Source organism: Cydia pomonella, chromosome 5 (genome assembly GCF_033807575.1).
Source record: "Cydia pomonella isolate Wapato2018A chromosome 5, ilCydPomo1, whole genome shotgun sequence".
In the NCBI taxonomy this organism is placed as follows: domain Eukaryota; kingdom Metazoa; phylum Arthropoda; class Insecta; order Lepidoptera; family Tortricidae; genus Cydia; species Cydia pomonella.
The window spans coordinates 1,172,691-1,278,745 of NC_084707.1; the positions used below are offsets into that span (position 1 = coordinate 1,172,691).

At 37.5% G+C, this 106,055-nt stretch overlaps 7 protein-coding genes and 2 long non-coding RNA genes across 13 annotated transcripts; 4 read left to right on the top strand and 5 right to left on the bottom strand.

Moving 5' to 3' along the window:
- Nucleotides 1-10,212: 10,212 nt before the first annotated feature.
- Nucleotides 10,213-20,850, bottom strand: LOC133518362 (protein toll-like). 3 transcript variants are annotated; one of them, XM_061852038.1, is made up of 3 exons: nucleotides 20,807-20,850; nucleotides 19,184-19,352; nucleotides 10,213-11,513 (listed from the first exon to the last, which is right to left on the bottom strand). In XM_061852038.1, the coding sequence occupies exons 2-3, from the start codon at nucleotides 19,329-19,331 to the stop codon at nucleotides 10,633-10,635; spliced, it is 1,029 nt and encodes a 342-aa protein (XP_061708022.1). In that variant the 5' UTR covers nucleotides 19,332-19,352; nucleotides 20,807-20,850; the 3' UTR covers nucleotides 10,213-10,632. The 3 variants fall into 3 exon arrangements, with proteins under 3 accessions (XP_061708022.1, XP_061708020.1, XP_061708021.1); XM_061852036.1 differs by lacking the exons at nucleotides 19,184-19,352; nucleotides 20,807-20,850 and adding an exon at nucleotides 12,311-13,034; XM_061852037.1 differs by lacking the exons at nucleotides 19,184-19,352; nucleotides 20,807-20,850 and adding an exon at nucleotides 12,111-12,289.
- Nucleotides 20,851-22,834: 1,984 nt separating this feature from the next.
- Nucleotides 22,835-26,295, top strand: LOC133518363 (uncharacterized). Its single transcript, XM_061852039.1, has 3 exons — nucleotides 22,835-23,003; nucleotides 24,626-24,726; nucleotides 25,627-26,295. The coding sequence occupies exons 1-3, from the start codon at nucleotides 22,835-22,837 to the stop codon at nucleotides 25,858-25,860; spliced, it is 504 nt and encodes a 167-aa protein (XP_061708023.1). The 3' UTR covers nucleotides 25,861-26,295.
- Nucleotides 26,296-28,315: 2,020 nt separating this feature from the next.
- LOC133518364 (uncharacterized) lies at nucleotides 28,316-33,883 on the bottom strand. The gene is made up of 3 exons (XM_061852040.1): nucleotides 33,731-33,883; nucleotides 29,901-30,001; nucleotides 28,316-28,772 (listed from the first exon to the last, which is right to left on the bottom strand). The coding sequence occupies exons 1-3, from the start codon at nucleotides 33,843-33,845 to the stop codon at nucleotides 28,563-28,565; spliced, it is 426 nt and encodes a 141-aa protein (XP_061708024.1). The 5' UTR covers nucleotides 33,846-33,883; the 3' UTR covers nucleotides 28,316-28,562.
- A 1,923-nt stretch (nucleotides 33,884-35,806) lies between these two features.
- LOC133518368 (uncharacterized) lies at nucleotides 35,807-37,845 on the bottom strand. Its single transcript, XR_009799468.1, has 3 exons — nucleotides 37,721-37,845; nucleotides 37,144-37,230; nucleotides 35,807-36,434 (listed from the first exon to the last, which is right to left on the bottom strand). It is a non-coding gene; the product is annotated as an uncharacterized LOC133518368 (long non-coding RNA).
- Nucleotides 37,846-38,379: 534 nt separating this feature from the next.
- Nucleotides 38,380-40,647, top strand: LOC133518366 (uncharacterized). Its single transcript, XM_061852042.1, has 3 exons — nucleotides 38,380-38,508; nucleotides 39,332-39,429; nucleotides 40,271-40,647. Exons 1-3 carry the CDS (start codon nucleotides 38,403-38,405, stop codon nucleotides 40,481-40,483), a joined length of 417 nt encoding a protein of 138 aa, XP_061708026.1. The 5' UTR covers nucleotides 38,380-38,402; the 3' UTR covers nucleotides 40,484-40,647.
- A 1,488-nt stretch (nucleotides 40,648-42,135) lies between these two features.
- Nucleotides 42,136-45,406, bottom strand: LOC133518365 (uncharacterized). The gene is made up of 3 exons (XM_061852041.1): nucleotides 45,263-45,406; nucleotides 44,370-44,455; nucleotides 42,136-42,968 (listed from the first exon to the last, which is right to left on the bottom strand). The coding sequence occupies exons 1-3, from the start codon at nucleotides 45,372-45,374 to the stop codon at nucleotides 42,744-42,746; spliced, it is 423 nt and encodes a 140-aa protein (XP_061708025.1). The 5' UTR covers nucleotides 45,375-45,406; the 3' UTR covers nucleotides 42,136-42,743.
- A 3,229-nt stretch (nucleotides 45,407-48,635) lies between these two features.
- On the bottom strand, nucleotides 48,636-50,461 carry LOC133518369 (uncharacterized). Its single transcript, XM_061852044.1, has 3 exons — nucleotides 50,315-50,461; nucleotides 49,496-49,590; nucleotides 48,636-48,920 (listed from the first exon to the last, which is right to left on the bottom strand). Exons 1-3 carry the CDS (start codon nucleotides 50,424-50,426, stop codon nucleotides 48,720-48,722), a joined length of 408 nt encoding a protein of 135 aa, XP_061708028.1. The 5' UTR covers nucleotides 50,427-50,461; the 3' UTR covers nucleotides 48,636-48,719.
- An 8,393-nt stretch (nucleotides 50,462-58,854) lies between these two features.
- Nucleotides 58,855-61,547, top strand: LOC133518371 (uncharacterized). 3 transcript variants are annotated; one of them, XM_061852045.1, is made up of 4 exons: nucleotides 58,855-59,484; nucleotides 60,101-60,372; nucleotides 60,613-60,770; nucleotides 61,238-61,547. In XM_061852045.1, exons 2-4 carry the CDS (start codon nucleotides 60,153-60,155, stop codon nucleotides 61,439-61,441), a joined length of 582 nt encoding a protein of 193 aa, XP_061708029.1. In that variant the 5' UTR covers nucleotides 58,855-59,484; nucleotides 60,101-60,152; the 3' UTR covers nucleotides 61,442-61,547. The 3 variants fall into 3 exon arrangements, 2 of the variants coding, with proteins under 2 accessions (XP_061708029.1, XP_061708030.1); XR_009799471.1 differs by lacking the exon at nucleotides 60,101-60,372; XM_061852046.1 differs by lacking the exon at nucleotides 58,855-59,484 and having other exon boundaries at nucleotides 59,521-60,372.
- Nucleotides 61,548-75,777: 14,230 nt separating this feature from the next.
- On the top strand, nucleotides 75,778-76,971 carry LOC133518370 (uncharacterized). Its single transcript, XR_009799469.1, has 2 exons — nucleotides 75,778-75,849; nucleotides 76,021-76,971. It is a non-coding gene; the product is annotated as an uncharacterized LOC133518370 (long non-coding RNA).
- The last annotated feature ends 29,084 nt before the right edge of the window (nucleotides 76,972-106,055 follow it).

Sequence of the window (106,055 nt, forward strand, 5' to 3'; positions counted from 1 at the left end):
CTAATTCTCTGTCACCACAGTAAAGCTTTATGACATACTTTTCCAAGCTATCACTATGTCATCTGTCAGTTCATTTAAAGGATTAGAAAGAGCTTTAAAAGTTGATGTGCCACTGCTGTCATGCGTTCCAGGTTAGTGTTTTCCCTTTTGAGTAGAACGCAGAAACGGTGGCACAACCTGTGATTGCATGATAGCCTCTCGTGGCTTCTGCTTTCTCTTCATCCAGATGATGTGCCAAATCATGCGCAGCTATATAGCTTTGACAAATACAACACCTCGATCAATCTATACTGCTAGACTCTCCAGTTAGGGACTGTGGGTCAGCAACCACTAGCAATTTTTTTTCGTTTTGCCATTGTGAAAAAAAATCAAGTTAAATAGTTGCGCGCGAGAGTCGCGACCCGCGTCAACTGATTGAGGGCAAACGAACGCGAGCTCACGCAGCAACCTGCTCCGCGCTCCGCGCGACTAGCAAGCGAGCAAACGCGGGCCGCGGGGTGAGGTATGAGGCGAGTGAGGGGGGAGAGATGGCTGCGCGGGCGGCACTGCAAAGCCCAATCAGTGCGAGTGCGAGGCAATTTGGTATATACCAACATACCTAAATAGAATTACGTATTATTTGAAATTCATATTACAATTTTTTTAATGAAATCCATTTTTACTATATATTGACCTAAATATTATTCCAGAACTGACAATAAGACATTCGATTGAATCAAAAATGATACCTAACTCGATTATATACCTAAACCCTACGCAGTTATTATCCTCAGCCTTTGTTAAGGCTAAATCCCCCCCTCCCCCCACCTGCATGAAAAATTCAGGTGGCTCCACTTCGTAAACCCATCTTAGTGATCCAAAGATCAATCCTGCCAAAGGAAATCTTTGGTTCAGCAAAAGCCGTATTCTTCGTTTTTTTGTATTGTACGACTGCAACTAACGTGACAATACGAGAACAATATAACTTATTGCCCAAGTTCGCACGCACAATGAAAATTATTCTTTTTCACACAATATAAAGTATTCAATTGGAGCGCAATCAACGAGCGAGTTATATATGATGGCAGGCTGTTGTTTCATAATAAAATCTGGCACAATTTATACAATCAAATTTTACGTTTACAGATGGTTCAGCCTAAACAATAACAAATACTGAAATTGACTCGCAGTAACCCGCAGAATACTGATACCTGGCAACACGTTAGTTAGGAAGTGGTAGGGGTAAGCGGAAGCTAAGGAGAGTGTTGTACAGACTCGTTCACTTGGATTGGGGAAGTCAAAGAGACGACATCTTGATGGTAACGGGTTGAGCAAAGTTAAAGAGGCACTTCCATTTTATAATTAGGCAATCGGATATATTTATAATATAGGTATGAACGGTTTATTTCTTCCGCGCTGCTTCGCGTCTCGTCCGCCTACGTAGGAGTAGGACACCGCGTAAGTAAAATAAAGTATTCCAAGTATTATAATGATTCTCAGTAGCGGCAAGGCACATGTATGGAATAAATAGATAGAGTTTATTTTGCTATGTCCGCAATGTAGGGAATATGTTTCGGTCTCGTCGCGGTGACAGCACGGTGTGACACGTGCCCGTCGACTAAAAGCTCTCGGTCTAATCATTCACTCAGTCGTTCACTCACGCCATTCGAACATCGATTGTATGTTGCGTACATGCGTAATGCTACCAACATAACAAGCTTAACAGCCGTTAGAAAGCTTATTCTAATTTGTGCCGTATTGTCGCATAATAGATTCCAAATTCGAAGTAGTTTTCAAATATAACACTTTAAAGTCTCGCGTCTTGTACATATAAATATATTTTCAACACACTTGCTCAAAACGACGTTTTTATTCCACCGATTTTTGGGTCATAATCCTAGATATTAAACACGCGTGCTTTTTCAGTATATTATAACACTCGTGCTTTTTCATTATATCATCCGACTGAGTTAACAAGGTAACTGATTGCTAATAATATGCATGGAAACGGAGCCTTCGTAATTTGGTCGATTAATACATTTTTTAACCAACTATTAGGTGTTTCAAATGTTAGCTCAATGAGGTTTTATCACACCAAACATAATTTATAGATTAAATTATCTCGTAAATTTGATTAATGAATAAACATATCATTTTATCAATTTGATCTCCATCCATCGAATAAAAATATGAAAATATTAGCTTTTTAATTTTTTTTTAATTCGCTGTTTGTCGATTTCGTTCGCGCTTTTGACTTGCGCGCGCATTGTAATCGTGCGTAAAAAAATAAACACGCCAGCCATTTTCCGTATTTGTCATAAAATTGGTATAGTTTTGCATGTTTTTAGTTTATATTTTGACGAAAATGTCATTTTCAAGCATTGAAAATAAAGAACACATAAAATTGACACTGCAAGTAATACTAATAGAGGCAATACCAATACAGAACGATAGCCTTTTACCATCAAAATCGGCGGCATATGAAACTTATATTCAATGGAAAATCAGCAAAAACGCCCAGTCTTTCTTGGAAAACGTGTTGGTAGCTTACTTCAATAAACTGGCGAATAAGTGCCTACAAGCCCAGCACGCAATTATTCGATGTTAAAACTGTAAGCCACCATTTTGAAAATTGTAGATACTTTCACTGTTTTGACAAAATAAATCGAATTTATAAGTTTTGATTTTTCCTCGCGTGTTGAAAAACGCCGTATGAGACGCGTGTGCTATGGTCATTACACACATCGGCTTTCTTATTGCGCGCTCGCTTGCAGCTCGCGCGCACAATATCGCCTCGTGTGTAATGAGGTAATGACCAACTTAGCACACTTGTATCACAATGTACTATTACTAATTGGTAGATAGAACCGGTCTAACGCGATATAATTTCATCATATCTGACTATCAATTTGGGAAGCTTCTTCGGATCAGCGCACGGATTATAAACAGTTAGACAAGATAATTAACATTTAACATAAATATAAATGGTTGTTTGTATACATAAAAAGTACAGACAGCAAAATTAGCATTAAAATTATTAAATTTTGTAATAAGATGCAGGTCACTACAATGCTTGCTTGGGCTTTGTGAAATATTATTCTACTCATATTTTAAATTTTTATTTTATTGTTTATTACTAACATAAAATGATACATCTCAAACAGATACGGAGTCCCACAAAACAGTTTACACGGTTTGACTGTGGGATCATGCAGTCTCTACTCTCTTATATTTATATTTATATTTATATTACAACGAAATTCGTTTCTATATCTATATGCTTAATAATTATTTTATGCAGTTTACAAAGTAACTACGCAGCTTTTGTATGTGTATATATGTAAAATTTTGTATGTGGAACTGGGTCCAGACGAGTGTAACGTGTAATGGAATCCATCCAGATGTAATGTGACAGAAATTCTGCGTATGGACGGCACTACGAGCATTACATGGAACATTCGTACCGGATCTATCGGCTGTCAGTTTTTAGCGTAAATACAAAGGCGCTTGCAGTGCCGTCCACACGTTGAGGATATATTACACAATAGATGCCATCTGGGGCCCATTTCTTAAGCGGTATGTCTAATATTATTAGTGTGTTGGTTCGGTAACCTATACGATTTAACAGTTCGTGGACTAATAATTATGGAAGGCAGAGGCAAGGAATAGAATCTGCATAGGCAGAACTGTTGCAAGTATCCAGCTGTCAGCTATTAATAATACAGTTCCAAATCTCTCCAGAGTAGCGCTAGAGTAGCTAAGAACCTAGGCGTTATTGACGGAGTGAAGTGCGCTGTCTATGATTAGATTTTTTCGCAAGTATTACATATTGTAGCGCCACCTATTTATGGTTTTTTGTCAAACACTTTTTGATATATGGAGATTCTATTCTTTAACTCTGCCTTCCATACTAATAATATTAGTCTAGTACCGTTCCAGAAATGGGCCCCTGGACTCGGCTTTAGGATAAGTATTTAAGTTCTTTCCTCGGATTTCAAAGAATTTTGGCACATGGATACAGATCGTTATATAATATCTTGAAGAAGACACCTGATTTTTTTTAAACCTGACCCTTACGTGTCTAAGCAATCAATTTCTGTTCCAATCGAACTGGATGGTACACCTATATCAACAAAATTCCGATTGCAAACCAACACAATCTAATTATATTCGTTCGTATCCTTCCACGACTCGGTGTCGGTTCCGGATTACTTTGTAACTTGATTAACGCTGGAGCTGATCCATAATTTTATCCTTCGTCTGATGACTTTAAAAAGTACTGTTTAACTTTGTCAAATACCTAAAAAAATTATAATAACTGAATTGGGCGAATCAAACTGGAGCTCGATTCCTATTCAACTATATGTTTGGTTTTGATACGTAACAAAGTCGTGGTTAAAATTAAAAGCTAGTGAAAGGTAAAATAACTACATATGTGAATACACGACACAGATCAAGTAATTCCGAATTTGATTTAGAAAATGGAGACATTGACGTATATCTAAGGACGGGCCTTAGTGTGAGTAATCTGTCGATACCCCCCCGTCAGGGGGGTATGAGGGGCCGCTACCGCCTCACGGCTGCGGCGGCTGTCGCGGGTCGCTTCCCCACCGACTGGTGGGGTGGTCGAATGGCTGTCATTTTGGGGACGGTGTGGGTAGCTGGTGTAGGCCAGCTCTTCGCTACCGATCGTTATCCAACCCCACGGCCCCTAACCTGGTGATACCGTTTGAGCGGGGCCAGGTTATGGAGCCGCGGAGAAGGCGACCGGCAGCTTAGCTGGCGTGTGCGGCGTGCTGGATCCGATGTGTGGTGTGGTGTGCAGTGCTAGTCAGCTACTGCTGGTGTAGAAGGGCTCGGGGCAAGTCCCGAGCCCACCTCTCCGGAGGTCTGGTGGTGTGATGCGGCGCGATGTCCCGAAGATGACGGGCCTTACGGACACAAGAATGTTGCTAGTTCAGCGATGTCACTCACGAATGCGGGTAAATCGTGCAGTCTAACGCCACTAGTTGCGACCAATGCGTGCGTGGTGCAAACTCATCAACCAATCGCGTTGTGGCGTTAGACTGCACGATTGGCTCGAATTCGTATGCGTGACACCGCTGTACTGGCCACAATTCTTATTGCCCGAAAGGCCCGTCCTTAGATATAAATTGGAAATAAAGTTGTACATATTATACTTAGAAAGCGAACCGTGGGAGTGCATATTATATGTCGCCCAACGGCGGTCGCTCTCAGTGACAAGTCTTGCTTGGAATCACTGGAATACAGTGAAAGAAGGTTCACTTTACAAATGAGTTCCGAGGAATTGTGGGGAAGGGGAACGTTCACCCACACCACACACAACCTTGCGTTACGTGCATTAACTTGACTACAATAAATTATAGTTAGGAGGAAATGGGACGGCTGCTTCTTCTTCTTCTATTTCTTCTTCTTCTCCATACAAACATATTTATATTTTTATATTTTATTTGATACACTAGCAGCTCTTGGAGCTGATGCGTGTATATCGCTGCACTTGTGTTTATTTAGCACTTTTTAATGTTCTAAAATGTGTATCTACATAGTCCCCATTTTCCTGGATATTGACAACAATATCTACGAGTAAGCCTCTTCGTTTGACTTTTTTTAGATTTTTTGATTATTTCAAAAATTAGGACCGAAAAACAGATTTGATACAATTTTTTTAATTCTCCAAACTCTTATAATAATTCAAAATTCGGAAAAAATCAAATGGAAGGTCGTTGCTGTGATTGATATACAACGATTTGTGTCAAAATATTTTCAAATAATGTTTATATACAGAGAGGAAAATTAGTACTACGTTTGTATGAAAAGGTTGACTGGTAGAGAATGCCTCATGGCATTAAGTCCGCCTTTTGTACTATAAGGTTTTCTTTTGTGCAATAAAGATTAAATAAATAAATAAAAGGATTTCTCGCAGGTCCTCCACTTTCGTTTTAAGCGTTTTTTAAGATTCGTACGTCTCGCTTAAGATTCCGAAGGAATTTATTTTCATTGGTAGCAACAATAGTTACTAATAAGTAAAGCCATTTAAGTGTCACACGAAACTAGCCATCACCACCCAATCGAAAGTTGTACTCTCATTTTAAAACTATCCTATGAATTCGGAGGCCACGGGTTCAAACCCCGGCTCGTATCAATGAAGATTTCGGAACTTATGTACGAAATATCATATGATACCAGTCGCTTTTCGTGAGGAGATCGAACTAATCCCAATAAGTCCTAGTTTACCCTCTGGGTTAGAAGGTCTGATGGCAGTCGATTTCATAAAAACTAGTGCCTACTCCAATTCTGGGGATTAGTTGTCGGACCCCAGGCTCCCATGACCCGTGGCGAAATGCCGGGATAACGCGAGGGAAAAGAGACTCATTTTAAAACGACCTGCTTAAATTACACAACGCTTTATCCACCAAGTAACCATTCTGTAGTAAGCCATACCCACTACGCCGGACTCGAAGTAAATTGGATTGTCGACGCCGACCGCATTATAATAACACGGCGGACACCCGCCGCACTTGCGTTTACATCTGAGGATGCTTGAGAAAACTAGCTCTTTATAACTATTATTAAAGACCAGGTGTTTACCATATATATTGAATTTATTGAGTTTCCGATGTTTCAGCAATGTTAAAAATTTAACATGATAGAAAGATTTTACAAAACGTTTCCTAGGTCATCTAGGCATTACAGACATTATCATACATGTCCTAAGTTATCTATGAACAGCATTGCAGACACAACCACCGGCCGGATAGCTTTTATATTGTTTTTGAGCTCCCGATATTTCGTTCGACGCAGTTACATGCATCTTGTTCACGGGTAACTGGAAATAGCGGGTGGCTGCGTCGAAATATCGGGCGCTCAAAAACAATTTAAAAGTAATCACTGTTTATATCCCGGCCGATTTAAGTGTAGTGAAACTAACCGTGAATCATACAAAACTGTCACGTGTCACTAATCAAACTAGTCATCTGTACCCCTAGTGTAAATTTAGTCGATAGCGAAACGTGACGTACGCGTTTGCGTTAAGTCTCATTTTGTATGGGTTTTTGAACAGCGCGCCAAGCGGGACGTTTTGGAAAGTCAAAAATCTCATACAAAATGACACTTAACGCAAACGCGTACGTCACGTTTCGCTGTCGAAAATATTTACACTAGGGGTACAGATTCAATCAGGATCAAATAATCCGCCCGTAGTCGCTATACAGGATGTTAATACAAATAGATCAGAAAGGGAATCCGGTGATATGCATACTACCTGTTAAAGTCCTATCTAGATGATAGACAACAACACAGAATGAACACAAATCTGTATAAATGTATGTGTGTATGTGTGTAAATCTGTAAATCTGTGTATGTAGGGAAGAAAAGAAATATAAATCAGAACATAGACACGTGAAGTGTGGAGTGCCACAGGGGAGTGTACTGGGACACCTGTTATTCTTAGATTTACATTAATGACATTGTAATAAGTAGCCTACATTCTATGATACTCTTTTTTTAATATATAAATTAACCGGTTTAGAGCATAAAAACCGTTTTCTTCCTATGTGGCTATATTTACGTGGCACACCACCAGGCCGGTCAGCCGTTTCGTCGCTCGTCGAATAAACCGGTTTTTTTAGGTTAAAATAAAGTTCTTAGAACATTCGCGTTCTTATAAAAGTTCTGAGAAAAACCGAAATAAACCGGTATTTACCGGTACTTTATAAACCGGCTCCGAGCCATGGTCGGCAGTAATGTCGCGCCGCCATACTGCAGCTCTAACTAATCCAGCCGGCCTAGCCAGTGACAATCGCTATCGCTTCGACAACGAGACGCTTTGTGTCTCTATCACTCTCCATATTAGTGCGACTGTGACAGTTGCGTTTCGATTGCTACGGAACGTAAACGATTAACACGTTGGCTACGCGGCCTGGTATAGTCTGAATCCGAATAGTACCTTAAAAAAATGTCTACCGGAGGCGAAGCGTTCAGTTCTCGATCGGAATACGAACTCCGGCCCGCTATTCTTAACCTCGTTACCGGTTGCAATTTGGACAGTTCATTAAATTTAATTTGCGTCTAACGAGCAGCCGCAATTAGCGCCCACTATTGTGTGTCCCGGAAAATTATCTGCAGCCGAATGTACAATGCAAGAGCGGATGACCTGGGGGCAAGGCGTGATTCCCAACCGGAGATCGGCGGTTCAAGCCCCGCCTGGTACCATTGAGTTCCTTTGATCTTATGTACGAAGTATGAAATAATTCTGGTCATATGGCAGTTTCTTTCGTAAAAAAAATCTGGTAATAATTTTAAAATTGACCCCGGGATCTTTTTTGGGAATTTGATTTCTATGCCACCTTATGTATGACAGTCACAATCAATCGTATTATGGGATTCGTAGCTTTTATATTTATTATCAGATTATCACTATGGCAAGGTAGGAAATGCCATAAAAATCAAATTCTTTGGTGGTATAAATAGGGTTAATTTAGCAATAAGTAGGGTATACTCGTACATAATTTTTATTTCACTTTTCAAACGTAAAGTCGCCTTTGGCGTTGTTAAATAATGTAATGTATTTGAAAACGATTTTTCAAAGCAATGTAAAGAAAGGATTTTTTTTGGCATGAAATTATTACAAGAAAATAATTATAATTTAAAGATATTTATGTATTAATATCAAGAATTGATACCTAACAATAATAATAATATAGTTGACTAACTTAATGAGGAAAAGTAATTACAATATTAACTTTCCTCGTAGGTAGGATTGCATATAAAATATAAACTGGGATGTCCCTTACTATGCGATTTATAACATGTACATTACATCCTGCAAATTAGTTAGACAATTTGCCTATAGATGGCGCTGTACTCAATTAAACTTAGTATAGGTACTTCTGATCAAATGTCTTTCGCCTTTATAGTTACACAGGAGTTAATTCAAAGTTTTTACGGAACCCTCGGTGCGCGAGTAAAACGAACTCGCACGTGACCGGTTTTTTATTACCTCGAACTTATTACGTCACATACCTCTGTGACTCGAAAAAAGAATGACACGCAGCTAACTTTCAATAATTTTAATTCTAATTGAAAAGAAGTCTAAATAATGTTAGATTATTTTTTGTATCTGTATGTGTTTTATTATTATTATTATTTTAGTATTTTTTTTTTGTTATTCGACATTTAGAGACTTAAATATTTTCTGTTAATTGTATTTTATAATTTTTGATCTAAGTACTTGTATTTGCTTTTTTTTATCTGTATAAACATACTTTATTTATTAATCAGTAACATTAGTAAATTAAGTAAATAATATATTTTTTGCTTGTACGTAAATTCCATGTTGACGTGTAAACGTGCCCTTGTGGCCTATTTGCTGAATAAATGTTGAAGTTGAAGTTACTGGGCAGCCAAAAAACTGCAATACTTTCTAAAAAAAACATTAAAGTTTGTAACCATTTTCTTAAATGAAAAACTTTATATGGTTATAGTGATGTGTTTATTATCCTATTGTTATTTTACCTTTAAAAGGGTTCTTTAGAATTTAGTGTCGCTTGAGTAAAATTATCGTAAAAATAAATTTAGGTAAAATTATCTTACCGACATTTTTCACAAGAAATTAGACAGGTAAAAAATCTAAGCTAAATTTGTTTTATGAATTAATAATAATAATAATAATAATTCAGCCTATATACGTCCCACTGCTGGGCACAGGCCTCCTCTCATGCGCGAGAGGGCTCGGGCTATAGTACCCACGCTAGCCCAATGCGGGTTGGGGACTTCACATACACCTTTGAATTTCTTCGCAGATGTATGCAGGTTTCCTCACGATGTTTTCCTTCACCGAAAAGCTAGTGGTAAATATCAAATGATATTTCGTACATAAGTTCCGAAAATCTCATTGGTACGAGCCAGGATTTGAACCCGCGACCTCCGGATTGAAAGTCGGACGTCATATCCTCACTCGTCACTCGGCCACCACCGCTTTTTAAATATGAATTAATCATGCACAAACTATCTGATTGCAAAATATGCTTATTTTATAGTTAAGTAAAATAATACATATGTAAAAATCGACATGAAACAAATCAAGATAAATTATCTAATTACTTTTCAAGGAACAATTTCAAACTCTATAAGCTGCTTATGGGACATATTCAACCTATGAATTTTATAATTATCAACCACAGAGAAATGATCGTTATGATAGAAAAACACCTCTAAGAAATTTGTATAGCTTTATTTCAAATTAGTAGGTAAGTAACGAGTCTTAAGATCACAATTAAACAAGTCTACTTTTTCCATTTAAAATCAAAATTACTTACAAAGTGTCAAGTTATCATACCTATAACAATGGAATATTTCATACTTGAAAACAAAACAGGGGAAAATCTGTCTCGTTTTCATTAAAAAAAAACTTTTTATTTTTTTCTTGGCTTTTTTGAACTTGGCATTAATGAACATATTACGTTTGTGATTCCTCTGCATTACGATTTCTTGTTATTTTTAACCTCTGTAGCACGAAATTATCTTAAACGAACCGAAACTTCGTTTAGGCCGTGGTTTCTAAGTCGTTAACAAATCATGAAGTATAATACAGGAAGATAACATGATTCGGCGTTTCCCTTGAACCTCGTGCTATCAAGATTGCACTGTAATTTCTATGCAATCAAAGTCCTCTAAATTAATTAATTCTTGGGATATCAACCAAAAGGAATAGCGGTCATTTCCACATGCATACACATATTTAAGGGAAACCGGGAGGTTTGCAGAAAGGGTCTTTAAATGATTGTCACTAACGTCGAGATACTCCAAGCTTCTGGTATGTTTCAGCAGACCCTCAGGCATGGTTTCCAAGCTATTGTGACTGAGGTCAAGGTACAGCAGCTCAGTGGTATCCACTAGAAGATCCCCAGGTATTTCTATTAGATTCCGCAATTGTGTCAACTTCAAACTTTTCAGCGCACTGCATCCTACTAGCCAATGATCTGGGAGTACAGACAGCGTCCCATCTATCAAAGCTAGATGCTCTAAGTTTGTGCAGTTGCCAAATAACCTGCCCATCATATAAACTTCTATAAAGGTAGCGTTGCGTAACTGAGGCATTGCAGCTAGTCCAGCATCAGGAGCGTGAAGAACCAGCTCCTCAATACTTGAAGCGTTTAGCTTTTCTGCATTTAGCAAATATGGCTCTCGTAACTCTAGTCGTTTCAAGTTAGGAAATTCTTCTAAATTCATTACTTCTTCGAGACCAGTATCGACTAATGTCAAGCTTGTAATATTGTGTATACTTATAAACTGTTCAATGGTCATTGGAATTCTTCTCAAAGTTAAATGTTCCAAGAAAATTTTAGGCAAATCGGCGGCAGCATCAGTTAGCCAGTTCTTACTTGTAGCTTCATTTTTCATTTTTTCAAGATAATTCGTCGAAAACCATTGGCTGTTTTGGGGTCGTGTCGCGCTTGAACTGATAGTGAGGGTTTTGACGTACTTGCTGTTAATATTTAGGTCCATAAAGAGATCTGCGGAAGAGAGTATTATTCAGCTGTCAATTATTTTTTAATATTAGGGTAGAGCGAGTGTTTTGGATTACACGGGTTACGGGAAGATTAAGACGAGCATTTAACTTAAATTTTAACGCAATGTTACTACCTATGTTAGAGTTAAAACTATGTGTCTTAGGTAAATTCTATGAACCATCAGTTCTTCTATTGGGCTCAAATTTGGTAGGATTAGGTATGAAAGACCGGTGACATTGCAATCCAGCTGACCTGATAATACTCACCGAAAGCGGCATCGGAATGAACGGAAAAAACGCTACCTCATTGAGTTTGAATTTGATATAAAAAACCTATATCATGATTGTTGCAAGAAATGTGTAGTCTGTGATAAAATTAGGTGAATAAGTTATAAGAAAAAAACACATGGAGATATCGATTCGTTACATACGCGTGTAAGAGGAATCTTGCAGTCAACCTCAACTTCGTAGGCAACGTAAGGCATATTGAACCGTGGCGCGAGATAGTTGGTTGGATTGAAGCCTCCGCATGACCAGCGTAAGGTCTAGTTGCTCGTCACTACGGACATGCGCGACTGGAAATAGTGGCGACATTACATACCACTGTAAGAAGAGTCCAAAGCAATATTGCAGTCAACCAGCTCAACTTCGTAGGCGACGTAAGGCAAGTAAGGCATATTGAACCGTGGCGCGAGGTAGACGGTTGGGTTGAGGCCTCCGCATGACCAGCGTGCGGCGTAGTCGCCGGATCTCGTCACTACGAACATATGGGCGAGTGGAAATAGTGGCGACATTACATACCACTGTAAGAAGAGTCCAAAGCAATGTTGCAGTCAACCAGCTCAACTTCGTAGGCGACGTAAGGCAAGTAAGGCATATTGAACCGTGGCGCGAGGTAGCCGGTTGGGTTGAGGCCTCCGCATGACCAGCGTACGGCGTAGTCGCCGGATCTCGTCGCTACGAACATATGGGCGAGTGGAAATAGTGGCGACATTACATACCACTGTAAGAAGAGTCCAAAGCAATATTGCAGTCAACCAGCTCAACTTCGTAGGCGACGTAAGGCAAGTAAGGCATATTGAATCGTGGCGCGAGGTAGCCGGTTGGGTTGAGGCCTCCGCATGACCAGCGTGCGGCGTAGTTGCCGGATCTCGTCGCTACGAACATATGAGCGAGTGGAAATAGTGGCGACATTACATACCACTGTAAGAAGAGTCCAAAGCAATGTTGCAGTCAACCAGCTCAACTTCGTAGGCGACGTAAGGCAAGTAAGGCATATTGAATCTTGGCGCGTGGTAGCTAGTTGGGTTGAGGCCTCCGCATAACCAGCGTACGGCGTAGTCGCCGGATCTCGTCGCTACGGACATGTGCACGCCTGAAAAATGTGGCTACTGTTCTTATGTGGAACATGTTATTGTTTTAAGTAGTTACTTTCAAAACGTAATGAAATAGCATGTTTAATAATTTGACTACATTGTTAAATAAAATCCCCCCTGGATCGTACCTGGCTCAAAGATCCCCATTATTCCCGCTGCGTTTCCTCGCTGAACCGCAATGGAGACGTGTTGAACCAGATACGACCCAGAGCGAGGATCGCAGCCCCTCTCTCGCAGGCAACACCCTAACTCCTTGAAAAAGGAGCAAGCCTCTGAACCCCAAGGCCCCGCTGTCTCAATAGCCACCGGCACAAAGTCATAAGCTGATTCCAACGCAGAGTACTTTGCGTGCTTAGACTTTGCCGCGGACTCCGCTGCTGAGCCAGCACAAAAGTTTCAAAATAAGTCACGTTCTGAAAACGTTACTTTCAATATAGGAGAGGAAGTTACTTTCTGAGGATATCAGATTCTGAGAAATACACTTTCTAAATGTGCAACGTTTATCTTCAAAAGAATGTTACTTAGGTACTCTGGTTAAAAATCAGAATTTGTTATAGAGTCGATTAATCCAAGCAAATCGATTATAGAATGGAGTAGCCTTACCACGACTGCTTAAAGGGGCCCACTGGTTAACAGTCTGCGGGACGATATCGGCCTGTCAGTTAGAATATAAAGTTGACAGTTCCGAACAACTAACAGCCCGTTACCGTCCGGCGTACGGAAGGTAGATGCAAGGAACAAAATCTCCATATACCAAAAAGTGTCCGACAAAAAACCATAAATAGGTGGCGTTACAATATCTAGAATACTTGAGAAAAAAATCTAATCATAGACAGCGCACTTCACTTCGTCAAAAACACCTAGGTTCTTAGTTACTCTAGCGCTACTCCGGAGAGTGTTTTATCAACGCGAGTCACCTGCTTTACCGACAGCGCCGCGTTCCTTAATGCTTGTTCAGACTAACTACGTTAGTAATTTAGTCAAGTAGCGAGTATTTTAGTTGCTAAACGTCCCAGATCACCAAACCAATGCGAAAAATAAAAAAAATCGCAATGAGTGGCGATAAGATTTTAAGTCGACACGAGTTGCGAATTACCTATTCGCAAATGTATCGTACAGTCAGCGTCAAATACTTCGTAGCAGTCAAAGTGGCCAAATAGTTCGGTACACCATACTAAATATATGGTGTACCGAACTATTTGGCTACTTTGACAGCTACAAAGTATTTGACGCTGACTGTACAACGTTTTACAATAGATATGGCCCTTTAAATTTGCGACATAGTTACGTAATGTGCTAATTATCGCACTATCACTATCAGTATTTTTATTTACTATGCGTCTGCTGTAAAATAAAATTAAAGGTACTATAGGCGCTAATAGGGTCTAATAGTAATACTCATACCTATAACATTTTTTATAAAAACAAACACATTTGAAAAAGTAGTCGATAAAACAGTTAAACATCGATAGATTATTAACATGTTGTAACATGACATCACTATTTTTGTTCGCACATAGACAATTTACGCACACACTTAAATTTCATTTTTGGTCACACTTTTGAAGTTTGACAGACGTTCTATACTATCCTATTTATATGTTTGCAACAGTTCTACCATAAGAGATTTCACTCCTTTTAATTCCACACTCCATAGTTAGGCGGACCCCTTTAGCTGTGGAGTGTGGAATAAAAGGAGTCAAATCTCTTATGGTAGAACTGTTGCAAAAGTGTCCAGCTGTCAGCTATAAATAATAGTTCCAAATCTCTCCAGAGAAGCGCTAGAGAGTAGCTAAGAACCTAGGCGGTATTGATGCAGTGAAGTGCGCTGTCTATGATTTATTTTTCAAGTATACAAGGTATTGTAGCACCACCTATTTAAGGTTTTTTGATGACACTTTTTGGTATATGGAGATTCCATTCCTTACCTCCACCTTCCATACCTTTAGCAGTGTCAAAATGACAATTCGCTAACGTCTGCCTAACTTACTTTTTTACATGTCGCTCGCACTAATATGCGAATACGAGCGAAATGCATAGAAAGTAAGTTACCTATAGGTAGCGAATATGTCTGTGTCTAACTGGTGGTAGGCATATAGTTCATGGCGGCTCCCGTACCAATTCCTTGAGCAAATCTGCCGTCCTATCTCTAAAACCGCTCAAAGCTGCATAATACCAGTTTTCATTTGGACAAATATTCTAAAAGAGAAAAGAATTCTCTATCGACTGATCTTGGAATCATATTTTTATCTGTTGTAGTTACGGAGATACAGACTCGACCTAACACGCTAACTGCATTATAATTTGATACTTCTCAATACTATAAAATCGCAAACCTACATTATTCTTCTATAAGTAATATAAAAGCGCTTAGCCAGTTTTTTACTTTAATTAATCTTTTACGTTATACATAGCTAAAACACATTTACTTGGAAAAACTATTAATATGTTTTATCAAGTACATTTTTTTTTATTAAATACTACACAAAAAAACAGTTACTATGCTTAAACATGGCTAACGTTCTTTAACCGTTTGTGTAAAAGACTTTTATTGCGATTCATGTAACAAATACATCACTAAAACCTATTTAGTGTACTTAACGGGTAATTATGTTTGAGAAAAAGAATAATAATACAACAGTTAAACACGGCCAACCAACAATGCCACGCTAAAACCCCGCTAAGTGTAAAACATATTCCCTTGAATTTTATTTCGTAAGGCAGACAGTTTAACAATGCGCCGTGCGCTGTAAGTTGTCTTTTTTATTCGGTGACTGATGGATGCATGCTTATATATAAAAAAACCGGAAACCGAAAGTAAGTGCTACGATTTACATACAAAAATGGAGAACGATAAATCAATGATAATTCACGTCGGTAGTGGATTTCTACGCAGCGAGAACATGGTCACTACGAAGACATGATCTAATTTAAAAAGCAACTACATACTTAATAGAGAGTTGCTGGAATTGCTCAAACATATTGAGTTGGTCTTCCAAAGGTCTAAGTAGCAAGTGTCAGCATAAACTAATATAGTTAGGAAGAGGGATTGAGCTAATGCAATCTTAGTGGCGTAATGTTTCGAACTCTGCGGAGTGATGCTTTTATATCAAAAAAATTCCTTCTAAACTCGCTCATCTGTATCCATGATAGAGAAACAGCGAGATTTAAGAGACCTGGGGAGAGTAGGAAATCTAAATAGGTACCGTTAAAAATAATGGCAGGTAGAGTACTAAAATCAGTCCTGGCAGAACACTTTGACCTAGGTACCTATCACTATAACTTCAGTGGATTTACCTTGAGACCGTAACGTGAAAGTCCAAATCAAAATGCTTTCTAAATTAGTGTTCATGTTCATGGTTCAGATAGTCTATGGTAGATGAGTAAAAGAGCCTTGACAGTATGTTTAAATTGGTAGAAGACGGAAATATAACGTGTTAGAGTATATAAAGTAAGGAAATGAACCAGGAGACAACACGCTGCCCCGTCCTGTGCAGGCACAATAAAGATTAAAAGCAATCCACCTCTGTTGACGCCCTACTTAATAACTATGAAACTAGTTCACTGTCACAGGAGATACATTAAGAGAATGCAATATGCCTACTAAGATGTCGAAGTCACCCGTGTTGAAAGCATTACCGAAATCCAAGAATGATAACACCGTGATATACCATATCTGCAGTATTTTTACAAGAACGATAATTATACTGTGCCGAGTAGGGTAACCGGGTTAATATGGGTTCGTGAGCGCATGTCTGTTCAAAACGGTAATCTGTTTATATACAAAAGACACTCAAGAACTTTAGAGAGGAAACAAAGAAATGGAAATAAATAGAGCGGTAGTTTGAGAAGGAGAAGGAATTGGACTTTCTAACGGCATCTTACCAAAGCGACGGGAAAATATAAGAAAAATAGAGCTATCGAGTATATATATGATGATATGATCAATAAGGTCAATTAGAGGGAGGATCATGTTTTGGCTCGCATCGTCTTTTCCAACGGCCTTAGACGAGACGAACATTTAAAAAAGTTAAGTAGATACATTAGAGGGGAAGTTTAGATTTTGCTACTTAACGAGAAAAAGAAGAAAAGAAGTGCAGATTAATGGAGTCGAAATAAAAAAAGGTATTAATTGAGCTTTGTAATAGTTACTAACTCCAAGTAACTTAAGAAACTACCACACTATAGCGGGACCCCAAATTCAACGGAATTATGAAAGTGAAGCCTCTGATCATCTCCGCATATTGTACTACAGCCATTCCATAATAATGATTAATGATTAATGCTTTATTTTTATGCGAAGGGTGTTAAAGGCTGATTTTGGCTGCCCTATATAAAAACCTACTAGGTAAGGTGGGTAACTAATTATTGGAAATTCGTTTTTTATCTTATTTGTATCCATCTCGTAAGTACTCACCCGATTACAGAGACACCTGCTCCAAAATCGGCACAATTATTATGATTACTACAGATTTCTATGCCTCTAAACCTAGTAAGTAGCATGTTAACTTACCTTTTACCGTAGTAAAACTCAGGAAGTCACAAATTCCGTATAAAAAACTAGTAGGGATCTGAGAAATGATAGGTTTTAGTGTAGTCAAATGACTAAATAGCCTTACTAGGTTTTTGAACTGGCAATCAAAGCGCGGGGGGCGCATTTTCAAAAGTGGGCTTCATTAGACACTGGGCCTTACATGGATCAGGCATCTTACAATGGTTAGTAATCTACTTCTTCACGTACATTTTTTTATATAAAATTTAACACATTTTTGAAACTGACACAATTTGCGTTTTTAAAATTTTAAAAAGTTGACGACTGATTTGTCAGTATTTTTTAAGTTTATGGTTTTATTTTTGCATGCGAATAAATACATAATATATACGATACAGATGTGATTTAACATATTGAATTTCTCTTAAAACTTTGTAGTATAATGTAGGTTAACATGATTTTGTTAATGCAATAAACCTTTTTTTGTGAATATTTCCAAGACTTAAACCTAGTGAGCATTACTAGTTCGTCATTTAACGGGGTTTTAGTATAGGAATCCATACAAATTACTTCAATATGTTTAGTCATTACATAGCTAAAAAACGGTTACAGTCCAATAACGTGTTTATTACAAATGTTTTCTAGGTAATATTATTAACAGATAAAATACTATAAAATTGTTCAGTACCTTTGCGGTTATTAAGCTATGTTTTGTTTATTACACAATTCACAATTACGATACTATAAACACGTAAATTGACTTGGCCGTTATTTAGTTATTTTTTATATGTTATTCAATTCTAAAGAACGGTTAAGGTATACTTAACGGTGTTTTAGGAGTAATATCGTACATATTTTAGTAATTATTTGCAACACTAAAACACAAAATTGTGATTTTCTAATTAATAATATAATATTTGAGGAAATGGTTTTCAAACAAAGTAAGGATAAATTTAGTTTTAATTTTTGCACAAAAGAAATCCGGAAGAAATGTACACATTTTCTAGAGATATGGGTTTGAACGTTTTTTGCCCATATCTCAAAACTATAATTTGTGGGTTAGATAGGTTTTAGTGATAGGACGGCAGAAATATAAACAATCTCACATAACTCTTATATTTGCTTACAATTTATATGATCCTAGGTTCGAATCCCGGAAAGGGCATGTATTTGTGTGATGAGCACAGATATTTGTTCCTGAGTCATGGGTGTTTTCTATGTATTTAAGTATTTGTATATTATACATATCGTTGTCTGAGTACCCTACCCACAACACAAGCCTTCTTGAGCTTATTATTTATTTATATGTAATGTAATGTGTGACATCTTAGGTAGTTAAATAAAAGTCAACAAACAATTTGTACATTTTCGGGTAGTTATAACGTTTATTGGTTAACCAACCAGATACAAAACCGCCTGGATATGTCACTGAACGACCTGACTTTAACCTACATAATTTGATCATGTAATGTTTTCATCTACCCTCAACTGGCTTAAAGACATGTTTGAGGGTAGATACAGAGTATACTTAAAACAACGCAAATCAAAATATTAATAAAATAATTCGATTAGTTCCCTAGTCCCTCCGGCCTCCGACCGATCGGGCGCCCCAGGTACCGCTGGTGTGATATCGTGGAGGCGGACCTGCGTCGGCTGAATGCCAATTCATGGCAGGAAACCGCGCTGGATCGGGACAGGTGGCGTTCTCTCGTTTCGGAGGCCAAGATTCTTTTTGGATCGCTGAGCCAAAGCAGTTAGTTAGTTAGTTCCCTAGTTGGTTTCACGCTATTGCAAAAATTGTCTTGCCTTCGATGAGATACTCCTTGAAGAGCCAGCCGTCATCGGTGTATCTGGAGTCACGAGAAATGCACGAAGTAGTGGTAGGGTAGGTACACTCCGGCATACGCTCGGCGCGTGCGCAACCAAGCGCGCACAACAGAGCTAGCGCCTTCATTCTTCGGCGATACTATTAAAACTAAAAATTCAAAATAATCATAAGTCTTCTTCCTAGCGTTCGCCTCATGGGAGTCTGGGGTCCGCTTGGCAACTAATGCCAAAAATTTATGTAGGCACTAGTTTTCACAAAAGCAACTGCCATCTGACCTCTGACTGACCGAAACTAGTCCTTATTGGGTAATTGAAGCACAATGCTACAATATTTAATTCAATTCAATTCGATATTTTTATTTCGAATAATTCAATCCATAGTTGTGTAAAAACATAACAACATAGCACAGCAAAACTTTTATAAATATATGTGATATATAACAATATGTAGGTATATGATACCGTAAGATAATGAACTCAATGGCCTATTTCTGATTTAAGCTAGTTATAGTATCCCCTGTATATACCCATTATGTAAATAACTATTAACAAAAAAATTAAACCGTTAGTTTGCAATCTAACGCGGGTAAGGTTAGTTTGTAATCTTCCTACTGGCAATTCATTATTTAAGTACTTACTCAGGGCATAGGTTCTGTCAAAAAGGTTTTGACTGATAAAAAAGCTATAGGTACAGTCAACTGCAAAAATATGTATCGAATAAATCGTCTCATAAATATGGTACTACGCTCTTATTACACTGGAATAAGATGCTATAGGACATATTTTTGAGTAAGATGTGTACACCCATATTTTTACACTTGACTGTACAATCCCGTAGTATTAATATACATGGGTTGAAGGCTTATTAAATTCTGAATTACTAACTATATAATTTAATGTAATTTGCTGTCTCAGTTTTGCATAATTCTATGTTATATTCAAAAAATGTAAAAAAAAAACATGCAAAAACTACTCGACCTGTTCCAGGTGATTTTGATCCCTATTTATTTATTTTTTACATATTTGAATCTTACATAAAACAAAATCTGGACCTTTTATCTTTCTTAAAATATTATATTAATAATATAATATAATATAATATTATATTATTATTGTATTATATTCATGTGTATTGATATTGCCAAAATTGCAACTGTACGTATTTTACCAAACCTATTTATTGAATTGCAGTCAAAAATTAGCTTAAAACTAAAAAGTACCATTAGTTTGAAAGTTTGAATTAGCTGAAGTACAGGCTTGTCGGAGAACTAAATGCTGGTGATAAAATAACGTTCTAATAATGTAGGTTCATACAAATAAACAATTGTACCTGTTTTATTAATGTGACTCTGATTTTTATTTGCGTCTACCGAAAATCCCAAAGTAAAGAAGTAGTAAATATAGACGCGATGTAAATTTTAAACTAATTATATTAGGTTTTTGATTAGTATGGAACAAACTTTCAAGTCATGGCAAACTTTTTTTTATTAAAAGCTTTGTATTTCATTTTATCAGTCAAAACCTTTGTGACAGAACTTATGGCCTATCTAAGTACGGCTCGGTGCAATTTAATTTTAAAAGTAACAGTTGCTTAATACGTACCAATTATTATGTATCCAATACACGGCAGTTTATAACGTTATCCCTATGAATACTGTTATTAAACGCGCTGACATCCATCGAATATTATTTTCCTTCCCTGTAGCTTATCTGCTAACCCAATGTTTGATTATCCAGTTGTTATTATCGTCATGACATCATAGGTCATACCTACTTATTTCACTAAAAATAAAATAAATAAATATTATAGGACATTATTACACAAATTGACTAAGTCCCACAGTAAGCTCAATAAGGCTTGTGTTGAGGGTACTTAGACAACGATATAGTTAGTTAGTTAGTGTTAGTGCTTCTGCCATTTTCCGCAAATCGACAACCATTGTGCCTATTTTGCGTGAAACGAGGTAGCGCTACTCTAACCACCCCAGCTCCTCCACGAAGCCTAGCAAAGTTTTCAGGTTGCTAATTGCCTCTCCTAGTGTGCACGGAGTCCCTAGGTATTTGTTCCTGTATACTTCTACCTGTTTGCAGTCTAGGAGAATATGTTTTGTTGTAAATATATTATATAGACAACGATATATATAATATATTTATAAATACTTAAATACATAGAAAACACCCATGACTCAGGAACAAATATCCATGCTCATCACACGAATAAATGCCCTTACCAGAATTTGAACCCGGGACCATCAGCTTCATAGGCAGGGTTGATTGATGATTTTTAAATATAGTCTGTCAAGCAAATTTGTCAGTAGAAAAAGGCGCAAATTAAATAAAATTTTCTAAATTCAAATTTTCTATGGGACTATAACCTTTCGCGCCTACTGTTACTTAACGCTTTTAATTAACGCTTTATTCTACTGACGGAAATGGCTTCAGATCATAAAATTACTAAGGGTTAGTTGTACCAAACCGTTTGTCACCGTTAAAACGTTTACTAATTTTCTGTGTACTTAGAAAACTTCATACTTCACGGCTGTGTAGTTAACTTCATACTTCACGAATGTTTAGAAAACTTCATACTTCACGGCTGTGTAGTTAACTTCATACTTCACGAATGTTTAGAAAACTTCATACTTCACTGCTGTTTGACGTTAAGAGGATAGGGGACGATCAATTCTCCATATAAACGTTGTGCTCATCCTCCCTGGATGTTGACATTATGGAAAATATTTTTACACAATTTAATGTTTTATTTAATGTTTTGACGACCAGTTTGGCCTAGTGGGTAGTGACCCTGCCTACGAAGCCAATGGTTCCGGGTTCAAATCCTGGTAAGGGCATTTATTCGTGTGATGAGCATGGATATTTGTTCCTGAGTCATGGGTGTTTTCTATGTATTTAAGTATTTATAAATATTTATATATTATATATATCGTTGTCTAAGTACCCTCAACACAAGCCTTATTGAGCTTACTGTGGGACTTAGTCAATTTGTGTAATAATGTCCCATAATATTTATTTAATATTTATTTTATTTATTTATTTAATGTATTTCTATCATAACTATGCCGGACAAATATATATATATTTTTTTTTACTTTTTTATAACAGTTAGAAGCTTTTAAAAATTTGTACTTCCTAGCGCGATACACTTGATAATACACCATGACTATTAATGTAGGGTCTGTGTTATTTGGCTGCGGTTTTCTGTAAGGTGGAGGTACTTCCCCAGTTGGGCTCTGCTCTAGATGTATAATGACATCCGCTGTTCTGTGCCCTACCACACTAAGCGATATAACATTCACAGTGCCCATGCCTCTTTTCTGGACGTAGTTTAAGGACGTACCCGAGACGTAGTTTAAGGATATACCATATGTTTATTTTATTTTTATTATTTGTTACAGCGGCAAAAACACATGCTTCGATTTAATTTAAATCTTTTACCTATTATAGTTCTTGAATTACAGACCACTGACAAACAGAAAAACAGCGGCTGCTTAGTAATAGCATTTGTCACTTCGTTACGTATATCAATCATTATTATTTATAGTCTTAAAGACGAATCGTTTAATCTATTATAGAATTTAATCTGCCTAAACGATTGGCTACCCTACACGCTATATAATGGTGTCGGTGTTGCTAGCTCGTCATTCCGCCGTCGCCGCCGCCGCCATGTCGCTGTCGCCGCTCGTCCGCTTGCTGCTTGCGTTCGCCGCGTTGCTCGCCGCGGCAAATGCTAAAATCACTCTCATTGATATAGGATTGGGAGCAAAATGCGTCAAATTTATTATGGGTAAGGTGGTCTAATTTAGACAATGTATATATTGTATTTAGACAGTGACCCTGCCTATGAAACTGGGTTTCTTCCAGTTTCATAGGCAGGGTGAGTGATGCCGTTATGTTTTTGAGGTAACTTTTTCGGATTGTGGAGGTGTAAGATTGATATATATGTAATCGGGAGTTAAGTTTATAGTATAAGTTATATTTGAATGAAGCGATTGTTCACTACCAATCGTAAAAAGAAACTCATACACCCTGCCTATGAAACTGGAGGACACCCAGTTTCATAGGCAGGGTGAATGATGCCGTTATGTTGTTGAGGTAACTTTTTCGGATTGTGGAGGTGTAAGATTGACATATATGTAATCGGGAGTTAAGTTTATAGTATAAGTTATATTTAAATGAACCGATTGTTCACTACCAATCGTAAAAAGAAACTTAAATTGGACGTCACTAGGGTCAATAGTTATTTGTTTTACAAGGGGGGCAAATTAACCACTCGTGCTAATATGGATACCCGAGCAAGCGAAGGATTCCAAAATTGAACCACGAGCGTAGAGAGAGGTTAGAAAAATTTAATCTTGAGCATTGCGAGGGTTTAAAGGTATGAGGGTTACACCAATTTTGCTCCCAAGTGGTGGTGTGGTGAAAAATAAATTATGTATTTCTTTCAACCTGCTTCATAGATAAATAATGACTTTTTTCAGAGAACAGAACCTTTAGCCCGATTTAAAAATATGTTATGGTTTTGAAACGACCTTAACGATCATCTTCCTGATTAGCGCGCATCTCACGCATGACTTTGACTTCATTTTGCATGCACAATCGGCGTGAGCGATCTCCAAGGTCGTATCAAAGATAGTTTGGGTAAATTGCAAAAAAAATACATAGTTAAGATCCGTATTAGTCTGAAGTTAATTGATTCCATTGTGGTTCGACATTATGGGGCCTTGTATTTATTGTATGTATTATAAATATATCCGATTAGTCTAATTATAAATTGGAAGTGCCTCTTTAACTTTGCTCAACCCATTATCATCAAGATGTCTTCTCTTTCTCTTCCCCAATCCAAGTGAACGAGTCTGTACAACACTCTCTTTAGCTTTCCCTTATCCCTACCACCTTCTAACTAAATTATTGCCAGGTAAGCCATGAAACATTACCAATAACTCTGACATTAATTCAGGTATTTTAGGAATGTTGCCAACGTAAACTTCATATTTGCTTACACTATTTAATATTATTATTAAAAAATCATGGCATATGAATGAAATACAATAAATACTTACAATTCAATACAATTTAAATACTTCATTTTGGTAACACAATGGATCAAATAATAATTACCACCACAATAAGCTATAAGATGTACCGTACTTACTTATTAATTAACTAGGCAATAAGCTAATCCATCTGTATTTAAGGGAGTTCCCTCTGCCAACAAACTGTCTTACAGTTTGGCAGAAAAAAACAAAATTGTAAAATCAGGGTTTTTTTTTATCAGAATAAATGATTTTTTTTTTGTTTTTACTTAACTAAATACTAATTAAAGTGCCTTAACTATACTTAACAAGACCGGAATCGAGCTCCTTATTTGCGTATGTATCTAATAATATGTGTGTATACTATTTACAGAGATTCCGTCAAGAGCTGTGTCTTACCAACCTTCGAACCATGGTCCTAGATTTACGATGAAGTCTCACGGGCACAGTCAACCGCTGACATTAATTCCCAACGTAAGTGCACAATTTTATTACCACCTACACAATACAACCTTGAGAGAATGGACGAAGATTGGAACGTAAAAAGAGCGTACCTGGGTCGCCTAGCAGGAGGTCGTCCTATCGGACGACCTAGGTATCGCTGGAGCGACATGGTGGAGGCGGATCTGCGCGAGCTTCGAGTCGACAATTGGCGAGAGGTCGCACAGGACCGAGAAAAGTGGCGCTGTCTTGTGTCGGAGGCCAAGTCTCATTTTGGGTCGCTGAGCCAACGGAGTAAGTAAGTACACAATACAGCAATGATATGGGACCATTTTCCATAACATTTCCATTCAAGGAGCACTTTCTGTTTTAGTTACTAAATGGTTTTACACACGGGTACATAGAACAGGATACGACTGTCACATTTTTGCTTCAAAAAATTTGCCCTCGTAACCGAGCAAAATAGTAAATGGTCGTCATATCAACTACTCAATCACTTTACCGTGTCAATTATCAATGGTTTTCACATCGGCTCTGCCTTCTTACATTCAACACAATACCACCGCATTATTTATTTCTGTCCAACTTATGCTTTATAGGTATTCATCTTCAGCACATCTTAAATGCTTCTATTTTTTTCTGTATCTGTGTGTGTGTTAATTGAAACTTTTGATATCATAAGCATACTCCAGCCTGTGGCTGTCATGCATCTAAAGACCTTGTTTGCAAAATTTCACTTACCCCTGTCGTTCTACAATGTACTATATACATGCATATATGACATTGACTGTGAAGGTCGTGAAGTTTTTGGAAGTTTAGCTTGTAAATATGTCGATGAACTCAACCGTATACTCCAATTGGCCTCAATAGGTATCCAGATGTACGCAAATTTAGATGCATCGTTATTAACACGATTACATTGATTACATACAGAAATGTGCTGCGTACAACGAAGAGATAGCCAGGCAGACGGTGGAGGTATGCAACGAATACCCCACCCCTTACGGACCCCAACCCTTACCACCGACAGTCCAGGCCCTCGCTGACAACGTGCTGTCTCCCGTGTTCGCGTCCTGCGGCGACGACACTGAGTGTGGACCTCTGGTTTGGAAAATCCAGCAGGATTGCAGAATCCCTGTTAGACCACTCATCTCAAGTCTCTACTAATAGATGGCGCTTTAAAGGCAACTCTGTTCCACACGGTTATGTTTTTATTTGTCTTCTTTAAGTATTTTCTTTTTTTGAGTTTTTATTCTTTTTGCAGTTTCGCAGTGCCTTGGTAGGCAGTAATATTGCGCTACAGTAACAATTTAATGGGGACACGGCCGCGGTTTGATTGTGACTACGTTTATGACGTCTATGATGACGTTCATGTAAATTAATAATATCTACTTCCTTCCTAAAGTTACTTCTAGCGGCCTATAATTTTGCGAGAAAAAATAAGCCAACGTTTTGTGAGATCTAGTGTGTATATTTACTTATTATATGTGTGGTCTGTGCCCAGTTAAAATCTGAAGTCCAGTGAGACTAATTCCCAAAATCTTAATATTATATTAAATCATAATTTCTTACTTTTTTTTAATAATAAAAGTGTAAGTTAAATTTTGTCGTTTTATTAACTAAATAAGCCCGAGCCATGAGATGACATTCATGACTCGCGGTAAATGTTTTATTTTTTAGAAGAGTTAGAAGCGTTTTAAAAATTGTATGAAACCTGTTTTTCGCTCCTAACTCTTATAATAATTATGAAATCGAAAAAAACAAACAGTCGGGCATAGCTATAATTAAAATACATCAAATTGTGTAAAAATATTTTCAATAATGTTACATCCAGAGAGGAAAATGGGGAATACGTTTGTATGGAAAACCCGGCTTCGAAGCGGTCTTCCCCATTCGTCTTAAGTTGGTACAAACACTTTAGAGAGTTTAAAAGGTCTCAATAAGTTAACTTTTTAGGGTTCTGTACCCAAAGGGTAAAACGATACCCTATTACTAAGACTCCGCTGTACGTCCGTCTGTCCGTCTGTCACGAGGCTGTATCTCATGAACCGTGATAGCTGGGTACATTTATTTCCACGTATTAGTCAATAAAATCACACATTTTAACAAATAAATCCAGTGACATATGATTTTTCTGAATCGGACCATTTCGTCAAACAAACGCGTGGCAATTAGAATATGCATTCTACATTGACGGTTTAGCATCGAAAACTATCTGTAGTGTGCTAAGCAACGGCGCAATGCATTAAACCGCTAACGATATTCACAATAGCATTATTGTTTCTTAGTACGACCGCCAACCGCTCCGCGCCGCGAAATAGAGTGGCGTTCGTGCATAATTGATGTTTGAGCGTTATCGATAAAAATATCTGGATATAGTGTGTATGTAAGTAATTAATTTTCATGTAAAATTTTAGTATTATTTTGTAGCACCTGATGTAGTATACCTATTAATTTTAATTAAAAATCAAGTAGGGACGTCAAAGAAAAAACTGTTTTAATTACAATTATTTATTAAGTTATAATTTATACCTGTAATTATATTTTAGTCAGGTACTTAGCAACGATTCGAATAACTACGCTAGGTATAATCAACAATGTTCATGCTTGCAAAATTATAATGTAACATAATTTGCTTTCGCAGTTCTCTCTATGTAATATTCGGATTCTGGTGACGACATATTATTATTATGCTACAATAAAGTAGGTTCATTAAAAAATACAATTGTTACTATTTTATTAATGCAACCCTGATTTTTACTTCCTTTTGTGAAGTACAATCAAGTCGAGTGCTCGCGTCTAACGACAATCCCAAACAGTAAAGCAAATCGTTACTAAAATAAAAGCCAATTGGTCTATAAAATAATAATGTGCGATTAAATAGATATAATGAGTTGACATGTAAAATAACTATATTTTATCAATAAAGTTTTGATTGATTGATTGATTGTTTAATAAATACATATATTACGTTAGCATAAAACAAGCTTTCGAATCATGTACACAATTTTTTATTAAAAGCGTTGTAAAAAAAACAGTAAAAACCTTTGTTATAGAACTTATGGATCGACTAATATACCTTACTCGTACCTAAAAAAATCTTAGCTCGCAAATAAGGTCAAATATTAAAAGGAATATAAATTAAGTAAATGGCAATTATTACTTAAAAGAAAACGTTTTCACGTCAAAACAATAAGGTAATGTTCAGAACATATGAAATATCGATAGCTGTTTTAACTTTATCGCTTGTCCCCCTCTATTGTCACCGCTCTCGTCTCTTACTCCGCGCGGTTTGTCGAATCACAGCGCGTGAGTTGGTTGTCTGGCCACGCCCTCAATGATGTGGTGGGGAACAGTTGGAGACAACGAGACTTATTGAAATTATGCTTCGTTATAAATCTCCTTCTTCTTATATCTTAATGCTATACCTAAATATTGTATTGACTTGTAAAAGAGCCCTTAGGGCCTAATTGCAGAATATTTTATTAAATTTTTATTTTTGAATTTTGAAAAATAGGCTCGGGTCTCTGGTTTCAAAAGCATGATGTCTGCGTCAGTCTTTAAGCATAGATCGCGGAATGGACGGTGAGACCAAACGTCTTCATAATTAAAACGATAAAACGATAAATATAATGATATATTCAAGGAAAAAGATACACAATAATACACGATTATTTTAAAAGAAAACAGAGAAACCATTCATGACTCATTTCTCAAAACCTGATGGTGTATTCGCATCTGTCCCCACCGGGTACAGATGGAAATAGGCGCTACATATAAATCATTCCCATCTGTACCTGCATCTTGTACGGCGGTGGTCACGTGAGGCGGGCACAGATGGGAATACACCAACCTGGTTACTAATCTCTTTAGATGGCCGGTTTTCTGCACTCCTGGTCGATTTTAAAGTAGAGCGGTCCACACTCAGTGTTTTTATAACAGCCTGCGTACACGGGCGACACCACCTCGTCACCAACCGCGAACGCTAGAGGTGGGATCAGCGGGAGCGAAGGGTGGACGTAATCATTGCACACTTCTACTGTTTCCCTCGCAATCTCTTCGTTGAAGTCTGCGCAGTACTGCTCAATGCAACCAACAAACATAATTTTGTGTGAAACACGTAAGGCTATAATGTATCTATCAAATATACAATAGGCCTAGCATTTATGTAAAAGGTTGCTTCACAAGCTGTGAGGCTGAAGGTCTGTTTTTTGCAATTGATATAGGTACATTATTTTGTGAAGCAATATAAAATACTTGAACAAAAATAAGTCGCCTACACGAAGTTATCTACAAGGCTCTGAAAAACGCCGGTCTTTTTGAAAATATAACCATAATTTAGGACCCATTTATGATTAGAAAATGTTCGTTCATAGTCTACGGACGTTATTGGGGCATATTAAATCGTTGACATTGGTATAAGGAAGTCTGTCGAATGGGTTATGTTTTCAAAATGACGGGCGTTTTTCTGTGCCTTGGTTTTCTACTCAGAGAAACATCACCGAAGTACCGGACGACGGTAATTTATGCCTGCTAATAATATATAAATGAGTGAAGTAGGTATACTTTTTAAGTAAATGATAGGTGTTTAAAGATACATGCTTTTTGACGTGACAACGTCTTATAATTCGATGGAGTCGGCTGCACGCACGAAAAAACATGACTCATGCGGCGTTACCTCGCTCCGAGGCGTTCCATTTAAGGCTTGAAGTGCAAGCGAGAGCGCGCAACGAGCGACAAAGAGGCACAATCGGCCTCCGCGTTCGGCAGCAATTGTATTCATGCGTACAAATAAATGTAACTTGATCAATTCAATTGTGATTTCCATTTACCTCCTTCTCTATATCCATACAAAATATCTACCAAACAAATAAAATAAAAATTTTCTTTTGAAAAATGAAACCATTCCATCAGCATTTTCTTATGACGTTGTCACGTTCAACTATCGTCAATAAACCGACTTTACAGACAACCGTTTTTATTAGAATTTATTAATTAAGATTAAAGTCATTAAACCAAACAATAATCGGATGATCAGCGCTGGAAGTAGCCAGCAACATGCTGAGATGAGACAATTTCGTGACACTTTCTTCTCACTATGTTCTCTTTTATGTATGTCTATTGACTGTTTGTGTATTTACGAATAAATTCTATTCTATTTAATATATATGTCATGTCAATCATGTAATCAATGTGTACAAACTTACATTTGGGATTGTTTTCAGTGGCGTGCTAGTGTCGTAAGACATCATCGTAAACTTAGGGCGTGCTTGGGGAGTCTTGTACGGGACCGGCCTGGGAGGAATATCTGCAAAAAAAGAAGTTTACACGATAAAAATAGGTTTGTTGAGTTTAGTCATTTTTTCTACTCGCGGAGTTCTGAATTATAGCCGATGGTCCTGGGTTCGTATCCCGGTAAAGGCATTTTTTTAAATGAAATGAAGACCTTTATTTCAGGCAACTAGAGGCCCATAGATAAATACCTTAAAACTAACATACATATTATAACAATATATTTTTAAACTAAACACAAGTCACATTATTAAAAAAAAATTAAAATTAAAATTCATTTATTTCAGACTATTGACAATCCATAATTTATAAAGTTAATTAATTATGGTTGCGATGCATTACGCAACAACGCAGTGTCAGGGAGCCGACCTCGGAACCACCGAAATGTGACAAACCCACACCCTTCGGCCAAAACTCCTCCTTGTTGGTCGCTAGATTTGTGTGATGAGCACAGATATTTGTTCCTGAGTCATGGATGTTTTCTATGTATTTAAGTATTAGTACTTATATTATACATATCGTTGTCTAAGTACCCACAACACAAGCCTTCATGGCTTATCGTGGGATTTAGTCAATTTGTGTAAGAATTACCCTATAATATTTGTTTATTTATAAAATATTACTTCTCACATTGCGATAGGTATTTGCCAAAGGATGCCCAGTATAAAGTTAGACACATTTTACCCAATAACTAACTCGTTGTGAAACTTTATACTCAATTTCCTCACAACCCAGTAATAAAATGTCTACGTGTCAACCATTTCCTCATTTGTCATACAAGCTCTGCGCAAAAATAGATACTTTAAAAGCCATTAAATAAATTAAAAAACATTATTAAAACGGCATTTTTTACGGTAAATACGCCAACCTTGGACCAGTGTATGAATTTGTTCCGGTTGCTGTCGAAACGGCTGGGCCATGGTGCACAGAGGCCAAGAAACTGGTTAGGAAGATTGGGCGTCAGTTAAAGGAACAGAGGCTGCGACCCTCGGGCTGGCTCTTATCTAGCCCAACAAAATATCTTTGACTATTCATCGTGGCAACGCAGCTGGCATATTTGGGACGTTTAGGCCAGGCACGGGCTGTTCGGGGCTGAAATGTTAGATTTTTTTTCTTTTTGTATTTTTCGATGAAGACTATTGTGGATATTATTTTTGTGTGTAGCAACCTAGCAACTATTACTAAGCCTGCGTTGTGGATTGATATTGTATTAATTTGCATTATTTGTGTAGGCACACAAATAATGCTTTAAAAATTAGGCAAAATGATTTATTTATTTAAATTTTATTGCACAATATATATATATATAACAATTTACAAATGGCGGACTTAATGCCAAATGGCATTCTCTACCAGTCAACCATAAGGCCAAACAGAGATACTTTCAATTAGTGCAGAGAGGGAGAAAAAAATAATGAAATTAAAAGAAAAGCAAACTAATATAAGGTAAGTGAGGCATATAAGGCCCACCTTAATTTATCAATCCATCAATCAATATTTTTATTTGTTAAACAAAGGTCCATAGGTCTTTCAATTTATTATTAGTATCACTATATCTTACCAGCATTTTGGTAAGTTTAAAAATAAATTCCATGCTTAAATCTTACCTTACTTTACACACTAACCCCTTTATTCATAAAACTACGGATTTAGTTAAATTATGTTTTATCCCTTTCTTACAAATACACAAGTCAAATGGACAGATAAGGACAAACGATTCATAGCTAATTCAAGCCAGTAACGCATTTATGAATAAGGTCATAAATATTTTTTTAATATTGCATTAATTTAAATTAAAGTAGTCTCTTTTATATTCGTCAATGGAGTTATACGCTTTCATTTTATAAGAATGTAAACAGACGTTTATAAAAAAGTCTAATGTTGTCTGTATTTAAAATACTATTGGCTAAAAATTAAAAAAAATGGAAACCATTCCAAAAACACTTTGAGATAATAATGCCGTTTTAAATTAGATGGTATTGCTAATCTTCCCTGTAGACGTACACTATTAAAGCTTTGGAATTTATTTATATTTCGCTTAACATACAATACATACAATTTTATAAATCTATAGGCATGGGAAAGTCAGTACACGTAGTCTAATGAAATGTTCTTTACAAGAGCCAGCTGGTGGGATACGGCGCGAATGCATTTTTTCTGACTTTGAAATACCATCTTACGATAAGAACAATTTCCCCAAAACTACTAGGATAATAAACATGAAATATTTTTATTTTTTTTAATAATCTGGATATTATGTTAAACGCAATCAACATAGGTTTCTCATTTGATTAAGTTTCTTCATATACCAAAATAGTTAAAATATTACGGCACTCTTGAAAAATAGACGTTTTATCAAAGTACTATTTTCGGCCTTATTGAACACTAGCAGAATATTAAGGCCCAAAAAAAAAAAATATTTTTTTGGATAAATAACATATTTTGATTGTTTTTAACTTTAGAGTTATACAAATAACAATATTTGGTATCTTCAAAACAGGAGGATATTTTTAATTAGTGAAAATAATTCGCTTTAGGCCTTACGATCCTAAAGATATAAGAAAGATGTTTCACACATTTCATTTTTTTTTAGTAAGCACTCGAAAATAATAGGCTAAAACTTCATTTTTACAGCTCTTTTGACACAAATTAAAAAAAAAAACGCATTTATTTTTCACGCAACGTAAATTTTCTGGGATTTATTGAACTCTCAAAGAATCACACAACACTTTTACTTTTTTAAATTAACAATAATCAAATCAGCCTTGTTAAGAGATCGAAAAAAACTCAAAATTCATAATCATCCTTGCCTTATCCCATATACTTGGGGTCGGCGCATCTAACACTCTGGCGCCATTCTTGGCGGTCTTTTGTCATATCCGGCGTCAAGCCTTGCGTCAGTAGGTCTTTTTTAATGGTCTAAGCCCAGTTTGTCAGCGGTCGGCCTCTTCCCCTTGTGACCCCAGCACCTTCGGTGGTTACACTCTTTGTAATATGGTCATTTCTATGGCGTTAAACATGTCCAAACCATCACAATCTGCCTTCGCTCATTTTGTTCCGAATGTCCAAAATATCTTTAAAAACTCAAATTATCTTAAAATATTTTTGAGATATCCAGGAGCAAAAGGCTCAAATAAGAATGAATGCAGAACATAAAGGATTCGAAACGACCTATGACGACGTATGGAAAGCCAATTGAGCTGCCGACGGTAAAAGGAAATACGATCATAATTACGAAGTCGGAATATAATCTAATGCAATAATTGAGGAGATGGTCTATTTCATTAGGTGATTCTTGTGTGACATTTGTGGTACAGTCACGTCTGAAAATATCGGTACGAAAAATGTGCCAAAAATATGTATACACTACCTTAATATAATGGAAATAAAGTCGTGTAGGTATACGTTTTGACACTTTCTTCTTATAGATATTTTCAGACGTGTCTGTACACACATCACTTATTAAATTTATAGAGAGTTCTAAGTATTCCTGTGACTTTCCGACTTATATCCGACAGCTGACCAAACCAGGAAACGGTAGACTCTAAGACTAATCCAAGATTCTTAAGCGGACTGCTCACCGGAATTACAGTATCCTCAAAAAGGATCGTAGCAACAGATACTGAACTAAACCTAGACAGTTGCCGCTGGCTACCTAAAATTGTGGTTTGGCATTTAGCTGGATTCACACAAATTCCAAAGCTAGCCACTCGGCAATGATCTGATATTAAGGAGACTACTTTACCTATAATGAATTTTACGCAACGTCCACCCACTCCTAGATCGACTTTCGTGACTTTAGCATTTGAGGCGGCAAAGAACGCGGCAAGCGTGAGCAGCGAGCGGGCGAGCGGCGACATGGCGGAGGCGGCGGCGGCGGCGAGAATGGCGCACCGTTAACGCCGACGCCGTTATATAGCGTATCGCAGAATAATAGGTATGGGTAGCGAATCGCTTACAAAGATTAAATTTTATAATTAAACTAAATTTAATTTAATGAATAAAAATATAAAATACGGAAGCACGTGACGGAAGCTACTCAACACCTCGAAGATGTAGGTAGCACGGCTACGGCTACAATGTAAAAAAATCTGTTTTTTTTTAACCCAGCTTATTAATAAACTAATGATTATCAAAAAATATATATGTAGAATTTAAATTTTCGACGCCATTGAATAAAAAAATGTGGATATTCAAGATGGTTGATATTTTTATACTTTTGACAACGGATTTATGTCTAAGGGCCTTTCAGATCCTCATAATTACATCAATTTTCATTACGGTAGGAACAAAAATTAATAAGTTCAAGATGGCGGCCATTTTTTACAATTTTGACTTCGAATTCATATGTCAAATTAAATAAAATCCCATTCAAAGGTTGAGTAGCAAAATAATCGAGATCATATTGATTAATGTCTAGGCCATGCTCTCCTGCAGCTTGGCCTTGCATGGAAATGCTCCTTGATCGGACGGTTGGGCCTTCGGCCGTTTGTCCGATTCCAAGCTCTGATCTCTCGTAGCCGTAGCTCGACCTTTGGCCTCACACGGAAGCCCTTCGGTCCTTCGTGGAGATCCGTCTTAGGCCTTGCATTTTAAACACTTGGCCACTTTTGTCTGTAACTCGGCCTTAGGCCACGCATAAATGCGCTGCGGGAAAGTTATGGGTCCTACTGAAACATTAAGCCAAGCTTGGCTTTCGGTCTCACTTACACATGGCCATTGGTTCAATTCCAAGTTATGCTCTTCTGCAGCTCGGCTTCAGATTCGCAAGAAACTTTGCACATTCCGGACTGCCGGCCATATCTTTGCAGGCTTAGCCGTCGGCATCGGTTACTCTGCGATTTCGATTCCAAGCTCTGCTTTCTTGCAGCTCGATCTTCGGCTTCGTACGGAAAGCCATCAACATTTGATGCTCCGGATCTTTTGTCCTAGGTGAAGTTTGGCTTTCTGCCTCGCTTGGCAATGTAGCAAGACCGAGGGGTCTTGAGAGGACAAATAGCCGTTGGGCCTTCTAAGTTCATCTAGCTCCATAACCCCTTGATCAGTCCTGCTCGTCAGAACTCAAAAAATATATTACCCTCACCAACAAGTTTACCTAATTTCATTCAAATTAGAACAAATGTACTAAAGCATTGACATATATATCTAAGGACGGGCCTTATGGACAATAAGAATAGGACAAGTACAGCGGTTTCACGCACACGAATTCGAGCCAATCGTGCAGTCTAACGCCGCAACATGATTGGTTGATGAGTTCGCACCACGTACGTGATTGGTCTCAACTAGTTCCGTTAGACTGCACGATTGGCTCGAATTCGTGAGTGACACCACTGAACTATCACCATTGTTATTGCCCGTAAGGCCCGTCCTTAGACATATGTCAATGTACTAAAGTTATTGCGTGACAAACTACCCTCTGATAGTTCAGTCAAAAAACATCGAAATGTTAGGTTGTACCCCTATCCAGCCGTGTGCTCTCAGTTCAATGTAAGAACTTTGCTCGCTCGTTCGAATATGTATTAACGAAAACATAGGAAATCAGAAAATCAGAGCAGGAAGAATCAACGAATAAATAATTGAAGTATGGCGTCCAGAAAACTTTTGTTTTTTAGGCTTCTGAGTCAGCTCGATTACATTTATTTTTTGTTAACATTTTTTGTTCCAAATTAACTACTTAGTACTGATACCTACCGTAGGTATGGTCTCGTGGTAGATGACTGGCAACGTTTATTAGAATTCAGAATTATCGCCCTGCTGAAGGAATAAAGATCTGCAGGCGTTTCATTCTGAAAGCGGCAAGCATTAATGGTAGTCAATATTTATGTTATTACTGTTTGAAGAAAAAATAAAATTAAATATTATCAGAAATCTACCTCGAACGTATACATTCCCCACCGCAGATAGACCGTATCCCTTTACAGTACCGTTTAATTGTGTGTGCCACTGTGCTACATGGCTCTCTTTGTATACGTGTTAGTCTAGTTTCGTTTAAACATTAGGTACGGGGCTAGACTTCACCACACAGATTTTACACTGGCTTGGCAATGAAAATGTATACATATTCCATAGGATTGCAACACAAAGCTCTTCGAAACATATATTGAGATCAGGACTCTGAGCTTATTGATATCAAGATAATTAAAATAAATAAAATCTCTCACTCGATTTTTTATAAACATTTTATTTCATATTTTCAACCCGCTCTAATTTGCGCGCTTACAACTCTTCAACGCCCGTAGGGGACCATTCTGCACATCTGGGTGATATTCCACGAGAGAGGTCCACACTCGGGAGTCTTTCTCACGGGAAGCGTACGCGGGTGACAGCACGGTGTCGCCGAGGGCCTGCACTTCTGTCGGTGGGAACGTTTGGACCGACGGACAGGCGTATTTGTTGCACACGTCAACTATCTGCTTTGCAATATTTCCCTTGCCGAACGCTGAGCAGTTCTGTATCATAAATAAACAATACATATTTAATTTACCTAGTTATTATTTTTATATAATTATTTTCTGAATATTATAAAAGTTGCATTATGTACGAGTATACCAAGTCATATGTTATACAAGTCAGGAAGATACAATACAACATTACACACACATTACACACACATTTGTATATTTAATATACTTTATTGCACACCTCAATACAGAAACAGTACAAATAATACAACACATAAAGAAGAGGTAAACAACAGGCGGTCTTATCGCTAAAAAGCGATCTCTACAAATACTACAAATATTAAAGATAAAAGAGCCATAGAGCAAATAATCCAGTAAGTAATCTTTAAGTTCGGCGTCCTTTAGATCGTTTTCTTTCAGGATGTCTCTACCGAATATATTAACGAACTTGCATTATACCCTACTAATTCAAGCAAGTGCTATGAGTATACGATTGTTCCTTAGGTCAAACAAAGCTGATTTGGCCCGGTACCCACGAGATCGTACCGTGCCTATCCCCTAAAAAGAGGGGGGAAATTGTCGGCTCACCAGGTCCAATCTATGCTATATTTCTTTCTGCTCTTTGCAACTAGGGCAAGTTATATAACATTTCCGTATAATTTAGGAACGTCATTTTAATTTCACACTTAAACTAAATTTACCCATAAAAATCCCAAATTATGAAAAGATTGCTCGATGTTATATGCGATGAACTTACATCGGGAATATCTTTCAGCACTATGTCCGTCGGTCTCCAGCATAAAGTTAAAGCTACCGCTCACGTGCTTAATCCTTGGAGGAATGTCTGAAAATAGGAACGGCCTTAGAAAAGTAAAATAAAGTTTAAATGTATTTAAAGATATATACTTCAAAGTAAGACCAAAGCTGGATACGGCAAACATAGAAAATATATATCCTTCATATATTATTTTTCCTACTTAAATATCAACTTATTGTTGTGTTCATATTAATATTTGGATAGGCTTCAAGGAAGATAATAATTTTTAATTCCTCTAAGTTATTCTAAATATGTGCGCAAACAACTTAACTTCCCGTAAGCGTTCGTTCAAAATGTGTGCATTTTTTTATAACTTGGATTTTAAATCAGGGGCCATAAAACCACTAGTATAAGTTTTATGTACAACTTAACTAAATAATGTTATTTACATCCAAAATAAACACAAATATAAATGTAGTTTTTTTTTTTATTCAAGAAAGTAAAACAACAAAAAATTACCTAACAAGAAACGAAAATTTGATATAATTAAGTTTATTTTAAAGTACGACTTCGTTACCCATTGTGAATCCTGTGCATAATCCTCCAAGAAGGTTAGTGTGGACGTGACAGTAGCATCAGTGGCGGCGAGCACCGCGGCGAGTGCGAGCAGCAAGCAAGCGAGCGGCGAGCAGGCGAGCGGCGACATGGCGGCGGCGGCGCTGTTGCACCAGCGCCGCCGACGCTGTTAGCGTGATGCGGACTAACATGTATTGTATGAGTGACGATTTTTTTACGTTGTTTAATCCTATTAATTATGTCCTTATCGTTTCGTATTTATATGTATGAGCGTTTGTTTATTTTATCGTACGACAATGACATTCAAACGGCATGTTTAAGAAATATACAGGCCTGTACTGTTTGTGTAGTTGCGAATATCAATCTACATTTACTGGCGCGAAACATGGCATAATCGTAAAATTTTGTGTAATATTTATTTATTATCATACCTTCACACATATTTATTTTTGCATACTTTAATTTTCTTCCTTATCAGTGTGAAGCAGAGCTAATTTGTTCATTTTATATTAAAGATTTTTCACACTTTCTAATTATTTGTGCGTATAGCTATAAAACCTTAACAGGCTGTAGAAAGACCTTACTGCTTTGCAATAAGGTATACAAATAGTTAATTAACAAAGTGAAAGGTGGGAATTATATAGCTGTGGTGGGAGCGCAGTGGTGACATTTTTGCCTCTGACATGTCACCGGTTGCCTCGCTGCTTTCGTTTGCGGCACTATTCGCTGTCTCCAAAGCCGTCGTTACTCCTGTAGAAGAAAGCGGGCCATGCGCTAAATTCATAATGGGTTAGAACTATTTATATATAATTATAAGATATCTACTGTTCATTGAGACGTTTCGTCTTAAGAATACCAGAGACTTAGCCATCATATAAACGAGCTTATGCTCTCATTTTAAAACTGTTCGTGGTACTTTTAAATTATTGTGAGTTTAAAAGTTCTCGTGTGTATGTCTGGTTTTAATTCGAGCCTCTTCTTTTTCTTTGCTCCATTCCACTTTAGGTGGGGCCGGCTCTCCTAATTTTTCGGCGCGAAGACTGCCTTGGGTTGTCGGGTCGGGTAAATTCAATTTATTAGTAAGCTGGTCATGCTGGTCCACCATGTCTGCAAAGGGCGTCCGCTGCCTCTCTTACATTCCGAGAGGCATAGGGCTTTTTTTGACCACGTGCACGTGGCCGTACCACCTTAAGCGACTCTTTGTTAGTTTTTCATGGATAGGTGCCACTTTTAAGCTACCACGGACTTTCGTATTCATTCCAGGCTTTGTTGATTTTAGTTACTCTTCCTGACCATCTTAAAATTTCCTTTTCTGCGGTATGTAATTTTTGCGCATGCGACTATTACCGTCCAGCATTCCGCCCCGTAGAGCATTGGTTTTAATCCTAGCCTATAATTTAAAATTAGATGTTTGTATCCAAGTCATATCTAAGGTCCGATCTAATATATACTATGAATCATCTACGGCTATAGGTACAGTCAGATTCAAGTGTAAGGCTATAGTATCATAGATTTCATCCGGGCTTTTTTTGCCGGCAATTTGGGAGCGGAGGTGGCTACAAGCTTATGTATAATGTTACGAGTTCGTTTTGACTAAATCTTTTATTTGCAGACATTACTTCAGTGAATGGGCGCTTCTATAATGGTATTGACGAGGTCAAGTTCCAGTTTGAAGCAAATAACAATGAAGTACTGCACAGTGTTAGAAACGTAAGCGCCTTTTTAGACAATGCAGCAGTGTTTATTAAGAAGTCTCCGTTCATAATTACGTCCAAGTATTGTATGATCCTTAAAACAATCGAAACAGACACGCAGAAAAAGAAAATCGAAATTTCTTTATTAACCTCTCTATCGGTCGTCTAGGCAAAAGCAATAGAGATAGAGAGACGGATAACGATATTTCGATTTTCGGGGCTCGGAAGCGATATTGTAATACCTGTTAATATCATTCCGAAACCGTTACATTATTTTGGTCATTCAAAAACCGGTCAATTAACAGAATACAAATTAAAACAATTAATAAAACGAGATTTTGGTTCGTGGAAACGATATAATAGCGATTAAACTCAGAATTTTGAAAGATAGCAATACTTACTCGTTCTGTCTTGCTTCGATATTTTCAATTTAACCGGTTAATTTCATTCCACAAAAACGCAAGACGAACGAATAAGGCATAAAATGGAGTCTCATTACAACAGTTCTTTAATCGCTGCAAACAGAAACGAAATCCTTCCCGGGTAAATGAACGAAAACGATTTGAAAAATAAGACGTTTTCCGAGCCCTGCGTCCGAAACAAATTAAGCTAAATAGGTATAGTATAAAGTCAACGATCCTTTAATAAACGTTCATAAGATGTTACAATCTCACGAACCAAATTCGTAAAAAATAAAAAATATATATGCCGTACAAATTGTAGTTGATTACTTAATTGTTCCGTACCTACCGCTTTTTTCTTTTATGGTGTAACATTCGTTTGAAATCAACATATTCGTAGAGTCTCCTATTTTTAAAAGCGAATAGGCGATTCACTAAATTGGTTATATGTTGCAGACCTGCAAAGAACTAGGCTCAGAAGTGGCCAAGCAGATAGTGGAGGCGTGCAATGAAGACTACCATGTTAAGACAAAGCCAAAACTGGCCCCGCTGGGTGACGAGATTTTGTCACCGGTGTATGCGACCTGTGAGGGCTTAGCAGATTGTGGGCCCATAGTCATCCACGTCACGCAGGTGTGCGATCACCTAATGCTTCTTGCGAAACGTTGATGTATCAGCTCTCGTACCGCCAACAAATGGACACGGTCAAAGCACCAACGACATCTTAGATCTTAAAATCTTGATGTTGAAATGGTGTATTGACTATGGCCGAATTTATTTTGTATTTTTTTTTTAATTTATTATGTTGAAAATAAAGGAAGTTTTAGTATGAATTTTTAACTAGTTCTTTAACGCTTATTTACATATATGTGGTCTTTATTTGTCAATCCTGTGTCGGTAGAGTATAAGTGTATGACAAACATGAAATTTTGTATTTAACTTAATTAATAAAAAACACATAGGGAACTTGCCTCCTGAGTATGAAATTATGGCCATGCACATACTTTTATATCGTTCGAAGTTTTTGCATGAATATATTAATGATGGAGGTGGCCAAAATTAGCAAATTGATTAATCGAACATATGTGAGATTCGAAGAGTAGTTTTCTCAGATCAGTGGTGCCTCTGTCTGTCATTGACATGCCACAAGACTAATAGATGAAGTTAGTAGAGGGTCTTAAACGCCACCATACGTCTCTTACAACGAGCTTACGGAGGTTCCTACTGTTGCAATATATACAATTCCTAACTATCAAAAGTCATCAATCACGGGACCTCAGGGTACAGTTCTAATTTTTTTAAAGGTTTCGTAGTCGCCTAGAAACCCTTATAGTTTCGCCATGTCTGTCTGTCCGTCCGTTAGTGGCTTTGTTCCGTAATTGTTAATGCTAGAAAGCTGTAATTTGTCATGAATACACTAACTATACATGGCAACAGAACGGTAAAATAAAAACTAAAATAATTTTTTTTATGGTACAGTCAGCGTCAAATACTTCGTAGCAGTCAAAGTGCCCAAATAGTTCGGTACACCATACTAAATATATGGTGTACCGAATTATTTGGCTACTTTGGATGCTACAAAGTATTTGACGCTGACTGTACCTCCCATACAATTTTTTTTTTAAACCAAGAGTGTGCAGGTATCGTTGTATAGGTCTATGAAAACGAAAACGGATCTCCAATTTTTTTTTTTATAAAGTTAATATCTTTGAAAATAACCGCTCCGAAAGAAACAAATATGTGCCCCCTCCCCCCTGGAACTTTTGAGCCATGCGTCCAAAAATATGAAAAAAATCGTGAAACAAAAGCATAATAAATACTTTCAATTAAAACTATAGTGAACTAGATCGGTCTAGCCGTTTTTGAGTTATTGCAAAATATCTTCTCTTCTTAGTAAAAAAAACGTACATAGCTCTGCGAACATGATACTTAATAGCAGTTTAGTCTGTTTTGTTCTGACCGAATGGTAAATACAAAACCCTTTTATTTAGCTGTCCTAAGTAGATTTTAATAACTTTGTAGTCGAATATCTTTGTAGCGCAGCGCTCGGATACCGTTTTGGTTTTGAAATCATTTTTCCAATCAACCGAGAACGAATGATTCTATTCAGTTTATGCCAAATTCATTCGTCTTGATTTTTGCAAATCCAAAATAGATGTATATTTTTTATCCCATTGTTTTTTTTTTTTTTTCAGGTCTGTCGGCACATATTTATGTTAGCTACAGTTTACTTAAACGTAGATATAATTAAATATAGCATTAAGTATAAATTAAATAAAAAGGGTGCTTAATTTAGGACGTTTAGGTATTCGTAAACAATATTCCGTTTCATAACTTATTGATTCATTATTTATTTTCAAAAAACATGAAAATCTTTCACAAAAAACAGTTTTCAACTCCAAATCAATATGATTAGTACACAGACACCGCATAATAAAGCGTTTAAAATGGTCACCACACATAAGTACAAATTTACTAGTAAAATGCTAAAATAAGAGCAGTATAATTGAATTATATTCTACGCCATTTTATAGTATAGCAGCGCAAATACACCTCCAAAGCTTGCAAATGTTTTCTATTTACACGAGACCAGCAGAGGCAGGCACTATGCCTGTCACTTTCGCACTTACATACTTGTTAGAACGTGACAGGCATGGTGACAAATGATAAAGAGCCGACCGTTTAGCCCTACTGGGCTATAACCGCGAAAATCGAAGTTCGTCAATTGCGGGTATTTTTCCCTGTCACTCTAATTACATCTTAGTAAGAGTAAAAGATAAAGATCTCCGCAATTTGCTATTTGGATAACGGATATAAGCGCTCGCTCTCCCATACTAATATTTTACGGAAACGCTTATGTGTGGTGACCTCAATTATTTTATGTGCTCCGTCTAGCATAGTTGAGGTAGTCTGTGGGTGACTTGTATGTTCAAAGGTGTGCAATAAGAGGCCTGGGGTTGCATGCCTGGTTAACATGGATCACAAGAGGCCCGCACTCGGCAGCGCCTTCGCAAGACGCATATATTGGTGATAAGGTATTTTCTCCCATATAATTGACTTTAGGTGCTTTTCTTGGTGATGACGTCAGACCTCTGTAAGCGTTGCATACTTCCACTTTCTGGAACTGAACTACCCCACCGATTTTGGAGCAATTCTGAAAAAATGAGCAATTATTTGTTTATTTTAAATATCGCAAAAAAATAACATTACGAAGGAACTTTAATTAGTACGCTGTAACTATGTATACCTATTAAAAAACATAAGAAATATTAAGTAGGCTGATTAAGTGATTATAACGGAACCCTGCATCAATAGTGTCACTGGAGAGGGTGAATAGTTTTAAATACTTAGGCCATATTGTGACATCTGATATGAAAGATAATGCGTTTCGGGTGTTGGTGGGGCTGCCCCGCTTCTGTAGCGTATCTGGGATGTTTGCGGAGGCGCGTAGGGATTGCTTTCATGCGACCATACGCAAGCGATGCACATCCCTGGTGCGCCGGGTGCGGGACAGCCCCAACCCCATCCTGCGCTCAATTGCGGACAGGTTCGACTGTCCATACTTGAGGCGTTGCTGTGAGATGCATGTGTCTTGCAGCCCTTATTATGTTTAATTTATTAATTATATACTAACATTAGATATAAGAATTAATATTGTATTGTATACTAACAAATTGTATGAGTCATGTTACTTGATAAATAAATAAATAAATGAAAGTGAAATGAATAGACCTTACCAAGGCATCACTTTACTAACACGTACGCAAGCAGATAACATTTTCAAAGAGTAAACTTCTTATAACTATAAGTAAATATATAATCCCCTCATTATCAAATCACTTTTCAATTATATCCCTTTCCAAGGAACAAAAAAAGACAAAATAACGAATAAACAATTATTATCAAGGGCTTGTTTGACTTGACAGTTGTGTGTGAAGTGAATATGGTCATGAACAGTGATTGGCACGGAGACACACCGCGGGATTACTATATAAATTTTAATATGAACATGAACGGATATGACTCAAATGCCGTGATCTTGTTTGAAAGAGTAATTTTATTGAGTGTTGTGAATTAAAAATAAGAGTTTTTGAATAAGACTTCTACTCGGAATCCCGCGCGGGTGGCACCCTCCGTGCCAATCACTGCTTATAAGTTTATGGCAATCGATTTCCATTTATTTATAATTAATCGTTCGAACAGTAGGTACTTGTATACATTTACACATACTCGTACGTAGTACGTACCTACATTGTACATGAACGGATTTAACGGCAGAGTTTAAGTCGCCCGGGCCAAAACCATCCGGGACAGAGTAGTATTATATTTTACCGTGATTTAAAAAATTGAAACGCTTCAGATCAGAAAAAAAATAAGAATACTATAGTAGTACTGACAATCCATCTACCAGAATAAACCTAGAGTAGACAATAATAGATTAAATTTTAAACAAAGTCTACTCACAAGTCGAGTAGCATTTGACAATCTTGTCTAATAAGACTAAGAGGCGGATTAATGTTGATGATGGTAGAAAAACAATAATGATTGCACTTACGTCGGGTATATTGTGTACGTTTTCATTTGTAGGGACTGTTATGTCAAATTTTACTTGCTGCTGGGGCTCGACAGCAACAATAACCGCTGAAAAAGAAAATAGGTACATTTTAACGGCTGAAAACAGTTTAATAAACCTTCAATTCACTTTTGTTTTATGGCGAAAAAATGTGTCTTTTTTAACGTGATTAACGAGGCAATTAGCATTAGTTTTAACAAATTAAATATTTCAATTTCAATGAACCAATAGTTGAGGATCATTTTTTCCGATCCAGAATACATCATCAATAGCTTTTCAACTTCATCATAACAGTTTTTCAAAAGATTGAACGGTTCAAGATAAAGGTAATTTATATTGCAATGCGCTTATGAACGTCAAATAAAGCTACGACGCGGGCTCTAACCCTACACCTCTGGCTCGAGAAGATTTAATTCCCTCCTAAATTGTAGGAGGGTATCCCAATATGGGGCCGGCAAGAAACTAAGTACGCTAAAAGAATAAAATTAAGTACGAATCATCAAAACAGGTTTTATCAAACAATATTTAATACCAATCCCTTTCTTTACCATAATTATTGAAAGTCATAATGTAATAATAGTGATATTATCATTACTTAGTCATAACTCTAAAACCGTCAACTTTTCAGGAATTTCCTTAGGTTATCCTATAGATAGGTTAGGTTACAATCTGAGAAAAACCAAATTATAGCTAACAAAAATGCGGACAAACAATACATTATGACTTAAAACTTTAGGAAACAATAGAGACCCATTTAATACCAAAGTGCATCCCGATTCAACATAAATAAATTCAAACGTCTGGGTAACATTTCATTTTTAAATAACGAAAATGTTTATTTAGTAGGTACGAATTATTAGGTAGGTATTTCTTACCCATGTTAAATCCAGCACAGCCCTGTTCGTGTCCGTAAGGATCCCAGACACTTGTGTCAACGGCGACGAAGAGCGCGGCGAGCGCGAGCAGCGAGCGGGCGAGCGGCGACATGGCGGCGGCGGCGGCGGGGATTGCGCGCTGGCGACGCCGACTTCGTTATATAGCCTGGGAATAGCCAATAATGACCATGGGTAGCGAATCGTTTATGCTGATTAAAAATAAATAAGTTATAAATATAGAAATTCATATATCGATCAAATTGTCTGAATTTATGTTTGTGCTTACGTAGGCATAACGGACATCATAGTATTATGGGCGTGGTTAGGTATATAATTAATGTTATGTGTTAGCGAGACGTACTGTTCAGTGTCCATAGTACTGAAAATCTATTCAAGTATTCATATGACAAGTAAACTACCTACTATTATTTGTATTTTGTAATTAATTTCACTTTTAAATAATCATGTGGTAGCCCTATCACCTTTGTATCCCTTGAATAACCTCTCCCAGCTTAATTTCAACGATAAAAGTCTACAAAATATTAGTATTTAGGACCTACTCAATCATAATTCTTAAGAGCCTGGCTCTTATCGGTGGAGTAACCGCCATTCCCTTCTTCTCTTTGCCACTGTTTTGAGCTCCTGATACGTGACTACGTTGATTTTCTCTTTGGCTTGGTCCAAAAACGCACGTCTTAGATTTCCCCTACCTCTCTTTTTTCTATTCTTCCTTCAATTATAGACTTTATATAATAATTGTATGGATTACACTCACATATTTTAGTCACTCGCCCACCTAAGCACAAGCAAGACCTAAGCTCTCCGAAACATGACGCGCGAGTGACTAAAATACGTGAGTGTAATCCGTAGAGTTATTTTAATTTTAGTATGTCTCACGACGGTTTAAATTCGACTTTATAGAAGTATCGTGCCGTATCAAGTATCCCAACATGTTTCCTCTTTTGTTTAAATCATTCTCAACAGAGATCTCTTCTCACCTACCAAATCTAATACTTCCCTATTTCTTTCCTCTCTTTTCAGTTTATACCTCCCATTCTTCTCCATGTCACCATTTTAAAAGCGCTCAATCTGTCTCTATCACGCTGGGTTAATGTCCTCTTACCAACCCAAAGTTTAAAATGTTCATATTATTAAATGTTAATGTATGTAGGTAATAGTTTTGCATTAAAAACAGTAAATAGTTAACTAGTGGCTGTGTGCCCTTGGTACTGCCAATTTTGAAATTTTCCAAATTCCTACTGAATCGACAAAAAAGTCTCACGTGGCCGATTTGTCCACCATACCATTTTCCATTTTACCAAGGGAAAAAATTAAGGAGATATCAATTTGTTTATATGCATAATATGTGCAATAAAGGTAATAGTCAAATGACATACATAAATATTAGAGTCTGATACTTATCGTAAGTACCTATCTATATAGGTAATGGAACCATACCTACATTATTACACATTACCTGTTTTCAATGGTAGAGCTGAGCGCTTGTTGCTAGTTACTGGGAGAAAGCAGGAGCTTGAATTTTCAAACATAATAAATATATAGGTATATTCTAAAGATGATAAAGGGTTTTTATCTAACCCCTAAAGGGTTATAAGTTTTTAGCAACTTCTACGCGCAGACTAATACTTATAAAGTATTTAAGGCTGGCATCACTAACACAACATAAAATAATAATAATTAATAATATAAATAAAGTAATATAAATAATAATACTAGTGTTATAAGTAATATAACATACATATACTTAAATCCATAGAAAACATCCATGACTTAGGAACAAATATCCGTGCTCATCACACAAATACATGTCCTTACAGGGATCCGAACCCAGGATCATCGGCTACATAGGCAGGGTCACTACCCACTAGGCCAGACCGGTCGTCAATATGCTTCTATGACGTACGCTATTACTAATGGCATTTACTATATTATTTAACGTAAGATTTACTACTGTTACTACTAAGTAGTGGCTCTGTAAGGTAATAGCTTCACCATTTCAAATAATTTCCATAAACTGAATCTACAAAAATACGTTTTTTTTTTTATTATAAAATTTCACAAGTGATTTGAGAATACCATCTGTATAGGAGAACATCCGGATATACAAAATCATTTTTGCCCAAGCTGAAACGGATAGACTACACTCGTACTAAACACTAATCAATATGTTATCATGCCCTAAGGCAAGTGTATACGCTCGTAAGGGCATTATAGAATAAAAATAAATTATTGATTATCTCCGAAATGGAGTTGATTAGAATACCGGTGTCTTTGAGAAAGTTATTTAATTTAAGAATGCACCCTTTAAATTAACGGAAATAAAAAAACACGGTGTATACTTTGAATATACAGTGAAGATTTTAAATGATGTAGTTACGCATTTTATACAAAACAATGACGCGTTGAGAATGCTGAGATGAGACAAACAATGAATCTCACAGGCGCGTCAGCGTGCTGAAGCGGCTGTTGTCTTCCTGTCTTTCTGTCTGTCTTCCGCTGCTAGCTCTCGTAGCTTGTTCAACGCCTACTTGTATTTACATTAATTGTTAAATGAACATGCATTTAAAATATATAATAAATTATTCTTTAAAATCATCCAAATATAAATCTAAAATGTCCGAAATCTAAAAGCTTTATACTAAATTAAGCATGCTTGTTGTGTAACATAGGTCATATTTTTTCAAATTGACAATCAAAGTTTTCCAGTTTTCGTTTTTAAACCTAATCTGTTTTACATAATTCTCTTTTATATCAGAGAGTTTTTTATGGAGACTACTGACTAGCAGTTACCGGAATCTGCTAAGTATTTATTGTTTCCAGTGCCTAATAGTCGGTGTTTTAGGTTTGTGCTAAGGTTCGGTTCAAGGTACTTTTCACAAGGTCTGCAGATTTAGCACAAGAGGAGAGAGAAACCCCGCGACAGTATCTCGCCCGCGAGATAGACAACGCACCCTTACCTAATTGCAAAATTTAAACATAAACGCATAGTCTATCTCGAACGCGAGATACTTTCGTGGCGCTCCTGTGCTAAACCTACCTACTGCTTTGCTGCAACGCAACCTACGTATATGCTTACACTAAAATTGTTTTAAGTCTAGGAAATAATTTAAATTTTGGGATAATCTTGGAACTAACGGGTGGTTTATGATTTTAAAAAACAGGTACCAAGTTATTAAGAAAAATTATTATAAATAAACAAAACATCACTTTTGATTGCACAACTCACAAATTTTCAATGAAAGTGATCATGAACATCATAAAAAGATATAAGTAGAGGTAACAAAAGATGATTGAATCGTTAGGAAATGATCTTTTTTAGAAAATCTTTGAGTAACTTTATTATAAAATAAGGTTTTAATTACAAAAACTTATTATTTATTTCATATTTATATACATCGTAGATACAATTAAACATTATTATTTGCTATTTTTTGAGTTAGGGGACGCATCTCTGGGTAACATGGAAGACGAGAGGTCCACATTCGATACCCTTACAGGTCGCATACACTGGTGACATGGTGTCTTCGCCCAACGGGCGGACCTTTGGCGGCTTCCGAGGTGCTGACGTAGGGCCTTCGTAATCGTTGCATACTTCCACGCTCTGGTATTCGATTTCTGCACCATATTTTGCGCAGTACTGAAAGGCAGAAACATGCAGATTTGTTTTATCTGAAAATCACTTTTATACTTAAATTCATTTCGATTCATTACTTCGCAGTTTATGTGGGTAGGTATTAATCTCTAGAACGAAATTCAATAATGTTTCAAGGGTTCCAAATGACATTTATTTAAAGAAAATTTTAATGGTTCCAAGTCTGATAATAATGGATCTTTTTTTTTAAATAATATATTGTAAGAAAAACGGAGTAAATTTATCCCACCTCATTTTTCAAAGTGCGGTAAAAATACAGAAAAAGCACAGTCTTGACCAAATATGCGCTGGATAACAAGCAATATAAAGCGACAAATAACACCTCAACTTGTGACACAAATTATTCGTATGACATATGTAGGAAAAAATTTCGTGCTGCCATTGGGTTGCTAAGCCATAAGCGAAGTTGCATTAACCGGCACAACTGAAGATAATGACGTTGCAACAATCATCCGACAAGGATGCTGTGGCCATTGATATACGTATGACCCACTAGTATTATATAATATTATATAAAATAATTTCAAATGAGTAGAATAATAGCTAGATCTTGCACTTACATCGGGTATGTCATGAAGTGCTCCGCTACCTGTCTTTGTAGCCCTGAGTTCGAAAATGATGTCCTCGATGGGTTTTCCATCGTACCGGCGAGCCGCTGATAGAGGCAAACAAAAGTGAGCAATTTATCGTCGAAACTTTTTGAAAGTCAACCTCAACTTGCTTATTTTTGATAAACTATGATTCAGCCCTGTAAAATTAGGTCAAAAACGTTTGGTATATAATTCTGGCGTTTTTTCTGTGAACAAGAAATTAGGTTTTAAAGTATATTATTGTATGATGTCCACAGCCTGGTAATACATTCAACGCTAACTCGCACAAAAAAGTTTTTGACCTAATTAGATCTAGTTAGAAATTCATTAATTACGTTAAAAAATATTTGTGTATCTGTCGAATAACCTGCCAAATGTATTGTTTGTGAGGGTAGACATTATCCTGCTGAATTTATTTTATTCGTGAATTAAATACAATACAAAAAGATGCCGCAGCCAAATAACACTAGACCTACTCATAGTGTTGTGTTCCTTCCTACCCGTGAGTAAGGTTGCCAGAACTCAACAAGGGTGCGGAATGATAGCTAGGGCCGACAAAGCGCACGTAACACCTCTGGAGTCACAGGTGTCCATAAGCTACGGAGACTGCTTACCATCAGGCGGGCTGTATACTTGTTTGCCACCGACGTAGTATTAAAATGAAACCGCTTTAATCTTTTATTCCAAGTTAAAATAACATCGAAACGGACTGTATTACCTTACGAAGCTTGTAATAATTTATAAGTCAACCTATATAGTTATTATGCTTAAAACACAAATATAAAATACATATTCTGAATCCGGCACAGCCTGGACGGGCGTTTTCCATCACCCAGACATGCGCGTCGGCGGCAGCGAGCATCGCGCCGAGCGCGAGCAGCGAGCGGGCGAGCGGCGACATGGCGGCGGCGGCGGGCAGCGGGAGCGGGCATGACGCGCCCGCGACGCCGACCACGCTTTATAAGCGCTTCATGCAATAACAAGCATGAGTGGCGAATTATTTACGCAGATTATTGTTTCTTATTGATTAAACTATTTGTAATTATGTATGTAGGCACAACACGACAAGAGCATAGCTAGTATATGTACCAAAGAAAATCAGGATTTCTTAACCTTCTAAGTTCTAAGGGTCGTGTGAAATAACGTCCGTCTAAAATGGCCCAAAAATGGTGTCGATGAAGACTGCTAAATAACAGCAAAATAAAGAAATATCAAGATAGAAAAAAAACAAATACGTATTTTGAAGTGATTTACAAAGTAAAATTATACAATATCGTGCAAAAATAATGCTCAATAATTCTCAAACATTGCTCAACCTTGAAGTAACATTAAAATGTTCAACCAACCACTTGTCACATTTCACATGTTTTTATTTAATTATGCTTAATTAATTGCATAGAGGAAGTCGGGATACCTGAACTAGTTTATGTTTTTAATAATTGAAAACAATAAATGGGTTGTTGATTAACCTATAAAATAAAAATTAAATTAAATACTTTTCATTACTTTGAATTTAATCTCAAGCGTGAAGCGTAGAACGAATGGACGTGGGTGATTGCTAAATTCAATGTAAACAAAACACTATAAAAACTGACCTTTAATATACTAAACACGATTTTAGTTAGATGCAGTACAGGATAAATGAGAATAACCATAAAAAGGTACAGATTTTTTTTTGTACCACGTCGGTGGCAAACAAGCATACGGCCCGCCTGATGGTAAGCAGTCACCGTAGCCTATGGACGCCTGCAACTTCAGAGCTGTTACATGCGCGTTGCCGAGCCTTTAAAAACCTGTACACTCCTTTTTTGAATAACCCCATACTGTATACCCTCGGGAAAACCTCGGCAGGGACCTCATTCCGCAGCCGGAGCGTCCGCGGGAGGAAATTCCTCTTAAACCGCACAGTGCGCGACCATTTAGGTTCTAGGGTGTGAGGATGAACACCCTGCCGACGGCGAGCGGTGCGGTGATAGAAAGTGGCCATTGGCATCATGTCAAACAATTCTTCAGAGCACAGCCCATTGTACAAGCGGTAGAACACACACAAGGAGGCAAAGTCTCTCCTTAGACTTAATGGTTCAATGCCGCTTGTGAGTTTGGGATCGTCGACGATTCGTACAGCGCGCCTTTGGACTGAGTCGAAGGGTCCAAGCTGGCATCCAGGTGCTCCTGCCCAAAGGTGACAGCAGTACTCCAAGTGGTACAGATAAACCGTTTTTGTGCGCTCCTCCTACTTCCGCTCACAATTATTTATTAACTAAAGTAATATTATAAACGCACGCACATACACAGTAGTTGGTATTATTTGCCTTGATTTATTATGCGTAACGTCTATAGCTAAGGTAAGAACGATATCCACAAAGAATTTAGTACATTGTAGTGTTGAGTTGCTCACTCGTGAGGCACCTCATTTGTACCACTCATTTAGTTAAATTGTCGCAGAACTTCACACCGCATAAATGTCATACATCACTCCTCAATTAATTTTACTCATTTACTCGCGCGCATCACACACAGCTCTTACCACTCAAATCATTCAAACACTTCAAATTTGAAAAAAAACTCTCAGCCTTTCAAACTCACTCGCGTTCCTCACAACTCGCAAGAGAGTCGCGAGGCGCTCGGTGCTCGCCGACATTCAAATGAAGAAATGAGTCATTGACGTCATCGCATTCATCGCTCACACTATCAACTGCCCAACTACAAACCTTATTGCAAGGACAAAAGGTCCACCGAGAAATGCGTTGTGTTTGTACCATTCACTCGCCTCACTGTGACATCCCCTCAAAAATCCTTTCAAAATGAAACAATGAATTAGATTTACCGAAAGAGGGAGTGAGACAGACACGCGCCGTGCTTCAATAACACCTCATCGAAAATACGTTAAAAATGAAACACGAAAGAAAACAAGCGTAAGCGTCCGCAAGCTTACATACATATTACGCCATTTTGATCCTAGCATTGCTAAGTTACTTGTCAAAAGCGAAAAATCTAAGTCATCAAAGAACCTACCGAAGAAAGTTTTTTCTCTCTGTCGCACTTGTAATTTCATACGTAAGTGCGACAGCAAGGCAAAACTTCGTGGTTCGCGGTAGGCCTCCATATTTGTTAGCTATTATTGTACTAACGCGCATACCAGTATAACCTGACCTCAAGACTCATATTGCTGGTGTCATGTATAATCTGAATCAATTAGACTGGACAGTGAAATGGTTACTTGATAAGCGATTGAAATGCCAACCAAGTCTCACTGGGCATTTACGAAGCTAGCTTAGAAACAGTTATCGTTTAAGAGACCAAAATATTATTTAAATTATTGAAATATAATATAGTGGCGTACACAAAATATGATATTTTACATTAGTTTATTAATAAAAAAGTAAATATAATTTGTATAGGTGAAATAAACATGTACATTTTAACGATTTGAATTTGTAATACTTTTTGTTAACGTGCTTCGTATAGTATTTCGATCATTTATGATTTTGACATATTTATAGTACGAGAAACTCGAAAAAGTTGTTCGTAATCTTTAGTTGTGTTTTATAAATAGTGATCAGTGACCATTCTTATAATTATACCAAAATAACAATATATTAACATTGTTTTCGCGATAAAATATACCTGTGGGTCTTTCTTTGTGTCTTTTGCATACAAAAATCAAGTGTATATTACACGCCGGTGGCATTACCGCGCGAACGTTATTGAGGCTTTCGTTTGTTATCATATTACAATGCTATTATTACTGATAAATTATGAGGTGGTAAGTTAGTAATTTCTATATAATAATGGTACAAAAAATATTGGATTTGTTCTCCTTAGTTTGTTAATTGTTTGTTTGGTAGTTTATGGTTAGTATTTATTTCAATATATGAATGTTAAACTTAAAATGATATCAAGTAGCAAGGATTGATACTGAACAATCTAACAATAAAAATAATAAACTGCTAAATTAGAACAAGTTTCATAAAAGCATCAAATTAAGTTGCAATAGGATGTATGTACTTTAACTCCTTAGTTTGATTCTTAAATGTATGTCTTCTGTTGTTAAAGTTCTGTTTTAAACCTCCAGAATTGCACTCCAAGTAAATATTTAAAAGGAAGTTTAGCAATGCCTAAATATGTATTTACATTAAATATGGTTTGCTGCCGTTGGAGTTGATGGAATAGTCGATGCTGCAAAAGTGCTAGTACCTCTCCTCATTTGAAGTAAGACATTGTAACACCTCATTTTAGAGAATGAGGTACTCATACAAACTCATTTTAAATTGATGTCCTACCCATCACTAGTACATTGACAGATAGACTGCATTTAGCACTTTTATTTCTGTACAACCTGCAGCCTGCGCCTGTGCTTTATCGTATACGAGAAACGCCTACCGCAAAAACCGAAATTCGCTAATTGCGGGAATCTTTCTCTTTTACTCTCACTGAGACGTAATTAGAATGACAGAGAAAGATGCCCGCATTTCACGAAGTTCGATTTTCGCGGAAGCCCAGTTTGTCCGTGTGAACGAAACAACGTAAACATAAGCGCCACTGAGCATGGCATTCGATAAAATCGTTTCGGGCATCTCGCATCCTCGGCGGGAAGGCCGTACGGTATACGGTAAAAAATATAGCATAGACGCCGTGTGACTGATTTTTAAAGCCATACAAATTCTGTTGTTTCTACGACATTCGAAAAAATCTCGTATACGTTATACGAGAAAAATACACCGTTTCAACGCAGCCAATATTACTCCCCCTCTTCTTCGTCCTGCCCTTTTCCCATTATTTGGGGTCGGGTCTCCTCACTCTTCTGCGCCAGGCTAATCTATCCTGGGTTGTTTTTTCAGGCAAATGGGCGTCCTTGAGGTCTCTTTGTATTTTTGACCACCAGGTTAGGGGCCGGCGGCCTCTACCTTTCTTTTGTTCTGGCAAATCTAGTGCAAGCTGTACCACATGGTCCTCACTTCCTCTTTTGACATGTCCGTACCATCTGAGACGGTTTTCGGTGAGTTTCTGGGTGATTGGTGCGACTTTAAAGCTGCCACTTATATATTCGTTGCGTACTTTATCGAGTCGAGTCACACCTCCCGCCCATCTCAACATCTTCATGTTGACATGTACCTTTTGCTCGTGAGTTCTTTTCACTGTCCAACATTCGGATCCGTACAGTAGCGCCGGGCCATACAAATTCTGTTGTTTCTACGACATTCGAAAAAATCTCGTATATCCAATATTACTCCCCCATTATGGATAAAAAACTTAAGTAAGTCACCTGTTGTATGTAGTTGTGACGTGTTCGAATAGACAATACATGTTTAAAAGACACACACAAACAAAACAAATGTAAATAATAATAATAATAATAAATAATAATAAATATTATAGGACATTATTACACAAATTGACTAAGTCCCACAGTAAGCTCAATAAGACTTGTGTTGAGGGTACTTAGACAACGATATATATAATATATAAATATTTATAAATACTTAAATACATAGAAAACACCCATGACTCAGGAACAAATATCCATGCTCATCACACGAATACATGCCCTTACCAGGATTTGAACCCGGGACCATCAGCTTCATAGGCAGGGTCACTACCCACTAGGCCAAACCGGTCGTCAAAATGTCTATTCGAACACGTCACAACTACATACAACAGGTGACTTACTTAAGTTTTTTACCTATAACACAGTGGCATGACCACAAACATCATCGCCGATAGGAAATGGCCTGTCAATGTACGAAATTCTTCACGCTTAGCGTCTTTACTTTAGAGATATGCTTACAAATTCGTCCGATATATAATTGTATAGCGCATCAGATCTGATGTTTTTATTTTATGGCTAGACTTCAGCACCGATGTGACGGTTTCCTTTGAACATGGGCATACTTATTTGCTTTAGAGATACCGCGCAATGTTGAGTATAATCCTTATTTGAATTGTTACTTTAAATGGATTTTGTGCAAACAATATTGGAGTGAGGCACACAACACAATGCAACTCACAGCGCGTGTGTATTAAATCTGTTGTCTTCCTGTCTGTTTATCTGTCTGTCAGCCTGTCTTCCGCAAGCGCTAACAAACGCGTCGTGTTACCTAGGAGAATTATATTAATTTATTGTGGATGGAGGTAATTTTATCATTTTTTAAATAATGGGCAGTAATGTTAGAAATAGTATTTTTCCAACTGGCTCTAGACATGTAGGTACATGAAGTACTTGCTACCAGTGTTGATCGAATGTTAATTAGAATTGACCATATTGAAAATTAACCATTACAAATTGAACCGTAAATCGTTACTACTACTAACTAATGGTTAATTTTCAATATGGTCAATTATAATTAACGTTCGGCCAACATTGCTTGGTATTCATAATCATAATCATTTATTGTATAATTTTATAAATTACATGTCAATTATTTACATGAGCATTTCCCATAACACCGTTATCAAAATGTGGGATTAATCGGTCTACAAACTCAAACGGTGGAAACTATTACTTTATTAAGGTTGCCAGAGCTCAACGAGGGTGGGAGGGGGTTAGGGTCGGCAAAGCGCATGTAACTCCTCTGGAGTTGCAGGCGTACATAGGCTACGGATACTGCTTACATCAGGCGGGCCGTATGCATGTTTTCCACCGACGTAGTATAAAAAAAAACTATATCCTATTTTATTTAAAGGGTTTTTGCAATTCAGGGTTTTAAAACTCTTTTTAAAACAGTACCCCTAGTGTAAATTTAGTCGATAGCGAAACGTGACGTACGCGTTTGCGTTAAGTCTCATTTTGTATGGGTTTTTGAACAGCGCGCCAAGCGGGACGTTTTGGAAAGTCAAAAATCTCATACAAAATGACACTTAACGCAAACGCGTACGTCACGTTTCGCTGTCGAAAATATTTACACTAGGGGTACAGAGAATAGGTTTTGTATTTGTAGTATTCCAACTGCCGGTAGCAGGTAGTCCGGAGTCAATGCTAGGTATTTGTTTCAATAAAAAACGTATTTTGTGTCATTATATTCAAAACGTCCCATTGGTCTATTCACTAAGCACCGACTTATGCTTTAGTTTGGCCAAGGAAAGAAATGTATGTTGAACTGTTTTTTTTTTCATACTAAGTCGGTGGCAAACAAGTATACGGCCCGCCTGATAGTTAGCAGTCTCCGTAGCCTATGTACGCCTGCATCTCCATAGGAGTTACATAGGTGTTTTGGAACACTGTTTGCAATTTTATGGTTTTATTTTAAATCAGCCTTGTTTTAGAAGTGATTACATACCTAACGTAATAAACGCCAAGTTTTAATTGAAATTCGACGTTAATTGGTGACATTTTTACACAGTGTCATTGCAATATATGCAAAGTTAGTTTAGTCAATAAAATTAAATCAATATTCGACATTTAACGTTTACGTTAATGTTTTTTTTCTTGTCTTGACATTCTTTCTCAGTTTCATTTCCAATCTCTAATTAATTGACAATAAATTACATATTATTCAATTTTTTTAATACTTATTTTTCGATTAATTACTGTAATTGATTTTTATTCTTAATTTATTATTCTTACCTGTTTAGACTATAATTATTAATTTTATTACCAGTGGTGTAATGTTTGATAAAAATTGTATTTGCATGCATAGTATAATGTTTTAATATGCCAATAGATATTGAGTGATTGAGTCCTATAGTACAGAAAGTTAATTTAATGTGTTTGTATTTGTACAGTTGCCATCAGATATATCGGAGCGGTCGAGGTGCTCAAAAATATCTGGACATGCACTCTAGCGCCTTGAATAGAGGCGTGTTCAGATATTTGTGAGCGCCTTGGCCGCTCCGATATATCTAATGGCGACTACGTATGGATATGCTTGTGGTGCCCTGCGAGATGAAATTCATTCTAATGCTGCTCCACACTACAAACCTCAATCTTCCTCCAATGGAGGGGGGATTTAAATTTTCTCGAGTCAGAGGTTTAGGGTTAGAGCCGGTGTAGCTTCATTCGACGTTCATAAGCGCATTGTAATATGCCTACTTGAATAATAAACTATCTTTATCTTAGGGTAAAACCAAAATAAACAATACCTCGCAGTCGAGTAGAAAAGTTTAGTGAACTGAATAGAACTGCCCCGAGCATGTCATCCGATCGGATGTTGTGATGCAACAACGAATCTCTAACTTCCGAAGGATTTAATGGCAGACGTGCCAGTTCAGCCCTAGGCGCATCAAATCTCATCGTTGGGTGGAAAACTATGAAAATATTTTTGTTACATAATGCGATGTTATTTAAATATTATTTATTTTATGATTTAACTCCCCTATTTTTAGAGTACGAATACGCTTGACATTTTGTTTCGGAAAACCTCAACCTCAACCTTTATTTAATATTAAAAAGTGTTTATACCTAGGTTAGAATTTGACATTGTAAATTTGTATATTCTTTATGACTGTGATTTTATTTTATTTTAGTTATAATGATATTAATTTTATTTTAATTCAATTAATTCATTTATTTCAAATTGTATATTTTAATTTGCATGCCACTAAAAATGGTGAATTGTGCTGATCCATGTTATTTTAAGTCCATCACATTGTACCTGACCATGATTCTAGCAAATAAAAACTTTGAAACTTTATAAGTTTGTTTGCCAGTAAGTTCAAATTTTTGACGAAATTGTTATTACAAAATAAAATTAATTCAGCAGCATTATTGATTTGTACAAAATTAAAATAATGCAACCATATTAGGGTATCTATTTGGCTCTTTAGAATCGCTCAATGATGACTGTTGAAAGAATAATATAGTTGCCGAAAAAACCCTTATCAAAGTATTATTTGAAAATGATGTTTTTATTCGCAATGCTGGAGATTCATAGCGCCATCTTTTGGCGGTATGAATCTATGGCGGTATGAGTATGAATCAACGGTAAACAGTAGAATGCGTTCTCTGATGGTTGTTACGGCTGTTATGTTTGGTAGGGCACAAATATTGTCATATCGTGCTGCCATATCATGAGATTTGCCATAATTATGTTTACATCTAGGTATACTTTCTACCAAAGAGCTATTGATGGTAAATAAAATGGAAAGACTAAGAGAGAAGTTACCAAAATATAGTACGCAAAAGTGGCATATACTTCAGCTGTTAAATTTGAAGCACGGATTTTTGATCAATAAATTTTTAGTTTTTACTATTGTTAGGATTAATATTTGTATCTAGCTATAGTTGTAGGACCCTAGACCCTTCCCCCCCTCCCCCCTCGTTACCTCTGGTAACCTTACTCACCGGCAGGAACAGAGTTGTTCCTATGAGTAGGGTGTAATGTTATTTGGCGTTTTCGCTTATCAAAAAAAATTGATTGTAATAGAGAGGTAAAGAAAGTACCTATACGAAAAAAACGTGCTCCTTATTTTGACATCCAAAACAGATGGCGCTGTCATATTAAAGGGAAACCAAACAAAGCTTTCTTTGAAAATCCACCTCAATTTCAAATTCTCTTTGGTCATATGTTTTGCGTACACTGATTTCTCAAACGTCAACTTTTGGCAAGTTACTGCAAAATGTATGGAGCTGTACAGCGCCATCTCGTTTACCTGTCTTAGATTTTACGTATCTTTGCGCTAATATAGTTATGACGTAACCAGACCGCATGCGCCGACCACAGCTGATTTCTATTTTGATCGACTGAGAGCTTCCACCTACATCATAGTCGTGCGCTTATTGTAAAGTGCACAATATAGAAACTGTTGTTGTTATCCCTTTCACAGTGTGTGTGTGAGAATCGTGGGTTCAAATTTCAGTCGTAATGTACACTTGTACTGTATTCATTCTTAGGACCGGATTCTTTTGGCCGAACCAATAACCCACAGCGGTGTGATGTGGCGCAGGATTACTAGGAGGGCTGACCTCAAATAAACTGGGACAATACAGAGGAAAAAGAAGAAAAGAAGAAGAAACCAAAAAGGTGACTGAAAAAAATAGAAGGTTCCTAGGTAAACTTTTTTTGGTGTAGCGATGCAAGAACTAAATACATGTATTCTTATTTTAGTGGAGTTAAAAACGTATAATAAATTCTATAATAATATGCGCAGCGGTAAGTAATTTTCGCCGGCATTCGGGAGGTGAAAAATAGTAAATAATTATTATAAAGTGTTTGGGGCAAGTGCTTATTTGTTCAATAAGGAATATTTTCAGTATGATTCTTAAATCCTCAAAGCTATATATAATATACTCATTATTACTTTACATGTTTCATTCAGCTGACACTCATGTCATGAACACACTATGAATTTCTTATTTATAATTTTATTTATTTATTTAAACTATATATGTAAATAAGCCACCAAACACTAAAATTTGACAATCCAATCACTTACTTCAAATCGTAAAAGTAAAACGAATTGCGCGTCACAGCGCTATTTACTTCAGCAGTCAAAACTCCAGCTCTCAAAATTGGGCTACAGTATAATGCACAACTTAAATATTTAGGTATCTTTACGCTAGATTCGTGTTGTGGTCTAAATACAAATTTCGAGGACAAATTACATTGCAAGCTAAATAAAGCTTGTAAAACCTTACAGATTTAAAGACGGACTAACTAAATGTCGGAACGCCAAAAGAAGCCTGCAAATCATGGCCGCAGAAGAGATAGCAACTGACTTATGGCAAACTCACGCACGACTGGACGTAGTGTTGGAACTGGTGTTCCTATGGCTGGGTGGCGTGGAGTTGGCGTGTTGTGGCGCCGCGTGCCGTGCTTGGCGTCAAGCGATCAGGCGTGCGGACGTGTGGAGATGCCTGTTGGTTCAAGCGTCTAGTGCGGATACAGTGCATGCTCTGGCTAGCATTTATGGTGAGTATTCATTCTGTTTATACCTTAATAACGCCGCCCACACGTAGTATATGGATGTGAAGGTTTTCCATAAAGTTTTTTTCTCAAGCTTTGCCTTGTGCTACACACGCTTGACGTCATGCTGTAAAAAGGCAGATGTGTGAAAGTAGCATCTATAACGCTGCATCGCGTGCAGTGTCTTCACCCGAGCTTCTAGCTAATAACATGACAACAGGACTAATAAATTTATCAATTTTTCAGATGGCGCCTGTCCATGGCGCGAGCTGTATGTATCATGTATAGCGCCGTGGCGCCGCGTGACGTGCCTGATGCCAGAGCGGCCAGCTAGACTCGCCGCTGCAGCGCTTAGCTGCGATGGAAACTTGCTTGCTATTGCAGCTGAGGACTGCTCCTTTACCGTGAGTGGTACCCCTATTTAAGGTACGAGTAGCTAACCTGGTTTTTATATTGAAGACGCTAAAATCAGAGTTAGATTCCCACTTTATCCCTCTGATCTGTAATGACGCTACGAAATTGGTACAAAACCACGATAGTTAGTAAATTAGAAGTAGTAGAATCTTAATTTTAGCCTTGACCGGTCAACGCCGTATGCGGCTCATAACGTCATATTCTAGAGAAGTGTTGCCATAATTCAATTCAAGATAGTAATACACGCACCGTACATGGCGTACACCGGGCACCAACGTCTTATTTCAATAGCTTGGCATCAGTGGCGAACGTCCAGCCAAGCGTTCGGTTCGTTGGCGCATTGAGAAAGTTCATACATAATTGCATTTTAGTAACTTGCACGCCGCGCAGTATATCCCCCGTCATGTCTCGCTTGAGCTTCCAGTTAGGTTGCATGTTAACGTCTGACTTTATCCAGATATGGGTGCTGGCGAACGGAAATTGGGCGCGTGTAGGCGCTGGTTCAGTGGCGTTAGGTTGGACTGGAGTAGTACGAGCAGAATGGGCTCCTGATGCACCACTTCTGTTACTGGCAGGATCCGCTCCGCTCTCAGCACAAAGAGGAGCGCTCGCTGTACTACGACCCCGAAATGGTAAGGTGCCCTCCCTACATCTTCTTTAGATACTACTCTGCTTTCTGCTCTAAAGGAACGATCATGATTCTTTTTCTTTTTTGTCGCATCCTCATGGCTGAGAGACGTGACGACCCTCTTCACCAGTACTTTCCAAGCCACGCATGCCCGTGAAGTTGACCACCCCAAATCGTTTGCCCGCAAATGGCATATCTATATCGTTTGTTCATCGTTAGTTCATGTTTGTTCAGTAGGTAAAATCGTAAGGACCCGATTTTAACATGCATTTTTTTTAAAAACAAAATGGGGTGGCTGTCTTCACGCTAGCCACCCCAAACCACTTTTTGTAATTTTTTTTTGTCTAAATAGCAAGATTTTCGTTAGTTCATCATTATTCAGGCATTAAAATCGTAAGGACCCGATTCCTTCATTTTTTTTTCATTTTTTTTGTGGGGTGGCTGTCTTCACGCTAGCCACCCCAAACCACTTTTTGTAATTTTTTTTGGTCTAGATAGCAAGATATTCGTTAGTTCATGTTTGTTCAGGCATTAAAATCGTAAGGACCCGATTCCTTCAATTTTTTTTTCATTTTTTTTGTGGGGTGGCTGTCTTCACGCTAGCCACCCCAAACCACTTTTTGTAATTTTTTTTGGTCTAGATAGCAAGATATTCGTTAGTTCATGTTTGTTCAGGCATTAAAATCGTAAGGACCCGATTCCTTCATTTTTTATTTTATTTTTTAAAGTGGTTTGGGGTGGCTAGCATGAAGACAGCCACCCCAAACCACTTTTTGTAAGTTTTTTTGGTCTAAATCGCAAGATATTCGTTGGTTCACGTTTGTTCAGGCATTTAAATCGTTCGGATCTCATAAAATTTGCCATAAAAAAATAAAATCGAAAAATTCATACGGAGACGCAACAAGCAATCGAGATGGATACAAACGATTCTATGGACTAAATAGAAAACTATAGACCATATATATGGTCTATAGGTTAAAACTGTAACGGTTATATAACCGTTACAGTTTTCAAAGTGGTGTAGCTGTCTTCACACTAACCACCCCAACCCGAAATCAGCCAGAGAAAAATAAAACTTGAAAATTTGAAAAAATCAACTTATGTACCTTATTCAACGGCTAAAAAAAAAAATGAGAATCGGGTCCTTACGATGTCACTTGCAGAATATCGTCAACTGACCATGTTGATTCAAGACAGATAGGTCATTTGCGGGCGTTAAAATCAGATTTGCCAGAAAAAAATAATACTTGAAAATTTGAATAACTCATTTTATGCTCCAAAGTCAAAGACTGAAAAAAATAGTCAGAGTCGGGTCCTTACGATGCCACTTGCAGAATAACGTCTTTGGACCATGCTTATTCAAGATAGATAAGTCATTTGCGGGCGTTCAAAACAGATTTGCCAGAAAAAAATAATATTTGAAAACTTTAATAACCCAACATATGCTCCCAGGTCGAAGACTGCAAAAAATAGTCAGAGTCGGGTCCTTACGATGCCACTTGCAGAATATCGCCAATGGATCATGTTTATTTAAGGCAGATAAGTCATTTGCGGGCGCTCAAAACAGATTTGCCAGAAAAAAATAATATTTGAAAACTTTAATAACCCAACATATGCTCCTAGGTCGAAGGCTGAAAAAAATAGACAGAGTCGGGTCTTTACGATGCCACTCACAGAATTTCGTAACTAGATCATGCTTATTCAAGGTAGATAAGTCATTTGCGGGCGCTCAAAACAGATTTGCCAGAAAAAAATAATATTTGTAAACTTTAATAACCCAACATATGCTCCTAGGTCGAAGGCTGAAAAAAATAGTCAGAGTCGGGTCCTTACGAAGCTACTTGCAGACTATCGTCACTGGATTATGTTTATTCAAGGCACATAAGTCATTAGCGGGCGTTAAAAACAGATTTGCCAGAAAAAAATAATATTTGAAAACTTTAATAACCCAACATATGCTCCTAGGTCGAAGGCTGAAAAAAATAGTCAGAGTCGGGTCCTTACGATGCCACTTGCAGAATATCATCATTGAATCAAGCTTATTCAAGGCAGATAAGTCATTTGCGGGCGCTCAAAACAGATTTGCCAGAAAAAAATAATATTTGAAAACTTTAATAACCCAACATATGCTCCTAGGTCGAAGGCTGAAAAAAATAGTCACAGTCGGGTCCTTACGATGCCACTCACAGAATGTCGTAACTAAATCATGCTTATTCAAGGTAGATAAGTAATTTGCGGGCGCTCAAAACAGATTTGCCAGAAAAAAATAATATTTGAAAACTTTAATAACCCAACATATGCTCCTAGGTCGAAGGCTGAAAAAAATAGTCAGAGTCAGGTCCTTACGATGCCACTTGCAGAATATCGTCACTAGACTATGGTTATTCAAGGAAGATAAGTCATTTGCGGGCGCTCGAAACAGATTTGCCAGAAAAAAATAATATTTGAAAACTTTAATAACCCAACATATGCTCCTAGGTCGAAGGCTGAAAAAAATAGTCAGAGTCGGGTCCTTACGAAGTTACTTGCAGACTATCGTCACTGGATTATGCTTATTCAAGGCACATAAGTCATTAGCGGGCGCTCAAAACAGATTTGCCAGAAAAAAATAATATTTGAAAACTTTAATAACCCAACATATGCTCCTAGGTCGAAGGCTGAAAAAAATAGTCAGAGTCGGGTCCTTACGATGCCACTTGCAGAATATCATCATTGAATTAAGCTTATTCAAGGCAGATAAGTCATTTGCGGGCGCTCAAAACACATTTGCCAGAAAAAAATAATATTTGAAAACTTTAATAACCCAACATATGCTCCTAGGTCGAAGGCTGAAAAAAATAGTCAGAGTCGGGTCCTTACGATGCCACTCACAGAATGTCGTAATTAAATCATGCTTATTCAAGGTAAATAAGTCATTTGCGGGCACTCAAAACAGATTTGCCAGAAAAAAATAATATTTGAAAACTTTAATAACCCAACATATGCTCCTAGGTCGAAGGCTGAAAAAAATAGTCAGAGTCGGGTCCTTACGATGCCACTCACAGAATGTCGTAACTACATCATGCTTATTCAAGGTAGATAAGTTATTTGCGGGCGCTCAAAACAGATTTGCCAGAAAAAAATAATATTTGAAAACTTTAATAACCCAACATATGCTCCTAGGTCGAAGGCTGAAAAAAATAGTCAGAGTCGGGTCCTTACGATGCCACTTGCAGAATGTCATCAATGAATCAAGTTCATTCACGGCAGATAAGTCATTTGCGGGCGCTCGAAACAGATTTGCCAAAAAAAATAAAATTTGAAAACTTTAATAACCCAACATATGCTCCTAGGTCGAAGGCTGAAAAAAATAGTCAGAGTCGGGTCCTTACGATGCCACTCACAGAATGTTGTAACTAGATCATGTTTATTCAAGGTAGATAAGTCATTTGCGGGCGCTTAAAACAGATTTCCCAGAAAAAAATAATATTTGAAAACATTAATAACCCAACATATGCTCCTAGGTCGAAGGCTGAAAAAAATAGTCAGAGTCGGGTCCTTACGATGCCACTTGCAGAATGTCATCAACAAATCAAGTTCATTCACGGCAAATAAGTCATTTGCGGGCGCTCGAAACAGATTTGCCAGAAAAAAATAATATTTTAAAACTTTAATAACCTAACATATGCTCCTAGGTCGAAGGATGAAAAAAATAGTCAGAGTCGGGTCCTTACGATGCCACTCACAGAATGTTGTAACTAGATCATGTTTATTCAAGGTAGATAAGTCATTTGCGGGCGCTGAAAACAGATTTGCCAGAAAAAAATAATATTTGAAAACATTAATAACCCAACATATGCTCCTAGGTCGAAGGCTGAAAAAAATAGACAGAGTCGGGTCCTTACGAAACTACTTGCAGACTATCGTCACTGGATTATACTTATTCAAGGCACATAAGTCGTTTGCGGGCGCTCAAAACAGATTTGCCAGAAAAAAATAATATTTGAAAACTTTAATAACCTAACATATGCTCCTAGGTCGAAGGCTGAAAAAAATAGTCAGAGTCGGGTCCTTACGATGCCACTCACAGAATGTCGTAACTAGATCATGCTTATTCATGGTAGATAAGTCATTTGCGGGCGCTCAAAACAGATTTGCCAGAAAAAAAAAATATTTGAAAACTTTAATAACCCAACATATGCTCCTAGGTCGAAGGCTGAAAAAAATAGTCAGAGTCGGGTCCTTACGATGCCACTTGCAGAATATCATCAATGAATCAAGCTCATTCAAGGCAGATAAGTCATTTGCGGGCGCTCGAAACAGATTTGCCAGAAAAAAATAATATTTGAAAACTTTAATAACCCAACATATGCTCCTAGGTCGAAGGCTGAAAAAAATAGACAGAGTCGGGTCCTTACGATGCCACTCACAGAATGTTGTAACTAGATCATGTTTATTCAAGGTAGATAAGTCATTTGCGGGCGCTCAAAACAGATTTGCCAGAAAAAAATAATATTTGAAAACATTAATAACCCAACATATGCTCCTAGGTCGAAGGCTGAAAAAAATAGTCAGAGTCGGGTCCTTACGATGCCACTTGCAGAATATCATCATTAAATCAAGCATATTCAAAGCAGATAAGTCATTTGCGGGCGCTCGAAACAGATTTGCCAGAAAAAAAATTATTTGAAAACTTTAATAACCCAACATATGCTCCTAGGTCGAAGGCTGAAAAAAATAGTCAGAGTCGGGTCCTTACGATGCCACTCACAGAATGTCGTAATTAAATCATGCTTATTCAAGGTAGATAAGTAATTTGCGGGCACTCAAACCAGATTTGCCAGAAAAAAATAATATTTGAAAACTTTAATAACCCAACATATGCTCCTAGGTCGAAGGCTGAAAAAAATAGTCAGAGTCGGGTCCTTACGATGCCACTCACAGAATGTCGTAACTACATCATGCTTATTCAAGGTAGATAAGTAATTTGCGGGCGCTCAAAACAGATTTGCCAGAAAAAAATAATATTTGAAAACTTTAATAACCCAACATATGCTCCTAGGTCGAAGGCTGAAAAAAATAGTCAGAGTCGGGTCCTTACGATGCCACTTGCAGAATGTCATCAATGAATCAAGTTCATTCACAGCAGATAAGTCGTTTGCGGGTGCTCGAAACAGATTTGCCAAAAAAAATAAAATTTGAAAACTTTAATAACCCAACATATGCTCCTAGGTCGAAGGCTGAAAAAAATAGTCAGAGTCGGGTCCTTACGATGCCACTCACAGAATGTTGTAACTAGATCATGTTTATTCAAGGTAGATAAGTCATTTGCGGGCGCTTAAAACAGATTTCCCAGAAAAAAATAATATTTGAAAACATTAATAACCCAACATATGCTCCTAGGTCGAAGGCTGAAAAAAATAGACAGAGTCGGGTCCTTACGAAACTACTTGCAGACTATCGTCACTGGATTATACTTATTCAAGGCACATAAGTCATTTGCGGGCGCTCAAAACAGATTTGCCAGAAAAAAATAATATTTGAAAACTTTAATAACCTAACATATGCTCCTAGGTCGAAGGCTGAAAAAAATAGTCAGAGTCGGGTCCTTACGATGCCACTCACAGAATGTCGTAACTAGATCATGCTTATTCATGGTAGATAAGTCATTTGCGGGCGCTCAAAACAGATTTGCCAGAAAAAACTAATATTTGAAAACTTTAATAACCCAACATATGCTACTAGGTCGAAGGCTGAAAAAAATAGTCAGAGTCGGGTCCTTACGATGCCACTTGCAGAATATCATCAATGAATCAAGCTTATTCAAGACAGATAAGTCATTTGCGGGCGCTCGAAACAGATTTGTCAGAAAAAAATAATATTTGAAAACTTTAATAACCCAACATATGCTCCTAGGTCGAAGGCTGAAAAAAATAGTCAGAGTCGGGTCCTTACGATGCCACTCACAGAATGTCGTAACTACATCATGCTTATTCAAGGTAGATAAGTTATTTGCGGGCGCTCGAAACAGATTTGCCAGAAAAAAATAATATTTGAAAACTTTAATAACCTAACATATGCTCCTAGGTCGAAGGATGAAAAAAATAGTCAGAGTCGGGTCCTTACGATGCCACTCACAGAATGTTGTAACTAGATCATGTTTATTCAAGGCAGATAAGTCATTTGCGGGCGCTGAAAACAGATTTGCCAGAAAAAAATAATATTTGAAAACATTAATAACCCAACATATGCTCCTAGGTCGAAAGCTGAAAAAAATAGACAGAGTCGGGTCCTTACGAAACTACTTGCAGACTATCGTCACTGGATTATACTTATTCAAGGCACATAAGTCATTTGCGGGCGCTCAAAACAGATTTGCCAGAAAAAAATAATATTTGAAAACTTTAATAACCCAACATATGCTCCTAGGTCGAAGGCTGAAAAAAATTGTCAGAGTCGGGTCCTTACGATGCCACTCACAGAATGTCGTAACTAGATCATGCTTATTCATGGTAGATAAGTCATTTGCGGGCGCTCAAAACAGATTTGCCAGAAAAAAATAATATTTGAAAACTTTAATAACCCAACATATGCTCCTAGGTCGAAGGCTGAAAAAAATAGTCAGAGTCGGGTCCTTACGATGCCACTCACAGAATGTCGTAACTAGATCATGCTTATTCAAGGTAGATAAGTAATTTGCGGGCGCTCAAAACAGATTTGCCAGAAAAAAATAATATTTGAAAACTTTAATAACCCAACATATGCTCCTAGGTCGAAGGCTGAAAAAAATAGTCAGAGTCAGGTCCTTACGATGCCACTTGCAGAATATCGTCACTAGAAAATGGTTATTCAAGGAAGATAAGTCATTTGCGGGCGCTCGAAACAGATTTGCAGAAAAAAATAATATTTGAAAACTTTAATAACCCAACATATGCTCCTAGGTCGAAGGCTGAAAAAAATAGACTGAGTCGGGTCCTTACGAAGTTACTTGCAGACTATCGTCACTGGATTATGCTTATTCAAGGCACATAAGTCATTAGCGGGCGCTCAAAACAGATTTGCCAGAAAAAAATAATATTTGAAAACTTTAATAACCCAACATATGCTCCTAGGTCGAAGGCTGAAAAAAATAGTCAGAGTCGGGTCCTTACGATGCCACTCACAGAATGTCGTAATTAAATCATGCTTATTTAAGGTAAATAAGTCATTTGCGGGCACTCAAAACAGATTTGCCAGAAAAAAATAATATTTGAAAACTTTAATAACCCAACATATGCTCCTAGGTCGAAGGCTGAAAGAAATAGTCAGAGTCGGGTCCTTACGATGCCACTCACAGAATGTCGTAACTACATCATGCTTATTCAAGGTAGATAAGTAATTTGCGGGCGCTCAAAACAGATTTGCCAGAAAAAAATAATATTTGAAAACTTTAATAACCCAACATATGCTCCTAGGTCGAAGGCTGAAAAAAATAGTCAGAGTCAGGTCCTTACGATGCCACTTGCAGAATATCGTCACTAGACTATGGTTATTCAAGGAAGATAAGTCATTTGCGGGCGCTCGAAACAGATTTGCCAGAAAAAAATAATATTTGAAAACTTTAATAACCCAACATATGCTCCTAGGTCGAAGGCTGAAAAAAATAGTCAGAGTCGGGTCCTTACGATGCCACTCACAGAATGTCGTAACTAGATCATGCTTATTCAAGATAGATAAGTAATTTGCGGGCGCTCAAAACAGATTTGCCAGAAAAAAATAATATTTGAAAACATTAATAACCCAACATATGCTCCTAGGTCGAAGGCTGAAAAAAATAGTCAGAGTCGGGTCCTTACGATGCCACTCACAGAATGTCGTAACTAGATCATGCTTATTCAAGGTAGATAAGTAATTTGCGGGCGCTCAAAACAGATTTGCCAGAAAAAAATAATATTTGAAAACTTTAATAACCCAACATATGCTCCTAGGTCGAAGGCTGAAAAAAATAGTCAGAGTCAGGTCCTTACGATGCCACTTGCAGAATATCGTCAATGAATCAAGCTTATTCAAGGCAGATAAGTCATTTGCGGGCGCTCAAAACAGATTTGCCAGAAAAAAAATATATTTGAAAACTTTAATAACCCAACATATGCTCCTAGGTCGAAGGCTGAAAAAAATAGACAGAGTCGGGTCCTTACGAAACTACTTGCAGACTATCGTCACTGGATTATACTTATTCAAGGCACATAAGTCATTTGCGGGCGCTCAAAACAGATTTGCCAGAAAAAAATAATATTTGAAAACTTTAATAACCTAACATATGCTCCTAGGTCGAAGGCTGAAAAAAATAGTCAGAGTCGGGTCCTTACGATGCCACTCACAGAATGTCGTAACTAGATCATGCTTATTCATGGTAGATAAGTCATTTGCGGGCGCTCAAAACAGATTTGCCAGAAAAAAATAATATTTGAAAACTTTAATAACCCAACATATGCTCCTAGGTCGAAGGCTGAAAAAAATAGTCAGAGTCGGGTCCTTACGATGCCACTTGCAGAATATCATCAATGAATCCAGCTCATTAAGGCAGATAAGTCATTTGCGGGCGCTCGAAACAGATTTGCCAGAAAAAAATAATATTTGAAAACTTTAATAACCCAACATATGCTCCTAGGTCGAAGGCTGAAAAAAATAGACAGAGTCGGGTCCTTACGATGCCACTCACAAAATGTTGTAACTAGATCATGTTTATTCAAGGTAGATAAGTCATTTGCGGGCGCTCAAAACAGATTTGCCAGAAAAAAATAATATTTGAAAACATTAATAACCCAACATATGCTCCTAGGTCGAAGGCTGAAAAAAATAGTCAGAGTCGGGTCCTTACGATGCCACTTGCAGAATATCATCATTGAATCAAGCTTATTCAAAGCAGATAAGTCATTTGCGGGCGCTCGAAACAGATTTGCCAGAAAAAAAATTATTTGAAAACTTTAATAACCTAACATATGCTCCTAGGTCGAAGGCTGAAAAAAATAGTCAGAGTCGGGTCCTTACGATGCCACTCACAGAATGTCGTAACTAGATCATGCTTATTCATGGTAGATAAGTCATTTGCGGGCGTTCAAAACAGATTTGCCAGAAAAAAATAATATTTGAAAACTTTAATAACCCAACATATGCTCCTAGGTCGAAGGCTGAAAAAAATAGTCAGAGTCGGGTCCTTACGATGCCACTTGCAGAATATCATCATTAAATCAAGCATATTCAAGGCAGATAAGTCATTTGCGGGCGCTCGAAACAGATTTGCCAGAAAAAAAATTATTTGAAAACTTTAATAACCCAACATATGCTCCTAGGTCGAAGGCTGAAAAAAATAGTCAGAGTTGGGTCCTTACGATGCCACTCACAGAATGTCGTAATTAGATCATGCTTATTCAAGGTAGATAAGTCATTTGCGGGCACTCAAAACAGATTTGCCAGAAAAAAATAATATTTGAAAACTTTAATAACCCAACATATCCTCCTAGGTCGAAGGCTGAAAAAAATAGTCAGAGTCGGGTCCTTACGATGCCACTAACAGAATGTCGTAAATAGGTCATGCTTATTCAAGGTAGATAAGTAATTTGCGGGCGCTCAAAACAGATTTGCCAGAAAAAAATAATATTTGAAAACTTTAATAACCCAACATATGCTCCTAGGTCGAAGGCTGAAAAAAATAGTCAGAGTCGGGTCCTTACGATGCCACTCACAGAATGTCGTAACTAGATCATGCTCATTCAAGGTAGATAAGTCATTTGCGGGCGCTTGAAACAGATTTGCCAGAAAAAAATTATATTTGAAAACTTTAATAACCCAACATATGCTCCTAGGTCGAAGGCTGAAAAAAATAGTCAGAGTCGGGTCCTTACGATGCCACTTGCAGAATATCATCATTGAATCAAGCTTATTCAAGGCAGATAAGTCATTTGCGGGCGCTCAAAACAGATTTGCCAGAAAAAAATAATATTTGAAAACTTTAATAACCCAACATATGCTCCTAGGTCGAAGGCTGAAAAAAATAGTCAGAGTCGGGTCCTTACGATGCCACTCACAGAATGTCGTAACTAGATCATGCTTATTCAAGGTAGATAAGTAATTTGCGGGCGCTCAAAACAGATTTGCCAGAAAAAAATAATATTTGATAACATTAATAACCCAACATATGCTCCTAGGTCGAAGGCTGAAAAAAATAGTCAGAGTCGGGTCCTTACGATGCCACTCACAGAATGTCGTAACTAGATCATGCTTATTCAAGGTAGATAAGTAAATTGCGGGCGCTCAAAACAGATTTGCCAGAAAAAAATAATATTTGAAAACTTTAATAACCCAACATATGCTCCTAGGTCGAAGGCTGAAAAAAATAGTCAGAGTCAGGTCCTTACGATGCCACTTGCAGAATATCGTCAATGAATCAAGCTTATTCAAGGCAGATAAGTTATTTGCGGGCGCTCAAAACAGATTTGCCAGAAAAAAAAAATATTTGAAAACTTTAATAACCCAACATATGCTCCTAGGTCAAAGGCTGAAAAAAATAGTCGGAGTCGGGTCCTTACGATGCCACTCACAGAATGTCGTAACTAGATCATGCTTATTCAAGGTAGATAAGTAATTTGCGGGCGCTCAAAACAGATTTGCCAGAAAAAAATAATATTTGAAAACTTTAATAACCCAACATATGCTCCTAGGTCGAAGGCTGAAAAAAATAGTCAGAGTCGGGTCCTTACGATGCCACTTGCAGCATGTCATCAATGAATCAAGTTCATTCACGGCAGATAAGTAATTTGCGGGCGCTCGAAACAGATTTGCCAGAAAAAAATAATATTTGAAAACTTTAATAACCCAACATATGCTCCTAGGTCGAAGGCTGAAAAAAATAGTCAGAGTCGGGTCCTTACGATGCCACTCACAGAATGTTGTAACTAGATCATGTTTATTCAAGGTAGATAAGTAATTTGCGGGCGCTCAAAACAGATTTGCCAGAAAAAAATAATATTTGAAAACATTAATAACCCAACATATGCTCCTAGGTCAAAGGCTGAAAAAAATAGTCAGAGTCGGGTCCTTACGATGCCACTCACAGAATGTCGTAACTAGATCATGCTTATTCAAGGTAGATAAGTAATTTGCGGGCGCTCAAAACAGATTTGCCAGAAAAAAATAATATTTGAAAACTTTAATAACCCAACATATGCTCCTAGTTCGAAGGCTGAAAAAAATAGTCAGAGTCGGGTCCTTACGATGCCACTTGCAGAATGTCATCACTGAATCAAGCTTATTCACGGCAGATAAGTAATTTGCGGGCGCTCGAAACAGATTTGCCAGAAAAAAATAATATTTGAAAACTTTAATAACCCAACATATGCTCCTAGGTCGAAGGCTGAAAAAAATTGTCAGAGTCGGGTCCTTACGAAGCTACTTGCAGACTATCGTCACTAGATTATGCTTATTCAAGGCACGTAAGTCATTAGCGGGCGCTCAAAACAGATTTGCCAGAAAAAAATAATATTTGAAAACTTTAATAACCCAACATATGCTCCTAGGTCGAAGGCTGAAAAAAATAGTCAGAGTCGGGTCCTTACGATGCCACTCACAGAATGTCGTAACTAAATCATGCTTATTCAAGGTAGATAAGTCATTTGCGGGCGCTCAAAACAGATTTGCCAGAAAAAAATAATATTTGAAAACTTTAATAACCCAACATATGCTCCTAGGTCAAAGGCTGAAAAAAATAGTCAGAGTCGGGTCCTTACGATGCCACTCACAGAATGTCGTAACTAGATCATGCTTATTCAAGGTAGATAAGTAATTTGCGGGCGCTCAAAACAGATTTGCCAGAAAAAAATAATATTTGAAAACTTTAATAACCCAACATATGCTCCTAGGTCGAAGGCTGAAAAAAATAGTCAAAGTCGGGTTCTTACGATGCCACTTACAGAATATCATCAATGAATCAAGCTCATTCAAGGCAGATAAGTCATTTGCGGGCGCTCGAAACAGATTTGCCAGAAAAAAATAATATTTGAAAACTTTAATAACCCAACATATGCTCCTAGGTCGAAGACTGAAAAAAATAGTCAGAGTCGGGTCCTTACGATGCTACTTGCAGAATATCATCAATGAATCAAGCTTATTCAAGGCAGATAAGTCATTTGCGGGCGCTCGAAACAGATTTGCCAGAAAAAAATAATATTTGAAAACTTAAATAACCTAACATATGCTCCTAGGTCGAAGGCTGAAAAAAATAGTCAGAGTCGGGTCCTTACGATGCCACTCACAGAATGTCGTAACTAGATCATGCTTATTCATGGTAGATAAGTCATTTGCGGGCGTTCAAAACAGATTTGCCAGAAAAAAATAATATTTGAAAACTTTAATAACCCAACATATGCTCCTAGGTCGAAGGCTGAAAAAAATAGTCAGAGTCGGGTCCATACGATGCCACTTGCAGACTATCATCAATGAATCAAGCTTATTCAAGGCAGATAAGTCATTTGCGGGCGCTCGAAACAGATTTGCCAGAAAAAAATAATATTTGAAAACTTTAATAACCCAACATATGCTCCTAGGTCGAAGGCTGAAAAAAATAGTCAGAGTCGGGTCCTTACGATGCCACTCACAGAATGTCGTAACTAAATCATGCTTATTCAAGGTAGATAAGTCATTTGCGGGCGCTCAAAACAGATTTGCCAGAAAAAAATAATATTTGAAAACTTTAATAACCCAACATATGCTCCTAGGTCGAAGGCTGAAAAAAATAGTCAGAGTCGGGTCCTTACGATGCCACTCACAGAATATCGTAACTAGATCATGCTTATTCAAGGTAGATAAGTAATTTGCGGGCGCTCAAAACAGATTTGCCAGAAAAAAATAATATTTGAAAACTTTAATAACCCAACATATGCTCCTAGGTCGAAGGCTGAAAAAAATAGTCAGAGTCGGGTCCTTACGATGCCACTTGCAGAATATCATCAATGAATCAAGCTTATTCAAGGCAGATAAGTAATTTGCGGGCGCTCAAAACAGATTTGCCAGAAAAAAATAATATTTGAAAACTTTAATAACCCAACATATGCTCCTAGGTCGAAGGCTGAAAAAAATAGTCAGAGTCGGGTCCTTACGATGCTACTCACAGAATGTTGTAACTAGATCATGTTAATTCAAAGTAGATAAGTCATTTGCGGGCGCTCAAAACAGATTTGCCAGAAAAAAATAATATTTGAAAACATTAATAACCCAACATATGCTCCTAGGTCGAAGGCTGAAAAAAATAGACAGAGTCGGGTCCTTACGAAACTACTTGCAGACTATCGTCACTGGATTATACTTATTCAAGGCACATAAGTCATTTGCGGGCGCTCAAAACAGATTTGCCAGAAAAAAATAATATTTGAAAACTTAAATAACCTAACATATGCTCCTAGGTCGAAGGCTGAAAAAAATAGTCAGAGTCGGGTCCTTACGATGCCACTCACAGAATGTCGTAACTAGATCATGCTTATTCATGGTAGATAAGTCATTTGCGGGCGTTCAAAACAGATTTGCCAGAAAAAAATAATATTTGAAAACTTTAATAACCCAACATATGCTCCTAGGTCGAAGGCTGAAAAAAATAGTCAGAGTCGGGTCCATACGATGCCACTTGCAGACTATCATCAATGAATCAAGCTTATTCAAGGCAGATAAGTCATTTGCGGGCGCTCGAAACAGATTTGCCAGAAAAAAAAAATATTTGAAAACTTTAATAACCCAACATATGCTCCTAGGTCGAAAGCTGAAAAAAATACTCAGAGTCGGGTCCTTACGATGCCACTCACAGAATGTTGTAACTAGATCATGTTTATTCAAGGCACATAAGTCATTTGCGGGCGTTTTAAACAGATTTGCCAGAAAAAAATAATATTTGAAAACTTTAATAACCTAACATATGCTCCTAGGTCGAAGGCTGAAAAAAATAGTCAGAGTCGGATCCTTACGATGCCACTTGCAGAATATCATCAATGAATCAAGCTTATTTAAGGCAGATGAGTCATTTGCGGGCGCTCAAAACAGATTTGCCAGAAAAAAATAATATTTGAAAACTATAATAACCTAACATATGCTCCTAGGTCGAAGGCTGAAAAAAATAGTCAGAGTCGGATCCTTACGATGCCACTTGCAGAATATCATCAATGAATCAAGCTTATTCAAGGCAGATGAGTCATTTGCGGGCGCTCGAAACAGATTTGCCAGAAAAAAATAATATTTGAAAATTTTAATAACCCAACATATGCTCCTAGGTCGAAGGCTGAAAAAAATAGTCAAAGTCGGGTCCTTACGATGCCACTTACAGAATATCATCAATGAATCAAGCTCATTCAAGGCAGATAAGTCATTTGCGGGCGCTCGAAACAGATTTGCCAGAAAAAAATAATATTTGAAAACTTTAATAACCCAACATATGCTCCTAGGTCGAAGACTGAAAAAAATAGACAGAGTCGGGTCCTTACGAAGCTACTTGCAGACTATCATCAATGAATCAAGCTTATTCAAGGCAGATAAGTCATTTGCGGGCGCTCGAAACAGATTTGCCAGAAAAAAATAATATTTGAAAACTTTAATAACCTAACATATGCTCCTAGGTCGAAGGCTGAAAAAAATAGTCAGAGTCGGGTCCTTACGATGCCACTTGCAGAATATCATCACTGAATCAAGCCATTTCAAGGCAGATAAGTCATTTGCGGGCACTCGAAACAGATTTGCCAGAAAAAAATAATATTTGAAAACTTTAATAACCCAACATATGGTCCTAGGTCGAAGGCTGAAAAAAATAGTCAGAGTCGGGTGCTTACGATGCTACTTGCAGAATATCGTCAATGGACTATGCTAGGCCGTCTAGATTGTTCAAAAACTGAGAAAAATGCATATTATCCACATAGGGGGAAAAGTAATCAGATGCAAATCCTTATGTTAGCTGGTGGAATTGACTTTTACATGATGATTTTGAATGATACATTTTTTATTAAGTACGTTTATTTGGTTTGAATTTTTGGTATTTCATAGTTAGTATTTTCTTCGGATTGGTGTGGTGAAAATTTGTTGTTTCACTCGGAGGCAATGTTTGTTTAACCGCTCGTGCTAATATTGATACCCGAGCAAGTGAAAGATTCATATTTGAACCACGAGTGTACCCCCTTGTAAAACAAATAACTATTTCTATTTCACCAAATTTCAGCATATTATCGTTAACAATATTTAAAAAGTATAAAAAAGCGGCCAAGTGCGAGTCGGACTCGCCCATGAAGGGTTCCGTACCATTTATGACGTATTAAAAAAACTACTTATTAGATCTTGTTCAAACCAATTTTCGGTGGAAGTTTGCATTGTAATGTATATCATATATTTTTTAAGATTTTTCATTCTGTTATTTTAGAAGTTACAGGGGGGGGGGGCACACATTTTTTCACTTTGGAAGTGTCTCTCGCGCAAACTATTCAGTTTAGAAAAAAATTATATTAGAAACCTAAATATCATTTTTTAAGACCTATCCCCGACACGTATGAGTTTTATGAATTTTTTTTTTTTAATTTTATGACGTATATAAAAAAAACTACTTACTAGATCTCGTTCAAACTAATTTTCCGTGGAATTTTGCATGGCAATGTATACCATATATTCTTTTTAGATTTTACATTCTGTCATTTTAGAAGTTACGGGGGGGGGGGGGGGGGGGGGGGGGGGGACACATTTTAACACTTTGGAAGTGTCTCTCGCGCAAACTATTCAGCTTAGAAAAAAATTATTTTCGAAGCCTCAATATCATTTTTGAAGACCTATCCCTAGATACCCCACACGTATGGGTTTGATGTAAAAAAGATTTTTTTAGTTTAGTTTCAGTTCTAAGTATGGGGAACCCCCCAAAATGTTATTGTTTTTTTTTGTCTATTTTTGTGTAAAAATCTTAATGCGGGTTCATAGAATACAGATCTACTTACCAAGTTTGAACAGTATAGCTCTTATAGTTTCTGTGTCTTAAAGTGGCTGTGACATAATCGGACAGACAGACGGACATGACGAATCTATAAGGGTTCCGTTTTTTGCTATTTGGCTACGGAACCCTTAAATGGTTTATATGGAAAAATATTAAACATTGAACATTTTGGCAATTAGAGAAAAAGTATTTTTTACATTTCAAATATTGTTAAAGTCTGACCAGGAATGATCACGCACCATATTGCGGAATTTCATTGGAACTAAATTTTTCACACTAAACTGAACAACAATGATCATATATTTCTGATAAAGCTTTAACAATGTGCTGATATTCCGTGAAACGAAAAACGATTATCAGGTCCGACATCGGGAATGATTTCGGGCCCGATATCGGCAAGTGTGAATGTAATTGGCGCTATAGGGAGTGTGGATGTAATTGGCACTTAAGCCAGTCTTCACATTTGATACGCCGCTCCCGTCTGCAATTGGGACATCGTTATATAAACAAGTAGCGTTGTCACGCTCATACACCAGAGGCACCAGAGCGATTGTGAATCTGCATCAGTTGTGAAAACCTCTTAAGTGCATTTTTTCTGTCCGTTAGTCGTACCACGAGCTGACATTTACATTAGACTACGTGAACTTGATAGCATTCCCTCTCTATCGCATCAATGCGTCACTGCGAGCGAGATGTGCTGCGATCGAGTTCACGCAGTCTTTGATAACGTATACTGCATGTAGCAACTGCTGGTAGCCATACAGTAGTCAATTTGTCATGGCCACAATTGAAAAAAGCACGGAGATTATCCGGATAGGGTACATTGGCCAAAAAGTGTGTCCACATGAGAAGTCAAGGTTGGCCGTTGCATCTCTTTCTAATTAGGGTGTCCATGAGTTATATGTATCTGGGATATTAGGATATTCGTGCATAGTCAGAGAGAATCTGACTGTATTTTTCTGTGCTAGTATAATGGCCCCTGAAAAGGGATGGATATAGTTTTTTCTTTTCTGTAAATACTTATTGATTATAAAAACATGTTAAACTACCTTTAGTGGATCTCTAATGAGCATATTTTTGTAAATATTTAATTTAAAATATCTTTTAACACACATCACGTGACCCAAGTCGAAACGACATTGAAGATTCTGATGACATCACAACTCTCGGTTTGACATTGGGCTATAACGGCGAAAATCGAAGTTCGTCAATTGCGGGCATTTTTCTCTGTCACTCCAATTACGTCTTAGTAAGAGTAAAAGAGAATGATCCCCGCAATATGCGATTATCGGTTTTCGCGGTAGGCACCCCGTTGTCTGTTCTCAGTACAAAATTTAATACTCAAGCCATAGCCATTTTGGTGGTGGGCAATTAATTGAAGCTTCGATATCTTCACTAAAAGTTAACATCATAGAAATGCTATTGGATAATGAATACTTTATGATATAACAAAATAACTCAATTATTACAGAAAACATATTTTATTAGTTGGTTAAAAACCCACACGCACACATACACAGCTTGCTTACCACCTAAATGGCTACGGCTTGAGTATTAAATTTTGTACTGAGAACAGACAACAGGGGGCCTTGGTGTTTACGTGTGTATGTACATAGTTATGTATCAAACCGTAAACTGTGACCTCACACAATTTTTAAAGAGTATTTTGAGCGCGAAAGCATGTGTCAAAATATATTTTGTTAATTTGACATATTTAAAGCCGTTTTTAGGGTAAAAGTTGAATTTTAAGGGCAACATTTGATTAATATAGAACGTATTACAAGCGTTTAAAAAAATGGAAGCAACCCTATTGACGAACTTTGATTTTTGCGATTAAAGCCCTGATTTACAACCGTGCCGAGTCTTGGCAAGCGTCAGGGGCGCAGCTATAAGGTAGAATGAGATAGCAATATCGCTTGCTTCCTCTAAAGGTGCACACACCAAGCCAACCAACGCCAACGAAACTGTTTTGCCGACCTCCGTTGGCCCTGTTTGGACGCCTCAACAAACGCCAACGACCGTTCGATAATCATTAGTTAGCGTGTGCCGGGAATGTGCTGCGTGGCAGATTCAATTGCCTGTGTACACACACACCAGACCAACGAACGCCAACGAAAGATATTCGGCGTTGGCTACCGCTCGTTCCCGCACGGTTCTTGAAGATGCGTCCAAAGAACGAATCTTCGCGAACCAACGATTGTGGGGTAGCCAACGTTAATAAAAAATTAACAAAAACATGTCATCGTTACTCCGCTCTTTGTTTTTCTCCACTGTTTATGTTTTTTTAGTTTGAATCTAATCATTAGGTTATAAAGTCACTACAGTCTGCCAGTTCGACAGCTTCAACTGAGCAGTCGTTTGTTGGCCTTCGGCATCCAGTCCACACCGCTTTAGGTCGATTGCTTCAAATCCTTTGATGTTGCCGCTTCACTGCGGATCACCCGCACACGCCAAACAATCGTTGGCGTTTGTTAATCCGTCCAGACTCAGCCAACGAAGGCCAGCGAAACCCATTCGTCTGGCCTGGTCTGTACGCACCTGAATGGGACCCAACGAACATGCGACAACCAACACTGAAAAACGTTCATTGGCGTTCGTTGGCTTGATGTGTGTACGCACCTTAACGCAAAACTGCGTCAAACATGTATGCCGATATGTAAATCAGGATTAAAAGCCAGTCCAGACGGGAACAATTTTTCGCCAATCTGATTCAATAGGTTATATTACACGAAACTCTGAGCAGGGGGCGCCACTACCACAATCCATCACAATCTGGGGGTCTATTGTGAAACAAGGAAATTGAAATTTCGTTATCTAACCTCTCTATCACTCTTGAGTATTCGAGCGATAAAGAGGCAGTCAACTAAATTTCGATTTTCGCGTTTCCCGGTGTAGGCCCTTTGTAAACAAACCGCCTTGATGCATCATTATTGATGCCATATTTTATCTGTAACACTTGTCAAAAAACAGTTTAAGGCACAGAATGTATAAGGGTATAAGTTACTCTATGGTTTATGAAAGGTGCTAGTGATGCACTCTGGCGGCAGAACATTGCAGTAATATTCCCTATTATCGGATTAAATTAGGTGGTGTGGAAATTAACGCAAATTTGGCACGCCGATTTCGGCCACCGATTATGACAGATAAAAAAGTTGTGTGGACGCAAGAATTTATGACGCTAGTATTTGGGGGATTTTTTGCTTAATTTAGAGCACTAATATATCACCATCACGCCATTTTTTTTTTGTTTTAAGATCAAAAGGCCCAATCTATAACTTAAACATCCATACTTCCCGATATCGGCCCGAAATCAGGCCCGACATCGGACCTTCCAAATCATCTTGCTCGAGCCCGAAATCGGGTCTATTATCAGGGGGCCTACTGCAAAAACCAAAATTTGCAAATTGCGGGGATCTTTCTCTTTTACTTTCACTAAGACGTATTTCGAGTGAGGGAGAAAAATACCAACTATTGCGGTAGGCCCCCAGGTCTGATAAAGCGTGGATGTATTTGGCACTTTTAAAGTTCTTTAGCGCCAAATACATCCAAATTTCCAGATTTCGGGCCCGAAATCAGTCCCGATTTCGGGCCAGATAATCGTTTTCGTGACGCGGAATATCAGCACATCCTTAACAATATTTGAAATGTAAAAAATTATCTACAAATTTTCTCTAATGTAAAATATTGGCATATACGTAATTATATTGACATGTACGACTTGTAATAATTATAAACTAACCTACTAAATTGCTCTCATGTTTCAATTTAGTTTAAACCTAGTGTTGCATGATAATTTTATTATTGTAAATTTTATTTAGGATTAAGTAACATGTCCCATATTGTATGCCCTAAGAGGGTATCATGTACCTACTAAGTCTAAAAAATAAGATCTTTATGTACTGATGAAAATGATAAAACAATGGATTAAATGAATGAATGAAAAAAATACATTGTCTCTAATTGCCAAAAATGATAATATTTTTTTGCGTATGATCCATTTTTATACAATTCAAATATTGTAAACGATGTGCTGAAACAAAAAATATTATTTCTCGGAAACGAAATCGGGTCTGATTTCAGACTTGGTAAAGTGTGGATATAATAGACACTTTTGTTTTGTACGAGCCAGTGTTGCCACGCATCAATGGAAACGTAATTCCCGCTACGCGGTAACAGACGGACGTACCGGATCGCAACCTTAGTGAGGGCCGAGGTAGGGCGCGTAAAGTTAGACCAAGCAAACTCTGCAGCGATCGAAAACAGTAGTTAGTATTTTTTGCAGCCTTCGACCCAGGAGCGTATGTTGGGTTATTAAAGTTTTGACTTATAATTTTTTTCTGGCAAATCTGTTTTGAACCCCCGCAAATGACTTATCTACCTTGAATAAGCATGGTCCACTGACGATATTACGCAAGTGTCATCGTAAGGACCCGACTCTGACTATTTTTTGCAGTCTTCGACCTGGGAGCATTAGTAGAGTTATTAAAGTTTTCAAATATTATTTTTTTCTGGCAAATCTGTTTTGAGCGGCCGCAAATAACTTATCTGCCATGAATAAGCATAATCCAGTGACAATATTCTGCAAGTAACATCGTAAGGACCCAACTCTGACTATTTTTTTCAGCCTTCGACCTAGGAGCATATGTTGGGTTATTAAAGTTTTCAAATATTATTTTTTTCTGGCAAATCTGTTTTGAGCGCCCGCAAATGACTTATGTGCCTTGAATAAGAATAATCCAGTGACGATAGTCTGCAAGTAGCTTCGTAAGGACCCGACTCTGTCTATTTTTTTCAGCCTTCGACCTAGGAGCATATGTTGGGTTATTAATGTTTTCAAATATTATTTTTTTCTGGCAAATCTGTTTTGACCGCCCGCAAATGACTTATCTACCTTGAATAAACATGATCTAGTTACAAAATTCTGTGAGTGGTATCGTAAGGACCCGACTCTGACTATTTTTTTCAGCCTTCGACCTAGGAGCATATGTTGGGTTATTAAAGTTTTCAAATATTATTTTTTTCTGGCAAATCTGTTTCGAGCGCCCGCAAATGACTTATGTGCCTTGAATAAGCTTGATTCAGTGATGATATTCTACAAGTGGCATCGTAAGGACCCGACTCTGACTATTTTTTTCAGCCTTCGACCTAGGAGCATATGTTAGGTTATTAAAGTTTTCAAATATTATTTTTTTCTGGCAAATCTGTTTTGAGCGCCCGCAAATGACTTATCTGCCTTGAATAAGTATATTCCAGTGACGATAGTCTGCAAGTAGCTTCGTAAGGACCCGACTCTGTCTATTTTTTTCAGCCTTCGACCTAGGAGCATATGTTGGGATATTAAAGTTTTCAAATATTATTTTTTTCTGGCAAATCTGTTTAGAGCGCCCGCAAATGACTTATCTGCCTTGAATAAGCTTGATATAGTTAAGACATTCTGTGAGTGGCATCGTAAGGACCCGACTCTGACTATTTTTTTCAGCCTTCGACCTAGGAGCATATGTTGGGTTATTAAAGTTTTCAAATATTATTTTTTTCTGGCAAATCTGTTTTGAGCGCCCGCAAATGACTTATCTGCCTTGAATATGCATGATTCAGTGACGATATTCTGCAAGTGGCATCGTAAGGACCCGACTCTGACTATTTTTTTCAGCCTTCGACCTAGGAGCATATGTTGGGTTATTAAAGTTTTCAAATATTATTTATTTCTGGCAAATCTGTTTTGAGCGCCCGCTAATGACTTATCTACCTTGAATAAGCATGATCTAGTTACGATAGTCTGTGAGTGGCATCGTAAGGACCCGACTCTGACTATTTTTTTTCAGCCTTCGACCTAGGAGCATATGTTGGGTTATTAAAGTTTTCAAATATTATTTTTTTCTGGCAAATCTGTTTTGAGCGCCCGCAAATGACTTATCTACCTTGAATAAGCTTGATCTAGTTACGACATTCTGTGAGTGGCATCGTAAGGACCCGACTCTGACTATTTTTTTCAGCCTTCGACCTAGGAGCATATGTTGGGTTATTAAAGTTTTCAAATATTATTTTTTTCTGGCAAATCTGTTTTGAGCGCCCGCAAATTACTTATCTACCTTGAATAAGCATGATCTATTTACGATATTCTGCAAGTGGCATCGTAAGGACCCGACTCTGACTATTTTTTTCAGCCTTCGACCTAGGAGCATATGTTGGGTTATTAAAGTTTTCAAATATTATTTTTTTCTGGCAAATATGTTTTGAGCGCCCGCAAATGATTTATCTGCCTTGAATAAGCATGATTCAGTGACGATATTCTGCAAGTGGCATCGTAAGGACCCGACTCTGACTATTTTTTTCAGCCTTCGACCTAGGAGCATATGTTGGGTTATTAAAGTTTTCAATTATTATTTTTTTCTGGCAAACCTGTTTCAAGCGCCCGCAAATGACTTATCTGCCTTGAATAAGCTTGATTCTAGTGATGATATTCTGCAAGTGGCATCGTAAGGACCCGACTCTGACTATTTTTTTCAGCCTTCGACCTAGGAGCATATGTTGGGTTATTAAAGTTTTCAAATATTATTTTTTTCTGGCAAATCTGTTTCGAGCGCCCGCAAATGACTTATCTGCCTTGAATAAGCATAGTCTAGTGACGATATTCTGCAAGTGGCATCGTAAGGACCCGACTCTGACTATTTTTTTCAGCCTTCGACCTAGGAGCATATGTTGGGTTATTAAAGTTTTCAAATATTATTTTTTTCTGGCAAATCTATTTTGAGTGCCCGCAAATGACTTATCTGCCTTGAATAAACATGATTCAGTGATGATATTCTGCAAGTGGCATCGTAAGGACCCGACTCTGACTATTTTTTTCAGACTTCGACCTAGGAGCATATGTTGGGTTATTAAAGTTTTCAAATATTATTTTTTTCTGGCAAATCTGTTTTGAGCGCCCGCAAATTACTTATCTACCTTGAATAAGCATGATCTAGTTACGACATTCTGTGAGTGGCATCGTAAGGACCCGACTCTGACTATTTTTTTCAGCCTTCGACCTAGGAGCATATGTTGGGTTATTAAAGTTTTCAAATATTATTTTTTTCTGGCAAATATGTTATGAGCGCCCGCAAATGACTTATCTGCCTTGAATAAGCTTGATTCAGTGATAATATTCTGCAAGTGGCATCGTAAGGACCCGACTCTGACTATTTTTTTCAGCCTTCGACCTAGGAGCATATGTTGGGTTATTAAAGTTTTCAAATATTTTTTTTTCTGGCAAATCTGTTTCGAGTGCCCGCAAATGACTTATCTGCCTTGAATAAGCTTGATTCAGTGATGATATTCTACAAGTGGCATTGTAAGGACCCGACTCTGACTATTTTTTTCAGCCTTCGACCTAGGAGCATATGTTGGGTTATTAAAGTTTTCAAATATTATTTCTTTCTGGCAAATCTGTTTCGAGCGATCGCAAATGACTTATCTGCCTTGAATAAACTTGATTTAGTGATGATATTTTGCAAGTGGCATCGTAAGGACCCGACTCTGACTATTTTTTTCAGCCTTCGACCTAGGAGCATATGTTGGGTTATTAAAGTTTTCAAATATTATTTTTTTCTGGCAAATCTGTTTTGAGCGCCCGCAAATTACTTATCTACCTTGAATAAGCATGATCTAGTTACGACATTCTGCAAGTGGCATCGTAAGGACCCGACTCTGACAATTTTTTTCAGCCTTCGACCTAGGAGCATATGTTAGGTTATTAAAGTTTTCAAATATTATTTTTTTCTGGCAAATCTGTTTTGAGCGCCCGCAAATGACTTATGTGCCTTGAATAAGCATAATCTAGTTACGACATTCTGCAAGTGGCTTCGTAAGGACCCGACTCTGTCTATTTTTTTCAGCCTTCGACCTAGGAGCATATGTTGGGTTATTAAAGTTTTCAAATATTATTTTTTTCTGGCAAATCTGTTTTGAGCGCCCGCAAATGACTTATCTACCTTGAATAAGCTTGATTCAGTTATGACATTCTGCAAGTGGCATCGTAAGGACCCGACTCTGACTATTTTTTTCAGCCTTCGACCTAGGAGCATATGTTGGGTTATTAAAGTTTTCAAATATTATTTTTTTCTGGCAAATCTGTTTTGAGCGCCCGCAAATTACTTATCCACCTTGAATAAGCATGATCTAGTTACGACATTCTGCAAGTGGCATCGTAAGGACCCGACTCTGACTATTTTTTTCAGCCTTCGACCTAGGAGCATATGTTGGGTTATTAAAGTTTTCAAATATTATTTTTTTCTGGCAAATCTGTTTTGAGCGCCCGCAAATGACTTATCTTCCTTGAATAAGCATGATCTAGTTACGACATTCTGTTAGTGGCATCGTAAGGACCCGACTCTGACTATTTTTTTCAGCCTTCGACCTAGGAGCATATGTTGGGTTATTAAAGTTTTCAAATATTATTTTTTTCTGGCAAATCTGTTTTGAGCGCCCGCAAATGACTTATCTACCTTGAATAAGCATGATTTAGTTACGACATTCTGTGAGTGGCATCGTAAGGACCCGACTCTGACTATTTTTTTCAGCCTTCGACCTAGGAGCATATGTTGGGTTATTAAGTTTTCAAATATTATTTTTTTCTGGCAAATGTGTTTTTAGCGCCCGCAAATGACTTATCTGCCTTGAATAAGCTTGATTCAGTGATGATATTCTGCAAGTGGCATCGTAAGGACCCGACTCTGACTATTTTTTTCAGCCTTCGACCTAGGAGCATATGTTGGGTTATTAAAGTTTTCAAATATTATTTTTTTCTGGCAAATCTGTTTCGAGCGCCCGCAAATGACTTATCTGCCTTGAATAACCATAGTCTAGTGACGATATTCTGCAAGTGGCATCGTAAGGACCCGACTCTGACTATTTTTTTCAGCCTTCGACCTAGGAGCATATGTTGGGTTATTAAAGTTTTCAAATATTATTTTTTTCTGGTAAATCTGTTTTGAGCGCCCGCAAATTACTTATCTACCTTGAATAAGCATGATCTAGTTACGACATTCTGTGAGTGGCATCGTAAGGACCCGACTCTGACTATTTTTTTCAGCCTTCGACCTAGGAGCATATGTTGGGTTATTAAAGTTTTCAAATATTATTTTTTTCTGGCAAATCTGTTTTGAGCGCCCGCAAATGACTTATCTGCCTTGAATAAGCTTAATCCAGTGACGATATTCTGCAAGTGGCATCGTAAGGACCCGACTCTGACTATTTTTTTCAGCCTTCGACCTAGGAGCATATGTTGGGTTATTAAAGTTTTCAAATATTATTTTTTTCTGGCAAATCTGTTTTGAGCGCCCGCAAATTACTTATCTACCTTGAATAAGCATGATCTAGTTACGACATTCTGTGAGTGGCATCGTAAGGACCCGACTCTGACTATTTTTTTCAGCCTTCGACCTAGGAGCATATGTTGGGTTATTAAAGTTTTCAAATATTATTTTTTTCTGGCAAATCTGTTTTGAGCGCCCGCAAATGACTTATCTGCCTTGAATAAGCTTGATTCAGTGATGATATTCTGCAAGTGGCATCGTAAGGACCCGACTCTGACTATTTTTTTCAGCCTTCGACCTAGGAGCATATGTTGGGTTATTAAAGTTTTCAAATATTATTTTTTTCTGGCAAATCTGTTTCGAGCGCTCGCAAATGACTTATCTGCCTTGAATAAACTTGATTCATTGATGATATTCTGCAAGTGGCATCGTAAGGACCCGACTCTGACTATTTTTTTCAGCCTTCGACCTAGGAGCATATGTTAGGTTATTAAAGTTTTCAAATATATTTTTTTTCTGGCAAATCTGTTTCGAGCGCCCGCAAATGACTTATCTGCCTTGAATAAGCTTGATTCAGTGATGATATTCTGCAAGTGGCATCGTAAGGACCCGACTCTGACTAATTTTTTTCAGCCTTCGACCTAGGAGCATATGTTGGGTTATTAAAGTTTTCAAATATTATTTTTTTCTGGCAAATCTGTTTTGAGCGCCCGCAAATGACTTATGTGCCTTGAATAAGCATAATCCAGTGACGATAGTCTGCAAGTGGCATCGTAAGGACCCGACTCTGACTATTTTTTTCAGCCTTCGACCTAGGAGCATATGTTGGGTTATTAAAGTTTTCAAATATTATTTTTTTCTGGCAAATCTGTTTTGAGCGCCCGCAAATGACTTATCTACCTTGAATAAGCATGATCTAGTTACGACATTCTGTGAGTGGCATCGTAAGGACCCGACTCTGACTATTTTTTTCAGCCTTCGACCTAGGAGCATATGTTGGGTTATTAAAGTTTTCAAATATTATTTTTTCTGGCAAATCTGTTTTGAGCGCCCGCAAATTACTTATCCACCTTGAATAAGCATGATCTAGTTACGACATTCTGCAAGTGGCATCGTAAGGACCCGACTCTGACTATTTTTTTCAGCCTTCGACCTAGGAGCATATGTTGGGTTATTAAAGTTTTCAAATATTATTTTTTTCTGGCAAATCTGTTTTGAGCGCCCGCAAATGACTTATCTGCCTTGAATAAGCATGATCTAGTTACGACATTCTGTGAGTGGCATCGTAAGGACCCGACTCTGACTATTGTTTTCAGCCTTCGACCTAGGAGCATATGTTGGGTTATTAAAGTTTTCAAATATAATTTTTTTCTGGCAAATCTGTTTTGAGCGCCCGCAAATGACTTATCTACCTTGAATAAGCATGATTTAGTTACGACATTCTGTGAGTGGCATCGTAAGGACCCGACTCTGACTATTTTTTTCAGCCTTCGACCTAAGAGCATATGTTGGGTTATTAAAGTTTTCAAATATTATTTTTTTCTGGCAAATCTGTTTCGAGCGCCCGCAAATGACTTATTTGCCTTGAATAACCATAGTCTAGTGACGATATTCTGCAAGTCGCATCGTAAGGACCTGACTCTGACTATTTTTTTCAGCCTTCGACCTAGGAGCATATGTTGGGTTATTAAAGTTTTCAAATATTTTTTTTTTCTGGTAAATCTGTTTTGAGCGCCCGCAAATTACTTATCTACCTTGAATAAGCATGATCTAGTTACGACATTCTGTGAGTGGCATCGTAAGGACCCGACTCTGACTATTTTTTTCAGCCTTCGACCTAGGAGCATATGTTGGGTTATTAAAGTTTTCAAATATTATTTTTTTCTGGCAAATCTGTTTTGAGCGCCCGCAAATGACTTATCTGCCTTGAATAAGCTAGATTTAATGATGATATTCTGCAAGTGGCATCGTAAGGACCCGACTCTGACTATTTTTTTCAGCCTTCGACCTAGGAGCATATGTTGGGTTATTAAAGTTTTCAAATATTATTTTTTTCTGGCAAATCTGTTTCGAGTGCCCGCAAATGACTTATCTGCCTTGAATAACCATGAGTCTAGTGACGATATTCTGCAAGTGGCATCGTAAGGACCTGACTCTGACTATTTTTTTCAGCCTTCGACCTAGGAGCATATGTTGGGTTATTAAAGTTTTCAAATATTTTTTTTTTCTGGCAAATCTGTTTTGAGCGCCCGCAAATTACTTATCTACCTTGAATAAGCATGATCTAGTTACGATCATTCTGTGAGTGGCATCGTAAGGACCCGACTCTGACTATTTTTTTCAGCCTTCGACCTAGGAGCATATGTTGGGTTATTAAAGTTTTCAAATATTATTTTTTTCTGGCAAATCTGTTTTGAGCGCCCGCAAATGACTTATCTACCTTGAATAAGCATGATTTAGTTACGACATTCTGTGAGTGGCATCGTAAGGACCCGACTCTGACTATTTTTTTCAGCCTTCGACCTAGGAGCATATGTTGGGTTATTAAAGTTTTCAAATATTATTTTTTTCTGGCAAATCTGTTTTGAGCGCCCGCTAATGACTTATCTGCCTTGAATAAGCATAATCTAGTGACGATATTCTGCAAGTAGCTTCGTAAGGACCCGACTCTGACTATTTTTTTCAGCCTTCGACCTAGGAGCATATGTTGGGTTATTAAAGTATTCATATATTATTTTTTTCTGGCAAATCTGTTTCGAGCGCCCGCAAATGACTTATCTGCCTTGAATAAGCTTGATTAGTGATGATATTTTGCAAGTGGCATCGTATGGACCCGACTCTGACTATTTTTTTCAGCCTTCGACCTAGGAGCATATGTTGGGTTATTAATGTTTTCAAATATTATTTTTTTCTGGCAAATCTGTTTTGAGCGCCCGCAAATGACTTATCTGCCTTGAATAAGCATAATCCAGTGACAATATTCTGCAAGTGGCATCGTAAGAACCCGACTCTGACTATTTTTTTCAGCCTTCGACCTAGGAGCATATGTTGGGTTATTAAAGTTTTCAAATATTATTTTTTTCTGGCAAATCTGTTTTGAGCGCCCGCAAATTACTTATCTACCTTGAATAAGCATGATCTAGTTATGACATTCTGTGAGTGGCATCGTAAGGACCCGACTCTGACTATTTTTTTCAGCCTTCGACCAAGGAGCATATGTTGGGTTATTAAAGTTTTCAAATATTATTTTTTTCTGGCAAATCTGTTTCAAGCGCCCGCAAATGACTTATCTGCCTGGAATAAGCTTGATTCATTGATGATATTCTGCAAGTGGCATCGTAAGGACCCGACTCTGACTATTTTTTTCAGCCTTCGACCTAGGAGCATATGTTGGGTTATTAAAGTTTTCAAATATTATTTTTTTCTGGCAAATCTGTTTCAAGCGCCCGCAAATGACTTATCTGCCTGGAATAAGCTTGATTCATTGATGATATTCTGCAAGTGGCATCGTAAGGACCCGACTCTGACTATTTTTTTCAGCCTTCGACCTAGGAGCATATGTTAGGTTATTAAAGTTTTCAAATATTTTTTTTTCTGGCAAATCTGTTTCGAGCGCCCGCAAATGACTTATGTGCCTTGAATGAGCTTGATTCAATGATGATATTCTGCAAGTGGCATCGTAAGGACCCGACTCTGACAATTTTTTTCAGCCTTCGACCTAGGAGCATATGTTAGGTTATTAAAGTTTTCAAATATTATTTTTTTCTGGCAAATCTGTTTTGAGCGCCCGCAAATGACTTATGTGCCTTGAATAAGTATAATCCAGTGACGAAATTCTGCAAGTAGCTTCGTAAGGACCCGACTCTGTCTATTTTTTTCAGCCTTCGACCTAGGAGCATATGTTGGGTTATTAAAGTTTTCAAATATTATTTTTTTCTGGCAAATCTGTTTTGAGCGCCCGCAAATGACTTATCTGCCTTGAATAAGCTTGATCTAGTTATGACATTCTGTGAGTGGCATCGTAAGGACCCGACTCTGACTATTTTTTTCAGCCTTCGACCTAGGAGCATATGTTGGGTTATTAAAGTTTTCAAATATTATTTTTTTCTGGCAAATCTGTTTTGAGCGCCCGCAAATTATTTATCCACCTTGAATAAGCATGATCTAGTTACGACATTCTGCAAGTGGCATCGTAAGGACCCGACTCTGACTATTTTTTTCAGCCTTCGACCTAGGAGCATATGTTGGGTTATTAAAGTTTTCAAATATTATTTTTTATGGCAAATCTTGTTTGAGCGCCCGCAAATGACTTATCTGTCTTGAATAAGCATGATCTAGTTACGACATTCTGTGAGTGGCATCGTAAGGACCCGACTCTGACTATTTTTTTCAGCCTTCGACCTAGGAGCATATGTTGGGTTATTAAAGTTTTCAAATATTATTTTTTTCTGGCAAATCTGTTTTGAGCGCCCGCAAATGACTTATCTACCTTGAATAAGCTTGATTTAGTTACGATATTCTGTGAGTGGCATCGTAAGGACCCGACTCTGACTATTTTTTTCAGCCTTCGACCTAGGAGCATATGTTGGGTTATTAAAGTTTTCAAATATTATTTTTTTCTGGCAAATGTGTTTTTAGCGCCCGCAAATGACTTATCTGCCTTGAATAAGCTTGATTCAGTGATGATATTCTGCAAGTGGCATCGTAAGGACCCGACTCTGACTATTTTTTTCAGCCTTCGACCTAGGAGCATATGTTGGGTTATTAAAGTTTTCAAATATTATTTTTTCTGGCAAATCTGTTTTGAGCGCCCGCAAATGACTTATCTGCCTTGAATAAGCTTGATTTAGTGATGATATTCTGCAAGTGGCATCGTAAGGACCCAACTCTGACTATTTTTTTCAGCCTTCGACCTAGGAGCATATGTTGGGTTATTAAAGTTTTCAAATATTATTTTTTTCTGGCAAATCTGTTTTGAGCGCCCGCTAATGACTTATCTGCCTTGAATAAGCATAATTCAGTGACGATAGTCTGCAAGTAGCTTCGTAAGGACCCGACTCTGACTATTTTTTTCAGCCTTCGACCTAGGAGCATATGTTGGGTTATTAAAGTATTCAAATATTATTTTTTTCTGGCAAATCTGTTTCGAGCGCCCGCAAATGACTTATCTACCTTGAATAAGCATGATTTAGTGATGATGTTTTGCAAGTGGCATCGTATGGACCCGACTCTGACTATTTTTTTCAGCCTTCGACCTAGGAGCATATGTTGGGTTATTAATGTTTTCAAATATTATTTTTTTCTGGCAAATCTGTTTTGAGCGCCCGCAAATGACTTATCTGCCTTGAGTAAGCATAATCCAGTGACAATATTCTGCAAGTGGCATCGTAAGAACCCGACTCTGACTATTTTTTTCAGCCTTCGACCTAGGAGCATATGTTGGGTTATTAAAGTTTTCAAATATTATTTTTTTCTGGCAAATCTGTTTTGAGCGCCCGCAAATTACTTATCTACCTTGAATAAGCATGATCTAGTTACGATATTCTGTGAGTGGTATCGTAAGGACCCGACTCTGACTATTTTTTTCAGCCTTCGACCAAGGAGCATATGTTGGGTTATTAAAGTTTTCAAATATTATTTTTTTCTGGCAAATCTGTTTCGAGCGCCCACAAATGACTTATCTGCCTGGAATAAGCTTGATTCATTGATGATATTCTATAAGTGGCATCGTAAGGACCCGACTCTGACTATTTTTTTCAGCCTTCGACCTAGGAGCATATGTTGGGTTATTAAAGTTTTCAAATATTATTTTTTTCTGGCAAATCTGTTTCGAGCGCCCGCAAATGACTTATTTGCCTTGAATGAGCTTGATTCATTGATGATATTCTGCAAGTGGCATCGTAAGGACCCGACTCTGACAATTTTTTTCAGCCTTCGACCTAGGAGCATATGTTGGGTTAATAAAGTTTTCAAATATTATTTTTTTCTGGCAAATCTGTTTCAAGCGCCCGCAAATGACTTATCTGCCTGGAATAAGCTTGATTCATTGATGATATTCTGCAAGTGGCATCGTAAGGACCCGACTCTGACTATTTTATTCAGCCTTCGACCTAGGAGCATATGTTAGGTTATTAAAGTTTTCAAATATAATTTTTTTCTGGCAAATCTGTTTCGAGCGCCCGCAAATGACTTATGTGCCTTGAATAAGCTTGATTCAATGATGATATTCTGCTAGTGGCATCGTAAGGACCCGACTCTGACTATTTTTTTCAGCCTTCGACCTAGGAGCATATGTTGGGTTATTAAAGTTTTCAAATATTATTTTTTTCTGGCAAATCTGTTTCGAACGCCCGCAAATGACTTATCTGCCTTGAATGAGCTTGATTCATTGATGATATTCTGCAAGTGGCATCGTAAGGACCCGACTCTGACTATTGTTTTCAGCCTTCGACCTAGGAGCATATGTTGGGTTATTAAAGTTTTCAAATATTATTTTTTCTGGCAAATCTGTTTTGAGCGCCCGCAAATGACTTATCTGCCTTGAATAAGCTTGATTTATTGATGATATTCTGCAAGTGGCATCGTAAGGACCCGACTCTGACTATTTTTTTCAGCCTTCGACCTAGGAGCATATGTTGGGTTATTAAAGTTTTCAAATATTATTTTTTTCTGGCAAATCTGTTTTAAGCGCCCGCAAATGACTTATCTGCCTTGAATAAGCTTGATCCAGTGACGATATTCTGCAAGTGGCTTCGTAAGGACCCGACTCTGACTATTTTTTTCAGCCTTCGACCTAGGAGCATATGTTGGGTTATTAAAGTTTTCAAATATTATTTTTTTCTGGCAAATCTGTTTCGAGCGCCCGCAAATGACTTATCTGCCTTGAATAAGCATGATTTAGTGACGATATTTTGCAAGTGGCATCGTATGGACCCGACTCTGACTATTTTTTTCAGCCTTCGACCTAGGAGCATATGTTGGGTTATTAATGTTTTCAAATATTATTTTTTTCTGGCAAATCTGTTTTGAGCGCCCGCAAATGACTTATCTGCCTTGAATAAGCATAATCTAGTGACAATATTCTGCAAGTGGCATCGTAAGAACCCGACTCTGACTATTTTTTTCAGCCTTCGACCTAGGAGCATATGTTGGGTTATTAAAGTTTTCAAATATTATTTTTTTCTGGCAAATCTGTTTTGAGCGCCCGCAAATTACTTATCTACCTTGAATAAGCATGATCTAGTTACGACATTCTGTGAGTGGCATCGTAAGGACCCGACTCTGACTATTTTTTTCAGCCTTCGACCAAGGAGCATATGTTGGGTTATTAAAGTTTTCAAATATAATTTTTTTCTGGCAAATCTGTTTTGAGCGCCCTCAAATGACTTATCTGCCTTGAATAAGCATGATTTATTGACGATATTCTGCAAGTGGCATCGTAAGGACCCGACTCTGACTATTTTTTTCAGCCTTCGACCTAGGAGCATATGTTGGGTTATTAAAGTTTTCAAATATTATTTTTTTCTGGCAAATCTGTTTCGAGCGCCCGCAAATGACTTATCTGCCTTGAATAAGCTTGATTCATTGATGATATTCTGCAAGTGGCATCGTAAGGACCCGACTCTGACAATTTTTTTCAGCCTTCGACCTAGGAGCATATGTTGGGTTATTAAAGTTTTCAAATATTATTTTTTCTGGCAAATCTGTTTCGAGCGCCCGCAAATGACTTATCTGCCTTGAATAAGCTTGATTCATTGATGATTTTCTGCAAGTGGCATCGTAAGGACCCGACTCTGACTATTTTGTTCAGCCTTCGACCTAGGAGCATATGTTGGGTTATTAAAGTTTTCAAATATTATTTTTTTCTGGCAAATCTGTTTCGAGCGCCCGCAAATGACTTATGTGCCTTGAATAAGCTTGATTCAATGATGATATTCTGCAAGTGGCATCGTAAGGACCCGACTCTGACTATTTTTTTCAGCCTTCGACCTAGGAGCATATGTTGGGTTATTAAAGTTTTCAAATATTATTTTTTTCTGGCAAATCTGTTTCGAGCGCCCGCAAATGACTTATCTGCCTTGAATAAGCTTGATTCATTGATGATATTCTGCAAGTGGCATCGTAAGGACCAGACTCTGACTATTTTTTTCAGCCTTCGACCTAGGAGCATATGTTAGGTTATTAAAGTTTTCAAATATTATTTTTTTCTGGCAAATCTGTTTTGAGCGCCCGCAAATGACTTATGTGCCTTGAATAAGTATGATCCAGTGACGATATTCTGCAAGTGGCTTCGTAAGGACCCGACTCTGTCTATTTTTTTCAGCCTTCGACCTAGGAGCATATGTTGGGTTATTAAAGTTTTCAAATATTATTTTTTTCTGGCAAATCTGTTTCGAGCGCCCGCAAATGACTTATCTGCCTTGTATAAGCTTGATTCATTGATGATATTCTGCAAGTGGCATCGTAAGGACCCGACTCTGACTATTTTTTTCAGCCTTCGACCTAGGAGCATATGTTGGGTTATTAAAGTTTTCAAATATTATTTTTTTCTGGCAAATCTGTTTTGAGCGCCCGCAAATGACTTATCTGCCATGAATAAGCATGATCTAGTTACGACATTCTGTGAGTGGCATCGTAAGGACCCGACTCTGACTATTTTTTTCAGCCTTCGACCTAGGAGCATATGTTGGGTTATTAAAGTTTTCAAATATTATTTTTTTCTGGCAAATCTGTTTTGAGCGCCCGCAAATTACTTATCTGCCTTGAATAAGCATGATCTAGTTACGACATTCTGTGAGTGGCATCGTAAGGACCCGACTCTGACTATTTTTTTCAGCCTTCGACCTAGGAGCATATGTTGGGTTATTAAAGTTTTCAAATATTATTTTTTTCTGGCAAATCTGTTTTGAGCGCCCGCAAATGACTTATCTACCTTGAATAAGCATGATTTAGTTACGACATTCTGTGAGTGGCATCGTAAGGACCCGACTCTGACTATTTTTTTCAGCCTTCGACCTAGGAGCATATGTTGGGTTATTAAAGTTTTCAAATATTATTTTTTTCTGGCAAATGTGTTTTTAGCGCCCGCAAATGACTTATCTGCCTTGAATAAGCTTGATTCAGTGATGATATTCTGCAAGTGGCATCGTAAGGACCCGACTCTGACTATTTTTTTCAGCCTTCGACCTAGGAGCATATGTTGGGTTATTAAAGTTTTCAAATATTATTTTTTTCTGGCAAATCTGTTTCGAGCGCCCGCAAATGACTTATCTGCCTTGAATAACCATAGTCTAGTGACGATATTCTGCAAGTGGCATCGTAAGGACCTGACTCTGACTATTTTTTTCAGTCTTCGACCTAGGAGCATATGTTGGGTTATTAAAGTTTTCAAATATTATTTTTTTCTGGTAAATCTGTTTTGAGCGCCCGCAAATTACTTATCTACCTTGAATAAGCATGATCTAGTTACGATATTCTGTGAGTGGCATCGTAAGGACCCGACTCTGACTGTTTTTTTCAGCCTTCGACCTAGGAGCATATGTTGGGTTATTAAAGTTTTCAAATATTATTTTTTTCTGGCAAATCTGTTTTGAGCGCCCGCAAATGACTTATCTGCCTTGAATAAGCTTGATTTAATGATGATATTCTGCAAGTGGCATCGTAAGGACCCGACTCTGACTATTTTTTTCAGCCTTCGACCTAGGAGCATATGTTGGGTTATTAAAGTTTTCAAATATTATTTTTTTCTGGCAAATCTGTTTTGAGCGCCCGCTAATGACTTATGTGCCTTGAATAAGCATAATCTAGTTACGATAGTCTGCAAGTAGCTTCGTAAGGACCCGACTCTGACTATTTTTTTCAGCCTTCGACCTAGGAGCATATGTTGGGTTATTAAAGTATTCATATATTTTTTTTTCTGGCAAATCTGTTTTGAGCGCCCGCAAATGACTTATCTGCCTTGAATAAGCTTGATTTAGTGATGATATTTTGCAAGTGGCATCGTATGGACCCGACTGACTATTTTTTTCAGCCTTCGACCTAGGAGCATATGTTGGGTTATTAATGTTTTCAAATATTTTTTTTTTCTGGCAAATCTGTTTTGAGCGCCCGCAAATGACTTATCTGCCTTGAATAAACATAATCCAGTGACAATATTCTGCAAGTGGCATCGTAAGAACCCGACTCTGACTATTTTTTTTCAGCCTTCGACCTAGGAGCATATGTTGGGTTATTAAAGTTTTCAAATATTATTTTTTTCTGGCAAATCTGTTTTGAGCGCCCGCAAATTACTTATCTACCTTGAATAAGCATGATCTAGTTACGACATTCTGTGAGTGGCATCGTAAGGACCCGACTCTGACTATTTTTTTCAGCCTTCGACCAAGGAGCATATGTTGGGTTATTAAAGTTTTCAAATATTATTTTTTTCTGGCAAATCTGTTTCAAGCGCCCGCAAATGACTTATCTGCCTGGAATAAGCTTGATTCATTGATGATATTCTGCAAGTGGCATCGTAAGGACCCGACTCTGACTATTTTTTTCAGCCTTCGACCTAGGAGCATATGTTGGGTTATTAAAGTTTTCAAATATTATTTTTTTCTGGCAAATCTGTTTCGAGCGCCCGCAAATGACTTATCTGCCTTGAATGAGCTTGATTCATTGATGATATTCTGCAAGTGGCATCGTAAGGACCCGACTCTGACAATTTTTTTCAGCCTTCGACCTAGGAGCATATGTTGGGTTATTAAAGTTTTCAAATATTATTTTTTTCTGGCAAATCTGTTTCGAGCGCCCGCAAATGACTTATCTGCCTTGAATAAGCTTGATTCATTGATGATATTCTGCAAGTGGCATCGTAAGGACCCGACTCTGACTATTTTATTCAGCCTTCGACCTAGGAGCATATGTTAGGTTATTAAAGTTTTCAAATAATATTTTTTTCTGGCAAATCTGTTTCGAGCGCCCGCAAATGACTTATCTGCCTTGAATAAGCTTGATTCAATGATGATATTCTGCAAGTGGCATCGTAAGGACCCGACTCTGACTATTTTTTTCAGCCTTCGACCTAGGAGCATATGTTGGGTTATTAAAGTTTTCAAATATTATTTTTTTCTGGCAAATCTGTTTCGAACGCCCGCAAATGACTTATCTGCCTTGAATAAGCTTGATTCATTGATGATATTCTGCAAGTGGCATCGTAAGGACCCGACTCTGACTATTTTTTTCAGCCTTCGACCTAGGAGCATATGTTAGGTTATTAAAGTTTTCAAATATTATTTTTTTCTGGCAAATCTGTTTTGAGCGCCCGCAAATGACTTATGTGCCTTGAATAAGTATAATCCAGTGACGACAGTCTGCAAGTGGCTTCGTAAGGACCCGACTCTGTCTATTTTTTTCAGCCTTCGACCTAGGAGCATATGTTGGGTTATTAAAGTTTTCAAATATTATTTTTTTCTGGCAAATCTGTTTCGAGCGCCCGCAAATGACTTATCTGCCTTGTATGAGCTTGATTTATTGATGATATTCTGCAAGTGGCATCGTAAGGACCCGACTCTGACAATTTTTTTCAGCCTTCGACCTAGGAGCATATGTTGGGTTATTAAAGTTTTCAAATATTATTTTTTTCTGGCAAATCTGTTTCGAGCGCCCGCAAATGAATTATTTGCCTTGAATAACCATAGTCTAGTGACGATATTCTGCAAGTGGCATCGTAAGGACCTGACTCTGACTATTTTTTTCAGTCTTCGACCTAGGAGCATATGTTGGGTTATTAAAGTTTTCAAATATTATTTTTTTCTGGTAAATCTGTTTTGAGCGCCCGCAAATTACTTATCTACCTTGAATAAGCATGATCTAGTTACGATATTCTGTGAGTGGCATCGTAAGGACCCGACTCTGACTATTTTTTTCAGCCTTCGACCTAGGAGCATATGTTGGGTTATTAAAGTTTTCAAATATTATTTTTTTCTGGCAAATCTGTTTTGAGCGCCCGCAAATCACTTATCTGCCTTGAATAAGCTTGATTTAATGATGATATTCTGCAAGTGGCATCGTAAGGACCCGACTCTGACTATTTTTTTCAGCCTTCGACCTAGGAGCATATGTTGGGTTATTAAAGTTTTCAAATATTATTTTTTTCTGGCAAATCTGTTTTGAGCGCCCGCTAATGACTTATGTGCCTTGAATAATCATAATTCAGTGACGATAGTCTGCAAGTAGCTTCGTAAGGACCCGACTCTGACTATTTTTTTCAGCCTTCGACCTAGGAGCATATGTTGGGTTATTAAAGTATTCATATATTATTTTTTTCTGGCAAATCTGTTTCGAGCGCCCGCAAATGACTTATCTGCCTTGAATAAGCTTGATTTAGTGATGATGTTTTGCAAGTGGCATCGTATGGACCCGACTGACTATTTTTTTCAGCCTTCGACCTAGGAGCATATGTTGGGTTATTAATGTTTTCAAATATTATTTTTTTCTGGCAAATCTGTTTTGAGCGCCCGCAAATGACTTATCTGCCTTAAATAAGCATAATCCAGTGACAATATTCTGCAAGTGGCATCGTAAGAACCCGACTCTGACTATTTTTTTCAGCCTTCGACCTAGGAGCATATGTTGGGTTATTAAAGTTTTCAAATATTATTTTTTTCTGGCAAATCTGTTTTGAGCGCCCGCAAATTACTTATCTACCTTGAATAAGCATGATCTAGTTACGACATTCTGTGAGTGGCATCGTAAGGACCCGACTCTGACTATTTTTTTCAGCCTTCGACCAAGGAGCATATGTTGGGTTATTAAAGTTTTCAAATATTATTTTTTTCTGGCAAATCTGTTTCAAGCGCCCACAAATGACTTATCTGCCTAGAATAAGCTTGATTCATTGATGATATTCTGCAAGTGGCATCGTAAGGACCCGACTCTGACTATTTTTTTCAGCCTTCGACCTAGGAGCATATGTTGGGTTATTAAAGTTTTCAAATATTATTTTTTTCTGGCAAATCTGTTTCGAGCGCCCGCAAATGACTTATTTGCCTTGAATGAGCTTGATTCATTGATGATATTCTGCAAGTGGCATCGTAAGGACCCGACTCTGACAATTTTTTTCAGCCTTCGACCTAGGAGCATATGTTGGGTTATTAAAGTTTTCAAATATTATTTTTTTCTGGCAAATCTGTTTCAAGCGCCCGCAAATGACTTATCTGCCTGGAATAAGCTTGATTCATTGATGATATTCTGCAAGTGGCATCGTAAGGACCCGACTCTGACTATTTTATTCAGCCTTCGACCTAGGAGCATATGTTAGGTTATTAAAGTTTTAAAATAATTTTTTTTCTGGCAAATCTGTTTCGAGCGCCCGCAAATGACTTATGTGCCTTGAATAAGCTTGATTCAATGATGATATTCTGCAAGTGGCATCGTAAGGACCCGACTCTGACTATTTTTTTCAGCCTTCGACCTAGGAGCATATGTTGGGTTATTAAAGTTTTCAAATATTATTTTTTTCTGGCAAATCTGTTTCGAACGCCCGCAAATGACTTATCTGCCTTGAATGAGCTTGATTTATTGATGATATTCTGCAAGTGGCATCGTAAGGACCCGACTCTGACTATTTTTTTCAGCCTTCGACCTAGGAGCATATGTTAGGTTATTAAAGTTTTCAAATATTATTTTTTTCTGGCAAATCTGTTTTGAGCGCCCGCAAATGACTTATGTGCCTTGAATATGTATAATCCAGTGACGATAGTCTGCAAGTAGCTTCGTAAGGACCCGACTCTGTCTATTTTTTTCAGCCTTCGACCTAGGAGCATATGTTGGGTTATTAAAGTTTTCAAATATTATTTTTTTCTGGCAAATCTGTATCGAGCGCCCGCAAATGACTTATCTGCCTTGTATGAGCTTGATTTATTGATGATATTCTGCAAGTGGCATCGTAAGGACCCGACTCTGACAATTTTTTTCAGCCTTCGACCTAGGAGCATATGTTGGGTTATTAAAGTTTTCAAATATTATTTTTTTCTGGCAAATCTGTTTTGAGCGCCCGCAAATGACTTATTTACCATGAATAAGCATGATCTAGTTTACGACATTCTGTGAGTGGCATCGTAAGGACCCGACTCTGACTATTTTTTTCAGCCTTCGACCTAGGAGCATATGTTGGGTTATTAAAGTTTTCAAATATTATTTTTTTCTGGCAAATCTGTTTTGAGCGCCCGCAAATGACTTATGTGCCTTGAATAAGTATAATCCAGTGACGATAGTCTGCAAGTAGTTTCGTAAGGACCCGACTCTGTCTATTTTTTGCAGCCTTCGACCTAGGAGCATATGTTGGGTTATTAATGTTTTCAAATATTATTTTTTTCTGGCAAATCTGTTTCGAGCGCCCGCAAATGACTTATCTGCCTTGAATGAGCTTGATTCATTGATGATATTCTGCAAGTGGCATCGTAAGGACCCGACTCTGACAATTTTTTTCAGCCTTCGACCTAGGAGCATATGTTGGGTTATTAAAGTTTTCAAATATTATTTTTTTCTGGCAAATCTGTTTCAAGCGCCCGCAAATGACTTATCTGCCTGGAATAAGCTTGATTCATTGATGATATTCTGCAAGTGGCATCGTAAGGACCCGACTCTGACTATTTTTTTCAGCCTTCGACCTAGGAGCATATGTTAGGTTATTAAAGTTTTCAAATATTATTTTTTTTCTGGCAAATCTGTTTCGAGCGCCCGCAAATGACTTATGTGCCTTGAATAAGCTTGATTCAATGATGATATTCTGCAAGTGGCATCGTAAGGACCCGACTCTGACAATTTTTTTCAGCCTTCGACCTAGGAGCATATGTTAGGTTATTAAAGTTTTCAAATATTATTTTTTTCTGGCAAATCTGTTTTGAGCGCCCGCAAATGACTTATGTGCCTTGAATATGTATAATCCAGTGACGAAAGTCTGCAAGTAGCTTCGTAAGGACCCGACTCTGTCTATTTTTTTCAGCCTTCGACCTAGGAGCATATGTTGGGTTATTAAAGTTTTCAAATATTATTTTTTTCTGGCAAATCTGTATCGAGCGCCCGCAAATGACTTATCTGCCTTGAATGAGCTTGATTTATTGATGATATTCTGCAAGTGGCATCGTAAGGACCCGACTCTGACAATTTTTTTCAGCCTTCGACCTAGGAGCATATGTTGGGTTATTAAAGTTTTCAAATATTATTTTTTTCTGGCAAATCTGTTTTGAGCGCCCGCAAATGACTTATTTACCATGAATAAGCATGATCTGTTTACGACATTCTGTGAGTGGCATCGTAAGGACCCGACTCTGACTATTTTTTTCAGCCTTCGACCTAGGAGCATATGTTGGGTTATTAAAGTTTTCAAATATTATTTTTTTCTGGCAAATCTATTTTGAGCGCCCGCAAATTACTTATTTACCTTGAATAAGCATGATCTAGTTACGACATTCTGTGAGTGGCATCGTAAGGACCCGACTCTGACTATTTTTTTCAGCCTTCGACCTAGGAGCATATGTTGGGTTATTAAAGTTTTCAAATATTATTTTTTTCTGGCAAATGTGTTTTGAGCGCCCGCAAATGACTTATCTGCCTTGAATAAACTTGATTCAGTGATGATATTCTGCAAGTGGCATCGTAAGGACCCGACTCTGACTTTTTTTTTCAGCCTTCGACCTAGGAGCATATGTTGGGTTATTAAAGTTTTCAAATATTATTTTTTTCTGGCAAATCTGTTTTGAGCGCCCGCAAATTACTTATCGACCTTGAATAAGCATGATCTAGTTACGACATTCTGTGAGTGGCATCGTAAGGACCCGACTCTGACTATTTTTTTCAGCCTTCGACCTAGGAGCATATGTTGGGTTATTAAAGTTTTCAAATATTATTTTTTTCTGGCAAATCTGTTTTGAGCGCCCGCAAATGACTTATCTGCCTTGAATAAGCTTGATTCAATGATGATATTCTGCAAGTGGCATCGTAAGGACCCGACTCTGACTATTTTTTTCAGTCTTCGACCTAGGAGCATATGTTGGGTTATTAAAGTTTTCAAATATTATTTTTTTCTGGCAAATCTGTTTTGAGCGCCCGCTAATGACTTATGTGCCTTGAATAAGCATAATCCAGTGACGATAGTCTGCAAGTAGCTTCGTAAGGACCCGACTCTGTCTATTTTTTTCAGCCTTCGACCTAGGAGCATATGTTGGGTTATTAAAGTTTTCAAATATTATTTTTTTCTGGCAAATCTGTTTCGAGCGCCCGCAAATGACTTATCTGCCTTGAATAACCATAGTCTAGTAACGATATTCTGCAAGTGGCATCGTAAGGACCTGACTCTGACTATTTTTTTCAGCCTTCGACCTAGGAGCATATGTTGGGTTATTAAAGTTTTCAAATATTATGTTTTTCTGGCAAATCTGTTTTGAGCGCCCGCAAATGACTTATCTGCCTTGAATAAGCTTGATTCAATGATGATATTCTGCAAGTGGCATTGTAAGGACCCGACTCTGACTATTTTTTTCAGCCTTCGACCTAGGAGCATATGTTGGGTTATTAAAGTTTTCAAATATTATTTTTTTCTGGCAAATCTGTTTTGAGCGCCCGCTAATGACTTATGTGCCTTGAATAAGCATAATCCAGTGACGATAGTCTGCAAGTAGCTTCGTAAGGACCCGACTCTGACTATTTTTTTCAGCCTTCGACCTAGGAGCATATGTTGGGTTATTAAAGTTTTCAAATATTATTTTTTTCTGGCAAATCTGTTTTGAGCGCCCGCAAATGACTTATCTTCCTTGAATAAGCATGATCTAGTTACGACATTGTGTGAGTGGCATCGTAAAGACCCGACTCTGACAATTTTTTTCAGCCTTCGACCTAGGAGCATATGTTGGGTTATTAAAGTTTTTAAATATTATTTTTTTCTGGCAAATCTGTTTTGAGCGCCCGCAAATGACTTATCTGCCTTAAATAAACATGATCCATTGGCGATATTCTGCAAGTGGCATCGTAAGGACCCGACTCTGACTATTTTTTGCAGTCTTCGACCTGGGAGCATATGTTGGGTTATTAAAGTTTTCAAATATTATTTTTTTCTGGCAAATCTGTTTTGAACGCCCGCAAATGACTTATCTATCTTGAATAAGCATGGTCCAAAGACGTTATTCTGCAAGTGGCATCGTAAGGACCCGACTCTGACTATTTTTTTCAGTCTTTGACTTTGGAGCATAAAATGAGTTATTCAAATTTTCAAGTATTATTTTTTTCTGGCAAATCTGATTTTAACGCCCGCAAATGACCTATCTGTCTTGAATCAACATGGTCAGTTGACGATATTCTGCAAGTGACATCGTAAGGACCCGATTCTCATTATTTTTTTTAGCCGTTGAATAAGGTACATAAGTTGATTTATTCAAATTTTCAAGTTTTATTTTTCTCTGGCTGATTTCGGGTTGGGGTGGTTAGTGTGAAGACAGCTACACCACTTTGAAAACTGTAACGGTTATATAACTGTTACAGTTTTAACCTATAGACCATATATATGGTCTATAGTTTTCTATTTAGTCCATAGAATCGTTTGTATCCATCTCGATTGCTTGTTGCGTCTCCGTATGAATTTTTCGATTTTATTTTTTTATGGCAAATTTTATGAGATCCGAACGATTTAAATGCCTGAACAAACGTGAACCAACGAATATCTTGCGATTTAGACCAAAAAAACTTACAAAAAGTGGTTTGGGGTGGCTGTCTTCACGCTAGCCACCCCAAACCACTTTAAAAAATAAAATAAAAAATGAAGGAATCGGGTCCTTACGATTTTAATGCCTGAACAAACATGAACTAACGAATATCTTGCTATCTAGACCAAAAAAAATTACAAAAAGTGGTTTGGGGTGGCTAGCGTGAAGACAGCCACCCCACAAAAAAATTGAAAAAAAAAAATGAAGGAATCGGGTCCTTACGATTTTAATGCCTGAACAAACATGAACTAACGAATATCTTGCTATCTAGACCAAAAAAAATTACAAAAAGTGGTTTGGGGTGGCTAGCGTGAAGACAGCCACCCCACAAAAAAAATGAAAAAAAAATGAAGGAATCGGGTCCTTACGATTTTAATGCCTGAATAATGATGAACTAACGAAAATCTTGCTATTTAGACAAAAAAAAATTACAAAAAGTGGTTTGGGGTGGCTAGCGTGAAGACAGCCACCCCATTTTGTTTTTAAAAAAAATGCATGTTAAAATCGGGTCCTTACGATTTTACCTACTGAACAAACATGAACTAACGATGAACAAACGATATAGATATGCCATTTGCGGGCAAACGATTTGGGGTGGTCAACTTCACGGGCATGCTATTATTTCGTAGATATTGTTTGTATTTAATTATTTGTGTTTTGTATACACATTCCATATTCATAAATTCTCTGCCACCCTTACCTATTGGTAAGTAAAGTCTACTAACATCTGCTTTCTGTTGCTGAGCTTTATTCATGGCTAATAATATTTTTGTTTTTGTATCTTTTTTTTTCTTAAGTCCTACTTGGGTAAGTAGGGTTACTTAACTGACAGGTTTTCCTGTGATCTTTAGATAGATAGATAGAACTATCTTGTGTATTTTTTTTCAATAATTTAGAGGGGGAATGGTCTTTTTTGGCTATTTTCTTGAATAACTTCGAAGCTAATTATTTTAAAAATAAAAAATAAAATATTTTTGAAATTCTCATAATAAGCCCTTCCATTTGACATATAACACGATATACTTTGCAAAACTTTTATTTTTAATTTTCTCGTTAACCCCCCAAAAGTGGCCCCTATGTTTGAGATTCATTTATTTAAGTTACATGTCCGTCTTTGGGTCACAGATTTACAAAAATGTACCAAATTTCAACCAAATTGGTCCTGTAGTTTCGGAGCAAATAGGCTGTGACGGACGGACAGGCAGACGCACGAGTGATCCTATAAGGGTTCCGTTTTTTCCTTTTGAGGTACGGAACCCTAAAAGGGTAGGTATGTATTCCTCAATCACCAGGCCGATTATTTTCAATATTCATTCTTGAAAACTGTATTTATCGGAAGCATGATCAGCCTAATTTCATAAATAAAAGATTGGTTAGAGGATCTTAAGACCTCAGCTCAGTTGACACGATCGATGAATCATACCTGCTCAAATATAAATACTCATAGGTATTGAAAAATAAAAACACAATTTTCCCAGTAAAATGATAAGAACATAAATCATCGCTGATTTCATTGGCGGTATTGATTTCTTGCACTGTTCATCAATAAATAATATCAAAACCCATAGTCCTTGTCCCAATTACGGGTATGCAGTATTCATATTCATGTTACCTGAAGGTTATCATTATTGATTTAATCTTAAAATAGCCGC

Bases quoted from the DNA above. Each gene is read 5' to 3' on its own strand.
- LOC133518362 (XM_061852036.1), bottom strand. From the start codon at position 12,503: ATGTCGCCACTATTTCCACTCGCCCATATGTTCGTAGCGACGAGATCC. The intron at 11,514-12,310 runs GTATGTAATGTC...TCTCTTCCGCAG, and splicing joins TTTGGACTCTTCTTACAGTG to ATCTCTTTATGGACCTAAAT.
- LOC133518363 (XM_061852039.1), top strand. From the start codon at position 22,835: ATGGTGTCGGTGTTGCTAGCTCGTCATTCCGCCGTCGCCGCCGCCGCC. The intron at 23,004-24,625 runs GTAAGGTGGTCT...TACTATTTACAG, and splicing joins ATGCGTCAAATTTATTATGG to AGATTCCGTCAAGAGCTGTG. The intron at 24,727-25,626 runs GTAAGTGCACAA...GATTACATACAG, and splicing joins CGCTGACATTAATTCCCAAC to AAATGTGCTGCGTACAACGA.
- LOC133518364 (XM_061852040.1), bottom strand. From the start codon at position 33,845: ATGTCGCCGCTCGCCCGCTCGCTGCTCACGCTTGCCGCGTTCTTTGCC. The intron at 30,002-33,730 runs GTAAAGTAGTCT...CTTTTTTTGCAG, and splicing joins TTGCGTAAAATTCATTATAG to ATATTCCTCCCAGGCCGGTC. The intron at 28,773-29,900 runs GTAAGTTTGTAC...TGCATTGAGCAG, and splicing joins CACTGAAAACAATCCCAAAT to TACTGCGCAGACTTCAACGA.
- LOC133518366 (XM_061852042.1), top strand. From the start codon at position 38,403: ATGTCACCGGTTGCCTCGCTGCTTTCGTTTGCGGCACTATTCGCTGTC. The intron at 38,509-39,331 runs GTTAGAACTATT...TTTTATTTGCAG, and splicing joins ATGCGCTAAATTCATAATGG to ACATTACTTCAGTGAATGGG. The intron at 39,430-40,270 runs GTAAGCGCCTTT...TATATGTTGCAG, and splicing joins TACTGCACAGTGTTAGAAAC to ACCTGCAAAGAACTAGGCTC.
- LOC133518365 (XM_061852041.1), bottom strand. From the start codon at position 45,374: ATGTCGCCGCTCGCCCGCTCGCTGCTCGCGCTCGCCGCGCTCTTCGTC. The intron at 44,456-45,262 runs GTAAGAAATACC...TTTCTTTTTCAG, and splicing joins CTGTGCTGGATTTAACATGG to CGGTTATTGTTGCTGTCGAG. The intron at 42,969-44,369 runs GTAAGTGCAATC...TCATTTTTTCAG, and splicing joins ACGTACACAATATACCCGAC to AATTGCTCCAAAATCGGTGG.
- LOC133518369 (XM_061852044.1), bottom strand. From the start codon at position 50,426: ATGTCGCCGCTCGCCCGCTCGCTGCTCGCGCTCGGCGCGATGCTCGCT. The intron at 49,591-50,314 runs GTATTTTATATT...TGCCTCTATCAG, and splicing joins CTGTGCCGGATTCAGAATAT to CGGCTCGCCGGTACGATGGA. The intron at 48,921-49,495 runs GTAAGTGCAAGA...TCTGCCTTTCAG, and splicing joins CACTTCATGACATACCCGAT to TACTGCGCAAAATATGGTGC.
- LOC133518371 (XM_061852045.1), top strand. From the start codon at position 60,153: ATGGCCGCAGAAGAGATAGCAACTGACTTATGGCAAACTCACGCACGA. The intron at 60,373-60,612 runs GTGAGTATTCAT...TCAATTTTTCAG, and splicing joins TGCTCTGGCTAGCATTTATG to ATGGCGCCTGTCCATGGCGC. The intron at 60,771-61,237 runs GTGAGTGGTACC...GACTTTATCCAG, and splicing joins CTGAGGACTGCTCCTTTACC to ATATGGGTGCTGGCGAACGG.